Raw genomic sequence first — 138,655 nt, 5'->3', positions numbered from 1 at the left:
TAACACACCACTTGCAAATTCACTCTTATGGCACCTGACACCTAGAGCATCTCCACCCTTGACATTATGGGATAATCAATGGTGCATGGGGGAAAGGGCAGTCAACCAGACAGGGCACAAGGTGCACATGGGTGTGGTGACTATGTTTGGTGTTCTTGCAGCCAGAGGCATACGGCGCACCTGCAGCATGTATGGAAACTGGGATTGGTTTACAAGCAATACATTATCAGTGGGGTGGTTTACAGTATGCCATCAATCATGGCCATTCACATCAACCCACTGTGGCATACACCTCCAATGTGGACGGAAGTCGCTCAGTGTTGCTTCTCCCAAGAATGAACTAATGTCTTGTATAGAAGGTGAGTTACATTCACATTTCTGAAAATATTACAATTTACCTGAATTAAATTGGCTCATGTTGAAAGTAGGGAAATAATGCAATTACACTCTGTAAACAACATTTCTTACAGTAAAACCCATTTAATTGTAATTGCACACAGCTCCTCAAAGGTCCTGGTATCAGCTTTGCACACCGTTGTGCTGTAATACAGGCGACGTTTGAATGTATTGCTGACTAGCTTGCAAGCTAACAACGCGTGATATGCAAACAAGACGCATTTGGAGCGGGAATGCATGTTGCTTCACTGTTAATTAAAGTTCAGTCTCTTCCTTGAAGGTAAGCAAGGCGGAAGGCAAACTGGACCTCCGTAGTGAACCCACAAAGTGACAAACAATCATATTTTTCAGAAAGTTCCAGTCAGATATCTCAAGACATACAGTAAGCAGTGAGTGGTGAGAATAACGAGTAATAATTTGAACATTATTGACCTTTGACCTAACTGCATTAAGTCAGTGTAATCTCTTTCTTTGAGCAATACTAAAATGAACAAGTTATTTTCTTTTAGCATCGAAACATGGAACAAAATATTGCAAATTAATTAAAAGAGATTATTTAATGACGCTTCTGATTTTGGGACGAGTTCTCATTCCTGTGAGCTAGTTGAGTGAGACAAGAGGTGAAAGGTCAAAACACAATGACTCATCCACTAGAGTGAATTCTTGAATCCAGGTAGTAGTGCCTGCAGCACATTGTGCTATAAATAATAAAATTAACCCACACGCAAGTCATCATGTAGATACCTTCCATTTTGCTTTAATGAGCCAGTTCCCTGAAATATTCAAAAGGACCAGCAGTATATTCTTGCATTATTATTGCTACCACTAAAATCATGTATGTGTCTGTTGACAGGGACCAGAACGTGCACTGAGGGATAGTGTTTCTTTACGTAATCTCACTGATTAGCAGTACTATTCCCTTGTTTTTATTATTTATGTTTGTGAAAGAGACAGATTTGTGTAGAGTTGAGAGTAAAGTGCAGACATGAAATAATAAAATACAGAAAACAATATGAGATTGCCTCCAATACTTATTTTGGTCAGGAATGATCGTATACCCTAATTATGGTAAATTCTTCCACTTAGCCTGTTTTCAAGAGTTATGCTTTTACATATATGTCTGGGTTAAAAAAAACTCTGCTTTATTGTTGTCATTGTTTAAACAATATGTAATTTAGTTGAAAGGTATATGTCAGTGAGGAAGTAAATGAAAACAAACCTGATTGTAAAAGTTTTTCTCGGTCTTTTAAGTCATTATGCCAACAAGCAGTTCTCAAGGTCCACTGCTATTTAATATGCGCACCCTCATATTTCAGCAAAAGCACACCGATATAATGCCGAAAGTGTACATTCATATTTTTTTTAGATAGTTTCTTTCCTAACACAGTTGTGAGTGTAGCCAAGTTCTTATGAAGAGAAATACTACCCCACAGTGGTTAGATTTTCTCAGTGCTCCAAACTGTTTTCCATTCAAACTCAATGGTGTGAATGAACGTTGCCTAAGGCGTATAACATTGTACTGAAGCAGAAATCAAACTATTTTCATATATATTTCACATGACAGAAGATTAAGGCACGGAGGAATTCAAATGTAAAACCTCACTTTCATTATGGTACCATGTGTAACAAATGTCATCTCTGTAGTCAGAAAGGCTCGTGACTGAAACAGAAGAAAAATAACAAGTGGGAAAAGAAAGAATTCACTGAACAGCACACATGCAACATAAATTGAAATGTTAAATAGGATAAAAAGTTCATGAAAGAACTGCAATAAATGAATAAAGCAATCGCAGTGTAGATTTACTAAAGCACTGTACTTAAGTACAGTTTTGAGTTTTGCAGTATATTAGCCCGACCTCAACCAAGCTGCAACATTTTGACATAAAATCTACATTTTTTGTATTAATAATAAGTCAAATGACTGTGTGAAGAAAGAGGTGAATGAAAGGAACGGAGCCATAACTCCCATCACTAACATCTAGTTCCCTGTAATTGTTTCGATATGACTAACCGAGTTCTTTCATACAGCTCTGATTTCCCTGTAATGCAGAACACAACCTTGGCTTTCACACATGCCTATCCTCCTCTACTGAGGTTGAGTTGGACTTCTTTGTCCTGTTATCATACAAGACACGTAGCTCCACTGTATGCTGTGAAAAATGTCAGTGATTGTCACTTTTTGTTTCTCTCCGCCAGGCTGTTCCTTTTAGCTCTGCTGCTCAATAAGAAAGGCAAGCCCTGAGGGACAAGTTGATGCTACGGTCAGATTAGTTATTAGCAAGTAAGGGATAGTGTGACCGTAACGCCAGATGACGCTATCTGTCTGTCCTCGGAGGAGTGTCAGTGGTCACAATGATCACCTTCTTCTACTACGCCTTTGGATGTCTGATGTTCGTCATTTCGTGACTATAATAAAGCTTCTTTTGTCTGATGACCATCGCTGACACAAACAAGAACTATCTCAGGCAAAGAGACCACAGAGACAAAGCGGCCTGTGAAGTGAACTAATGAAAATGAAGTCTTCATTGACGTTTCAAGGTAATGAAGCACTTGTCATTTTGTGCAGACAGTATTATATAAATAACCTTGGGACAAAGCTGTGTTTTTGAGCCTTTGAAAGGGGGCTTTGATGATGTACACAGTTGTGGCCATTCAAAGTCTCAATGTGCTGCTGTTGCTCACGAGTGTCATTTACACTCAGGGGGCGACTGTGGAGGAGTGGATAGCAGGGCCGTCCTTCGATCAGAGGATCTGCAGTTCGATCCCCGGCTCTAGCTCTGCTAGTCGCATGTCGATGTGTCCTTGAGCAAGACTTTGTAATTGTAAGTTGCTTTGGATAAAAGCATCTGCTAAATGACTGTAATGTAATGTAATGTACACCAATTTTATAGTGCCCAACCAAGGGCTTCTACATTTACTATAACCCCGCTGTCATGGAACTAAATAGAAACTGGATCGTGTTGTACCGACTCAGATAGATGATCCTTGCGGATATGATGACCTAGAAATGTTAACTATTAAGGTCTACAGCTAACATTCTCATATTAAAGATTACTCATGGATATAATTCCTCAGCAGCAATAGAGGACAAATTGCTCTAAAGAAGCGTCTAAGTCTTAAGGCCTAAAGCTACCACTCATTAAAAGTTGCTCATGGATATAATGCCTTACCAGCAAAAGAGGGCAAATTGTTCCAGGTTTTTAAATCAAAGAATGGTTGTTATAAGTTAAGCACTCTCGCATATTAGTGCATATGTTTCAGTTGTCACTTTAGTTGAAAGGCTCTTAGCGAAAGAACACTGTGCCACAAATTTTCTGCAAGTTAAGATGTTTTATCACCAAATTACCCTTTAAAATCTGGCAGAATGCATGTCTAGTAATTGCATTCTTGCAAGATCAGTCTATGTGGTCCTGTCATTCATGCTTCCTGTCTGTATAAATGCTCATTGTGATACTGTCCCCTCAAGCTATATTCTAGCATCTGAGCATGCGTCAGTACAGTGCTCACTGTTGTTTCTCACCAGTTGGTGACATATGTCTGATATAGAGTATCCGCTCAGATGAACAAGATGTGCCTTCATCAGATTGACTTCTGTCAATGTTCAGAACTGACAGCACATTGACAAGATGGAGTTTGCTGTCCCTTTTGTGACCCTAAATGTATCCTAGTTTTCATCATTTTTCCTTGTATTAAAAATAATGAAATTTCTTTAATAATCAGGACAAACCCTGGTGCTCCAAAGATTTGACAACATCCATGTAACCATATTGGAGGGAACCATGCAATGCAAAGCAATCTATAGATAATGAAGGGTATACAATGCTTAACAAAACAATAATTAGAGTCTTTAATGGAAGTTTAATAATATGGCAGCAACTGATGATTAAATGATTCACAGCTATTAAATTAGATTAATAGTTTGATCTATAAAATGTCAGAAAAGTCAAAAATCCCAAAACATGAATTTACTATCCTAGAGGACAACAAAACCCAGCAATCGTTAACATTTCAGCAGTCTGAAGAAGTGGATTTTCTGCACTTTTTCTTAAAAGAGTACTTAATCGATTAACAAAGTAGTTGCCAATTAGATCAACCACCGAATAGATTAATTAACCAGACCGTCGGTTGTAATTATTAATTTGTGTTTTTAACACTACATGGCACCTTGCTGTTATTTGAGTTGAGATGTGTTTTTGTTTTTACAGTTAAGTATCTGTGCTTTGAAATAAATCAGCTTTGACACATTCCTTGGCAATAAAACATTTACATGTTATCAGTAAATATACATAGTATACAACTAGAAAAAAAAAAACAGCTGATGATAAATCCAATGTGGGCCTTTTTAGCCACAAAGAGCAGCCCAGTGTGAAACTCTGCCCAAACGGACCCAAAACATAATAATTGAAAACCACAGAGGCAAGAGAAACATAGTAACACATATTAGCCAGCGTAGCTCCAGGCTGTCTTGTGAAAGCATGCTGTCAGATTCATTTTCAACCTCTCAATCTGAAAGTCCTGCTGATGGCGAGGTTTGGCTTATCCTGCCTGTTCATTGTGGGGATACATTTGCAATTGATGGCGCACCAGAAAACCATGCTGCTTTCCTTTTGTGCGCCCACAACGTGTACTGGTTAAAGACAATGAAAAGAAACAGTGGTGCAATTTGAACAGTGCAGTGAGTAGGGGGTGGGGAATGAAAATCAGTTAAAGGGTTGAAAGTTTGATACATGTTTGGGCTGAAATTATTGACAAAGCAAATGGCATCTTAGTCAGTTGTTTTTTATTGATGGATGGAATTAATTGAAACAAAAGATGAGTAATAAACTGGTCAGATATACTTTCTGAAGCTGAAATCGTGGAGGATTTCCTGTTTCTTCTGGGGAAGATGTAGAGATTTCATAAATTAGTCTCACATTAAGATTCATATTGTGTAAATTCAAATGCCATATATAAGGTTTTTGGATGATCTCTAATGTTGTTATTTTTGCAATTACATGCTAGGTTACATTGTGTAAATATAGTATGAAGCAAAGATTGTGTGTGTAAAATATTTTGTGGCACTTCTAAATTTGGTGACTAATTGTGACATGATCCTGCTGGATAAACAATGTCTCCTGGATCAGCCTGGGATAAAACGGATTGGCAAGGCGCAAATTAAATCCCAGAGAAAGTGTGAACCAAATAGTACAAGCTAAAAACTGTTATCCTCGATAAGTTTGGTGACTACAACTTAAAGGTACCATGTGGAATTGTCTTGTAGACAAACAAATGTATGTTTACATTTAGTTACTCACCAAAATGCATCATAGGTATCTTTTTTGCCTAACGAATTTGTCACACATTTTCTTTCTTCGAAAACATTTGCAAAGCCGATGCTTTCAAAAATATTTTAAATCCTGCATTGTTTACATCCGTGTTCAGTGTTTACCAGTGGCGGGCCGTGCATTTTATACCTGGGCCTTCAGTGCTGTCCTGCTACAGTTGAACCACCTCCTAATAACCTCATTATGACGCCACAGCTACGGTTACTATTTGTTTCTAGGGGTGTAACAATACACGTATTGGTATTAAACTGTTCGGTACGAGGCTTTACGAACCGAACAATACGTTTGAATAATACTAGTGCGTTTGGAAAATGCCGAAGCTTAAATTGTGGGAAATATAATGTTCTTTCGGTGGAGCCACTGCACTCAACCTGGCAACCCACCAAGCGTAACAGATAACGTGCTGTCTGACACGCCCGTCACGGAAGACAAACATTACTCCGTTGAGGCAAGTTTGTTCTGGGAGGTACACTATGCTAAACTAGCTTAGCAGGAAAAGGTAGGTAGCGAAACGCTAAAAATGTCATGTCAATGTCATAACTTCTTACATATCTTTCAACTTCAACTCTGACTACTACTAAGTTCTGCTAGCTAGCTTTCAGCTTCACAACTGTGACGCACCGACCAATCACGCCGCACGTTAATGCTGAGCTGCATGTTAATGCTGACGTACTTGTAGGCCACCTAGACAGCTCTGCCATGTCAAAGAATACGCCCAACATGTCAAACTAAAAATCTGATTGGTTGAAGACTATGACAATCAAGTCCCCATTTACTTAAACTGCAAAGTCTACCAAGAGGGCATCCGGCCGCTCTACTTACCTAGAGCAATAGGGGTGAAATCTGATTGGATAAATCACTGTTGTTTATTTGTTTGCAGGCACCTTTTTCTCCACCTTTGTTGGTGCATTGCTACATTTTTTGGTGCGTTGTGTTAATTAGTGGAACAACACCAAACAAACAGAACTGTGGATTTCCCAACATGTTACCTTGTGTGTGCAAATTATACCATAAAAAGCAAGAATCCACTTTATATTTTATAGTGGTGTGGACCCGTTATTCCCAATCGTTTCGGCTTGTGACCCCATAATATGAATCAATCAATATCTACTTGCTTTACTGTCTATGAGTTGTGAGCAGTTCAAATGGATAACTTTATTTTTTAAGATTCACGAGAAAAACAAAGATTAGAGAAAAGTCGAAAGAAAAGAAAAAGACTAAAAATAATTTGTAATACAGTTTTGTTCCCATTTCCTACCCTGGTAATGAAATCATGTGCCCTTGGATTCATTTTGGGACCCCTTGTGGGGGTTGCTGAACCCCCAGGTTGGGAACATATCCTGAAAACTTGAAAAAATCTGATCAAATGCATTTGAAAAGATTAGGGGGACATAGCCATATTTCAGTCTGGACCATAGTGGTGGAACAACCAATTGACCATCAGGACGACATTGCCATCCATCGAGTAAAAATAGTTTTGCCTGTGACCTGTAAATGACACAATTAAAGTTCACCCTCGTGGCAAAATCTGTTGCAGTATTGATACATTGCCGTGTTATGACACATCATAGCTGTAAAATTCCTACCACTCAGAACATCATCTGACCTCCTGCAAGTGCATTTAATGCACTTGGTATACCAAATCATCGTGCCACTCTGCAAAGACCTGACATGCATTGCATAAGACAACTCCTTCTTGTTTCTCAAATCAACCTATTTCCTTTTTTGTCCTTGCAGAGTTAACCCACTCCCTAGTGAGAGAAAACAAACGATTTTCTATTAGTTCTCAAGATTCAAACAGTGAGTGTGACTCACCGTTGGCTTATACAACTCAAACCTTCATAGTCCTCCTCTCCTCTCCTCTCTCCTTCTGTCACTCCTCTCATTCTATCTTTCTCTCCCCATTTTCTTCACCAGCGTGCAAAGTCTCAAGGGTAGACTGAATGTCCTCTTCCATTTGGCTGCTATTTTGGTCTCCATGTCAACAAGATATGAGTCACCACACCCTCCAAACACGTGGACACAATCCCTAAAACATGTTACTATTAATATAGCAATCAACCAATTCATGCGCTGTTCGCACATCACTGTGCGTCAGTCATGCTCACTTTGAACAGCTGGCTAATGATGTGAAGATGAATAAAAGTACTCGAACGTTTGAACAAAGCATAGCACTGTAAGCATTTTCTTGTAAAGGAGCTGTTTAAATCGGACTCCTCTGAGCCTATTTATACGCTGCTGTTAAAGCACTTTCAGCAAACAAAATATAGGAACACAGACTATGTGTGTGTGTGTGTGTGTGTGTGTGTGCATGTGAATTCCTGGCAGCAGTAATGTATAGATTACGCATACATTACGTAGAGAGTATTTGCCTGGAAAAGATTGATGTTTAATAAACTGCGTTCCATATTTCTATCTAAAAATGGCGTTGGATTTCTACTGACAAGCAAGAGGCAACACAGTCCAGCCAAACTCAATTTAATTTAATTAGGAGCATTAAAATGTGTTTGAAGTGGCTAATTTGATATAATTCATCTGCTAATAAGCAGCCTGTCACTGCATAATAATATTTCTGTAGACTGAAATCTAGCTCTGAATCTCTGTTCATTTGCAAATTGTTCTAACTACGCACAATGTGTCAGTTCGGCTTGGCTGCTTAATGCAATTTAACCTTTATGATAAACACATTATGTTAATGATGGCTCAGCAGTTATCCCTGTCGCCTTGCAGAAAGAAGGTTCTGTGTTCAAATATGCCAGCAGGCTGGGGCCTTTCTCTGTGGATTTGTTCACGTGTGTGTTTCCTCCAGCAGACTGAAGACATTTAGATTGGGTGAACTGTAAAATTTAGATCATCTGTTGAGGTCTTCTATGTCTTGATGCCTTGTGACATCACACACTGGCCATTTGTTCAGGGTGTGGGCCACTATGGGATAGGCCCCAGAACCTGTCACCCTGAACAGAATAAGCGTTTAGATAATAAATGGATGTATATCTTAATATAAAGTATCTCTCTCTGTTTGGGTATGTGGGTGTGTCCTTCGCATATGTCGAGAATCGTTCATCCAATCTACTTCACACTTGGTGGGTGAATTGTTGGGGTTCCAACGACATGCAGTGTCAAATTTGGCGTAATTTGGACACGCAACACGTTAAATTTTAATAAACTTTGAATAAAAAAGGTAAAAGGGCCGTGTTCAGCAGTGGGGGCGGAGCCTGAGTCTAGCATATCATCTGACTCTACAGTAGGCAGACAGCGGCTCATTAACTGCAATTCACTTTTGGTGCTGGATCCTGCCAACACTACATGGATGCTTGACAATGTTGCAACCAAACTTTTCTTCACCTGCCAGGAGTCAATGAGCACGACCAGATAGCCAACAGGAATAGCGCCACTCTGCCATTGCATCTCGAACTGTGTAAGTAAGTTAAAACGTTCCTGCCGGCAAAATATCTACGCTAATTTAAATCCATGCTCTACTTTATAACCACGGTGCTTATGTCAAAGCAAGTGACTAATATGCCTATTTGGAAATTACCTCTAGTAAGTGTATTTCATTAATGTTCCTGACCGCGAGTAACTGCGACTTGGGTGTGTTTTTCAGGGCCGGATTTAATGATTTGAGGGCCCTAGGCAAACACCGTCTTGCTTTACTTTTCATCCTTTCTCTGACTGGTAATGTTGGTATTGGCAGTGGGAGAAGAAGTACTCAAAACTTTTTCGCCTCGCTGTTCCGCTGGGAGCCAACGCTGACACAACACTGCTGGAGGCCCAGGCCATATTGCTGGGCCCACGGGAGGCAGTGGCGGGCCGTGCATTTTATACCATTTTATTCAGTGCTGTCCTACTACAGTTGAACCACCTCATAATAACCTCATTATGACGCCACAGCTACGGTTTATTATTTGTTTCTAGGGGTGTAACAAAACAAGCATTCGTATCAAACCGTTCGGTACGAGGCTTACGAACCGAACAATACGTTTGAATAATACTAGTGCATTTGGAAAATGCAGAAGCTTAAAGTCAAAATCAACGGAATTAACATAATGACAAGAACAAACTCACAAGAACCAGTCACATATATTTATATGACAACAAAGCATGACAAATCAATCCAGCAACACTGCAGCGCTAAAACACGTATTCCGCCGCACACTCAAGAGCACGAGCCATTCAAATATTATTCACATCAGAGGGAACAATATTAACCATATCATAAAAACGACACCATAGACAAATTAACACAGAGTAGTAACACTACTGCAGATGTAAAAACTAGTGCTAGGCAACGATTAAAATGTTTAATCGCGATTAATCGCATGATTTTTGTAAGCGATCAATCCTTTTCTTGGCTGAGTCAGGGCTGCTTGCTGTGGGGTTGGTCGACCCTTTCTTACGATGTCCAGTTTTTCTGGAAATGTCCTTCTCCAGAAAGGCGTTGCCAGTAACTTCCAAATCCATTTTCTCCACCTCCTTCAGCCATTGAGTGTTAAAGAAACAAAGCTAAACCAAGCAAAACGCCGAGCTGCACGTTAATGCTGATGTACTGGTAGGCCACCTAGACAGCTCTGACACGTCAAAGAATACGCCCAACATGTCAAACTAAAAATCTGATAGTTGACTATGACAATAATATCGTCCCCATTTACTTAAACTGCAAAGGCTCTCTAGAGGGCATCGGGCCTCTCTTCTTACCTAGAGACACAGAGGTGAAATCTGATTGGATAAAAGCTCTCCTTAAAACAAGCTGCACTGGAAGCAGAGCAACTGAGGAAGACAGAATTAGAATACATGTAGTGTATTTATGCAATATTATAAAAGAACTATAACTTTGTGATTCTGTTTAGGCCAGCAGAGAAGGGTTTACTGGCCCTGACGGCCCACCACTGGAGGGAGGGAAGGGAGGCAGGGGAAAACCAGAACCATTACTTATCGGGGCAGACTGTCAGACCCTGCTGCAGTAAAATGAGAGGTTTTCCAAAGGGATTCTTGTGCTCAGAAACACTACCAGTGTCATCCACAGGGACCACCAAAGTCAACACAAAATGACAGTTCCTTGTAGTAGCTTTAACGTCTGTTGAAGGTGGAGCTTTCAATTCTATGATGCTGGATAGTTTGAAAAACAATAATGCATCATACTTTGTTTGCGAGTAAATTCTGAATCTGCATCCTAACCAGTAACATTTCTCTGTCAGGCTAATGTAGCACTACAATATTTTCCTCTGAAGTAGAAGTAAACAGTAAGTAGCTATAGGGTTGAGTTGCATGTTTTTTATGTGCTTTTGGGGTCATTTGTAAGTTATTTTGAGGTATAATGAGTTAGAATTGTAACATAATTCAGTATTTTTCATATCTTTACATCATAATAAATCTATAGCTATTTGGGTTCCTTTTAGTTTGGTGTTCCAGGCAGTTGCCTACCTAACCATGAAGTCTGCCCTTAGTGTTTTTTTTTACGTGAACCAGAGTGTATTTCACCTGCGTTTCTGACCGTGAGTAGCAGAGACTTGGGTGTATAATGCAACTTTGTCATGGCATGTGTATTGCTGAGGACCCAAGGAAGCGAAGTGTTGAGTATGAAGTTGTTAGTATGAGCGGTTCTCAAGAAAGGGCAAGCAGTAACACCACAGGCCCGTTCTGAATAGGCATGTTTTCAACAGGCACTTCACTAGTTATTTTAGTAAGTGAAGTTCAGTAAAGTTTCAGGTACTGTACAAGGGTTTAGTTATGTGCAACAAGTAAAGTATTGAATGCTGCACTTTTGCCATCAATCATCAGTTCGGTTCAGGGCAAGTTTTTTTGCACCAAGGTAGACTTTTTGTGTTGGCACCAATCATACACCTCCCCCTGTCTATCTCTACCTGGTAAAGTTACAATGAATAACTGCAGTAAGTTCAGAAGGTAACAAGACTGAAGACAAGTCAGAGCAGAGAAGTTGCTGTCTCGCATGGTAATGTAAATATTCTTTCACAATCTGCTGCATGTTATTCATCCAGATGAAACCAGATGCAAAAATATAAAAATTCTTTGTGTTGGAGCAATTTATTGACACATTGTAAGATAACAGTTAATATAGTTGTATGTGGCTATTGGTGACCTACTTATTTTTTTATACTTTTATCATGCAGTATTAATTTATCTGCCACATGGAAGATTGATTTACCTTTCTTAGTTAAGTATCATGTCTTTTCTACCACATTCTCAAGTTCCAGTGGTATGTAAATATATAATTTTACTGTAAGCCATTATGGTAATACAATGTACAGTAATATACAGTTTAAATGTAAAAGTTGTAAACAAGACCTCCTGTCCATTGAGAGAAACCATACTCGTCTATAGGAGCCAAATATTACAGCCCTAAGTATAGCTGATAGTATTTCCTGCCTAGCACTCTTGTGCAAAACTAATTAATAATTTCTCAGCCGATGTCCTCCATGAGAGACATCAGAGGGTTGAATCACGTCACTGGATCTCTCTTGCGCACATATTTCTGCCAGCACAGTTAAGCAAGGCTTTCCCAAAGACCTCTAGGCGTTTGTGTGTTTGATGAGATGCTGTTAATAAAGGAATCATGAGGCAAAGAAATGCAATGCGGCTGAGAGAGAATAATTGTGAATGAGCCTTGTAAAATATGGACTAATGAGACAACACAGTGTACAACACAGTGGCATTTATTAAACACAGTAGCTTAATCAACTGCACATTTACGATTAAGAGAGAGCTTTACATTCCAGACTTATTTTGTAACTGCAACCACAAGAAAGACTGCTCCTCTCTTTTCTTTCTCCACAAGATTGCTGGAAGTTGCCTCTCACAATTGATGATCTGCGTCATGCAACACAAACGCATACACCCACAGCACATACACACACATTTTCACAGTGCCTCACAGTACTGCTTACAAGGTTACATGAAGCATAGTTTTCACATTTGTTTGTCATTTCTCTGCACCAGCTTTGGATCTTATATAGGCAACACAATCTGTAACGCATGAACAAGCAAACAAAACAATGCACAGTATGCACAAACATCATTTTTGTATTAATGGGACTCACCCTTCAAAATGGCAGCAGAGCCATTTAACTCCCAGGATCCTTAAATTTTCACTCTTAGTGTGAAAATTCGCGGGGCATCGTGGCGCGAGCCTCCACAGATGGCACACGAGCTACGAGCCTGCGCAAAGGCGTTTTTGCTCGATCCGCTGTTGCATTATTCTCCAAAACGGCAGAGGGCGTACAAACAAAATGTACTGTGAAGAAGCAAAGAGACAACAAACGTTACCGGCATGACACCATGAACAACCGTGAGGAGGAATTTGTATTAACTTTAAACTAATCTCTCATTCTCCTCCGCGAATCGCCACCTTATCGTGGTGGAGGAGTTTGAGTGGCTCAGTGATCCTGGGAGCTATGTTGTCCGGGGCATTAGCCCCTGGTAGGGTCTCCCAAGGCAAACAGGTTTCAGGGGAGAGCCCAGACTAAGAGCGGTTCAAAACGACCCTAATGATGAGCAGCCCACGGACTACAGTCACCTCGCCCGGACCAGGGAAACCGGGGCACCCTCCCGGAGCCAGACCCAGGAGGGGAGCTCGTAGGCGAGCGTCTGGTGGCCGGGCCTTTGCCCATGGGGCCCGGTCGGGCTCAGCCCGAATAAACATCATGGAGCAGCCACCCTGTGGACCCACCACCCGCAGGGACACGCATTGGGGTCGGGTGCTATGCAGACCGGGCGGTAGGTCGGGTGAAGAGAGGAGCAGAGCTGTCAACTGATCACCACCTGGTGGTGAGTTGGATCAGATGGCAGGGGAACCGGTTGGAAAGACCCGGTAAACCCAAACGTGTAGTGAGGGTAAACTGGGAACGTCTGGCGGAGGACCCTGTCCGGGAGGTCTTTAACTCCCACCTCCGGAAGAACTTCTCACACATCCCGAGGGAGGTTGGGGACACGGAATTCGAGTGGACCATGTTCAAAGCCTCTATTGTGGACGCGGCCGCTAGGAGCTGTGGCCGGAAGGTCATCGGTGCCTGTCGTGGCGGCAACCCGAGAACCCGGTGGTGGACACCGGAGGTGAGGGAAGCCGTCAAGCTGAAGAAGGAGACCTTCAAGGCCTGGTTGGCCCAGGGGTCTCCTGAAGCAGCTGACAGGTATCGGCAGGCCAGAAGGGCTGCAGCTGCGGTGGTCGCGAATGCTAAAACTCGGGCATGGGAGGAGTTCGGGGAGGCCATGGAGAAGGACTTTCGGTTGGCCTCAAGGAGGTTCTGGCAAACCATCCGACGGCTCAGGAAGGGAAAGCAGGGCTTACCCCAGGCTGTTCTCAGCAGGGGGGGGGAACTGCTAACCCGGACGGAGGACATCGTCGGGCGGTGGAAAGAGCACTTTGAGGAACTCCTAAACCCGACCAACATGTCCTCTGCAGAGGAGGCAGCGCCTGAGGACCTAGGGGGAGGCTCACCCATATCCCTGGCAGAGGTCGCTGAGGTAGTTAAAAAGCTCCTTGGTGGCAAGGCGCCGGGGGTGGATGAGATCCGCCCTGAGATGCTGAAGGCGCTGGACATAGTTGGGCTGTCCTGGCTGACACGCCTCTTCAATGTCGCATGGGGGTCGGGATCAGTGCCCATGGAATGGCAGACCGGGGTGGTGGTTCCCATCTTCAAAAAGGGGGACCGGAGAGTGTGCTCGAATTACCGGGGTATCACACTACTCAGCCTCCCGGGGAAGGCTTATGCCAGGGTGCTGGAAAGGAGGCTCCGACCGCTTGTCGAACCTCAGATTCAAGAGGAGCAGTGCGGATTCCGTCCCGGCCGTGGAACAGTGGACCAGCTCTTTACCCTCGCAAGACTACTGGAGGGGCTCTGGGAGTTTGCCCAACCAGTCTACATGTGCTTTGTGGACTTGGAGAAGGCTTTCGACCGGGTCCCTCGGGGGATCTTGTGGGGGGTGCTGCGGGAGTATGGGGTGCCGGACCCGTTACAATGGGCGATCCGGTCTCTGTACGACTGCAGTAGGAGCTGTGTCCGCATTCTCGGCAATAAGTCAGACACGTTCCCGGTGGGTGTTGGCCTCCGCCAGGGCTGCCCTTTGTCACCGGTCCTGTTCGTGATTTTCATGGACAGGATATCTAGGCGCAGCCTGGGGGCGGAGAACGTCAGTTTCGGGGGTCTCGGGATCGCCTCTCTCCTATTTGCAGATGATGTGGTCCTGTTAGCCTCCTCGGATCGTGACCTCCAGCATTCACTGGGACGGTTTGCAGCCAAGTGTGAAGCGGCGGGGATGAGAGTTAGCACCTCCAAATCTGAGGCCATGGTGCTCTGCCGGAAACCGGTGGATTGCTCCCTCCAGGTGGGGACGGAGTGCCTACCTCAAGCGAAGGAGTTCAAGTATCTCGGGGTCTTGTTCATGAGTGAGGGTAAGATGGAGCGGGAGATCTTCTTGGTGAAGAGGGAGCTGAGCCGGAAGGCAAAGCTCTCAATTTACCACTCGGTCTACGTTCCTACCCTCACCTATGGTCACGAACTCTGGGTCGTGACCGAAAGGACAAGGTCGCGGCTACAAGCGGCCGAAATGAGTTTCCTCCGTAGGGTGGCCGGGCTCAGCCTTAGAGATAGGGTAAGGAGCTCGGTCATCAGGAGGGAGCTTGGAGTCGAGCCGCTACTCCTTCGCGTCGAAAGGAGTCAGCTGAGGTGGTTCGGGCATCTAATTAGGATGCCTCCTGGACGCCTCCCACTGGAGGTTTTCCAGGCACGTCCAACTGGGAAGAGACCCCGGGGAAGACCCAGAACACGCTGGAGAGATTACATCTCCCAGCTGGCCTGGGAACGCCTCGGGATCCCCCAGAATGAGCTGGAACATGTTGCCGGTGAGAGGGAGGTCTGGGTCGGCCTGCTTGCCCTGCTGCCACCGCGACCCGACCCCGGATAAGCGGTGGAAAATGGATGGATGGATGGATAATCTCTCATTTTCATGGACTACGTTATTTCCTTTGTACAAGCTCTGTAAAGCGAGTACCTAGTTACAAAATTTGAGAGGTTTGCGACTTTCATGCACAGGCCGTGATTGGCTTCACTGCATAAACTTATCTCAGCAAAGGAATCCTTTTTCCTCTGTGGACTTGAAAACGTAACTTGGCCTAGCTTATCACAGCATTAGCACTGTGATGGCACATGGCTAAGCATGAACAATAACTCTCTTCTAACCCAGCGCATTATTTGACATATGTTACTATTAAGTATGTGAATTGGTTTTAAACGCAGACATAAACATTCGAAGATAATCTCAAAACTCCCGCATCACGCACTCTTTGTTCTGTCTGAACACAGGTCCCAACGGCCATCTTTGATTCAGCCATCAACATTCAAGTATAGTATTGTGATCCATTGTCAATATAGAAACATGGATTATTTTCTCTTCAAATTGTTAATCAATCAAGCATATGAACTGCTAGTGAGTGATATTACATGCATGCTCTTGTTATGTGGATTAATGAGAGAATAAAGCATTTGTTCTTTGTGGTAAAATTGAAACATAGTGAAGCTTAAAGAAGATTGCTTCACCAAAGAATGATCCCCATATGAGCCACTGAGGTAGAAACGATTGGGATTATGTGTGCCGCTGTGGCAGAAACAAACCTGGCTTCTTGTTCCTGTATCCTTTGCAGCTGCTAATATTTTTTATATACTATTTAAGACTTTATCCAATGAGCATATTGAAACACAAAACCTTGAATTCCCACATGGCTCACATTACAAGGAACCAAATAGTGAAGAGTGGAAAGATAAAAATTCACAGCACCCAGACATCAGATGTAACAAGTTCCTGTGTCCCTGGAACAGGCATCGTCAATAGGCAGCTGGTGAGTTAGATCTGGCCTGTTAATATCTTTTTCTTACCAAAGCTTTACAGGGTTTGTTTAGGTCCTGAGAAAATGGAAAGTCACTGAAAACAGAAGCTCCAGTAAAATCTTTGTCCAAACTAAATCATAAAAGTCCCTAAAAGGAAATGGGAAATATGATAAACTGCCAATGGCTTTATTTTATTCTGGTAAACCATGCAAAGTCTGTATATTAATTCACCTCCATGTATTCATTACATGGGCACAGGACAATGATCATGAGGCATTGTCACATTTAATTTGTACTTTCTCTGAGCGTCATGAGGTAATTCAAGAGCTTGCTCTCTGATATATGACTTTTTATCAAATGGATTCAATTGAACCAGAAAAAAATGTATTTAAAGAAATAGTTTGACATTTTTGACACTTATAAGCTTTCTTGGAGGGAATTGGATGAAAAATTGATCACTGTCATTTGTGAAAACTGAATGTAAGTGAAGTAAAAGTGTTGTAGTCTAGAACAGACTGTTGAATCACCATGAGTGCTTTAGTGAGCAAGCTGCTAGAAAACTCTTATAAAGCACAATCTTGATCATTGCATGGACCCACAACTCTCTCTGCCCTCTAATGACGAGACGCGTAGAGGATGTGTCACAAAGTGTTGCCAGAAAGGTAGTATTTTATGTTATTTTGAGTTTAATTACTCAAAAATGTGGTGGTTTTTTTTCTCTGCTTTGCCTAGCAGGCAAATAACACACTCCCCGAACACACCTGAGACAAATCACACAATCATGGGAGGGGCGCCAGATTGGACCAAGATTGATAAGTATGCAGCAGGACCTGGTGTGGTACGAGGGCAGGAATAGGGGACAAACCACGGGCCTGGCGTGGACGATGCAGCTGGAAACTTACCACCTGATAGTTTGCCGTTTCTCATCTGAGTTCCCAGCTGCGTCGTCCACGCCAGCCCGGTGGTTCGGATGCGTGGTTGGCGCATTAGACTATGCAAGGCGCCAGTCACGTTCTAACGGCTGATGCAGTGATGTCTGGGTTCACAGGTAAATGATTCCCTCTTAATCTACCCAGATGATATCATTGTGTACTCAGAACCTTTGACCAACAACTTGCTCACCTAGAATGAGTGTTTCAGAAACTTGAAGATCATGATCATGACTGAAACTGCAACCAAAGAAGTGCAAGCTGTTTCAAACTGAAGTGCATTACTTGGGACACCGAGTGAGCCAACAGGGAGTGTCTCCTGACCCTGAAGTCAAAGCTGTGATAGATTGGCCATACCCACTACTGTACGCCATGTTCCTTCCCTGGTTTTGTGGGCTACTATAGATGCTTTATTCATGCATTTGCAAAAGTTGGTACCCCTTGGCATGTGTTGACACAAGGAGCTAAACAGTTGGGTTCAAAGACTGTAGAGTGGGACTCCGGGTGCCAAGGAGCCTTCGAAGCCTTGAAGTGCAAGTTGGTGAGTGCTCCTATTTTGGCTTGAACAGATTTTAATCTGCCTTTCAGTGTGTCCACTGATGCTGGTTTTGAGGGTTTGAGGGCAGTCTTTTCCCAGTTGCAGGAGGAAAAAGAACGTGTAATAGCTTATGCTAGCCGATCCCTAAGCCCTAATGAGCGAAATGACAAGAACTACAGTTTGTTTAAATAGGATCTGCTGGCCCTTAAATGGGCTTTAAACAGAAAACTATGAAGTCTATCTGTGGGGCTCTGAGGTTACTGGGTTTACCGATAATAACCCACTGGTGCATATGAACGTGGCAAATCTTGGGGCAGCTGAGCAAAGGTGTGTGCCACACAATTGGCAAACTTTAACAATGTCCTTAAATATTGCCCAGGAAAAGAAAATGGGGCATCTGGGACGTAGGACCTGGTGTGGTGCGAGGGCAGGAATAGCGGACAAGCAGTTGGACGCCCCGCATAACAAACCACGTGGACGACGTGACCAGGATCTCAGAGGAGAAACGGCAAACTATCAGGTGGTTAAGACCACGGAAAAAGAACATCTGAGAGGATTGGCAGGCCAGCAAAGTGATGGTTTCCCCAACCAGGAAGAGCGTGCTGGTAATTGGACAATGGGACAATGATGCATGACCAGATGCAGAGGTGTGGCTTTCTACTTCTTTCACACGATGAGGCTAGCTTGTGTGTGGTTCTCTAGTAAATAGTAAATTGAACAAAATATAAGCGCATTCTGTTCTTCCACCACTATACATAGTGCAGGTTATCGTGCTGTTGTTGCACAGCCAGTCCTCCTCAAAACTAAAGAACATTACAGTTCTGCAGCTGAGTGCAAGTTTTCCTGTTTTGCGTCTGATTGCAATTAACCTTGTGGCAAAGTATACATTTTGTCTTTGCGCTAAAAACACAGTAAGCAGAACAATGGCAGAGAGACAAAGAAAAATCTGATTTTCAGACTGCGACCTACAAGTCCGAATGGACGAGGTACAGAAAAAAATAAAACTCAAAACTTGATTCAAAGAATTCAACTTGACAGAGAGAAACCATATTTGGGATATAATAAGCCATGATCATTGGAATGTCTGGGCTTGACACCCCTTATAAATCTGCTTTTCTGAAAACTAACAATTTCACTGTACCTGCTTGTGGTTGTTAATAATAATAATAATAATAATAATAATAATAATACATCACAAACAGATACAGATATGGGCTTTGTCTGTTGCATCAGCTGAAAACTACATTCTACCTGACCAGCTGACATGCTACGACTTCCTTGCCTGATCAATAGCCTGCCTCATGACTGCTGGGGTCTATTGTTCCACTTCCGTCCCTCGTGATATATTTATGTCTTTGGATATGCCTGACAGTATTGGACCATTATCTGTGAGCCAATTTGTGGTATCAGGTCGGAATACTTCTATCACTCTTGGCTATCTTGATCCTACTGCAGAATAAGATGCGTACAGGCCCACACAGCCTAAATACTTTTGATACATTTATCTGTTGAGTTTTGCTGTTCACTCTCTCAATGCTGCTTTCAAATGTCTGCTTCTAAAACATACACAAAGACAAAATAATTGCATGAATTATGACGAAGATCGAAATATTTCCCTACTTTCTTTGATCAAACAAAACATTTTGAATTAAAATAACAAAAACTAAAAACAATGAATGTCTGACATATGCCTGAACACACAGAGATAATGCAGCAAAAATAATCAGTAATAATCAGACAACTCTATCATGAAATCCTCCAAATGAAGGAACATTTTTATTTCAGGGAAAGAAAATATGGCTCATTATCTGTATATTCTGTATCTGGATGGTCAGTGCTGCTATCATTTACTTGCAGTAGCCTTCATTTGCTGTCTTAATCATTATGTTGTTCCAGTGCCTATATGGAGTTGCAGTACAGTATATTTAGCTTCTGTTACAACTCAAAAATGTTCTGTTATGGAGATTTGGAGGGGGTCTATGATACTATATGATGCAGAAGATCAGGGGATTTAAGTGGGTTGCAGGAATGCTTTTTATGCAATGCAAGTATGGGTAAAACTATTTCTGTAACAATATTTTTCAGTAACTTAGTTTAAACGTTTTCTGAAAGGTGTCTATTTGCATTGAAATTTCTGCATCTTTCAACCCATCTCTTGAAGTGGTCATGGCATCCAAATTGGAAAAAAAAATTCTGATGCGATTACATGTCCATCTGGCCTGGGAATGCCTCATGAGTCCCCGGAAATAACTGGAAGACTTGACTGTAGTGACGTACGTCTGGGCTACCTCGTTTAACATGCAGCCACAATAAACTCCAGAAAATGAATGGATAGAAAATCACTGGTAATATACTTCTTGAAGCAGGCAGTGGAAGGGCCCCCGCCTTTTGATGTATTTTAATTGTTTTTTCATTTAATTATAGGGGACACATTCATCATCATCTTAATGAGCTTGATTAGCTGAAGCAAATTTGCATCTGTATATATCCAACACAAAAACAGGTTAAAAGGATAGGCTCACATTACAGAGATAAAAAAAAGCTTGTTTAATGTACACATGGAAGTCATTTTTACATGCAAGTCAGACGTGTTCACAAAAAATGTAAACCTATCCTTTAACTGGAGTATATTGTTCACTACAAATTTCAGCATATGGATCTATTTATACATGATAATTTTTCTCCTTGTACTGATGGCACGGCTACAACCGTGACTAGACTTCCCTGCAGATTTTCAAATAACCATTATCTGACTGCTGATAAATCCTTAAATTGACCATCCGAATGTTATACTGGAAAATATGTCAAACTAAATAGCCCTGTGCTGAAATATATCGTCATTTAGATGGACTAAATTATGCCCAACAACAAAAATCTACTCAGTCTGTTTTCTGATAGTGTATCTTGCATCAATAGATGTCAAGCCCAAACAGGCTTATAACGCACCAGAGGCCAAGCAATGTGGTCGTTTTTAACAGGCACTGCACTAGTATATGTAAGTTAGTTATCTCAGCTACTGTGTGATACCATGGAATGTTTGGCTGTTTGAGGACAACATTGTGGTTATGAACTTAGAAATCTTGATCCATTTGAGAAATCAAGAGCTGCCTTCTGGTCCTCTGAAGGACACATGTTTGTGAGGTCAACATATCAAGCTTTTGTAAAGGGATGTTAGTACACTGCTCAAAAAAATAACCAATTTTAACAAGTAATTTTCTATGACAGCTTGTCACAACCTTTTTTTCCAACATAACCAACAAAAATTCTGCCCACTCTGTCTTGTTTCAAGATATTGACACTTACTTCTAATATATTCATGGGACAAGGAAATCTATACTGGCAAATTTGTGAAATTGTCTCACGTGTTAAGCCAAAGATTCAGATGACCTGAACCTGTGACCAAGGTATTTTTACAGCTATAGTTGGAAATCAAAGTTGCAGAATAATCAACGTCACTCACATGGTCAGATATTTTCCACCTCTCACTCTCACACACACTGAACCTTTTCTTTCACCCTTATTTCTTGGTACCATCATTTAACACCTAAGTTCATGCCTCATCCTCTTTTTCTTTGAAAGTCAGCTCACAAGCAGTCCATGTCATTATGACATTTCATACCCAGATCTTGGATACATAAATAATTAGAATTCACACATTTTCACACTATTTTCACACCTTTATATGTTCGTGACATTTCATCAATGCAAAATCTTGTGAACAGATACCAGCCAGATTCCATATGGTTCATATCAATTTACAAACATCTGCTTCATTCAGGTGCCTGGGAACACTGTGCCACCTGATGGATGGAAACGAGGGAGAGGCACCTTTTCATTCTTGCTGATAATAACTGCAAGAAATCTGGCCACCTTACCACCATGAGTTTTTACCCTGAAAGGTGTGGGCAGAGTAGGAAACAGGCTCTCACCTGCACTGTGAAGAACAGGAAAAGAGAGATTTTGCCCTCATAGACTCTGCACTTATTTGAACCTTTTTCAGAAAGTCAGAAAGACTTGATTCAGACAAGAAAGTTAGTGTTATTCAAGTAAACTTAAATAATTTTCTTATTGATTTTGATACTTTTTTATATTATAAAGGATAGACCAATGTTTTATTCAGAGACAATGCAACACATACATCAGTGAAAAGACTGGACAACAGCAAATTTGCTTTAAAGCTGCTGAATACAAGCTCAATTCAAAGCACATTGCTTGCCTCCACATGGCTCTCAACATGGAAACAGCTGAGGCTGAAGCTAATGGTGCTAACAGCGCCAATAGTGCAAACTACGGCGATAGTGCTGACAGATTTAACAGTGTTTACATGGGGGGGGAAAATGGAGGTTTGGTGCTACGCCAGCGCCAACGGTCAGTCATCAGATGTAACTGACGTATGAGCGCAGAGTGGTGGCCATGAGCTAGCCAGTGGGGCATCTTCCCATGCACTAAAAGGCAGTGGCGGGCCGTGCATTTTATACCATAATTCTTGCTTTGTATAAGAAAACAAAACCCCAAACAGAGAATCAAATGTCCGACCCTAACCCCACGATGACGGGATGCTTCGTCATTAACGGACAATGCATATAGTCAGAATCAATGTAATTAACACAATGACAAGAACAAACTCACAAGAACCAGTCACATATATTTTTATGACAACAAAGCATGACAAATCAATCCAGCAACATTGCAGAATATCCGTGCGGGTGAGTTCAAGGCAGAGTCCTCCTGCGAACGTGTTCGTTGAGAAATATAATCAACACCAAGCAAAATGCTAAAAATGTCATAACTTCTCTTACATATGTTTCAACCTGAACTCTTACTAAACACTAAGATCTGCCAGCTAGCTTTCTGTTTGACAAAAGTCACGCTGGCCCACTGACCAATCACGACGCACCTTAATGCTGAGCTGCACGTTAATGCAGATGTACTTAGCAGGCTACCTGGGTACCACTGGCACGTCAAAGAATACGCCCAACATGTCAAACTACAGATCTGATTGGTTGAAGACTATGACAATCAACAATATCGTCCCCATTCACTTAAACTGCAAAGGCTCTCTAGCGGGCACCGGGCCTCTCTCCTTACATAGAGAAATAGGGGCTGAATCTGATTGGATAAAAGCTCTACTTAAAACAAGCTGTGCTGGAAGCAGATCAACAGAGGTAGACAGGAGCTGTGCAATGAGAAAATAAGCTAATGGGAGAAATAATTATAATACATGTAGTGTATTTGTGAAAAAGTATTAAATTATAAAATAGCTATAACTTTGTGATTCTGTTTAGGCCAGCAGAGAAGGCTTAGCTGGCCCTGACGGCCCACCACTGCTAAAAGGCTAGGCCGGCCTGGCTATGTCAACAAAGCAGAAGCTCGGCAGTTACTTGTCACACACAAAAATGACAAAATAAATCTACCTGCACTTCTAAAGCTCATCAATTAATACGTGTCACATTTGTTTAAGATATGTCCACATATCTGTTGTTGGCTTTCAGACTCTGGTGAGCATTGTGACCCTCGTTGAGTCTTGGAGGACGGGCCAACTTTGAATATTGTGTATTATAAAACACAATATGTGACAAATCCTACTTATTGTTCGTTTAACAATGGCTTGCATACGTAGAAATGAGGAAATGTACGTACGCCACTAAATATTCTATTGATGCATAGAAATGAGCCTGCCGATCAATGGTTCTATATGGTGAATCACTACCGAGAGGAAGACCAAGAAAATACATTTTTCAAACACAAATCAGGGTGCTTGTGGGGGAGATGGCCCCTGAACACCCATTCACTAATTCTTCCATTCATATAGTCCTAACAGTGCTAGTGCATATATCATGCAGCATTATGAGTGTCACCGCAGTCTTTATATGATTACAGCAATCAGACTAATTGGCTTGTATTATGATTAAGACTCATAATAAGGATATGGAGTGTTTTTGGTTTTATTTCCAGACTTTCCAGACCAATTTATACAATCCACATGTACGGGTGATGAAGATGTGCTGGGTGAGGTGACTGGAGAAGGCAAAGTGTGTGACAGTCACCGCGGTATCTCCAATGAGCTCTGATACTGGCATCATATAGCGGTTTTCACTTTGTCTGTATGCAGTACACTGTATCTGTCCCTATCAAGTAAACCACAAATTAATCAACAAAGTTATGTTCACTCGAGCAATTTACACACAACTAAAATCCTACTTGGTGGTACATGCATATAGTATTAGTTAGAAGATATGTGTTTTATCTGTGTCCCATTACTTTTATATCATATTAAGCTGTAATCCCTTATAAAGGACAAAAGATTGTTCCCAGGAATCTATTTAGTTATTTCAAGGCACCATGTTGTTGTTGTCAATGTGCAGATCAACAAATGAGATCCAACATTCTTTTCTAAAATTCAAGATTCCCATTATATGTGACTAAGATACAGAAATAGACTTTCAACAGCTGAAATATATCGTCTAACATATTTTAGTTTCTTTGGTTGAATAGCAGGAACAGGAATAGCTTAAGTGTTATGAATGAAAATACCACACTGTCTAAACTGTGGTGTGTCATACCCAAACAATGTCACCAAATGCCTCTGGCAGTGAAAATACAGTCAACTATTAAATGGGTCCATAATTAACATTTACCGTCATGTTTGAAAATAAAGACCTCAGGCCAAGGTCTAAACACAGGCATGGAAAGCTCTCCTGTCACGATGGTATTTTGTGGACTATGGAAGGAATGCTACAAGTCTGGCTCATCAATCAGGCTGTCTTACAAGGGTATGCATCCTGGAGCAAACATTTTTTAACAACATTCATGTTCGTGTTATCCTAACCAAGTAGAGCTGCTTTGATAACATGGGGGCAGGTCCAACACAGATTCCTGATTGAGGAAAGGCATCCTTGCACTGGAAAGAGATCTATGTATGGAACAAATCCGCTCATTTCAAAGGTTAGCAGTCATGTATGACTAGAGAGAACAATAATCCTGTTTCCAAATTCAGTGTGTTATTGTGGTATCCCTCATTCCCCGTCTCCCTTTCTGCTTGTGCTTTCTCTCTCTGTCCCTGCCTTCCTCCTCCCCTCTGTGTTACCTCAGTGTTATTCTCACCTCCAGCTTCCAAAACTGCAGCCTGGCTGACTCATCACTGGCCTTGCCATTAGGCTCCTGCCAACACTCACTGATTAAATCATAAAGGAAGAGAAAAATGAGGGTTATTGAACACACTGGGCTCTATGCATGTGCCAGTGATAAATAACAAGAATACAATAAACAAGGTTATAAAGTCTGCCCAGGCAGCAGTCAACGGTATATTTAAAGCATATTTGAAAAGTTAAATGCTCTTATGTCTGGCTAGTATATAACATGAGCTATGGATGTATACAGAGTGGACAGCAGAGTACAAATTCAGAGAATGTGGACATGAGTTTCAGCAGTGTTATTTTAACAGTGACCATGGAGATGATCAGTCCTACACTTAAAGCTGCAATATTCAATTTGTGGCCACTAGAGGGCAGAATAAGTCCAAAACAAGCTGAGAGACACAAGGCTCTTAAATATACATCATCCTATTGGAGTTGGTTTCTGGCAACAAGTCTTCCAAATTAACAGCAAAATATGTTTTCTGATGTTGACAGCCATATCGGGTGGGCCGTCATTTGTCTGCATTCTTTAACCCGTTACAAATCACTGTTGAAAAATTGTTTTATTGTGTGACTATGGTCCATAAATAAGCTACAATCAATATATTCATAACAATATATCAAATGGCAACATGTAATGCTCATAGTGATGAACCTACAAAGAATTATCACCCAACAGCAGCAGATCCCCTTGGGTTTATGGAGCTTTAGCTTATTGTTTAGCTTTTTGGCCCGTAACTTTATTATTTCGGCTCACTCTCAAGGTTTTGTTTTTAGTGGCAGCAGGCAGCTGTTTTCAGAAAAAAGCTCTAACAACCTACAGTACACACCCTACTCAGCACCATCAGCAGAGACACAATTAACGACTAGCTGGTGAACATGGTGGAGCTTATAGCAGCTACCTCATGGGTGGTGGAGACCAAAAACAGAGATAAAAGAGAGTGAATTACATTGACTTACATTCAATAAATGGCCAGAAACACATCTCGAAATGAATGCTAATATTGATTCATATAACTGCAGGATGTGTGAATAAGCAACCGTTCGCTAACTAGTCCGTCCAAATCAGCTTAAAAGAGTCACGATGTCATATCACAAACAGAATCAGTTTTTTTTTGCCAAATAGGTTTTCATATTAAAATCATTTGCGTCGGTGTCCTGATGCATAACAACAAATATTGTGAAAGAAAAGTCAAGAAAAGATTACAAATCGTTTAACAATGAAAATGAAATGAAAAAGTGCAATATCTCCATTTTACAAATACAGGGTATTTAAAGTAGCTCTTTGAATCTGGCAACGCCTCCCTCGTTTACATTGTTGCATGTTGGTTATGATCTCACTAACATAAACAACCCCATGAATCCCGTCACCCATAGGATCTACTTAGCCTATTTATCTTTGTTGCAGGGTAAATTTACCTTCTCAGTAAATTTCACCTTTTCTTTACCTCTTCCTGACATCAGAATCTCTCGCCATATAAATAGGTATTCAGAAACGGTTCACAATCAATTTGTTGCCCCTCTTTGCCTTTTGCATCGGCTTCTCCATTTCATTACAAGGTGTGTGCAGTAAAGTAATCCTGTAGTCCGACGATGGAGAGTGAGTGCTGCTCCCTGTAACAAGGCAGGGGAGATGAGTCATCAGCAAGAAGTGAGGCTTGGAAATAAGGAATGTGGAGACTGTGGCCTCTGGCTGAGATGAAAACCTTTGGTTCTGAGAAACAGACACACTCCTGCACAACTAAGCTGACCTAAAAAGATCGCTGCATCCCTTGTTGTATCAGTGAACCTCTACTCCGTTACCATAAATCGATATGGTTATAATTCCTCGTGGTTCAAACACAGTGATTCACTTTACTTAAAAAACAGTGCAGACTCTTCAACCTTTTTTCAACACATTTTCTGAAATGAACAATTTAAAGCTGAAATTCAGAATGCACGTGACTTCCTGCAGAGCCTCCATATTTGATGCCTTATGCAAGTCGTCGGTGTAGTTATGCGAGTCCTCGCTAGTGAAGTTAACATCAACCATGCTCCTTACCTAAACCTAGTGGTTTTTATTGCCTAATATTTCTTTGAAGAGAGGAAGTTTTTGATGCTATGCATGCAACAAGCGTACATTGACATATTGACCAAAGTTAGTTGATCTAGAGGTATATTGGCAAATACATGACTGCAACCATAATGTGGAAAATCCTGAAGGCATGAATCTAAACAGCTCCTCCCTCCACAGATAATAAAAAAACACAGTGAAATATTATTTTAATCTGGAAACCATGTTCCCTGTCATATCTTTTGTAACATTTCTATTTCTATCTTTCAAAAATAATATTCTCTTCAACTTCTTTACTCAGGAACAAATTCTTCATTTATGTATTATTTTTATTTTTTTGGGCTTGAATTTAGTCACATTTAGAAAGATGTTATACCTCATCTGGCCAGGAAGAGCTGAAAAACGTTACTGCTAACCCTGCTGCCCCCACGACTCGGCCCCGGAGAAGAGGAAAAGATAATGAATGAATGTCCATTTGTGGTGTTTCACCCACACATAGAACAGTCTGCCCACTTAAGAGTTTGAGATATGAGTGCAAGCTACTGTTATCCTACTGTGTGTGACTCAGGGTACTTCTAAAAAACTTCTAGAAAATAGTCGTAATAGCAGTAACAGAAAAAAAATATATATACATATTAACATTCAAATGCACTGAAAATGCCTTGAAAGGATAAACAAACGTTCTCTTGTAACCTATTCAGAATTGGAATAAGCAAGACATCTTTCATAATCCATACACATTTTCTATCAGTTTATTCAACAAGAGATTCAGTTGTTGATCAAAACCAGTATGGAAAGGACCTCGTCTTTTTCTGCAAGGAAGTGAGTAGTTTAGGAATTTAGAAATTGAGATTTTGAAGTTTTAATTTTGGGTCAAGGCACTCACTGACTAATGTACATCAACTCAAACTATTTATGATACATTACCGAGCAGAGACGCCAGTTCTCATACCATGAACTCAATAAAGTGACGTCAGTGTCTAAACAGCCCTGTGTTCTGTCATGCAGGAGACGTCGGCCAACACCTCTAGTCCGGTGAATCTAAATAAAAGTGAACTGGTTGTTTTTGTACATCATGCTGGAAGAATGCATAGTATGTGGAGTATTTTGTTCAATGGACACGGCCCAAGTCGTGTGTACGTCATTTATAAGAAGAGGGTGAAATGATAAATGATGAGGAGCCGGGGGTTTGCCCTCCAACCTCCCAACATGATGCTTCGCGATTAAGGTAATGTAATAACGGTTTACTATGAGGATAGAGGGCTGGTGAGTCATAGGTCAGCAGTGGGTGTAAGGTGAGAACATCGGAAAGCCTGAGGCGTTTAGGGAGATAATGAGGCCTCGTGCGTCGCCCAAGTGCCCAACATTAAGAGTTATTACTTCCTCCCCTGCTGTAGCTACAAGCACCTTGTTTCATTCACAGCCTGGGTACAACCGCTCTATACAGAAAGGCACGTGTAAATTCAACACACAAATGTACAAACAACCAGCTGAACCTGCCTTTGACTTACGTCTCAGATTTATACCTCAAATAAGAGTTAGCCAGTTCAAAGCAAAGCATGCTCATGTATTGAGCAAATATACCTTTTGACACATTTTTCATTAGGTAAAAGCAGCATTTTCTTGATGAAAATTGGACAGGATAGTAAAAAAAAAACATCCCATATCTCCATGCACGACTTTCTCTCATCTATTAATGGAACATAGACCGCCACTCAGTTCAGGCAGACACCAGCAGATGTACAGCTCATTAACCCCACCTATATTTATTCGTTTTATTTCATTCAGACAACCATGTGCATGGTTAGTTATCGTTACATAGCCTCTTAAAAAGTAGCATCAAAAATAGCTTTTCCAGAATCTCTTTGTACAGTGCTTTTGCACAACTTTAACATTTTGTCAATGTTTTTTACCGTGTGAATGGCAGATCCTGAGTGTCGGAAGACAGCTCAATAGGCCTTTCTCACAGCAGACTTTTTGACATGTAGTAGGAAAAGCACAAGGGTTACGAATAACAGGATGGCTCTGTTCTATTCAAGTGTTCCGAGAGAGCGAGCAAGCACACACCATACCAGGGACCTGAATTCCAAGCAGGTAAATGAAATTAAAACGCGATTCATTTCTGTATTTACTGTGTTTTTACAAGTGCGACAAGCACAAATGTCCTCTCTGCATAATTTTGTTTGAAATTAATAACATTTACGGGAAGATGTAAGCGTAACAATTACAAGGATAGCTTAGTTGTGGCATTATGGAATGTAATCAAATTTGGAATAATATCACAAATTTATAAATTCTACCTGTAACTGTTTGTGCATCATTGCTGTCAGCTTGATTTGTTCAACATGGACACCCGGACACACAGTTTGGCTTTTCAAAACATTGCTAATGTAATGTAAAATCCACATATTTTGTCAGTTTAAAGTTTAGTTGAGATTGGATTGCAGAAAAAAAGCAGCATTTACAAAAGACTTGTGGTGATGATTCTGAGGGGGGAAATGTTCCAGAAGTACACCAGGATGTTTTGAAGTTGTAGGACGAGCATACAGTAAGAAGGAGGTGTGTGCATATCTGACATTCATTCAAGCTTGCTTGTGGCAAAAGCTAGGACTTACTGAAACCGTACTGCTTTATTGAAGTCAGTTAAATACTCCACTGACAATGATGATATGCGATATTTATGCAAGACTCATTCAGAATTATGTTTCTCACACCTAAAATATGTAAACTGCCATTTGCCAGCCGGCTTTGTTTCCTGCTCCCACAGCAGTTCCTGACAAGTTTCAATATTTACATTTTTCTGTGGCATCGGAATGCGGCAGACTTAACAAAACAGGGATGAATATGGAGCAGAGCTCTTGTTTTGTTCTTCAAAATGAAACGGTTCCTCATCCTCAAAATATCTGAAGTGCTGTCACTTGGACTCCCTCCATGGAATTTGAAGCATTTGCAGGCTTTGTCTTGTAACTGTCAAAACGCTAAGTGTTGAGGGTCAGTGTCGCTTTACAGCTTTGGAAAACCTATTCTTCCATCACTATGTCCTTTTGCTCCATTATTGTACGGCTGCTATTTAGGATCATTTTCCTTATCGTTTAATCCGCTAATTATTTTCTGGATTAATTGATTAATCGTTAGGTCTATAAAATCACAAGAAATCACACAAAACCCAAAATACGCGGCCAACTGAAGCGGATTCTGAAAAGAAACACTGTTGGTAAATTACTCAAAGTATTAATTGATTACACAATATTTGCAGATTAATCAATTGATTAAATACTTCAGCTCAATATTACTAAAATAAACGATTGGCACTGGTTACATTTTAAATATAAATAAATCATAATCTTATGATAAATCGAATCCATACTACGCACTATAGAAGAGATGGCATCTCTGATAGAGGGTGTTATTGGAATTTGAAATGTTTGTTTGTAATGTGAGGACAGTCCTAATTTTCCTCTTATATCATTCTGATGAAAGTTAAACAGTTTCACAAAAAATAATATGGGCTTGATTCACGTAAGTTCCCCAGGCTTACAATCAGTGACACCTGCTGTCCAGTGTTTCCAGGGTAACAATCTGGTAGCTGGATGCTAACCAGTCGGTCTCAGCTGCGGACAGATTCGGTATCAGTCGGTGGATGATGTCAGAACACCGATAGCTTTAACGGTCAGTCTGCAGTTTATCTACGGTCTCTTCTTCCTGTGTTGATTTAAAAATGGCAGCTTACTGACCAGTGTTTCCATGGTAACAATCAGTGACACCTAATGGCCAGTGTATCCATGGTACAAGTGACACTTCCTGACCTGTGACACCAAATCATAGACAAAAGGTTGTTCATAATTAGTATATTCTTACAAATATTTCAGAGCACGTAACAAGAGAGTTGAGGGTTCTTAGAGACCAGAGTATTAGTAGTATACAGCAGTGAGGGCTTTGTCAGTGTCATTCTTTTGTTTGCCCAAAGAAGCAATCCTGAGTCTGACTCACGAGTTAGCAGATGTGCCGAGTCCTGCCACATTCAGAAGCCATACTTGGTACCTGCACAGGTGTTGCTGGCCTTTAATCTAAAAGAAAAGGCAGTAAGTCACTCTATTGTCTTTAAGTCTTTTATCAATACTAGTCTAGGTTCATGATCACACTGAATGTTGCTCACAAGATTGAACGTGCGACAAAAAGCGGGCAGCAGATCAAGTATAAGGACCGACGACTGAGAATCACCTCCTCGTGAGCGGATCAAATACAATCCTCAGAGGAACTGGACAACAGAGATGAGATGAATACACCATTTGAGGCATTGAAGAAGTGTTGTTAGACAAAAGAATGTTGAATAAACTTCCTGTGGCCTTTACAAACATATCTACACCACTGTGACTGTCGTATGCTCCAAAGTAAACATGGAGAATACCGTGAATACTCATAAAAGCTGGTATTTCAACAATGACTTTCAAATAGGACGTGGCCTGTAGGAACAGATAAAGGCCAGTCTCTAATAAATTCCACAGCACTGACTTCATCCGTACGACAACAGAGTCATGTTATACTGGGGGTTCTCTTTTTTTAACAGAAAATAATATCATACTCTTAATTCCAGTTGTTTCTTCTCGGCCATACTCTTGATCATTGTTACATCACAGTCGGCAAAGTTTGCATTAACTGGGGAATTTCATTTTCCACTCTTATGTTCTATTATAATCAGTACACTTACTCTCGCACAAACACTGACATACACATGTTTTATTCATTTTAATATACACTTAAAATAAAACAACTCTGTTCTGTCTTTAATTCAATAAAAAAAATGATGTATATTGAAGTGATGGCTGAGCTCCTAATATTTTTTGTGAGGTTGAACCTCCTTTTATTTATTTTCATTGTATTTTTTATTTTTCAATTCGTGCATCTTTCAGTGAAGAAGAAATCAAAAGATGAATGTTAAAAGGAAGTTAAAGTTAAAATCCTCTTCTGAAAAATAAATATATTTCATAATCTTTTGCCTGCACCGTTCAAACGTTAAATTGCCCGATTTGCGTCAGTAAAATAATGAATAGATTATCAATTCACCACTGACAACATTTGTAATCATCCCATTGGCTCATTTCAGCCTCCGTAATCAAATACATTTCATGTCAAAATATAATAATTTTTAAAGTTTTTTTGTGGATTTCTGTCTGTTCCTATGCGATATAAATGAAAACATTGATCCTCAACATTGATCAAATCAGCCTGGTCACTTTTCCCAGACCACTTCCAGTTTAATTCAACATTTTATAGTTTGTACTATATGTATATAAGCACCCTAATATTTCTTTAATTAGTCAGTTCCTATTATGGTTCCACAGTCATTCAGCCAATCGATGAAGATATTTGTTTTCGACTGAGTGGTAATAAAAAGTCAGTCTGTTAATGTGCCCTCCTACCATTCTAGACTATGACTCATATCTAAGCCTCACTGCAGAGCGTTATATGTGATGTGAATACTTATCAAGGCAACAATCTTCAACTCGTTTCTACACTTCAGCCTTGTAGTAACGTATCCATCCTTTATGTATAAACCAGTGGGACATAATTCTTTCTTTTAATATAAAGAACAACATCATAACACCATGACTATGGAAAATATGCAGATAAGCTGTTTGAAAGAGAATAAAAAAGTAAATATTTGATTTGTTTTTTTGGAATTTCTCACATTTATTAGAGACAGAAAAACAATGCTTGCATTATAGGATCATTAAGATACAAGGTCACATTTACCCTACGTGTTACTTGTTTACTAAGAAACATTTTTACACCTATTTTTTTAAGCCTGAAAGTTATTGAGTGCATTTTGACAAGGGAGGGGGGAAACGCGAGCTGACCAACTGAAATAACTGTTTGACGTCATGACTTTATTTTTAGAATGTAATATATGGGTGTGGAAGTGCCTTTTCATGTTAGAATCAAAATACAAACATAACATACACACACTGACGCACCTATGTGCACATGGACAGACAATCAGTGAGTGTAGTCAGATGAGAGCTTTTCTCTTAATACCAGATAATGCATATTCTCACCTGCCAACAAGCTAAATTTGTTTGCACATGTACCAGTATGCAGCAACTGAAACGAGTTACTCCGTTTTTGCATAAGCCATCTAGAAACACTAAGATTTTACATCTGAACGAATTTTGAGTTGCATCAGACATGAAAGGATTTCAGATAGGTTTTTGTCTCTCACTGTTAATATCCTCACAGTAGGTGAGAGTATTAACTGGGATGATCCGGTTGACTCCTGGTTTGTCACTCACATCCAGGTCTCTGAGCTCACATGGAGCTGTGCAATCCAATATGTCTAAAGAAGTAAAAGAAAATAATGTGGTATAGTCACACAGGGTTGGACCCAAATGCACATAAACAGGATGAAAAGGCAGCAGGAAGAGTTCAGTGATTTATTGTTGAAATAAACTTACAAAGTTCAAATGAAACTGAAGGTTTATCCACCGACAGGTAACAGGGAACGAGAAAGAGAGCGAAAGAGAGAAGGGCTGGAACGCTGGATACTAAGTGAAAAGACAAACTTCCAAGGAAGTAGGCAGGTATATGTTGTGAGTTTAATGAGGGACAGGTGGAACTAATCAGGGCGGAGCAAACAATCAACACTGGCGAGAAAACACAAAAGGGTCTGATCTGAAATGAGAGGAGAAGTGAGTAGCGGAATAAAACAGGAAGTTTCTGCTGAGTGAAGCCAATACCGAAGTGTCTTAAAACTTGCCTTCTCTCTACTGACCAGCAGGGGGCGACTCTTCCGGTTGCAAAAAGAAGTCTGATTGTATCGAAGTCTATGTGAAAATGACCCTACTTCTCACTTAACTTATTACCTCAGTAAACATTGTAAACATTAGTTTATGGTCTCATTCGCTAGCTTTAAGTCTTCTTCAACCCAGCATGATGTTCATTTAGTACATTATAGTCCAGTTTAGAGTAAAAATAGAACATAAAGCTGAGTATGCTTCATGGTGGGACGTATACGGCGTCCCTACGTCATTTCTCCGCATTCCAAATATGGTCACTTCCGTTCATTGACTGGAAAAAACCCAACATGGCGACGGCCGTAATCCAAGATGCCAACGACGAAATCGCCGAACTCCAGGCTTCATAACGGCAGTTCACAAACCAATGGGTGACGTCACGATGACTACATCCACGATGACTACATTATATACGTCTATAGGACAGAGCGAGACATGACAATATGTGATACACAAAAAACATGTATTTATTAAAAGGTGCGTGTTAAAAGAAAAATCTTTAGCAATTTTCAAAACAATGGTTACTCATTTTATGACAGAGAATACAAATATGTAGAATTATGGCAAGACACAGTCAACAGACAAAAGACACTATACTCAAACCACTGCACTTCTTGGTGCCATCCGAAATGTGTCTGCAGCACAAAGTAGTGCAAACTGGCAAGAAAGCAACAAATGTTTACTCAGATTTGTAGTTTTATTTACTCGTCTTGTGATCAGATTTAAATCATAATTATTTTTCACAATTATTATTATTATTCACATTTATTTTGTAGTACTTTATTTGCACAAAACCTTTACATTTGATAAGTTTAGCCTCTTTTGTTAAATGAACAAAAATAGTTTGTAGAAAAACATTTATATTCCTCAAAGTATATTCAAACAGTGAAATGGTACTGCAACAGACAGAAGCTATTGGTAAACTGGAGGTTGTATCAACATTAAAATAAAAATATTCATCATTACTCAATTCTATACGTATTTATTGTTTTGTAACTGACCGTATACAGCTGCGCTGAAATCTACAGAACTTCAGCAAAGGCATCACGTACAAGTGATGATAAATCAGTGATGCTCTTCATACAAGCTTAATGGTGCAGTTTCGGAGTTAACATTACATTTGTTACTATACGCTCTTGGGACCCTGTGGGTTTCATGTTTTTTATTGCTCGATTAGGCTGTGAAAGTATATTATTGATAAATTACAGTCTTGCCTCCTATAGGGACCAACTGAGTTTTTTGCTGATTTTGAATCACTTCTTGCAGATGTTTTGTTATTTTATTTTGTCAGAAAATGTCTGTTTTGGAAATAACATATGGAAATGTTTTGTGATTTTTATTATGTGGTAGAATGCCGCATTTCGATTGAAAAGTGTGGTATTTATCATGTGTTAATTCAAGAATTTTATTTGATAATTAATTCCATAACTTACTGGGTTGCATTTTTACACCTGTTAATTGTATTTATGTTTTTACTTTTCCGTACTTTTCTGTATGAAAAATCTTGGTCTTCTTCTTTCGACTGTCACCTTTCGGGGTCACCACAGCTGATCATCTGCTTCCATCTCGTTGACTGATCCACGATGGAAATCGGATTTTATGAGCCGCATATTTGATTTGGCATAGCTTTTACGCCGGATGCTCTTCCTGACGCTACCCCCTCATTCACAGCGACCAGCGGTGAGGGTGGAAGGAAACCGCACAAGTAGCTAATAAAAAACAAGGTGTGTAAATGTAAGGAACTACACTCTAAACCTGTTATCCTAATGTGTCAGATACTCAATCATCATTTCATATTTTATACTTCTCATTTCATTTTCAGTTTGTAGCTGCAGGTTGTGACGATCAATTAGGCTTCTACTAAAAACTATAGTGTTTCTGCCATCCCAACAAAATATGATTACAGATTTCAGTTTGATCATTTAGTTTTCATAAAGTTATTTAAACATTTCTGTACTTACAAATGTTAAAAGCTAGACCGACACAGATTCAATACAGGGTTTCAAAGAACTTGGATTGGATACAGGGTTAGGGTTCGATAAGTCTCCTGGAAAATCCCGCTTGCATGCAGCTAACTTTTTTTATGTTTTTATTTATTTACTTATTGAGAATATACAATAATCCTATGTGTGGCTGTGTTGTTGAATTGTATATCTGGACATTACGTACCATTTCAGTCGCCAGTTTAACTACTTTGCTAAATGTGCAATGTATTTTAAACTGCTAATAGCCATAGCAACAATGTTAATGCTTCATGCTACATTGCTAGGTGGCTCATTGGTTAAACTAATCAAGACATTAACCTAGCCATGGGATAAGTGGGAAATATATAAATATTTAAAAACAGCTTGTCTTTTCTATTCTTTCACAAGGGGCCTGATTTAGAAAGTTAATAATACTTTATAATATATATTTATACTGATATACAGTACAATATACTGGGACAGCTGGGCATAAAATTATGTTTAATTTTAAATAAATAAAATTATATGACAGCATAAAAAAAACATGTAGCCTTTTACTGAAAATACGTTACTACATTAAAACTTCATTAAAACTACTACAAAACACAAAATTCTTCCATTGACCTTTGAGGAATCTTAAAACAAAGCTTCAATTAAAACAAGAAATGGTAAACATGAATGAATGAATCTGCATCCGTGTTTGCTTTTTGCATCTATGAGAAATTTCAACAGAAAATACCGGACAGCTTTTCAGTCAGTACGGGGAGAAAACACTTCATCCCACTCTCAGTATCAGAGTCTCTCTCTGCGTACTGAGTTTCCCTCCCCCACTGTAGGCAACACCATGAGTCAGAGAATGGCACATTGACATGAGTGGCATGGCCAGCCTCGCATAGAGTCAAAGATACAGCCTGGACTTTATTTCACTGTCCAGATTTTGTGAATAGGTTCTTCCTGAGGAGCCAAAGTCATAGATTGAACAAACTTTCAGAACACGCCGTAACTCAAAAACAGATTTATTGTTTGCGAACACAACATGGACGCTGCCTCAGTCTACAATCAGAGCTTTGAGGCACAACATTGAAAGATTTGAAATGAGTGATTTAGTTTTGATTCTTCCAGTCTGTCCAAACCAGCAGCCAGCTTACACATTATTCAATCAGATTTCCGTCTCTCTTTGAGTCTGTCGTGAATTAGGAAGTCATAACATTACATAGATTCATACATGATTAACGTTGAAATTGTAATGTAAATACATGCTTTCAAAAGTGGAATCACAGTGTATTTGTCAGATAAACTCAGCGGTACAATCTCCTCATAGCAGCTAAAGCAGGATTGTTTTTATGGTTATGTTTAGACACTCGAAGCACTTGGTTAAGGTGAAAAACATTGTTGTCAAAGGTGACTTGAAGCATAAGTTTACTTTACTAACATAACTGCAACCACAATCTTTCCCTAACCTTAACCTGAAGTGGTTTAGCTGCCTAGAAGCAGCCACACACAGGATGTGAACCGTTATCCCTGGTGTCAAAGTCCTGGGCATTGTACACCTCCCGTCCACCCGACCATCACTAGATAACTTCACTTTGTGTTACAAAACCTATTCTTCTATTGAAAGCACTTGCCACTACTCATAATCCAGGCAGTTATTACGTTTCCTTCAAAGCATATTTGGCAAAACAAATGAATAGTGTTTTAACATAATTCCTCGGAGACAGTTTCAAAGAGGCATAAACAAGATGGATGCAACAAGCTGAATGTGCTGCAAAATGCAAAGTAGTGAAAAGTTAAACAACAGTCATAAAAGAGGACACGCATTTCTCACAACACCATCCCATTTAAACACCTGCTAGTCAACATTGTGGTGGAGTACTTTTTACTCAGCTCTCTGTTTCTATCAGAAAGTGCTGAAGATTTTGTGAAAGAAATACTTCAATGGCATGTTTTTGTACTTTCTATCGTTGTCTTGAACTCTGCAGGCATCTGTTTGAATCCTGTTTTGTCTTGCTTTGACTCAGCTTGGAGGTGACAGTGATCATGTCCTCTTTTGAATAAAGCTTACTACCAGATTCTAACCATAATAAAAAAACATGCATCCAAAAGTGTCTTGGGAGGCGCAAAGGGCAAAGGCCGGGATGCAGCAACTGGCAAAGACAGAGTGCAGGTCAGAGGCAGGTCAGAGACGGTCAGTAAGGGAAAACAAAGGACACGCTTGACATGTTAATGAAGTCAACATTCATATTGGTTTGATAGTTCAGCTTTTATACTTAAAATATCTCTGATTCAGTTTATTTTATTCCCAGGATTGCTTGGCTGAACAATTTAGCAAGTAGTAAATGACTGGAGAACCAGATCATGTTTGCAGTATTTGAAGCATTTCTGATTTATTAAAGTTGTTTAAAAGAAATACTTTGACATTTTGGGAAATACACATATTTTACTTCTTGCCAAGAGTTATATGAGAAGATCGATGCCACCGATATGAAGCTACTGCCAGTATCCCCTAGTTTAGCATAGCATGAAGACAGAAAATGAAGAAACTGCGAGTCAAAAGTTTAGAAAATCTGCTTACCAGCAACGCTTGTTACCACGATATATGTCATTTCTTAAAGGGACAGCTTTAAGAGGACAGAGAACAAGTGAGACTTGCCACAGCTCTCCCTATAAGAAGTTGCTCATCTGAGAGAGAGACGTCATATTCAGCAAGTCACTCTACAGTGAAACAAGGAAACCCTTATCATAAAGCATTTGGTAAAATACCACAAATTAAAAGGAATGCCACAATGAGAAACATTTTCCTCAAGAAGAGATGATATTTACACCTTTTACCCTAATATATGCATTGTTATGTGTGGTAGTGTAGTATATAAAGCTGAGCAGTTAAGTTGAAGTCTGCAGTAAAACAGGGTTCACCAGGGTTGAACCACGTACGCTCAAATCTGAACATGAATTATTACTAAAATTTGAATATTCTTAGATAGCGTGCACAACAATACGTGAAATACAAATGAGGAAGTTGCCATGTCAAAGCATGAAAAATGGGATAAATGCAATGGCTGGATGCATCTTACAACCAATCAGAAAGCAAGGGCAGACTAGTAGGAGAAAAGAAAGTGATTCACGATTTCTGTGCCTGCTTTTGCCATATATTGGGGAGTGCATCCTAAATAACATGGCTATAAATAGAAAATGTATAAATGGCATCGCAGACAAACACACACACACACACACACAACACAGACATGTTGTGCATTTTAATTGTTTCACCGTTTGAAGTACGTCAAAGTGAATATGTGATTTGTCAATTGATTCCTTTTCTCCGAGGCTATGAATAAAATGCTTTAATTATTGATGCTCTGACGTCAGATGTCCGCTTGAATGTTGTATGTGGTGCAGACCTCTTTCTCCGGGCAAGCTACTTCCCCCATCTCGCTCTCAACCCACCACCACCCCCAGCAGACACCCTCATGCTCCCCCTAGCTGAGCATGCTCTACCTGGCATGAATGGAATGTGAACACTTTGCAGGCAGCTTGCAGACGGGCGTCAAGTCAACCAATTGAAAGGAAGTTATACGAAAAGGAAGTCTGCTTCTCCATATCTCCTCCATCTACTGCATTCCTCCCCATTAGAGACTTGTCTGTGCCATGCCATCGTAGCACTGCTACCCTGCAGAGCAACTGGTATCTATAGTAAATTGCAGGTCAGAAGAGCTGGCTGTGTGTAGAAACGTTTAATTCTAGGTGTATTAGTCAGTTCTGTAAACATGTTGGTTAAGTTAAGTCAGATTCTGACGGTTGTTCATTTTTACCAAGATTTAAATCTCCATTTCAGAGTGTGTTGTTGTTGTAGTATTGATATTATTTTCAGTTCTGCTCTGTACTCATAGATGTAGAGAAAGCAGTAAAGGGAGAGAAACATTTAATAAAACAAACGTCATGTCTGCCCTAGTAGGGACACTACTATTGACACTAATTTACAAAAGTGTTTTATTTGTGTACATAATGGTTATTTTGAACATTTACATAAAACAAATACATAAAAGGGATTAGGGCTGTAACTAACAATTATTTTATTATCAATCAATCAGCTGATTATTTTCTCAATTAATTGTTTAGTCATTTGGTCTATTATTAAATGACCATGACAAGCTCCCAGACCCCAATATGGTGTTTTAGATGTCTTCTTTTGTCTGATCAACAGTTCTTTGACTTGAACTTTAATTTTGCAGAATATATAACAAGTACTGTGCAGTGTTGGCAGCATTTCCACACATTTAAAAAAGCCACAGTATGTTTGACTTTTAAAAAAAAGAGAAAAGCTTATTGAAAGTGAATATCAAAATAGTTGCAAATTTATTTGTTGGCAATCAAATAATTGTTTTAGCTCCTGAGACTTGTGTACATTGTCGTTTGATAGTCAATACAAAAAACTAACCATTTAAAGATGTCATGTATATTCGGACACAAAGACATCATTAAGACTAATTCACTGCTATTTAAAACAAAGTATTTTACTTGCTCTAATTTTGATGTCAACTGTGTCGATCTGTTAGCCTTAGATACGTTAATGACTGTGATGATAAATGTCAGTAATCCTTGTTTGGAGGATCTATTTATCATCATTTCCAATCAGTGCTGGCTGTTAGGAGAGGCAGGTTAAGTGCTGAAGGTTTACGGGGTACTTTGTTTCTAAGCGGTCCCTCAAAAATATTTAAAGTGTTGTTCTGCAAGTGATGGATGAATCATCACAGCTCAGATGTGCCAGCCCCGATCCATCACTAACAGTATATCCTGCATTAATGAGCTCATTATCAGCATAAACCTACACTGCTGAGATACAGAGGCATTTGCTCTCTTAACCTGTACATGATTAGGTCTGGAAGATATGAGAGGATGTTGCGCTGTTGCGCTGTTCTTTGTCTACCAGTGTACAGCAAAGGTGTGACTCACTCCGCTTGCACCAGCAAACTGTGCTGTTGTTTGTACCATATCAATACAAAACTATCATTTTCACATAGCTTTTTTTCACCTCATGACAAACTTGGGACTTATCTTGTTGGTTTTGCTTTTATTTTAGAGCGCTTCTTCGATCACATTATAAAATGACAGAAAGCTTTCACCATCATTAGATATAGAATATTTCATGCTTGATGAGTACCCACCCCAAAGTGTGCAGAGAGACAAAGACAGACAGGCATAGCTAGGACTGGCGTATGGCCATGGATGTGAAGAGATCCTCTTGAGGAGGCGGAGGGATGGAGGGAGGCAGAGGCACATTGAAGCAGATGCAGAGAAATGTGAGAGGGTGTCAGTGAGACTGGTGATGACGCGCTCATGGCTGCGGAGAGCTGGCGAGGCCGCGGCCCTGGCTCTGACTCACCTCATCCCCACGGGGCCTCCTGGTTGACGTCACTCAGCGTGCGCTGTGGCATTTCTCTGCTTCAACTTCTTTGTGAGCAGCAGCCACACTTGAGCCTTTCTCACATCTGAGAGACTCTGAAAAATGTGCATCCATCCATCAATCTATCCATCTATATATCAAATATCAATGTATCTATCTATCTATCTATCTATCTGTCTGTCTGTCTGTCTGTCTGTCTAACTATCCATTTATCCAAAAATCTATCCATATATATATCCATCTATGTATCTATCTATCTATCTATCTATCTGTCTGTCTGTCTGTCTGTCTAACTATCCATTTATCCAAAAATCTATCCATATATATATCCATCTATCTATCTATCTATCTGTATGTCTATCTATCTATCTCTCCGTCTGTCTAACTATCCATCTATCTATCTATCTATCTATCTGACTACACGACCAGAGCTTTGTCTGATGAGCTTTGTCTGGCTACCAGTGTCGAGCAAAAGTGTGACTCATTGCGCTTGAACCAAAAACAGAGTACACTCTGTACATTGTGAATTCTAAGCTATAATTCTCACTATGTTACGGTATCTGACAAAATGATTTTGTCTAACATCTTATGACAAACCTGACTGTATTTTTCCTCCAAAGTTAGGTGTGGCGTGTTGTAATTCAAAATATAATGTAATGATGCAGATAACCCTATGTCCATTATCCATAATGGTTTAAATAATGGAGCAGTTGTTGCTCAGAACCTTCACCTTCTGCAATCACTGCAGCAGCGTCACAGATGGTTTTTTGTATGCTTTTATTCCATGTAAATTGGCAGAGCAAGTGAAAAACACAAGGATATATACAGTACATGATGGATGTCTGCAGGAAGTAGCACAGCTTGCTCTCACCTATTGGATATACATGAAGTCCTGTTGGAAGGTAAATCACTATGGTGCAAGTTATTAAAGTGGTCTTTACTTTATTTCTGAAGGCCATAGTGAGACATCCTGCAGTCACAGATAAGAAAAAAACGTTTGCAAAGGCAAAAGGTGGAGGGCTACCATTTTAATTCTAAATTGTTTTCAGAGTAAATATGCTTTAGGACAGTAGTACTATGACATGTTTGTTTTTTACTATTTATTCTTCGTTTGTTGTTTTGTGGAACATTCCCATGTCTGGGCTTCAGGGAAATAAAGGGGGAAATCATTTATTGCTGTTGCTTCAACAAGTGCAAAATTATATCTTTCTGGTTCTTTATGTTTTGCATGTTCTTTATGTTTCCCCGGCCGAAGCTTTGAATATTCGCTGTCGATTACTACCGCAGCTCCGGAGCCCAAAAAGTGGTACAGCCCTTATGTTTTCCCCTCCAACTATTTCAAACAGCTGGCTTGGCAACCATCTTTATAAACGCTTTAAATGTGCCCAAACAAAATTGGGATTTCAGAAAAGCCAGTAGAAACATCCAATTTTCTTTAATCACGTAAAAAAATATATTGCAGTTGTCCAAAAATGACTATGTCTTAAAAATGTTCAAGCAGGTCTAATAATGGTCATGTATTTCAGAGAAACATTACAAAAATTTGCAATGGAAGATAACAGTATTTGTATCGGTTTCGGAAGGAACAGACAGATGATGTTGTCCTGCTGAAAAACGTGTGTCATCCTCAAGGACTTGGACAAACAATGTGTTTTGATTATTAAAGAAACAAACAAAAGACTTTCACCCAGGAGGCTGGGCTTTCAACTAACTCCAATTCAAACCCTCCAGCGGCATTAGAGGACGGATGAACCCGAGACGTAAGCGCACAAGAATCTTTTTGACCCATCCACCACCCCTCCCGCCTGCCCAAAGCAAGCACAGGACTTTCGTCCAGGAGAGCGGTGTTCTGTCCATAGACTGTATATGAGAAGTGGACGTAGTTGATGTGTCATAACCAATCGGTTTGGACTGCGTAAGAGTGACGTAGAGACGGCTTTGATAGCGGTATCGACTTGTCAATCACAAGGTAGCCACGCCCTAAAGCATACCCTGCTTTATTGTCTAACCTACTCTAAATGGGATCATCATTTACTGAAGAAACATCATGCTGTATTGAAGAAGACTTGAAACCATAAACTCATGTTCACAATGTTTACCGATGTAATAAATCAAGTGAGAAGTAGAGTCATTTTCTCATAGACTTCTACACAATTGGACTTGTTTCTGTAGCCAGAGGAGTCACCCCCTGCTGGCCATTAGAAAGAATGCAAGTTTAAGGCACTTTCGCATTGGCTTTACTCTTCAGAACCGGAGGTTGCTGCCTGGTTCTGTCCCGTCTTTAGTGTCATTAGTCACGTCACTCACATGAGTCGCAAGGCACGTAACTCTTTTGTCACTCACTAGTCATGTGAGTCACTCATTAGTCAGTCAAGTTAACGTAAACCACGCTCTTTTCCTTAACCTAACTAAGTGGTTTTCTTGCCTAAAACTAACTTCCTGTGAAGACAGAAGTTTATTTTGAAAGGTCACTATGCATGTAGCGAGCGTATGCTGACACGCCATCACTGACACGTGCAAAACTGACACTAAAGGGGTACCTAGTGCGTTGATCTCCGATGCCAAGTGGCACTAACTAAGATGGGAGTGAGGCTGTGTTGAGTAATTTTAACCCAAACCAAAGTCTTCTTTCGAAACTTAACTAAGATGTTTTGCAGCCTAAACCTAAGCAAGTGTTTTTGTATGAATTCCCAATGTTAACCAGGTGTTTACTGCTTCCATAGTGTAGCTTCTCTGACAAAAAGTCAGTATGCAACCAGTTGGGAATGAGAATGGGCTGGAAATATGGAGTGGGGCTAAAAGCAATGTAACATTGTTCGATGAGTTCAAAAAGACAGAATAGATCACAGTCCTGTGTTAACATTGTGACATCAAAATCCACAAGTTAACAGGGCTCATACTGATACGATAGCTATAAAGAAGACTCAGAAGGTATCCATTAAAGACTGGAGTGAAGGTGTCCTGTGTTATTGAGTAATTTACACTTGCACAAACTCTATCATTTTAACCCCAGGGTGACTGTTCAACGTGTGACCTCCGTTTCACTGTCATTTGAGAGAGCGGTGCTTCTGTAAGAGCCAAATGGACGACTGCTGGGAATATTGCAGGCTTGTACCCAGACAGGCAATTTTCCCTACGGTGAGATAATGGCAGTAAGTGGGGGGTTGGTAAGATTTAGTCATATACTGTACACCTTCTTGGAGGGTGGTGATTTTATTCTGCTGCCACCATCCAATATATCGCCTCATTGGTGTTGATTACAGCGGTTCCTGGTTTCAAGGTTTTGCCATCTCACCTCCTACAACCCAATTTGAAGGCAGTTGGGTTTTTGTTTTCTTCCAGTGTTATTTTACCACCGTATCGGAAAAACGCCAGTTATTTTCCTTTCTCAGAACTGCTATGAAAGGAAACACATTTCGGTGGTACAGCTTGAACTAAATTTCAGAGATAACAAGGTAAACTACAAATCCTCAACTTCCATTTTCAGTAGAGCCGGTTCAGAGAGAATATCATGATGATATTATGGATTCATGTCTTCATCCCATTCTTTACCTTTTGGGGATCATCATCAAGATGGTTGATCATATTCCTACACATTGATGAAGATTAGTCCAATATGATGGATGCTATTTCATTTCTTGGTATATGTTTAAATAAAAGCATTTGAACATCGCCACAATCCTTCTATTTTCTCCTCCTGAATAACATAAACATGTTTTTGTTAAATGACCTATCCTGCATTCAGTGATGAAGACATAACACGTGAGCTGCATCTGTATATATTATCTACATAACAAAATCAGATATTTGCTTTTGCATCTGGTATTAATAAGCATTCACATTATCGCCATTCCCCTTGCATTGTGATCGAATCACAATATGGAAACAAACATGGCGCATAAATGTCAAGTTGAGTGATGTGGGTGACTCTCAAAGGACCGCTATGACCTGCAAGGTGAGGGTCATCTGACAGTTGGCAAAAGTTACTTAAAATAAGAGAAGATAATATCCTCGAGAAACACACAAGTGTGATCAATTAAAAGACAGTAATACATGATATACAAAGAAGACACTATAAAGAAGAAACATGTAAAATATTGCTATTCTATAAATACATTGGCATTATAAATATGAGAAAATAAATCCTACAACCATAAAAAACAGTCATTTATAAATCATGACTCATCCAGAGAAAAGGTCACTTAAAAAATAAGTTGAAAATTTGCAAAAAAGTTGTATCAATAAAAACGAAATGCAACAAAGTGAAAGGGAGACGGCCTTAGTGAATAAATGATGGTGAATTTGAACCGTGCATCTTAAACGGAAACTTCTGCTCCACTGGAGAAACGAAAGAATGTCTGCAGATGAAAATATCAGATCTGTGCGGAGCGATCGATGATCCTTCCTCAAAATAATGCATGAAGGAAAAAGAAATGCTATATTTACATCTAGTTTTCCACATGGCTTTGTATTGTTTTAGGTTTGACTGGCGCTCATTACATCATCTTTATGAAATCCCAACTCCTAATATTCAAGCAACAGCAGTGGATGGAAACGCGCATTAATTTGCATTTTCTTTTTCTGATTTGCCGGAAATGTTGTTAAATTTTGCGCTGTATTTACATTCTATCACTACTGCACATTTGGAGACCCCTGTCGGTCACATGACCCTCATCTTGCAATCTATGACATGCAAAAAGAGGGTCTCCCAAGGCAACGCTGCTGCAACTTATTGATCCAAAACGTTTGGACTGGTTAGACAGGGCAGCTTGAGATAACAGAGGGATGTATGTAAGATCATAGCCAAACTGTACATGTTGTATTCACACTTCGCTGAGATCCACACACAATGCAAGCCAGACCACATCTGAATATAAATACCACTACATCCAGCTGTGGTCTAGACGATGTGATTGAAATGTTTTCTGTTTCGTGCATTTACACCTTGCATTATCGTCCTTACTTAGATAAGATATCCAGGTACTGATCACATGTTAAGCTTCCTGAACTAACTACGTGGTATTTGCCTTTTAGACTTTACCATCTCAGATATCAGGATTCTTTTTTTACAGGACCCCCCCCCCCCCCCCCCCCCCCCCACTTGGCTGTGACAGGGTGTGCTATACAGTCCGACAGGTGCAAAAATATCATTGGCTGTTATAGAAGGAAAGGTGTTGTGTCTCCTTCAGCTCGAGACTCTCGAGTTAGTGAGCTGACATCAGGTCACCCTGTAAAACACCTGACACGGTGCTCTGATGATGGGTCAGACGTAACGAAGACGCTGCGATCAGCTTAAGCTTCAGGAATACACTAAACAGCTCTGATTTATTTTTGGCAGCTTACTGGTGAGGAAAGGACTTGTAATGAATGTTTTCAACGTCACACACTTTAATCCCTTGAACTAAATTCCAAATAGAATGTCAGCAAAATGCAGTAGTAGCCCCTGGCTGTGCACTATTGCGCTACTATCCAACATGGCTGTCTTCTTTCACAGTTGGATCTTCTTCCTAAGAGACCTGCAGGCCCTGCGTCAATCACAAAAATTATTCAAATGGCTTTGACCTCAGTGTTTTTCAGTGACAAGTCTTTTTATAGCAGGCGGAGCAGCAGAGATGGGCGGGGAGTGAGAGTAGGAGGGAGGGGAGAAAAGATGTGGATAGAATGAGCTTTCTGTGGACACCTCAGTCTGTCCTCTAAACTCATACATTCTTCAGTCTGTCAGAGGGGGAGCCACAGGCTGACGCATGTCTCTCTCCTCGCACAGACAGTTAATGGTCACAGTGCCACAAAAAGCTACACTCAGAGGTAGATGAATATCCAGAGGTAGTGCATAGGCATTCATTTTTGGGGGGGAAGACAACATTGGGTTATTGCTTCATGCTTCAGCCTACAGCTATTTTTTCTTCTTTTTTTAAGTTGTCATGTTGTTGTCTTGTCTTTGTCTAGTTAGTTTTTAGTTCTACATGCTGCTGCTGTTCAGAATCCCAATATAATCCCCCAGTACAAAAATACACAAGCTAGCTGGTCTATCAATAATTATAAGTTACAGACTTAGTTTTTTTACCTCTTTTTCTTTCAATTAAAGGCTCAGTACACGCCTACAACTGAAGTACTACATATGATCAATTTTCAAAGGATCATACTTCACTCCAGAGTATTTACAATGTACTATAGGTATACATTTCACATCATCTTAAACCCCACATCTACAGAATATTCTGAAACCACAGAGCATTACATTCAATAATCCAAATGAGATTATACCATAAAGAAATCACACAAATTTAAGTTTTATGAGTCTCTGATTCTCTACATCTCATTTTAATGTGCAACAGTTTTGCATTAATATAATTAGGTTTGCAAATTATGATAAATTTTATGATCAGTTAATATGCAGAATATATTCTTTAGCTAAACATTGATTGTTTAATCCATGAAAAAAATGCCCACAACTCAGAGTCCAAGGCGATGTCTTCAAAGGTCTTTTGAAGACATTGGCCTTGGCCTTGCTTTACAATAGCATATCCACATACAGCCCGAGAAATACATAAATGTTCAATAAAGACCAATTGTTGTAGTGTTTGTTAGACAGACTCTTTATGGCTGTAAAAACAGACCTAAAGGAGGTCTATTTTGTATGTGGTTGAGACAAATGACAGTATTTCACTCTTTTGGTGTTGTGCTTTTGTTTCTTATTGATCTCTTGATAATCATCTGTTTACCCAACATATAGAGCTGTAACTAACTTATTTTCAATAATAATGAATCTGACAGTTATTTTCTTGATTAATAATTTGTACATACAAATTGTCATCAAGATATTGCAAGACATGGCTGCAACAGTCTCCTAAAGCCCAAATTGATGTCTTCAAATAGCTTATCAAGTCTGATCAACAGTCAAAGACAAGAAAATATCTATTTACTATTATACGACAAAGAAAAACCAAACATTTTATCAGTTGAGAAGCTGGAATGTCAGGCACAGAATAAACAAAAAGTCGAATAAAGCACAGACACAAAACACAATATCCCAGTGAGATTCAATGTCAACACCTTATTTTCATTGGTATTTGTTCTTACCTTGTATTTAACGACTTTTGACTCAGTGGGTCTCTTGTTGGCATTTCTTGTTTCCAACAATCCTTTTCAAACCTGGCTTGGATTCCTGTTTTGGCGACACTTCTGCTGCCCATAACTCCTTCACATGAGTGAGTAAATGCTTGGATTTCAATGCTCAAACACCAACATTTCACAAGAATAAAAAACAAATGCATTTCTACTGTATTATTAATGTCCAATACCCTGTATTCAAAGGTGTGTCATGACAGTTGAAGGTCTTTTGAAATTGTCAATCAATATTAATAGATCATTGATGACGATGCGATAATGTGTAAGTAGCATTTTACTGTTGTTAAGGTGACGCGCATGTTAACTGCTTAATATGTTGATGGGTAGTTCAATCTACATTAGTACAGTTTAAGCCAATTACATGTTTTGTATGTAAAATCTTATTTTTTACTTTTAAAACTAATGACTTAAGCCGTCAATTGTGGTGGAGTAAAAAGTACAATATTTCCCTCTGGGATGTAGTAAAGTATGAAGCTGCATGAAATATAAATACTCAAGTGAAGTACATGTAGCTCACATTTGTACATAATTACAGTACTTGACTGAATATGCTTAGTTACATTCCACCACAAGATTTTATTTATACATTTCCAGTCATGAAAGTGACAAACCTTGTTTACTATATAACATATCCATCTGTTCCTGTGCCTCCTATGTTAGAGATTGGATGGTATGTTAAGACAATGATTAGCATATATGATGCAAATGAAAAGTGATACAAAATAAATGAAATAAAAACGGCAAAAAGATACTCTTGGACACTCTTGGATTTTTCATTTTTCAATTGTTTAATGCCATTAGAGGCAATTATTGAGTGTGTGAATGATTGCGTCGTGAATCAAACACCCTGCGCTGACGTATACTGGGCGCAATCTAGCAAGATGGACTCATTCATTGTACCTCTGTGCTCCTAAAGCCTCATGTCCACTGCAAATCTCTAAAATTAAAAAAAGGTTTTCTAAGGCACTATTGTTGCGTATTCTTTGCACAAGATTGTGTTTTTTTTTTTTTTTTGCCAATCTCTGTTTCAAGTGAAGACATTCATCCTGTCTGTTTGTTCGCAGCAGTTTTGATGATGCTCACTGTGTCTGACTGCCATTTCAGAGATGTGATTCAAAAGCAGTAGCTATTAGCTACCTGCTACTCTATTTCTGGATTGATCAAGTCTACAATAACAGCAATGTCTTACAATATATTTACTGTTAACCGAGGTTACTGTTTCCATGGGGATTGAGCAATCGCAGTCGTAGATAACAATAATTTATAATCACTTATTTTCCTGTCTTATCATCTGCCCCTGCATCGAGAAACAAACATCAGTTGTTTTAGAATTTTGGAAAAATGCAGTGTATTTTAGTATGTTTATATGTCACCGTCCACCCTGACACTGGTTACACTGGATATACAATCGCCCTGTAACTGAGTCTGTCTCTTGCCTAAATAAAAAACCGAAAAATAAAACTTACCTGTCGAAACAGTGGATCAGAAAAATTGGAGCTTTAACAGATATGAAGACATGATCCCTGATCGTACACTTATTCCTGAGACAATCCTGAGAAAACACGGAATGTCTGAAATGTAGTGTAGTAGAAGTATAAAGTTCCAGAAAATGAAAAGTTTGGAGATTGAAAAATTGGGAGCATTTTGATTGCCTCTCAACGGCTCTCAACATCGCAAAAGCAGCTTGCAACTAGCAATGCTAGCAGCGCTAACAGTGCAAACAATGAGAAAACAAAGCAGTGTTAGCCTGAGAGTGAACCGGAACGTGGCTGCTAAGCTTCCGTGACAAGCGGCGGCCATGAGCTAGTTAGTGGGGCCTCTGCTCAGGAAAACATTACTCCCCTACATTTTAAATAGCAAATAGTTGTTTACTGCTATAATAATGTTCAGAATATCAAGTTTAGCACCTTTACATTTTTATCTCCACCGATTTAGCATTTCATTATTCTTGATGTAGTTTAATAAAAAGGATAAAAATCGATGCAGCAGAACCAGAGATATCATCGGTTTTTTAATCGTCTTTAGCTGTGTGTCATGGGTGTGTCATGCTAGGAGCGGCTAATGTAACCTCGAACCACTAGACTCAAGCAGAGGTGAGGAGCGAGCTACAGAGGCCTCACTTCTTTTCAACTCCACATCCTCAGATTCTTCAGTCTCAAACTGACGCCGACTCGTTAAAATCAACGATATATTTGAGATGTTGCTGTTATGAGGCAACAGCTTAACACGTGAATTCTGAAATATTTCAATGACATCTGAAATCCAAACATCCTTGCTGTAGGTATTGTATGTGTGGCGAGTTTGTAGATGCTAAGTTAGTGTTCAGAAGAACCCACGCACACACACACTCATACATTAACTTTACAGCATTACGTCCTGCATGGCGAGTAAAATAGTACAAAAAGCAGTACATAAGACCACGTACAAATATTGAGGATAAACCTTTCAGAATTTAAAAAGTGGTAATCTCTCCCATGTTTTTTTTATTGTTTTGTTCGGATACTTAACAGTGAGATCCAGAGAAGAGTTTAGTGAAATTAAAGAAGCAAAGTATCTAAAAGATTAAATGTCTTGACGTAGTCCACGTCCACTGATGTCAGAAGGGAGGGACATCCAAACTCACGACATCATGACATCATTTCATATCAGATGAAAACGTAATTTTAGACAGTTAAATGTTACTTGCGCCATTTAGTTTCCAAGGTAACGAGAAGGGTATATTTAGAGTGCACTAAACTGAGACAGAAGAAAAAAGGTGTTAATAATCTTGATGGAGCAATTACAGTTAGTCAAAGTCCAATAGTGACGATCAAAACACCTCAGCTGCTTACAGTCGAAGGTAAGAGAACGCTGAAGAACAACCACCCGGCTCATTCAGCACCACTTCTGACACTTCATGCGTCATTCAGTATTTAGTGGCATTACTGATCCATATGGTACAGTAGAGGTTTCACTTGAGCGACTCATCAAGGGAGGTTCATGGGAAATACAGACGTCAATGAGAAAAGGTGGTGTTTTTTATATATGTTGAAATATTGAGCTGCAATAACCACCTTATATGCTGGCACACATTGGCAATGCAAGAAAATCTCATTTATTAAAATACCACACATAAATTAAAGTCTTAATTCATCACTCACATGCAGTGTCATCATTACAGTGCTGTACCAAACAAGAGGTGTTTGTATTGTACAATTTGGGGGAGAAAAAAAACAAAAAACAGAAGGCCAACAACACAAAGTTCACATAGGGCATATTGTGCGGAAATTCATTCTCTCTCTTACCCAGAGGTCACCCATCACTGTGCAGTGCCCGAACCAACCACTGACGCAGTGTCAAGGACGAAAACCCTCACTGGCTTCCCACAAGTCCGATTGTGTTCGTTGGGTCAAGTTAGTGAGGTTCTCTGAGTACCCATGTGCAGAATAAAATCCTACTTTTACAGCCAAGAAGAAAAAAAAGAAATATAGCATCTGAAGAAGAAATTATAAAGTGGAGAGCTAATGTGTCACTGCATCTACACCCTTCACCTAACATGCTTTGAGTATCAATTCAAAACAGTTACTCTAGATGTAAAAAAGCTCAAAAGATTTGATGAAAAAAGAGAAAATTTCTGTTCTCTCATAATTGTCGTCACATAATTAACGTCGGAGTGCTGCCCTCAGTTTAGCGGAGCGTCCTCGAGGATTCTCTTTTACGTCGTCCTTTTCTGGGGTGATCACTTTTCTTCGCAGTGGAAGCCAATCAACACTTCCACCATCTCTTTTTTCATCCACCAGTTTTCCCTTCCCAGCGCCTTGCTTCCTCGGGCTGAAGTGATACTGATCTAGATTAGACAAGTCATCTCCCTGGAGGAAGCGTTTTACCAGTCTGTCTTCTAGCGAATGAAAGGTGATCACGCAGAGACGTCCTCCAGGCGTCAGTAGCGACCGGGCAGCACGCAGCCCTGCATGTAGTTCGTTCAGCTCATCGTTCACAAAGATACGCAGAGCTTGGAAGGTCTTAGTGGCCACGTGTGCAGGTCTTTGGAGTCGGTCTTTACGTGCATAGAGAACAGCTGCAGGAAATGATCCTAGAGACAAAGAGATGGGCAGAGTGAGTGGGTTACTCGACTAATTGGTCATTTTGGTCTTAGTCAACAAAGAGTACTTTAGTCAAGTTAGTAATTTTTGAATGCTTTTTCATGCTGAATGACATATTTCCAAGAAAGGTATTAACACAAGCTTTAAAGTGATGCTTTTGTGTGATTCCTTGTTCGTAACTCAGTTTTACACATCTATCAATTACATCAAGTAATCAGTTAGACACAATCATATGAGTGTTAGTCGACTAAGAATTTCTTTGGTCGAGGACAGTCCTACAATGGGTTTGTATTCCGCTAAGTGATCTCCAGTCTGACTACACCCTAGAAAATCCATCCACCATAACAACTAGAATGACATGTGGAGGGGTTGTTAGCGTTCATAACCAGTTTCAGACTATCAATTCATGTTTGGGGGTATTTTGTATCATGATTATGAGCAATACTTTTCATAACTCTGACCATAACCTCGGTCTTTCCCTAAACTTTACCACGCAAAGCTTTCTATAACATCAGAAGGACAATGTCATACAATACGTAATCCAAATGCAATAAAGAATGCACAGGGACAAAAAGAAAACACTGAAAAAGCTCAAGAGGTTCAACTCTGAAGGTCCATCTACAAAACAAGACACGCTACTGTGAGTTCAGCAATATATAAGTTTTGGACGGATAAGAGAGATCATCTGACGGAGGAGTGAAGGAGGCCTTATGTGTCAAACTTAAACAGCCTTCCATGAACACAGCGGGGGACTGCCACACCACTCATCAGCTACCGCATCACCAATCCATACCTCCACTCTTGTAACTCTGACTCATGTGACCTAACCACTTATATATGACCGTAACATCCAACAGGTGTTATCAGTGTGTGAACAACACAAAAGAGGTACAGAACTCGAGATCTCTCCACCGGTCAGCGGATTAAAAGACGCTCTTGATTATGAAAACATACAACTGTCTTGGTACTAGTTTGACTGATAATCATCAGACATACGTAGCCGAGGAGTCATTAAATCAAGAAAATATGACGCAAAAAGAGATTAATTGACGTAGCAGGATCTAGCACAAAACATAGCTTCTTGGAAAATACATGCAAGCCAATGTAAGAAGTGGGGAGAGAGACTGCCTGAGCGGCAGGTCCTTCAGAGGCTCAATGCGGAGCAGATGGAGGGTGGAGGTGGTGTTGATATGGTGGATGTGTCCCTACAGTACCGAGATAAATGCAGCCAAAAACCTCTCAAGTTCAAGTTAATTCTTACTGAGCATAAGACATTAGATGACAATGCCATGATTTATGTTTAAAAATACCAAAATATTGTGTTTTCTGTAGTTACTGCCGTCTGACCGGTGCACTCCGTATTGCTTTCGGTAAAATAAAAAGTGATTTATGTTTCTCTCCTTCACCAAAACCTCTCTCTACTACTGAACAATTTGCACCTGCCTTTTAGAGGCGGGAATGTTTCCATACTAATCTTTTCATATCTCATCCAGTTATTTGAGCGATCCTCAAAATGCATGTGCAGTTAAGAGAAAGGCATTACTAACTGCAGACATGCCGAGAGGAAAACTGCACTGAAAGACTTGTGCACCTGTTTGATGAATAACATACAGGGTGCAGAATGCATGAGGATTTAGGCATAAAAAGGTCAATTAAAGGTACAACATATGAGATTGGGAGCATTTCGATTGCCTCTCAACGGCTCTCAACATGGCGAAGACGAGCCGGCGGCTCATTGTTAACATTGCTATTAGCGCTTATAGTGCAAACCAAGGAGGGTGGGTCCTACACTTCCGCGACAACGCTGTCAGTTGGGACGGCGTTGGGAAAACATTAGCTTTATGTCAATACATGCGACAAGTTGATTCCACCTTGACCAACTCATAACCCCCACACAGAAGACAAATGAACAATTAGACACTTATATAGACCTGAAGAGAAACTGCAATAAACAGAGAAGTGAGTGATGTGGCATTTCTCTCCTCCTGCACTAAACAGCCCAAGGTGTGACTCACACTGCAATCAATACAAGGACCAGCCCTGGTCTGGCCTCACCAAGCCATGTGCTCTCTGTCCTACAGACAGATCCATGGAAAAAAGAAGAGATTAAGTTGTGTACATAAAGAGATCAGGTAGTTACGCAGGAAACAGCACTGTGAATGCACTCTACCTTTGTGTCATGTCTCATCTTAAATTCCTATATTTGATGTTTGTAGTGCGCACGAGCAAAGGCAAGAGCACAACTACATTCCACAATAAGATATAAGACAAGTTGAAATGTTTTAATTTGAGCCAAAAATCGCTTGATTAAAATGAAGTGGCATCGCCAAAAATCAGAAAATGCATCAAATCTAAGAGCTTTGTTGCACCAGAAAGTTGCACAGTGTAATTAATTTACATGTCCTCACGAAGTGGGTGGTGCTGAAAACGTGGGGATGTTATGACCACTTGCATTGCTAGCTCAAAATGCTGTAGCTGTAGCTGGTGAGCAAACTGGTAACATGCCATCTAACTGGGAATATGCTGGCACTAGCCAGCCACTACTAGCCCACTAAGCTAGTTAACTTCTAGTTAACAAGCAAGCAGCTTGGTAGTTAATCATGAAATAATGTAACTTTATTCAAAATAAGTATTTGTACCATTGACTCCTGCCTCATGAATGACTGCAAAACATGCCTCGACGTGCACTTAACACATTTCCGAACATTTAAAAAAAATAAGACAAGAAAAATGTCCAAAACTACAAATCAGCTGAGAGCCGATATTCATTTATTGAAGATATATTGGTATGTTGTGCAACTTAGTCCATGTGACAACATTTATATTCATCAAACATTTAAGACTGGAATCTTGGGCCCGAAAGGGAGGCGACCGGGAGGCATCCTGATGCCGGAGCCAATCACTTTATCGGGCATCCCTTTCGAGGTTCTCTGGGCGTGTCCAACAGGTAAAACACCCCGGGGTAGACCCAGAACACACTGGAGAGACTATATATCTTGTCTGGCCTTTGAACATTTTGGTGACAGGAAGAGCTGCAAAATGTTGCTGGGGAGAGGAACGTCTGGAATACCCTGCTGCCCCCAAGACCTGGTCCTGGATAAGCCGAAGAGAATGGATGGATGGATGGATGGATGGATGGATGGATGTGAAGTGTTTCGATAGCAAAAGGCAGGATGCTTTTGCTGCCATCTTGCGGAACTCTGCAACAGGTTGTGTTTTTCTAAATGCATTTTAAATTGGCAGTGAAAGCTGATGTGCTAATGTTGAATTAATTCAAGTAGATCACTGCACCCGGTTTAATGTTGTTGCTCTGGGTCAAAATTAACGTTACACAGCTTGTTGGCATCTCTAAATCAATGCATCCATGTCCGACCCACTGGCTATTCACACAAACACACACACACACACACACACACACACACACACACACACACACACAGGGTGAATAAATACAGGGTGATTATGCCATTTATTGGGTTGTTGTGTTGAATACATTTGGTGCTGTAACGTAGCTAAATGTAGCTCACTTGACTCCTGCCGTCAGCATTCAGCAAAGTAAACAAATGTTCCTTTCACTCACATGTTGGGTAGAATTCAGCAAAGCTGCTCTGCTTTCCATTCCAGGCTCTTTAGGCACCTTCACAACAACAACAGTTAATGGCTGTCGGACTTTTTCTGTTACCTTCAACGCTGTATGACATGTGGTTGTGTCTCCATGGCTGCCTCTGCCATGTTGATGTGTTTTTATGCTACATTTTTAGGTCACACATGACTTTGGTGGACAAAAGCCGGTAGCGGATTATTCGCGATACCTTTTTTTTTTTTTTTTAGAGATAAGTCTTTTGAAGAGAAATAAACTGAAACGGGTCAGATATGACTTGTCCGCTGTTCTTGGTACGGCAAAGTTTTAGCCCACATTTTCTTACACTCTCGCAAAAATGATGTGTTGAAGGATTTTTCATTAAGTGGAGAATAATTTTTCTGAAAAAAAATAACTCAAACAAACAGCTTTGGCCCCAGGTGTGCATACAACTCCAAAGCCCTGTTCATTCACACAGCCACGCTTCTGTAAACGACCAAATGCTGTATGACGAGGTTACCCAGTCAATGCTGACGCAAACAATTAATGCCGACAACAAAAATGAACGTAAAAATGTCACACATTCTTTGCTGCACTTTTTGTTGTTTTCATCTAGAAAATTCAGCATTAACTGCTGTGGAATGTGTAAGATAAGATAAAGTGCAAAAAATACATTTTAAAAAGCCACCAGATCCTCCTACCCTCGTCATTTCTCCTGTGACTTTAAATTTTTCCTGTCAGCATCAACGTCACAATTGTTCACAGAGCCCCCCTGGAACTCTTAAATCAAAACCTCTTGGATTGTTTCAAATAAACATTGGTGGTGACTCGCTTTGCTCTTCAAGAAAGATCAAACAGCTGCTCTTACTCACACCTGTTCTCCCAGGGTGACACTGCTCTGCATACTGCTCTGTGCAATAACTACTGAAAAGACATCTCACTCGCTCAGCCGCTGAGACACACAGTGTCATCAGTGAAGACAAACAATGTAATCCCGGCTTTATGCATGAGTGTGTCATGTGTGTGAGCATATGTGGGTGTTTGCATTTGTGGCAGGTGTGTGTGCATATCTGTGAGCAGAGAAACAGGGAAAAAGAACATAAAAAGCAATGTGGAAGAAGAGAGAGAGAGAGAGAGGTGTTTGCTTTCAAGGCATTAGCCACATTCGGTTGCAGCCACCTCCAGCTCTGTCTTTGTCTCAGCTCCCTCAAAGGAAGACGTGGAAGAAAGGCGCCCAAAACAGAGGCAGGAGAGAGGATACTGACTACGGTCACAGTTCACGTAATTTTCTGAGACAAATACGTCCCACGGGGAGACAGCCTTAATAACTCCACTCGTGTTTTATTTTCCCTCGTAGCCTCCAGAATGCTGCGGGGAATTAATCAGGATAGTGTCTAGCTACCTGCCACCACGCTGGCCAGCTGCTGTGTCTGGGTGATGGGGTTGACACGGCGTGCCTTCACAATGGCTGAAGCTATTTTCCTGGCGTGTCTTTCTTCCCCATATGCAGTGAGGATGGACGCAAGCGCCTGTTGATCTAAGGTATCCACAACGTCAGCAGCACAGGGCATGTCGGGGTACCTACGCACAAAGAGAAGCCCAATTAAGCTGCTTGACGTCACGTCCTTGCTGACAGTGGTGGAATTGTGACAACTCTGAGATAGAGCTGAAAACCTTTATGGCTGACAGTTATGAATAGAATGATTGTGAGGGAATGAAAAGAAAAATGCAGCTTGTGCAATAGCTTATAATGGGTTATCTTAGCTGGTAGCTTTGCACATTGTGTTGCCCTTGTGAAGGTATTCATATGTATTTATGAAAACATTCAAGAAGCTTTAAATTGCAATACATATATACATACATATCTATTAATCCATCTATTTATCTATCAATCAATCAATCAATCTGTTTTCACACACACAATTAGAAGGACATGCATGTCTCCAACAGGGTTTTAGATTACACACTGTCCCACTTGCGTAGTGTTACACATCAGCCTTTGATAATATTGACTTATAACGCTGCCATAAGTCACATCATTTTGTTTTCTTTTCATGGGTGCAAAAAAAATTGTATTATTCAAATTCAATTGTGAAAGCACTTTTTCATTTTTGTACAGACTTTTTGCCAATATTGTAAGTTCAAAGGAAAGCTCGACTGATAATGGATTTTAAATTGCAAACACTTACAGCAATGAATTAGTTTTTAGTATTTGAGTTTTTATGATATATCAGCAGATACTCATTTACTGACATACACACTTAACAATTTTTGACGAGGGTCCATGAAATAGGAATTGTTACCAAAATAAGTACTGAACATGATTTGTGAAATGATGACACTGTGTTCAATGTATATATCTTTAGCATTTCTTTTTACTCGTGGGGAAATGTACTTAACAGGAAATGTGTGGAACATGCTTATATTGGCCGGCCGATTTATCGGTCCGTCTCTACTTTTAAGTTTATTTTAACGTTTAATGTTCACACACTACGACACAAACCCAATCATGCTTACAATTAACAAAAAACTAATTCTGCCTTTGCTACTAAGAAAGGACAGCTTTTCACTTCTTCAAATTGAACAAAGCAGTCGTTATTGGTAGCCCATTTTTGCTTTGCCTTTTTTATTAGCTGCACTTCAACATTACTGCTCCAATGAGCACTGAAGCAATTTCAAGGCACCAATAACTGTAATTATCCAGCACCTCCCAGCACTATTTATTAGGAAATGTAGTCAAGTGTTTTTTTAAATATACAGTTTTGTTAATGCAGCAGTGTTGATCAAATTTAGATCCATCAGCCAGACACACCTACTGCATGTTGCAGAACTCTTACCTCTCTCCATCCATTCTCATGTCCAACGGCCCGTCCTTACTGAGGGAGAAGCCTCTCTGCGCCTCATCCATCTGCATGGAGGAGCAGCCAGCATCCAACAGGACAGCATCAATGCTGCCTGGCTTAATGTTCATGTTGGCCAGCAGGGCTTCAAGCTCGCTGAATCGGCCAAGCAATGGTTTCACACGACCACTGGAGAAAGGATTAGGGAACGTAATAGAGTTATTAGACGTTTGTATAGCAATGCATATGGCTGCTGTTTAAATGGATTAGCAAAAAGGAAAATGCTACTTTATTTCAGTGACATCCAGCGTTTTCAAAAATATCGTAGTATTTCATTGTTATTCAGCTCATTGGCAAGGTGAAAGGCAAGGTACCAAACTAGTAATAAAAAGACAATAAGAGAAAAATACATTATTGTATTGCGTGTGTGTGAGTGAAAGATGATTGCCTTTCTGTTGATGTTTTTAGGTAATCAGTTTCAGTTGGATAATAGACATTTTAATATAATGAACTGGTGCTTCATAAACACACAGCAGAGAAAAAAACACCAACATTCAGCATCAAGTCAAGGTAATATTAAGCATTTTAAGCAGACGTGTTCATGGGAAGACCACATGAGATATTTGATTCAATGAAAACCCACAATAGCTCGAGTAACTTTGCAGTCAACCTTTTAAAACTGAATCAGGTGTTTCCTTGGAAGCCCACTAACAGACTTTGCTCGCCTATTCAGATCCTTCCTCGTCACCGACAGAGCAAGACACTGTGTACACAGTCACTTCCACATGCACGAGTGGTGAGATCCTCCAGCCACATTCATGCATTTTTCATATGACCTTTTAACATTGTGTGAACAAAGATGATGGCGGAGGAGAGCAACAGGAGCTATCATCTCTATACATTAGGAGCAAAGGGTCTTCTTCAACCTTCTGCACCCGCTGATTTTAGTGAAGTTATTACTCTTGAAGTAAAAGTGACCAAAAATATCTGATTGTCATTTCCAAATCAGTCGTTTTGTACATCACAGAGCCAACAGCAAAAACTAAGCAGCTCAAGTTGACTACAGCCTCCTTAACTGGCACTCAGTACAACGTGAAATCAGTGTGAGGTTAACACGAATCGGCTTTAAAGGCTAAAGTAATATGTTTTAGACCTCAATTATGGGACCTAAACACAGGGAATTCCAGCTCTAGCTATGTCTTAGGAAATACTACCGCTGCTATTGGTGTCCTGTGTCATTCATTCACTCATTTAATGGCATGCAATTAAGTTTGCCTAATGTTAAATAAGCCTTTTCCCCCCATGTCTAGCTATTCATAATGACAAATTTGTAAACTTCGCACAACTAAGTCATGGTTCTGTTTCCGTTCTACGGACTGTATTCATGATGGACAGGTTTAAATGAACGGTAGAGAGGGGTAACAATAGCAAAGTGAATGGAAAGTACGATAATATGCTCTCAATTTGCAGTGAGTGATGCAGGAATATAATCTAATTCCCATCTCTTATATATCAATAGTGCAATTCAGAATGCAATTTTTGTCTTCAGTTTGCAAAGTGCCATACCTTCTGCATTATTCACTATACACAAGCAACAAATGAATCTACAGTATGACCAACACAACATCTGATAGTCAACATATAAACTGCTCTTCGTGTAGGTCAGGCCTACGTGTTATGAGGAAATTACATCTTTATTTAGATATTGAACTGTCAAAGAAATGGCTTTCAGAACCATCAATCAGAATATAATAACGTTTAACTTCAAGCCTTGTCAACATGTATTACAATTATCATGACACAATTCAAATAAAAAACAACAAAGGCATTGCAGAACAATAGGCCTGGTGTGAACATTCATTTATGAAAACTAAATATGAACCGCACTGGCCTTATCAGTATTGTAACAGATCACACAAACTAAAGAGCACACCGACTATGGCTCTACCACTCTAATTGAAATATTTAGATAACTCAAAGCCTCGTTGTTAATCATTCCTGCATCTGCTTCCAGACCGTGGTCGAGAAGCACAGGGGAGACTTTGCTACGCTACTCATACAACAATGTAACATGTAAACATGTGGGTTGCACTTAAACCCGCCCTTGGCCTTGGCCAACTTCACACAGTAGTGTGTTCAAAGCTTTGTGTGGCGAGGCATTTTTAAAGTTGTTTTTTAATCATCTACAACTACTCTCATATGTCACATGGAGCGTAGGGCAGCGTCTGTGCAAGTGAAGCCCGGGGGGCAAAAGTGTTTTCACCCCTCCGGTTGGTTAGATGGTGAAAATTGATCCTTTCATAGCAGCTTTTGCCATTTAAAAATTACATTCTATGAAATCGTGATCGATTAATCGTTCAGCCCTAGTGTGTAGCACTTCCCCAAGATCAATTTGAGAGGTTCTCTTACGCTCAAAATAACAGTTCACCCCCTGTCAGGGTAACAGTCGCTATTAGATAGAGCGGCTTCATAGCTGTTAGCCTTTGTTAGTGTGACTCCATCTATTTCTTGAAAAGACACACTTAAGTTGCTACCACTGGTGTTCTCTGAAGTCCATCTAGGGAGGATGTCCCCTGTCTGTGCAATCAATGCAATTTTGAATGTGCTTTGTCATCAATTATTTTGCTAATATTTGTCAAACGCTGAAGATGACTCACCGCTCTCTACTCTGCAGGAGCTCCCATCATTTCCAAAGGTATGTCTCAAACAAAGTTATATATCTCCAATACAGAAACGACGGGAGTGTTTGTCCATCACAAACACAAGATTCAATCCAAGAGTATGAATCTAAAATGCAGTAAAGAGAGAAGCGATATCTCAATTGAACCTCAATGACACTACCGGTAATATTGCCGTGTATATATATTGCGACGTCTTCGGGCAGTAGAAGCCACACGTCTTGCGAAATGTTCTAGTTGACTTTACCTATTGCTGGAAGAACTGTATTGATACCAGTAAGCAGCATCGGTATAAATACAGGTATCGATAAAATACAGGTATCGATAAAATACAGGTATCGACAACCTTCCCTTTTGAAAAACATTTTATTATTTTTGATATTTGCCCCTTTTATGTAGACAACAATGACTCCGCCTTTCTCATGATTAACGAGGGGCATGCAAGGAAAGAACACAAATTGGCAGGTCCTCTATTTCAAAACCCACTGAAGACAAAATGGCAAGGGAGCATCTCACCCACGCTGCAAGGGCCTTCCTTTGCTTTTCTGTTGTTATTCACCATCCTGCACCGTGATTGATTTGTTGAAAAATCTATAGTAAAGGCTTTGTTGTTCTCTCCCATCAACTGCGCGAGCCTTTTCCTTTACTTCCTCCTCACTAACACTCTACCTATTTTTTTGGTGACAGATTACAAACTTTTTATTTCATTAGTTTTCAAAAAACTTTTTGGGTTCTTTTCTTTTCAAGCATTTTTACTGGAGGTCAAGCTGTATGGTGCAGATGATTATCTTGTTACCTCGAGGCTAGTTGCTAACATACAGCAACAACAGTTTTTTTGTTTTCGGAAAACAGCTCCGTCCCACTGCTTGAAATGATGAGACAGAACCGAGTTGTAAATGAAAACAAAAGAAATGCAACTTTAAAGAAACTGTAAAGGGACTTTACGGTGGGGGCAAAAAAAGGTTAACGTGAAAATCATGTGATTCTTACCCTCTACATTTCTGAATTGGTTTACAAATGTCTAAAATCTATGTTTGTGTGTTAATTACTGTAAGTTGACGGATTCTGAATCAAATCATGTCATTTCTTCGATGAGAAAAATATGAACAGTGATGATTTACTTAAATCTGAATGATTACAAATATTGAAGAGCAGTACGTTTAGTCAGTTCAAGTCAATTTCCAAATATCAATAAATTGTTGGTTTCACAGATGCTGGAATCAAGCGGGTCATTTGACCACATTTAACGTGGATCCCAATTGTAATTATACTGTCCACTGATAGAGGGTGCTCCCTTGAAATACAACGCCTGTAGTCAAGCAACTGCTTGCAGAAGGTCTTGTCTTGGTCGAGCCACGCCTCTTCCTCAACAACACGCAACGAAGAGACATGAACGGCCAAAAGAGAAAACTGGACCAACACCATATCTTCCACGCAAAATAGGAAACAGAAAAGGCAAACCTATGTGTTAAATGTGCCTGGAAACAAAATTAGCCACGAAGGATTTCAACTTGAGTTGTCACTACAACATTACGCACAAACTCAAATATGTAGACCAGAGCTGCCAGGGAAAGCTGCTTGAGAGGGGGACCTATCAATTGCGTACCCTTCTTACAATAACTTTATAAGACAAAAAAAAAAAAAAAAAAACACAACTTGGTCTATAACAGGTACAACACCATGGCACAATTTGTGACACAAAAACAATTTGTAAAACTAATAATTGTACATTTACAAATTTACACTGCCAAAAGGCTGCGAGCAAGCAGCATAACTGCGTCTCCAGAACTTGTGTCCAAGAGAAGAGCTGTGTCTGGAAGTTTTTTTGGTTTGAAAAAATACGACATAGCCACCATTGTTGCCGTCGCCTCAGCACAAAACGTGATGGAATACAGAGAGTGTGACTATGGTCATCGGATTCGAGGCCATAAAACAGCAAAGCCAAAGTGTCAAACATCGCTTGAAGAGGCATTTGCCCAAGGCACTGCACATGGTCCCGCTACAGACAGTCGAGAAAGACGGGTTCAGAGCAACGAATAAAACACTGGATTCAAGGTATGTTTTGCCGGGGCAAAAATACTTCAGCCAAACTGCTATCCCAACATAATACCAGCTACATCGACGTACAGTCGCCCACTGACCTGTTGTCAGTTTATAGTGTTCATACAACTATCTGAAAAGATTTTGGTTTTAAGAGAACGTTAGCTTCAAGATCTTTTTTTTTATTTATGCAGTTTGCACAATAAGAACGTTTACATTCTGCACTGTTTCATGCATTCTGGTATCTTCATGTATTGTATAATTCTTGGGGGCCAAGAAAACCCTATAGTAATTTAAGCCTTCAGTTTATACATGACATTAAAATGTTTTTCATATTCCTGACCGCAGAATAAGCCACCATAAACCTACATAAAGGCCCAGTCATGCAACAAATAGAAAACATATTACTGTGATATACCACGAAACCGCTAGAATCGTACCTTTGCGAACTAAAGTCAGACCTCTTTCAAGCAAAGCGCAATGAGAGGGGAATTCCATTTTGGAGACGACTACCCCGCGTCCCGCTTTCCACTCCAGGGATTTAGCAATCTCAATGGCCAGCATGTTTGGCAGCACTTACACCTGCGAGAGCAGCTTCCTCAACAATGAAGCACATAAAAGCAAAAGAGGGAAACCGGCTGACAGCCTTCCAGCTCATGCAGATTGGATGCACAAATATTGACATTCAGTCTATTGCACAGCAGCAGGAGAGGCCAGAAGTATCTCATTGAGACAGAACTTTATACTGATCCACCTGTGGGTGAGGGTCAACGGCTTTTGAGATAAATGCATGCTTCTTTGAAACATGTCATGGAATTGGAGGGGAGAATAGAAATGCCCTACAAGCATGAATATTAGTTGTTGCACTTAGTGTTGGCGTTAACTTTTGTACCATCAAGAAAATAGAAATATTAGTATAGTAAACTTTGATTACTAATATATATTTTGATCTTTTCATTCAATTAGTATAGCTATAATCTGCTAATTGAGTGATACAGTATCCTACAGGTGGAAGTGCATGTTCTCAATCTGGCCCTCTGGTAGGTTTTCTACGTTTCTGTGGCCCCCTCTCTATCATCAAAGCCCATCCCTGACCTACAGTGGATCTGCATGAATGGCCAGGGGGAGAGAAGAGTGACTGTTGTGTTGGGGAATAGAAATATTGAGAGCTGGTCTATGTAGAGTACCTTCTCTGTGTAACTGCAGACACATTTTTGCGGTGCTTTTGTGCGCAGCGCCGACCAGCATACTGGCAAAAGATGGTTGAGGGGAGCAACTTAGGCAAGAGCTTCAGACTGAGTGGGACCGCACAGCTTTATCTGAAGGCAGCTATGGGAGGAGTTTATGCGTTATGTGTCCAAGTGTTAAACTACTCTACGTTATGAAGCAGTGTTCTCAACCCTGCCCAGTTTATATGCATGAATGGGAAAAGGTGAAAATAAGTGAGCTGATCCAACTCAGCATTCTAATACAAAAGAGATCCGTCTTTCTATTACATTTCTGTAAATCCTTTTAAATACAATTATGAATACTTTAAAAAAACAATTTGAAGGCCATATATATATATATATATATATATATACACACAGACTATATAACATAAATTATCGTAATAGCTAGCTTTTATACAATACTGAAAGCTATATCATACTAATCAAAGGCTTGTAATCATGGCATATCACATAATCGTGGCAATTACAATTCTGTAGTCTGTGTGTCCACCCACACATGCAGGTGATGAACATTACCTTCCACTAGACACTGCGACTTCTTCACCAACACGTTTTTGTAAGCCACTGAAGGATATAAAAATATGCAAAACAGTTATATAACATTTCTAAATTATTAACTTCTTTATGTGGCTTAGACACAGTGTTGGAGATATAAATGCCTTACGTAAGGTCTTATATTATTAAAGAGGACAAGTTTCAGTGGTGTATGTGCTGAGGTCCAAGTGTGGGCTCATAATTGCTTAAGTGATCCGAGCTATTTTTAGTTGTAGCACCCCACAACATTGACATCATGCACGTTTTTGTTATTCTGGCATCCCACAGGATCAACCTATCACTGAATATGATCTTCCCGAAACTCACACAGAGACAGTCCAAAGCTTCCGAGATTGAATCATGGGATATGTAAAATGCCAGTGACAAAGATTAAGAGCCAGAGCTGATGATACTAGTGTTAGTCGATGGTGGATCCAATGACCAAAAATAAAATGTCGGTAAATAACCATTTACTCTGTCGCGTCCTTTTTTAGTGAAGAAACCATCGGTAAAACTAAGCGTTACAAGTTTAAATAAAGTCAAACTGACATTTGAATTCTCCGCATACTTATTTTTTTTACTTTTCAATGTTTTGGTTTACAACCAACTACTGGAAAAAACGAAACATTTCAACTTGCAGGGGCACATCTTTGCATCAGGCTGCATTGCCCCATGCCAATTTGAGTCTAATTTTGTCTTTACGTAGATTCCACTTACAATTGCACCTGGCCATCCACTTAACAGACACTATAAGGTTTAAAAGCTACAAAATTACAGGGAGGCATACGCCAGAAAGAAATCAATAATCCATTCCAATCCGAAATATTGATCTGATATATTACATTATAATATCTACACTAAAGAGGATTTTCTTTTACCAAACAAGTTTTAAATTGTATCTAAACAAATTGGAAAAGTATAGTAGAATAGGGTATAATGTATCTTTATTCTCAAACTTTAATTTCCAAGGTCAATAAAAAAAAAACATCAAGCTCAAGTAAGACATTGTTTACTTTGCATGAAGCATTTGGCTACACTTTAGAATGTCCTCCCTTCACTAAATATGTCCTTGCATTAACTTGGTCGTGTCCATCTGGAAGGAGAGCACATTCACAGGTGAATTCACAAAGAATAGGTTGTGGCCGCTGATACTGTAAAACCGCGCGTCATTTGCAACCGCTATCTGCCTAATGGTCCAATTCAAAAATGACATCGCACTTAATATATTACAGCGTGAACGCATCCATACAGTTTTGCAGCCGAGTGCAATTTTTTCACTTTTCTGCGTCTGATTGCAATTATCCATGTGGCAAAGTATAAATGTTCCCTCTGTGCAAAGATCACAGTAGGCCGAACAATGGCTGAGAGAAAAATAAACCGCAGTCACACAACGTGACTCCGGTCATGCGATGCATTCAGTGAGCGCCGAGGCAGAGAGCCACTTAAAAGATGGCGAGTAGTACTTGCTGTCTTCTTACATACTTTTTAAGCAGAAAGCACAGCTGTACCTTGTCCATTGTGAGCTGTCAAAGCAACAGGTATCAATAGAAACTGAGCGTTGTGTTTTTAAAAATGAATATTCGAACTTAATTTTTGGCTAATTTGAACAGCCCTAATACACTCACCAGCTCTCTGAAGACTAATAATTTCACAGTTTACTGCATGTGGCTATTATGGCGGATCTTTAAGAATTGTACCGTTTTTGCAATGAGGCTCATTTAAATGAAAAGTGCCAGTTTTGCATCAAATGAATGCATATTACCATACTTAAATATGGGCAAATAGCACAGGAACACTGAGAAGCTATTTGCTTGGCAGTGCATTTAGGGGTGCATTTCATCCTTTGTGGGTGCTTTGAGAATAACAAGGTTGCTTTTAGTTCTATTTTTGCAGGTTTGGCGCCACAAAAGCTGCGCAACCCTTTTGTGAATTCGCCCTTCAGTTTGGACCTCAGGAACCTTCACAGCAGACTCTGTTTGAGTGCATTCTTGTTCAACACGATGCTGCCTCTTCACAAATCAAGCCTGAAATATTCCCTTGTTGTTGACCCGCTCAGTTCCTTTACCTGCAAAAAGCCAAAGACAAGATGCTGATTGATTGTTTTCAGCAGGGGAGCAGTGATGGAAATATCTACAGTCCACAGAAGAAGAAAGGCAGAAAGAGTCAACAAACACAAGACAAACACACACAAATCATGTTTTGTTCAAAATTTAAATTTGTGCTACTTCAGCTGACCTAATGCATGTTATAAAAATTGTGAATTTTGTGATTTATTGGCTGTTCTCTTGTTGGTGGCCTTGCCATCGTCTCCTTGAAATGTCACCAATAAAAGTTAAATGCTTCCGTGCTGTTTGTCCACTTCACCAGCGACGACAGCGTTGCTGCGGCACTTTACGCCCCTGGGCCGATTAGCCGCGGGGTCTGGTGTGATCCCATCGCAAGATGGTCTCTAGTTTCATCGTCTTTATTTCTTGGTTCAAAGGCTTTTTTTTCTGAACAGTTAGAAAATGTTGCATCACAGATCAGGACAGTTTACAGATGTGGAAATCTACACTTCTTGTCTATGTTGTCTATGCTGTGTGATTGATCGTATATAGAGAATGGCCGACTTGAGTTTTGCACTGAATAGTGCAAAGACTACGACATTTTCTTTCTATTGTGAAGAAAAAGAAGCAAATCTTTCTTGGAACATGCCCATCTTTGAATTCTACCTTCATTTTGATGTCAACTACACAAGCTGTAAAGATTTGTGACTGCATCTTGAACACTTGCGATGCTGTCACGGTGAAAAAAATCTGTCCACAGACAGACAGACAGAAAAATAACCAACTGGCAAAGTTCTTCAAACCGCCTCTGTGGTAGTTCTTGATACAGTAGGTGTCTCCAGGACCACACTGTGCCATGATGACTCAACCATACTCACACGGTGAAAACAATACCAGCCCCGCTGTCTAACAATTAAGCCACATGAATTTCTCATTTTGTGTGTTTTTTTCACCTTCTTTTATTCAGGTGGGAGAGCGATGCTCTCTTATCCAGGAAGACCCCGATCACTTTAACACAGATTCCGCAATACTGCCATAAAGAAGATGCGCCATCACGCCGGCTTTAGCTTTTTCACACTGAACCAAACTACGGCTGCATAACGCTGCTCTGTTGTGTGATTTTTAGATAGCATGCCGGCATTATGGGAGCAAAAGAGGCGTGAGGAGTAAAACAACAGCGTCAGCGTCTGGTGTGTGTGTGTGTGTGTGTGTGCCCGCGTGTGTGTAGTCCCGCCGTCGTTTACATTATTTACAAGGCCCTTTTTAAATGGTCGACCAGTCAGAATTTAGAGGGCTGGATTAAGGCCATGTTCACACCGTTGGCCCTGCGTGACAAAACACAGCACTCTAAATCATTTGAACGGAGTCAGTACGCAGCGGGGGTGCAGAGGGGTCTGGCAAAACAACGCTGGGTCATCCGGCATAAAAGTTCAACCAGTCTGAAATGTTGCTGCAATGCAACGTCATCCAGCATGGCACTCACCGGTACCTCAAACTAAATACCCCCAACAACGCAGCCCCCCTGCTGCGCTGTTTTCTGTCTGAATGTCAACTAAAAATGGCAATGTCATCTTCCTACATAGCTAACTACATCCATGAAAAATAGCGATAAAGAATGGCAACAAGTGTGGATGAGATGAGCAGTTCAAGCTAATGGAGTCGCAGAAATAACTTTTAAATTGGCAGATTTCTTCAATCGACAACGTTAACTGCTCCTAGCCTCTGCTACCGCAGTCAGTGATAGCATTACTCAAAGCACATGCAATTTGTTATAGGATAGGAAAATAAAACAATTTTTAAAAAAGAAGACAGAGAACAACATTTTCAGATTCTACTATCCTGATGTGGCATGGCACTTAAATAAAAATCAACAATGTGCATACAAACAGTTAATACCACATCTCATCAGTCTGTTTGTGAGCCCATATGCACACATGTAAATCCAATGTTTGCCTTACCGGGCTTTTCAACAATGCTTGGTGCCTTTTCAGATTCATAACATTTATTGTGGGCACAACTCCTGCGTAGCTTCAAGCGCAGGGAAGTCATAGCAACAACAGGAATGGTAAAAAGCAGAGAATAGCGAGGCTCAACATGCACGACAAAACCCATTAAAGACATCAGGGAACGGAGGGTTACTTTCATAAACTAATGCTTTTAAATAAACGTTAGGAGGTGAAATTATTCTTTTTGTACTATACAACTGGGTTCAGATTCACACCGACAGTCAACAGTTTGCAGTGAGGTTTTACTTTCCTCAAGAAATGGGAGTACAGAGGCGAGAGAAAATCCTCTAACCCTGTTGTGTGGATGCACTGCGTAGGCTGCCAGGGTCTTTTACTCAGGCTTCCAATAATATTGGTTAATTGCTGGATTTCTCTAGCTTCTCTCAACTTGCATCACGAGTAGGCGTGGAAGAGTTTACAGCAGGGGTATATTGCTGCTGACAGAATACAATGTTCTCATTCTCGCTCTCTCTCTTAATTGTCATTCCCTGCTCACAGGCACATTTCTCTGGCAGATTCCCTTGAGAGAGGTTTCCCCAGAATCTACGTAAAAGGATTCCTTCCCACGCCATGGTCTTAGGAACATCTCATTTTCATCCTCCCGCGCCTTGCTCATGCTCACACACACTCCCTCCCTCTCACCCTGGCATTGTGTCCTCGTGTCTCCCTGTTCTCTCACTCTCGTGTTTTCATTTTCTTTTTCTCTCTCTCTCCACTTTTTAACTTCTCTGGGCTTCTCTCTACTTCCCGCCCCCCCCTTTCTTCATATCTTATAGATCCTCCGTGGGAGGCAGCATCTCCTTCACACTGCAGGCGTGGGCTCTTACTCTGACAAATGACATGCCGGGCCCACCAGCTTTGCGTGGGGGGAGAAAAGCTTTAAGTTAAGAAGGAGGAAGGGATGTGATTGGTTGGTGAAACTCATGGGCTGTATCTTGGCGAGCAGTATTTGATCGGGCTCAGAATATGCAAGAAGTGAGAAACACAGGAAGAACTGCAATACTACATCACACCTACTGTACGTTTTAAGAAATAATGACCACAACACTGCTCAAAATGGTCAAGCTGTCAGCAGCAACAATAAAAAATGATGGTAAATGTATTTAGTATAAACATTTGTCAAGACAGCTTATAACATAAACATTTACTTGTGTTTTGGTCTAGTTAATGTTTTACAATAAATCACTTACGAGTGTTCCTTGGCTAACTGCTGGGCCAGAGAAATGGCTGTAGGATCTCGGTCTAAGGCCAGGACTGTGACTTCATGAACCATATTCAGTATTTCTTTGGTATGACCGCCACCTCCAAATGTCATGTCCAGGACCACCTACATGTGAGAAAGAAAACAACACATTCTTCTCACACCAGGACTCCATATACACAATTAATCATGATCTTATCTTCACAATGTTAGTTTACAAGTGTTTAGTTCACAGTGGTGCACTGACGAGTGTTATTTTGTTATTGAATTTGTCTTATCTCAGTATTTAAATGTTAACTTCGGTATTTCTAAACCTGGACCCTATGTTCCCATGATTTTTGTGTCCAACTGACTAATAAGGACAAAAAATGTCTTTTTTTTTAGCGAGAGCTGCAATGGTATACAGGGCAAGCTTGCATCATCACTTACATCAACTAAAATTGCTTTTTTTTTTGCAACAGACATACTCCGATTGGTGTTATAAATGTCTCGCTCAAGGAGAAGTCTCAATCTTAAATCTGGCAAGGTGGCGTTTTGCTGGAAGTCAGCAGTGAAAATGTGAGAGACAGCCAGGCAGAGTTTTTTGTGTTGGTGTACGGAAAGCCTAGCTTAGCTTTATCAAACAGATTTCCAATGTCATGGCTGAATATTTAGATGATTTCGACAATGTGGATGAGGTTTTTAAATGTATAGCCCTATTTATTTTAGCCAGAGTATACGGATAAGGAGCTCCTACAAAATTGAAGAGTGGACGAAGAGATGGAGAGAGGGGCAACCCCAGACTCTGAATAAGAAATGGACGATTGGTTTGTGGGCTGTCGTTTTGAAGCCTTGAGGTTAGCTTTTTTTCCGTCACCATCTTGGTTTTAGGCTGTTAACATCTTTTCGGCTTTTTGCAAACAAGAAGTGACGCGAGAGGTTGGAGCTAAGTACAACTGAACTCTGATTAACTATATAATACTTTCTAAGCAAGCAAAAAGGGTTAGAATTAACTACTATGAACTGAAAACACACTGAGAAAAGGGTTGAGGTTCTAAGATGAAAACACCGAAAACGTTTGGCTCGGTGCGTGCTGTTAAAAGACGTTAACAAAGAGGATTGGAGATGTATCGCCTAGCAGGCAAAATGTCTGACCTGTCGGGGAGCCACAGCCAATGAGAGCGCAAGACATGTATTGAAGGGAAACTTGGGGGAGGCATCTCTTATTAGTCGTCCACAAAACTGAAAACGTGGACACCAATAGTACAGTTTTTAGCACTTTCCAGAAAGATTGAGTTTCACATCCTTCCTATCTGCTACTCTGGTTAAAAAGCAAAAGTACAATGCAATCAATCAATCAGCTACCAAGCTGAATCAGACAGATCCTGAGGGATCTCGTCTCGTCATCATTTTTTATACATGCCACCAAAAACATTGTCATAGTTTCTATTGGAAAACGTATTATAGCCATTTGGTTACTCCAGTAGAGCATTTCTTAATTTATCCTCAAAATGACACCGGCTATTTGCTGAACTAACTTTTGGGTTGGCCCAAGAAAGATGTGTGAGACGACGATCACTAGAGCACTCTGCTGTATAAGTAATACGGTTGAAAATCAGCTAAGGATACCTAGAATTTGCACTTTGTATGAATGACATCCCATCTTTATAGTTTATAGAACTATTTCAGAATATGTCCAATACCTGCCAACCACTCTGCCACAACATCTTAGATTATCAGGCAGCTGTAAACTCAACAAAACTTCTCCTGTCCAGGCATATTTCCTTATATATTTCCTGACTGCCACTGCTACAAAAAAAAAAAACTGCACTGACTGAACAGTCTGAGATTGTTTGAATTGATTGTTTGATTGTTGGATTATGCTTTACTTTGTATTTTTTAAATGCCTGCTCTGGGATTTATTATAATGTCAGCAAATGACAGAGAAAAGATGTAAAATGACAGAAAAGGAAATGCCAGCTATTCCCGACAAAAACATTAAACATGTCGATTGATAGTGACGTTGAAGGCGGGGTGTGTGCGTGCATGTGTGAGGGAAGAAGTGATCAATGGCGGTTCCCTCTCCTTTCCAGCGCACAGCAGCAGATGGGGAGGGGGTGTGGGCTAGTGGGATGAGTCACACGCATAATGAACCTGCCTGTTGTGCTATTCAATACAAAAAAGGAAAAGGAAAACAGAAACACAAACAGCAAAGTAGGCTGGCTTTTATCGAAACAGTCGACACAAGCAACCAGGAGACAAACTGGTCCTCTACTGGAGTGTGCAGCACTTGTCACAACAATGCTTTGTCACATCCTATGGAAGCTGTGGCCCAAATACCAAAGGTAAAGCTCGCTTTTTTTCACTGTTGCAAATGCAGACTGCCAACTGATGCTCAATAATCTTCGAGGTTGGTTGGTTGAAAATATAAATACTTCACATTTGTATCGCTGGTGCACTGAGCACGGACACTATGCATCTGTATAAGGTTTAGTACACGTTTCACCCCTTTTACTCACTCACACACCTAATAAACTAAGCTAGAAATTAAGTGGGTGCAAAACAAAAATGGAGAATTGGATGTTTACAAGGTAATTTATAAAGCAAATTGAAAATCTAGTCCCCCTGCCCTGAGGGAAAACAAGCTTCTTCAAAAGCCCAGAATGCTGTTGTGAAAATCTTCCCTCTTTTTTAAAAAAGCCTGCTGCTTTTGCCACCAGATGGACAAAACTACTTCTTGAAAAGATTTGGTGGGAATGGGTTTGGCATTTGCAAGGATGATTGACATCAAACTTGGTAGTGAGTCATTCACATTGATATTTCATCCGGAGGGGTGTCAGCGAGGCTGTCGCCTAGACCGGGCCTTCCTAGCGAATGCAGCAGTTTGGAATTGAGCCAGAACACAACGTGGGTCACCTCAGTCTCTACATGCAGAGATGATTCTCCAAACACAAGTAATTACTGAAGTCTGTGTTTTGTACTCCGTTTAGCGTGTGTAATATCTGCCTTTCCCAGCAGAGGGAATAGGAGAGTTAGGAGTGGTCCAAGTGGCGCAGACCGACAGTGAAGCTGCAAGGTGCTATAACGCAGGACACTTCAGCAGTCACCCCATAGCATTCTTAACGAGAGCTTTTCTTCCCAAAAAGAAAAATGTAAACACATTACAGTTACTCATTTGCTTTATTAAAACAATAAAACAGGTTAGAGCATCTATTTAGAGGGATTTTACAAACATAGATGATGTGGGGAAAGGACTCTTTTTTTTTTCCTTATTGAGAATTTGAAAACATAATACAGCTCATACAACAGTAAATAATATCCTGGCCATGTGGAAAAAGGGGCCTCATCTCAAGTCGTCTTATGGTTGAATTCATTAGGAAAAGGGGAACAGGAACCTGAGAGAAGGCTGAGTACTCACCTAAATCCTACTTGTGACTCCCCAGCCCAGGTCAGTTACAGTGGGGGATCTAAAATGTCATTGAGGGGAGTTTTTACAGATCTTGTTACACTAACACACAGACCATTAGGGAGACAGATACACAGGTACAGGATCGCTTTTCTTGTCGCGTCCGTTGCCATGGCAAGAGTGGAGGTAACCGGTTTGCATTTCTTTCTCTGTCACACAAAGTTCATGGCGAGACACAAGTGAGCACACATTTTAGCCGGTTTGCAACACGAGAGCATGTTATGAAGAGATGAAGGTGGAGGTTATGATTACGGGAATGATGATGGTTTTATCGACTTCAGAGAGCAGCGAAGTGTCTGGCTGTTGCCTTAATGCACTTGACATCAATGTCACACTTAAAACTGCTGCTTTGCTCAAACAATATCAAGACTATCTGACAATGAAATCATTTTTGAACCCCCTTATGACAACTTCTGTATTTCTCCGATATCAACCGTTCTTAAGAAATGTGTAAAGAGTCTGTAAAAGTGTGTTTTTCGTCTCTCTACTTTATTTAAACGATTGGGATACGTGTGTCTATTAGTCGAGCGTGTAGGAGGTGGAGGTGAGGGTGTGGTGCACAAAGCAGATGGCCAGTGAGAGCAGACAAACTCAAAGGGCATGAAAGTGTCCCGCAATTACTCTGTCAAGAGATTATATTGATGGTGATCAGCGATGTCGGAGAGGCACGCAGCTCTTTGGCTCATCTACCTAAATTCAAAGTGTACTAAACATACTACCTGTGAGTAATAGAGTGAGTGAGTGAGTGAGTGAACAAGTGATACAGGAGCCCAAAAATATTGACAAAACTCTTTGCCAGAGGGCTGCTTCCAAATGCCTCTCTTTATGTTCAGATAATCTCTCTTTTGTCAGAGGAATGCTGCAGAGTTACGACAAATACTTTCATTCCTCGTCTATTCAGTGCTGTTTGCACTCTTTTGGCACAAGTTTAAATAAACGGCTCTTGAGGAGGTATTTGAACTAGTTAGAACAACACAAATCTACACAGAGAAGAAAAACTGCATTCGCTAATTTGCGTTCAAAAACACCAATCTGTTGTTTGGAGGTCAAACAAATAAGTGAGAATCAACGAATCCTATTGAATTTAGAAGCCATAAAGAAAAAGCCAGTAGAGACTTAAAGAATATTTTAGTTGTACTTTTCTTTCATGTGTCCCCTGCTGCGTATGCCAATTAGAAACAGAAATGAATCATAGGAGTTCTGTGAAGAAGGAAGAAGTGACCCAGCTGTTACAGAACTTTATCGGAGCTCAAATAAGAATCATTAAGTCATGGTGTTATTCCACGTTTTTTTTTTTTTCACTAATAAGGAAATAAGGTCAGTTTTTGTGTGGGATTCAGGATTGTAGGTGTCAAAACTGCTTAATAGGAGAAACTCTACATCCTATAAGGCAAAGCTTTGTGCTGGCTCTATGCTTCCCTCCTGTAGGGGGGTGAGGCTGTTTGTGGGAGATTACAAAGAGATCATACAACAAGTTTGTTTATGTGTAATATTTGAACATTTTAGATAATAAGGCCTGTGATTATTTACAGGGTGGCAACGTCTGCTAGTCCCACAGTCCTTTAGTCCAACACTTTGGTCTACAGTTGAATGTCATGAACACTAATGAAACGATAAATAGCATGAAATTTGGTGCTGATATTCGTGGTCCCCAAAGGGTGAGTTCTAATTTGGTGAACTTTATCATTCTAATTGTGGGTGGCATATGATTAACTGTGTGCTGGTGCTGAGCAAAAAAAAAAAGATGTAAAAGGGCTGTAAGAAAAAAGAAAAAGAAAATACAAGAGTAAAATTAAAAAATGTCAAATTCACTGTCTCAATTGTTTTAAAGTAGGGTTTTGGTAACTGTGAATGATTTTTGTATATTAAATTGATTTGATTTTGATCTGTCCCACTTGTTGCATCTGGACTCTACAGACATTGATTTTAAGCCTTTAAGAAACTATCTACTGCCTTTAAATGGGTTGGGGGGGGAGGGGGGATTTGATTAAGTGGTATTGAAGCCTGACTGTGTCCACCTACATATAATGTATTTATTCTACTTTTTTATCTTTTGGTTTTATCTCAGTCGAGCCCCTTTTTTTTCAGATTGCACCATGCAGATTGCCGTTTCTGCTCACGTTTTTTAAACAAGTAGGCTGGGCCACATTGTTTGTTTAGCTGGAAATGCTCCCCGACCTACAGACATGTACGCACAGGTATAACAAGGCTGGCAAAGTTTTAATACTGCTGGGGATCAAACAAAACCTAATGAAGGCATGATTCTACTATGTAAACACTACCGACATGTTCAAACACACTTCTGAGAAGTTCACACGTAACTAGAGTTGCAACTAATAACTCATTCAGAGATTCATGCTCCCAAGATGATACAAGACCCAGATTAATGTCTTCAGTTAGTTATTTTGTCCTGCCAATAAATAAATAAATCATGTTGCACCTATAATCAAATGCCACTCTTAATAAAAGCAATAGCAAAAACTATTAATAAACGATCACAGCTTTCACCAAATACATTTGTGAATGGTCAGCTCTTGATCTAAACAATCATAAAACACTGCTGACACGATTTTGCAAAAGAAGCAGCAGCAAACTGCAAATGCAATTCAGGGATCTTCCCACGAGGACTGGGAGAGTGAGCGGCTGACGAACCATAGACTGACATAGACTGGTAGTAAATGTGTATCAAATACTGCACAGCCTATCCACGGAGACACAGAATAAAATAGGACTGTGCCGCTTTCAATGGCAACCACGGACACTGAAAGTGAGGATCACATTAAAGATTTGATGCACATAACGTCTGAGAGAAATATCTTCAGCTGCTGAAGTGTCTGACTTTCTTCACGATAGCTTTCTTTCTCTGGGAAAACAAAGTCACAAATACTAACTGGGCAGTCTGTTTTTGACATCCCTTTTTTGGATTGGCTGCAACAGGACATAGGCTATTGGTCTACACAAGTGTGTGCTCTCAGTGTAGCACAAGGCAGAAGACATACTGGAAAACTATCTAAACAATTTCAGGAAGCTGGCTAGTCCGTCTGTCACAGTGTCTCCCAACACCATATATAGCCAATTTCAGACACAATCTAGGCTGTTATGAAAGACATAAGCACGGTTAAGTGTCTTTATGTTCCTCCTGGGTTTGCCTTTAAGCTCAGGAAAGATTCATAAAGGTGCATAGAGCTATGGACATAAGGCAGCTTATTTACTGTATTTGTGGAGAAGCGAGAAAATCAATAGTGTTGATCAAATATGTGACATTGGCCAAAGTAAAATATTGTTTAGGTCTACATAAGCAGCACAAAGTAACTTTGAAATGTAAAATGAATCAACAGTCAGTTAAAACTGCTTTATTACAGTTGCTACTTGGTTAGAAGAAAAAGCACTTCAGACAGGAAAATACACTACATGTATGAAAACCATGATACACAATGAAATGTCCTGTTTAGTAAAGGGAAACCTGCTGCCATCCAAGCTAGTCCTTAGTTTGTCAGTATTTTAGGTTGCGAGGAATAAGAAGAAATCCCCATTCAATAATATAATGCCTCCAGAAATAAAAATCCATAAAAGAAAGAGCACAGAAGTGAAGACATTTCAACAAGAAACTTCTACTAGCTCACTTTATGTCACACAGCACTGTAATGCAAATGTATGGGCGACCCCACAGCTTGTCTTTAACAAAACACAAACACAAAATCTCTCTGTTTACTGTACGAGGACTATGATCATGATTCCACCTGAGCACGCATGCACTACATGATTATGTGGCTGATTTGCTGGTCACTGGGATGAGGAAAAATAACAAGGACATGAAACTGCCATGAACTAAATTTAATTTGACAAAATAGCAGCAGGATACTTGAACAAAGACAAGAAATAACACCTTTAAACAGGGAATGGGATGACAAACAATTCTAATGGAATGCAAGCGAAGCTCGCTTTCCCAGAGAGGTGATTTGAAACGGTTATAGTTATGTGTATATTTTTCAAAGATAATATAGTATAAACTTGTTTCTCAAGTGCTTTTGTTTTTCTAATGCGAGCAGGGGCTCTGGTTAATGAGGCTGAACCTATCTGAAGGCTCCTGGATGGCAACCAGACTACAGTGAACTGAAGGCTTAATCAATCCAAAATGATATTATGATCAGCTGTTGTAAAGGTGTAAGACGATCGATTGATCCTCTTGCTTTCAGCTCAGGTGGATCATTTTTTGCATTTTGAACACAAGTGTGGCATGACCGCTGTCCAAGGTGCTGATCCTTGGGCAGCCGTGGATGTGGGAGCTGTCAGAGGATACTCAACATTGTCCCGCAGGTTAGGTAAACTGGTGACGAACAAATGTTTTTTTTGCCTGTAGGTGTGAATGTATCACTTTGAATTGTGGGAATGAGCACCACAACAGAAATACCGCTCACCTTCACTGTACTTGGGTGGCAGCAGATTTTTCAGAGAAACATATCAACAAAACTTGACACGTGGAAATCAAACTATGGCCTGATACCACTAGAGTCGGAGGTATATGTTTTGTCATGTTGCGGGTGAAGTGAATCCTAAATGGCGCTTCTCAAACAGCACAGCAACACAAAAGAATGTATTTGACAAAACTTCTAATACTACTGCTAATTTATTTTTGCCATGAAGTGGGCACTCTATTAGGTATATCAGGACAATCTATTGTAATCCAATACTATTGCAATCTAATGATACTATTCAGCGCCACAACATACTAAGGAGCAAGCCTACAGCAAAGCTTGGGCAGATTTGATGGTTAACCACAACTGTAATGATAGAGCCAGTCAGCTTATTGGTTTTTAATGGATAGAGATCCAACTGGTATTGAAAATTTGTCTATTTAAATACATTAGCCGTTTGCAATCATTCTGCAGAAGCAGCAATGTCGCACACAAATTACCTGCTGGTGTTCCCAACTAAAATGTCAGTGTAATCAGTCAAGAGTTTAGAGCCCTGATTACGCATCACTTTATCACTATTTAGGGTCACAATCGCTGAAGTAGGATGCCAAGCTAGAAGTCCTAATGACTCCTAATTTAATGGATGGTTGGCTGGTTGTTTGTCTTACTGGAATGATTGCATTTAAAGCTATTGTTTTAACTCCCTTGCAAGCCCTAGATTATGTGGCTTGAGTGCCGACGTCACCCTGTTACATGACGGTGGACATGAAGACAGACTGTGCAACGTTATCCAAGCCCCTGGAGATTTTCCTAGATGTTATCAAAAACACCAGTCCCTCCCTAGCACCTTCCTTTACATGATGTGCTGCTCAATTATAGAGTGATCTTGCACCGAACGAATCTGAAATGACACAGTGACGAGAACCAAGTCGATTTAGATCTTGAATGACCCATGCTCCGTATCCCCAAACATGCACTGTAGTAGCAGACAATAATTAGGAAAAAAATGAATGCTATTCAGAAGAATCGATCTTGCTCTTTTACCATAAGACATTTGATTACTTCTTCTTTGGACGTCATCTTTTTGGAGCCTAAACTTTAGTTTAAAGTTGTAAAGCTCCATGTACGGCTGATGATATATTATGAAGCCTCTTGTAATGTTGTAATGTAACCTCCACTCACTCTACTCGGCCCGAGTCAAACACCACAACATCCTCAACCCCCTCACGTCTTCTTCCTTTTCCTTCTTCTCCTTATGTACTCTTTTTTTTCTCCCCACCACTTTCAGATAATTTATGCCAGCTCTGCCGATGTTCTACAGTTACATTTGTTGTATTTTTCAATTCAAATCTCACTGCAAAGAGGAAAACCCTGGTCCCTGTCCTCTACATAAAGCTCATAAAGCCCATGTCAAGCATCCGCCCACTTCAAGGACTCCTGGCTCTTACACCACAGTGGTGATGAGGAGATCCCTGGAGAAACACGGATAGCAGGCACTTGTATCTTCTCTGAAACTATGAGCCAATAACTCAATATTTACTGTACGTGGGCAATCCAAGGCAACGATTAGTCTTTCTGCTGCCTTATAGGCCGCCTGTGTTCTGAAAAAGTAATCTGAAAGTAATTTCATTTTAAAAGAATGAGTAATTCATCTAGCTTCTTGGAGAACTATCTAAGTATTATACTTTTTCTATTAAAACTAAAACATATTTTAATGTGCATTCAGTAGCAACTTTAAAATCTCTTCTGGAGGATCAGAATATGTGTTGATGTGTGTTTCCGTTGAATTTGGGGGCCACTGCATGACCAAAGCATCCTAGATGCAGAGGATTATGATTTGCACTGCAAATCACATTATCAAGTAACGGTGATAATCATATGTGTCCAAATGATATGAATATGGCATTTGGATCTATCTTTCAAGTTGTAAACCTTTGCAAATACAGCGATTTACAGGGGATGGTAAAGCATTGTGAGGATCTGATCTGGTGGCCATGAGTGACAGCTGGGGAAGAACTGATTGGATACTGAAAGAAATGGAAAGGGAGGGACCTCTACTGTGTGCATGAGTCATCACTCTCCACCCCCACCCCCCCAGCCAAACTGTCTGTTTTTGTCTTGCAGGTTGGAGATTTACTGAGCTACATTTTCTCTGCTGGAAAGATTCATTTTCGCATAAAACTGAATGCAGACTTTAACAAGGAAATTATTGAGTAACATCATGATTCAAATTTGCAGGTATACACTACAACAAATATCCAGTGACCGTTATAGCCTGTCTGCTAAATCAAATCTAAGATACCCTTTTTGACATGTTCCTTTATCAATATAACTGGCTTAAACTATAAGGATTTATTAACGAAAATCACAACAACCTACTCCACAAAACAGATTCTTCAGTATACTCTGCACTGTGGCTCCAGGAAACACATCCTGACTTCGTCACAGACTACAGCCCCACTTCTTTGCTCTGTAACCGTCGTTCATGATAATAAAATGAATGTTTCCCAGAGTCTAGCAGGTTAGTTTGGGGTTGAAAATAGGGGCCAGAGGGTTTCCATGTGTGAAATCCTCCTCATTACTTTGACTAGTCTGGTCAAATCACGATTGTCATACCTGAGCTGGTACGTAAATATCCATAAAGACTAGGGGTGGGAATCACCAGAGGTCCCGCGATACGATATTATCACGATACTGCGATATTATCACGATACTGCAATATTCTGAGTATTGCGATACCATAGGCCTATATTGCGATTCATTACTTTTTTCAACTTCAAATTATGTCCCCAAAGGAAAACTGTGTCAACATGTTTTATCTAATAAGATAAAGTTTTCAGTCTGTTCATCTCACTTCAATCATTTTTATTGCAGCAAAATAGGATTGTCAAGCAGACCAACAATGTCATAAATGTTGCACCTGACACACTGAACTGTTTGTATTACTACATAGTCCAACTTAACTGAATGCAAACATGTGGACTCAGCATATGAACTATAACTTATATAAGTAGGATATGAGTTGTATAACTCAGTATAACTCAGTATAACTTGCGATGCGTGGACGTCGAGGGCAGAGAGACAGTTATGCGCTGCACTCTCCCCATGAGCCTGGCTACTGTTGGCAGATTTAACCCCGTTGTGAGGCCAGATGTCTCTATCTTTGTTTTGACCAACTTCCTACCAATCACGCTGACCCGGGACCTTTGCTGACCTCACCAGAAAACAACTAAGCACCATCTAGTGGACTGAAAAAGCAATTTGTTTTTTATAGTTTATATAATAAAAGATCGATACTTGGCGTCTGTGTATCGATACAATATCGCCACGCAAAATATCGTGACACTATGCTGTGTCGATTTTTTCCCCCACCCCTAATAAAGACTGAACTACATTTGACATTTTACTTTCACAAACTGACATTATTATTTCAGTCTCTGAGTTATTTGCCAAAAGGAGGCTTTGGCAAACTTGCTAATACAATATTTAAGTTCTCCTCCAATCAAAAATCATTTTTACTTATTGTTTCTTCTCTTGGACATTTGAGCTTCACTGTGCAGAATGACATTCACAGAGTTTAACACTAGATGGCTGTTTTCATGTCCATATGCTGGAAAGAGAAAGTTTTGGTGTGCTCAGTCCAAGTCTATAAATATGATTATGTGACATCACAACTACTTTGGAAGCCAATCTTGGTGTGATGTGGAAACAGGACACCCTCACTGCACAGATGAGAATGGACTTTTCAGTTAAGTAGGAGACAACTTGGGTTTAGCAGTTAAATGTTTGAACAAAAACAATTTGCATATTCTGGATTTTTCAATGAGGGAGAAGGAGTATGTACTTTTAAGGAATGTGACAATCATATCAAGCACAAGATCCACGTGCTTTTCATGCACGTTAGTGCATGTGAGCATGTCCCACTGGTTAGCTGCTCTCATACAGTGGGTACAGCTGATAACACCGTCCCAACTGACAGCGTCCCACAATCCCCCCTCAGGTTAACACCGTTAGCTCTAGCAGCACTTTAGTTGTAGTTTGTAGCCAGCCCACCGACGACATGTTGGAAGCCGTTGAGAAGCACTCAAAATGCTCCCAGTAACGGATCTTGCACCTTTAAAAAAAACACTGTGGGTAAGAGAGGAGGAAAATCTGAATATTGCCACTCCTTGCTACGACATTTTGCTGCCCTGTACGTCACACTACCTCTAGCTGTGTGACTGAATGTAAACATAAGCCTTTTTAAGCAGTTTGAACAAACAATACTGTCATTTTTCTCAAGAGGCCAGTCTCAACTGAAAATACAAACTTCTTGTTCAATCTGGTCGTCCAACCTCATCTGCTGTTATTCTGACATTCCTACAAATGCATTGTTGTAAAAATACAAAATATAGACTGCTAACTTTCAGTGAATGGGAAATGCCACAAACTGTGACAGAAACGCCAAAAGGCTGTTTCTTTGTTTTAACAGGCAACGAGAATTAAGGTCAAATATGATGCAGTGGATCCATTCAAAATGATTACATGCTTCATTGCTCTTCTTCACTGCTCTGAAGGATTTCTCTTCAGTGTGACACTACTGTCAATACAGTGTGCCACGGAAACAATGCAAACTATATAAAGCCCGAGAGAAAGCAGAAGTGAAACTGAAAAGAGGGGGTGGAATCATCTAACTATATTCACGAAATGTAAAGAAGCATCAGGAAAGATGACTTCCTCTCCTGAAGGTGAATTTCATGGTACTAAAGGAAGACAAAAGAAGAACAGGGCCAAGTCCATTAGGGAGTGCAAAGAGGAGTCGCGCAAAATGAAGGATTCGTGGTGGAAGGCATGGTATTAGGGAAAAGACTTCTAGGCATTTAAGAAGATGCGTCCAGTAGTTTGAAGACTGGGTATACAAAACAATTTGAAATGAAAAGAAGTAGGGAATGGGGTGGGGGCAGTGGACAGTGGCTTGGGGGAGGGGCTGTGCTCTGAGGAAAGCTTTACAGTGCAGCGCTATGCTGATTTTTGATTAAGTTCCCCTGGGCCTTTCCATGACTGGTATTATCATCAGTACACTAATATTTTGTATTTTCTTAAACGATTGCCCCAGTGTCAATGATATTTAAATGAATTCATACAGGGCTCCTACAAATCAGAGATGTGGGCAGCAATTCAAAGATTCAAAGACACATTTCAATCATCCCACAGTACATACGCTCATATTTTCCATCCCTGAGCTGGCACAGATCTGTCGTTTGTAAAGGTGGAAATGACCAAAGGTCAGACTTTGATCTGAACAAATGACCATCAGCCGGCCCCGAGCTTTCAATCTCTGACAGCAGTCTTTGGGGGGTAATGGTAAGTCTCAGGAGCCTATGGCTGCCTAGAGGGTACCTAAGCTTGTGAATGGGGGCTGTCCCTCAGCAGGACGCTGCTGATACAGTCAGGATAAAATTTACCACATCGAACACTGCTGCCAGTGTGCATATATTTCCTTCAGGTACTTATCAGCAGAAGGCGAAAGTGTGAGCCAAAGCACATCTGTAAGTTATCTGTGAATTAAATAATATGACTGTGCTGAGATGAAACAGATCAATGCTGGTTTTAATATTGACATTTCATACCAAATTTATCAAAGATAATCTGCATTGCATTTGTTGAAAATGGCTCAAAACGCCATCTACTGTTTTAAATCAGTCCTAATCTTGCAAGACCAATTCTGAGACAGAGTCGACCGTTTGGGACCCTCCTCCCCTCTACCCACAGTGTTTATCCTTTCTGTGTAATGGAAATTAAATTACAAAATCTGGTAAATCTGTGTTAATGACCGATTATATATACATGCTTTACTACGCTGTGACAAGAGGGTGTACATTACCATTAAGTTGTTTAAATTTTCTCATTTGGCGGCTGGATAGTCCGCTAACATTAGAAAATGAGCGGAACAGCTGGCTGGCGGCACAGAAGTGGAGTTACATTTTAATGTTAGAATTGATACAATGGTTCTCAGAAAGGCTTTCCCTCAAAAGTATTACAAGGGAGAATATTGTGCCCATCTTTGTTTTTCAAGAATCAAGCAGGTTTTTAAGAAATTCATGTTAAGCAGAGTGTCTGCAATATAGGCCAGTTCATATAAAATCGGCAACCCCGTGCAGGGACACTCTGGTTAAACTGTGGAGGTAGACACTGTGTAAGAACTGTGAAAAGGAAGCAAGGAAATTTCTGCTACTGGTTTAGGTCAGTAGTGTCATGTAGTGTCGAGCGGACATGCTCTTCCCTGCCAAATTAGTCGGGAAACGGAGTAGGCAAGGAGTGGAAGCCCTCCAGCTGAGAACAACAGCACTTCATCAGGATGCTGCTGGGAATATAGATAATGTTGAATACACAGATAAGGTCACGGCGACGGACTTTATCAGAAAAGGTGCAACAGCAGTTTAAAAAAGATCATTAGGATGCAGGAACACATGCTGAGAAAGATCAGTAAGAGAAATAACACCGGTTTTAAATCACCTTCACTTTAAATTGGCCCCAAGAATGGGAAAGTCGCCGACTATCATCTGCTCCTCCGTCTCGACGATCGGGTAAAGAGTAGAATTACCCTGTCTGCATGTAACTTGCATGTATTCGACCACTTGCTGATGACATTGCATTGCACTGTGTCAAGTTGAGCCAGGGGCCCATTTCACCACATGTGCAAGCTGCAATTTCCAACATGAGGTAATTTCCTCTGGCTAATTTTGACCTCTTTCAATCCTTAAAAAGAAAATGCCATACTTGCAGCCCCATAAGCAGTTGAGAGCCCAGTAGGACTCGTAAATGTGTCTGCAATTTAAGAGAAACAATCATTTCTGAAACGCGACGCTGCCACCATTTTCGATCTGCGTGTGCTCACAAAACGCTTTTGTGAAATGGGCCGCACCTTTGATGACACTGCACAAAAAGCAAGTGTGTGTGTTGGCTGGTGTGTCACTTTTGTCTACATGACCGCTTCCACGCGCATCACCACACATCTCTCGTGTTTACAATAGGACAAGCCTGGTTGTAGCATTTGTAGATGTAGGGCTGGGCCCCGCGGTAGACTTTAATGATACCGCAAAATGAGATTGCTGTTAAAAACATAACTTCATGCAAGAGGGGAAGCATGTCGAACATGACAAACTATTTACTGCAGCAAGGTATAGAAATTCACATTTCAGGAATCAGTTAATGATTCTTTTTTGCTGTTTTACAAAAAAGAAAAAATGTCTATAAACATTTGTGATAGCTAAACCTTTCTGTGAGTCGAAATCAGGTGAAAATTAAGATGAATTTAGCTATCAGCAAAATGTCACAGTCTAATAATATGATAACAAATGGAACCATTTGTTAAAAACCAGAATCAATCAGAAAAATAAGAATCAAAATCACAAAGCACATACGCATACCTAAACCGTAAAAGTTATAAACAGTAACTAGACTACATGATGAATGTTTTGTTTTATAATGATCCTGAACATATTTAAAAGAAAGACCACTGAGATAATGCAGTTGGACCTCACACAAACACCAATTGAAGATGTGTTGCAGGAATGAGTCATCTGCTGTCCACAGGGCATGTATCTGATTAGCATACCCGCACTCACACACCAGGAACAAATGTAAATATTGCAATAAAACCTGGTGTAATAGCATCAATTCAGTGTCGAGGACGGGTTCCAGTGTATTTTCACTGGGTTTAGCAATATTGGATGCATGTGAGTATAGAGTTATACAATTTCAATAATTGTTATTAAAGCTACATGCAAATATAACTCAATAATTGATGTTGTAGCAGCACTCTTCTCCAGTTTACCCCTGTGCCATGCATCAGTTGTAAAGATATTTCTCTCTCACATCCTCTATTTTTCTCTCTCTCTCTCACACACACACACACACACACACACACACACACACACACACACAGTCAATGTTTTTATGGCAATGAAACATTAATAAAGTGCAACATTTTGGAAAGTATTTACTTTTAGGGCAGCATTTAAGCTTTATTGGGCAATATGTTGTAGTGTAAGCTGTGAGCTATATACAGCTTTGTAAGCAATGTAACAAAACTGGAAAGGTGAGCAAATATAGTTTGGAAGGTGGGAGGCGGATTTACTTGAGCTAAATTATGATAGACAACATCTGCTCAGGTAGGCACAAGAAGGTTCACTTTATTTGTTAAAGTTGTTTAAGTGAAGCTGAAGAATGTGTAAGATGAAAGGGCTAAAACAACTCAACAAGACAGTGTGGTGAATCACCCACAAAAGGGTTGTCTGCTCAGCAAAGCCGAACGATTTGGCGCTCTGCAGACTGAGGCACCCCATTTGGCTAATGAAGTCCCAGACTGTCTTCACACCACACCCCCACCCACCGCTCTACTATGAAATGTTCTACTCATGAAAGTAATGAGGCAGGGACGGAGAAAGAGTCTTCTGGCCACTGATAACCTCAGACTAAACTTGCAACCTTACGAGACAAGGGCCTAATATCTGGCCGTCAATCAGCCCCAGCATCCCTGGCTGGAGTGTTTAATTACAAGGATCAATTATTTACCAGCCTCCTCTTTCACTACTCAGTGCTCCCAAAAAAGGAGTGTAAAGAAAAAAAACATTAAAGACCCAGAAGAGGTTGTGGTGGCATTATTTGTGCACAGAAAATAACAGGTTGCTTGTTCCAGATAATAGAGATAGTGTTTATTCTGTGCATCATATACAACAGATAAGTAAACCTTTTTAAAGAATGACGACAAAATGACTTCAGTATTTGTTGTCAGATGAATGTACATGAAATGTCATTATTAAGCCTACAAATACACAACGGATTACAGTTCAAATTGAAAATAAAAAAATAAAAGATTAGAATAAACTCTTGGGACATTCACAAATGCTTACAATGCCAGTGTTGTCTGAGGAGGCTGACAAACGGTGTAAAATAATTATATAGAAATAAATAAAACTTAATTTATAAAGTGCCTGTCTCAACAGTTTTACATCGTTCTTTACAAAAAGAAAAGATGCAAAGACAAAATGTTGAGGGCAACTGCATTACTGTAACTCCCTGTCGTTCATATTTACTTCTGAAGCAATTTCTAGTCTTCAGCTGCACAGCGCAAACAGCAACTGCAAGGCTTTTAACTAATTTGAAGAGACAAGATCATATTACCCCTTTGCTTGTATTCACAACAGCGCTTCACCTGGCTGATGCTGGGAATATAAGTTAGAGCACAAATGTTGCTCATCTGAAATAGCGTACATTTCAAATGCTGCGTCCCATGTACTGACAATCAGACAGAGAATATATATAACGCATATTGAAATTTCCTCCAATTGCTGCCTGTCAGTTTTACAACAGAGGTTTTATAGATTGTATATTAAGTTTCTTAATAGCCTTTCACAAAAGTACATGGTGCTCCCTGTACTGTAGACTCAGAGTCATTTCTCACCTCAGCTGGCCCAAAATTCCGCTGTAAGACTTCAAACTAATTAAATGAGACAAGATTATATTAACCCCATCAATGCCCCTCTTTACAAGCTGGTACACTCAGTACCCGATAAAAGATTATCCTCTGCTGACATTAGCACACTAGAGGACACATTTGAAGATATGCTGGATTAACTTGCATTAAACATCGATGCATTTTTCCTCCCCGACAACCGCCATAAGCTATAAATTCCACAAAAAACACATTTAATGTAAAAATGGCAAATTACAGATAAAACAGATGGTAACTCATGTCACACAGCTGTACACTACTTATTCTAGTCCGTGTTCTATCTTGCATCTAAAAATGAAAAAAACACTGAGAAGTAGCAGCTGGCAGAGTGTTTTGTGGTCATCCATCCAAAGAACAGAGTGCCTCATCATGTGTCCGAATTACAGCCGGCCAAATAACCCAAATAACAGGGGAAGTGAAAAATGCAGCACTCAACTGCTGTGGTTCAGGGCCTTAACAAGCTACAACACCTGTGATTTGTGGTTTGCCTGTTTTGCTGTATTTTGTGCTAGATTTCCATTGTCATCATGAGTCTAGTCTGGTTTTTGCTGTTTATTTTGCGCAGGTTCCACGTCGGCGACCACCTGCTTTCCACAGGAGCTGGCATTCATGCTTCCGGTACTTTCGTGGTGACCCCAGGCTTCAAGATTCCAGTGCTTTGGTGGTCTTAAAGAAGTTTACACTTTTAGGAGTTTTTTTATTGCTTACTGCTGTTGCCTTTGGATTTGCATAGCACAGAGATAAGATACATAGTTGACTTGAATTAGATCATAGAGACTGTCCATTCAGACTATTTGTATGTGGACATTTCTAAATGACTGGCATAATGCTCGCATTTCAGCAACATAATTATATGAATGGCGAAAAAAAAAATTTTAATTAACAACTACAAAACAACATTTGTTAAACATTAATACTGACATATCTTAAAGCCAATAATTGTAAGGAACTATAGATCTCCTGCCAGATCATCATCCTATGTAACTGTCCAGCGACAGTTATTATTTGCCTAATCCTACTAAAAAATGTGTTGATTGTTGAAAGACTCCGATATTGATCCAGAAAAGGAGGTTTAACACTTATGGTCTTATAAATTCCACAAGAGGGAGTGTGTTGAGACTGAAATGTAGGAGTAGGCAGCTCGTTTCTCCTTCTACAGCAGCAAAGGGTTTTTCCCCTGGACTCTCAGCTGATGGCTCATTAATCTATTCTAGCAGAGGTCCCCTACGCAAGCAGCCTGTGCCAGTGGAGGACTTCTCATCCTTCGTCATTTTCAGCCCATGCTTTTACATAACCATGAGTATTAACAAGTTGAGGGGGAAGTTTCATGAAAGCATTATAACAAAGAAAAAACCTAAAGCTAAAAATATGGAGATGTATTATTGCTGCTTCACAGCTGTGATAATAGCAAAGTTTGACAACGATATTTAAACTCAATTTAAATGGCTTGCTGTAGTTTACAGTGGTTGCAGGTTCTGCCAATTCCACTGAGCATCAACATCAGTGTGCAGCTCCGTGCACCTTAACGCCTATTGTCTTAGCGGACTGTCAAGTTGAGTCCTTCCAGCTCTCACTGACCTCCCCAGATGAAACTGTGGTCACTCCCAAGTCTTGACTGTAAGCATGTCTATCTGATGGACAAGTTGAATAATACATTCTGAAAAAACTGACAATATTAATAGAAAACATATGGTTGATGACAACGTGGGTTTTACTTCCACAGCTGAATGATAACATTGCTCCACTACTCATAAAAGTAATTGTTAAGATCTCACAATGTGGCAACAAAAGCTTAAGAGACGTCCAACAGGGGGCAAAAGATGAGTGATCAGAAGATCATACCGGTTGTAAACAACCAACAGCTTACTTAGATCAGCCACCATTTTATTTTGACGCAAAACCAGAGGTTGAGGGCTTCCTGTCGCAAAACAATCATGGCAAGTAGGTCGAAGTTGAACCAGGAGATCAGTTGGTAAACTGTGATGGATGTTCACAATGGACAGTTTGGATATTCATTTTAAAAATGTGCTTTCATTTTCTCTGACCAAAGTTCAGTTAACCTGGGCTTGTGTATAGAGTGTTACATTTGTCAACAAAGAATTATGACAAAAAATATTTGCTGACAACCAGCGTAGGAAGCTGTGGAAATGTTAGGTGAGTAGGAACGACAGAGAGAAAGAGTTTCTGCCAGAGTTTGGAAATGACAGCTGAATTTATTGAGGAGAGTACGTCTGTCAGATTACTGCAGAGCAGAGTGACACGGACACAGAGTGTGTGAACAAGTAAACAGAGCCTTAACAACTAACCTTGCTATAGACTTGAACGACACCTGTAACCATTGTAGCTGTATACAACAAAGATGGCGACAGCTGTAGCCTCAAATTGCTTAGATAACATAATAATGAAATCCTGGGCCATCCCATGTCCAGTTGTCTTAGTTGTTAGCAAAACACACCGTCCAAAGCGATGCAGTGTTATCAATTGCGGCGCCTAGCGGCCGGGGGGGTTAAGAGAGTGAGAGCGTGAGGAGTCAGCCGGGAGTCAATGGCAGTACAAAACAGGCAATAACAGGTGTTTTGAGAAAGTGTGATTCATCGCAACCACAAGAGGTCCTTGAGAGTGCAGCCGTAACTGGCCACCCAAAATATTACATAGTTTGCTGCAGCAGGACGAGAGATTAGCCTTGGACAGACACAGAGGTGCACCCTCACTCAGTCACAGACGCACAGACTCACACAGTCACACACATAACCTCTTGTGATTCTTCTTGAAAACATGCGAGATATGATATTTCTGTCATATCTCCCACCCCTCCCTTTAAGTCAATTAGAGATGAGCTGTGTACATCTTTGTTAATAAGTGAATGTATGTGTTCAGTGAAGAAACATGAAAACTATCAATCCAGATCCAATAAGCACGATGGCTGTTTGTAAAACAGTGGAAATATAGTGTAGGCTACCCGTGCAAATTAGCAACCTGTATACACATTTACAGTCAGACGGCCTGTGGGTGGGAGGCAGCAGGGCACTGAAAGGCTCCATTTACACACTTTTGGTTAAACTGCAGTATATGCTCTGACACCCATCATGGCTGAAGTACTCCATTCACACATACTCTGCTTCAGCTGACAAGAGCAATTACATGTTGGTGATTATTTTACAATAGTCCTTCAAATTATACATCTCACTGCCCCCAGTGATTTCAGTGGACACTTGTCTGATATCAGGGTTTCAATCTCACAGCAACTGATCTGTTAGTGACACCATCAATTAACCACCACAAATGTGACTGCTTAAATGACAGCTCTGTCAGGGAGTCATGTCAGATTTCAGATTTTTGATTGCGTGACTGAGACTGACAGGGCATGCGGCTGTCTTTACAGAGTGATGATTTAGCTATATAAATGTGTAACATGGCAATGTGTCAGCACTCTAATCAGGTTGTAGTGCTGCTGTGCTTAACAAATTGATATAACTGCAACATTACACGTGTGTCATCATATAAGTGAATAAATTAGCAGACATCGGCAGTTAAGCAACATTTAAGACACGACTTCTGGATGTAACATTTCCACAACGCGTCACACCAAGTGAGGTCTGCAGCATGTACTGTACAAAAACCAAAATCTATCAAACTGTTTTTAATAGCATCTGATTGGCAAGCTGTCTTGGGACAGTTGGCAAATGGGCGGGCAGCGGAGGAGTTTAGAGGTGCTAAAGTTCAGGCAGGAGCGACGCAGCACTCTGTGTCCTGCCAACAGCCTTACAGTGGCGCAGTTCCTGACTAAGTTGTTGACCCATGGCCCCCACCTGTCTTGACCATGCATTATATGGGGGGGGCATCACTTCCTCTCCTATGCTGCCTGCCACACCAGAAGGCTTTTGACTCATGCCCATCTGTCCTGGTAGTACATATATTAAGTAAAAGACAAGCTGTCGGCCCCCTGTCCAATTCACGAATGCCTTTATAACAAAATGTTGTATCGAGTGTGAACAGAATTTTGTATTTGGTACTAAACTAATAGAACAGACATGCAAAACATTTTTATCTTCGTGGAGATTAAAATGTAAAATGTTGTTGATGCTGAGTCATTTTTGAGAATGTAGTTAGTCGTGCTGTTGTATCAAAGTATATGACATTCATTGGTGTTTCAAATGTCCTGACACATATCAGAGGGACATAATATAAGAAATACTTCTCAGTATGAGTTTGCATGCCTATGTCATTACCACAGCAACCAAAGCAGACCAGACAACAATGCCTGAAAATACAAATAGGACCTAATCACTTACTTACATCAGTGAGAAGTCACTCCTTGACATTCGATTATAGACACACATCAGATTTGAGTCTGAACACATTCTAAGAGCTTTTTAATGTATGTACATTAGTGGATGAATATATTCTATTGGCAATAATTATAATAAGAAACAAGCAAAATGACACTGTTGCTTTTGTTTGAATACTTTTACACAGAACTGATTTGATCTGAATGAAGCTTTGACTTTTTTTTAAAACATTTTAACAAACAGACATTAACTTTCTTTTGAAAAACTTGCACAAATAACAAAGATGCAAACGTACCTGACCTGGCTGGACGTCTAAGTAATGAAGCACCTCTTTAAGCATAACAGGTGTGTGAGGAGGCTTTGGGTTTAAAACAGAAGACAGTTCTTCAGATCTGTCAAGGGGACCAGGACCAGAAGATGCACAAGCTGTAGAAGAGTGCAGGCTTAACTTCCATGACCTCCATGCTCTCCACACAGTACGATTTGTTTTCCATAACATTGGGTTGGAGCACACTGAAAAAAGCATGATCCCTTTAATGATCTATGGAGAAAACAAGAGCAACAACGTGTTCAAACCAATTTAGAGGAGCAGGGTCTGTAACACTGCGATAGGTGACCACAGATCTGAAAATAGCCAAATAAGTGTTTGTATTTACTATGCTATTATTTGGAGAAGTGATCAAGTATAATAATTTGGAACACAAATATTAGGCCTACATCATAAGAGCAAACTTGCAGATATATTGTGCTGGAGGCTTTTTAACTGACTTAAACAGCTGGTGTCCAACCAAAACAAGAGGGCATCACAGTTTTATGATTTCAAGACGTTCAAGATCCCTCTGAAGGTTGTGGCTCACCACACCCTCAATACAAGTAATTACATCCGTGGTTAATTAGTTGAACATTTTGCCATTCTACATGAACACTACCTGCAGTGAGCCACTTGGTTAAAAGGGTATTCGGGTGTTTCCTGGCAACAAGATGCATTGAAAATTAGAGATCAGTTAGTGACGCACGATTCTAATGAAATAGAAATATGTGCAGGAGCTGAAGAAATTCAATTAATTTGCACAAAGCATTGATGAACACAAAGCAAATGTCCAATGGCAGCAAAGCACGACACGGTACCTTACAGGATTCAAAATCAACTTTGCATACACATTATTATTATATTACCGTTGTCTGCATCAAGATGTAACAAATAATTGTACATCTTTCAGGTAAGGTAAGCTATCCTTTACTAGAAGAGCAGATAAGGGAATGAATGATGGACTGTTTGAAACATACTTATCACGTGTGAAGTATTTTGTGATTATTTTGTGTGGCATCGTTTCAACTTAATATAACCGATGTATCATGATACATAGGTCTATTAAACAACCCCTCTGGTAGAAAAATACTAGTGATAGGATAATAGCGGAATTGTTATTCAATTTGAGGAGGAGGTATTGTTTTCAAGGCCCTCTTCTCGTCATGTCTACTTAGTTGCTGTAGCCATTAAGCTAGGCGTGGAGCTAAAAGGTGACATTAGCATAACTTTACTAATCTGAGTAACAGTTAATTGGTAGCTGCTAACAATGTCTCATTGTACCAGAGGCGTGGATTCAAGTGTATGTTGCTATGTTGTTGGATCACACACAAAAAACGCCGTTTTTGTGTGAAGCAGGTCAACGTTAGCTAACTAACTTGCTAAAAACACAAGAGCTAACAGAGCGAATGGAGTTAATTTACGCATGCGCAGTCTAACCTTAACAGGGGCGTTAAAGATTTGTTTCGCGTAGATCTTGGAGATGAGATAAGAAGGGTTATGCAACATTCAGTACACCATGTGCTAGTGCTACTCATTATCACGTGTGTGCAGTGGCTGTAACGTTATCATGTCGTCAGTAGCTGGGCTGTTTAAGCCTGACGATAGAGCGATGCATAGGATATTGTTGCTATGCCACCATGTTGGGTTCCTACGCGCGATTACCTACACGTACGAATTCACGGATAAGGTCGCAACAGGACATTCAGTTAGAAATGTTTGATTAAGGTGACTTGTGACGGAGACACGTGTATACGCCTCTGAAGGGTATCAGTAGCTTACCTTGGTAGAACAGAGCGTAGCTCCTCCTCCAGCAGCATGTCCGGTGCGTCACGGTGACGTCACTGTAACTCACATCCAATCAGCTGCGACAGAGAAAGAGGGCTTTATTTTTGAAAATATTGGCGCTCGTCGTGCTAGCTGTGACCAGCTATCTAGCTATGTCCAAGTTACCCTAGCGAATTTATCTTTCCAATACGAGCTACTGGTGTAGAATCAGAAAAAAAACGGGTTACAGGAAATTAAAGATAACCGTTAATGACAAAAGGTAAGAAGTAACGCTAAGTTAATCGCACACGGTGAATTATACATAAAGAAAACAACGCTAATTTACCGTTGGAAGTTGTGCGAGAGCTGTTAGCTATAATAGCTATAATAAAAAAAGCATCTTGGTCTAGCTATTATAGCTAACAGCTATAGCCATTATAGCTAACAGGCGTTAGCCAACCCTTGCCAAGTTTACGTTTTCAGGTTGGCTTTTAATTCTATCGCATTTTAATGTGTCCTTGAATCAAAACAGTTTTGCTAAGATGTAGCTGAGTATCTTAACCAACAGTGAAACCTTTTGTGTCTTGAGAGTAACGTTAGTAATCATATTATTCATCAGGTTAACTGTTGGGTATGAATGTATTGTTATTACCGGTACATTTAACGTTACGTCTTGGATTTTATCCAGGTGATAACTGCCACTTAGCTACGATAACGTTAGTCTATTAGTTTCATTGCAATGTGTAGCAACGGAGCATGAGAATCATTTGTATTAAGTTATCTGTGCGATGGTAGGGACGGTGTGCATAAAGATAATGCCAGTAGCATCAGTTTGCTTTTGCACATGTGAACACTGTTACCAGGTTATTTGGTACGCTTGGCTAAAACCAGTGTATTTATACAACAGAACTTAAAATGTTTTCATCATATGCCAAACCTATTTAAAGCTATATCAAGGAAGATTGGCCAAATATTAGATCCTATTTGATATTAAAAAATGTACGTCTGTATAAAGCAAAACTACAGCCTCCAAATTACCATCAATTTGACTCAAGACATCTCTGAAACATTTTCAACAAAACTAAATGTCCTTCATGAGATTATAGTTTATTGCAGGGCTGCTGTATTCAAATGCATCTCCCAGCCCTCATACAGGACATCCATGGTTTAACTAGCCTATATTAATGTTATCTTACCCTCTACTGACACAAAATGTTGAAACAATGCTCTGCTCAACATGTACAAAAAGAACATTTTACAATAATACTTTGAATTCACTCTGATTTGAAAGCATATCAATTATTATCTGCAATGTCATCGAGGATAAGCTGAGACAAAAATTCTAGGGAAGCTCGTGAAACTTTTTAGATTAATTCAGTCTGGTAAATGTTATTTATATAGCCCATGATCACTAATTTGATTCAATGGCTTTACAATCTGTACAGCATATGACACCTTCTATCCTCGGACCCTCGAAGTGCTGTCTTCTGTCCATTTCCACTGTTTCTATTTGTATGATTGTTTGAGCATATTGGTAAAAATGACACTGATGATTTTGATTTGTAATGTGGAAAATATAGTTAACCTTTTTGTTTCTTATTTTGCAGAAAGACTTCAATCACTGCAGAAGGACCAAAATGGCAAGTGACGTGTGCAGCCACGTAAAGGTGGTTGTTCGAGTGAGGCCAATTAACGAGAGGGAGAAGCGTGAAAACTATCGAAATGTGGTCCAGGTTGTTGACAACCACATGCTAATATTTGACCCCAAGGAAGAGGATACATCATGTTTTGGGTCACAAAGGGGACGAAACAGAAATGTCAGCAAGAAGGCCAACAAAGACCTTAAGTTTGTTTTTGACCATGTCTTCGGTGAGAACTCTACCCAAGATGACATCTTTGACAGCACCACTAAAGGAGTGTTGGACAGTGTGATGAATGGATTTAACTGCACAGGTAACAAATTCATGTGTAAAAGATGTATAGGAACAGATAGCATCTTGGTCTACAGAAAGGAGAGATTATGTGACACTTTACATTATCTTTTTATTGCTAAATACTCCTTTCGAGAGGCTGAGCACTGACTATATACAACCACTGCTCTGCCTGACTATTGTGATTGAAGCTGTGGATGTGGTTATATAAATGGTGTTATGGGTATGGCTATAGTAGCTATATTGTGACTACACTTCACTGTTTCCATCAACATTACCCAAGAAAGCATGTTAAGGCACACCAGGTTTTGAGCCTGCGCTGCTTCTATCAGATATGACTGATGTGTTCCCAATAAACCACAGGAGTTCAAGAATACAGTAGCTCACGTATTACAAAGTAATGCAAAACTTAAAGCAAGGGAACATATAATTCATTGCGAGTTATTGTGAGGGAAGTCAAAAGTACTTCATGAAAGAAAAGTCCCTCCATAACCCATCGGGGGCTCTGTAATAAAATGAGCTAATCTGCCGTGGCAGTAAACTTTTTAGATTTTTGACTGCCTCTCTTCAACCCCTGCATGACCAAATACTGAAGTTCAAATGCAGTTATGAGCCACTCCAGCACCAAGTAAGAGCCGTGTTTTTTCTCAACATGGCTTGCTGACTCATGCTGCTGTATCATTAATTGAAACTGCTGGCTGCTCTTAATTTCCTTTGTCTGCTCCAAGGTTCACTTGCTGGTCACTAGCTCACAACAATGTGCAGTACCAGTGTTTTAAATCAGCACAAATGGGAAACTTTGACGGCTAGTGTACTCGCTGTAAACAGGACCCGAAACAAATATGGCTTTAGAGAGTCATCATTGATCCATTGAAAGATGCCTAGAGCAGCGAAAACGCTTGATCCTGCTGAACAATATTCACTCTGTTGGCAGTTTATCCTAGCTACACCTAGCTACAACTAATGTAGTCTAATACAGCAGTCCTGCAGTAAATCCTCCCGTCATGAATGTTATAATGCTCAGCTTCTGTTGAGGCCTTGATTCAAATGTACCATCATTTTGTAGGTTGTAGTTGGTGGTGCTGTTGAACTTATACAGATGGGTGTTTCTGTTATTAAGCCTAACCTCATTGATGTAAATCAGGGGGATGAATTAATAGAAGCACCTTTCCGTGTCCAGCAATACAATTCAACGGCACCACAAACTGCAGCTTCCAAAATGATCATACGGTCGAAGCAACTCCTCTCTAAAACAGTTTCAACAAAAACTAAGTATTCTAACCCTCATGAAGGTCGCATTTATTGTAAGATGTGTGTATTACAGTGCATTGGTGTACCTAATAAACCGGCAACTGAGTTTATACTGGATGCAGAATGCTAACGAGTTCAAAGCATGTCTTTTAGTTGGTGTTTTGACAGTATTACATACTGTAAGCCCACTTTCAAATGTAGGCTGATTAGAACATCACTTACATTTTTCACATTACGATTTGTGGTTACGCTCCATCCAATGTAAGTTTGATGTTCTAGTTGTTGCGATAAGCATTTATTTCTTATATAAATGTTTTACTTAAATTTGTCTTTCACTTGCAGTGTTCGCCTACGGTGCTACTGGAGCAGGCAAGACGCATACTATGTTAGGCTCTCAAAATGAGCCTGGGGTCATGTACCGCACCATGACAGAGCTGTTCAAACGCATGGATGAGGCCAAGGAGGAGAAAGAGTTTGCTGTTGCTTTCTCATATCTTGAGGTGAATATTTGTTTGTTTTTGCTCTTTTTGTTCTCTGTGTCAGTGCAGAACCTGTTCTTATTTTGTGTCAAAGTGATTCTCCGACTTAGACTCCTTTCCCGTACAAAGCCTCCCTTCACCCACAAAATGACCGTTTGTATATCTATTTCTCACCCCGTGTTACCTTGAATTCATTTAGAATTTCAGAACTTTTCTTTGTTTATCTCGCATGCCTCCACGTTGAACGAAGATGAAGATGAATTGAAGTACCGTACTATTTAAAACACTTCTGCATAAACAATCTCATGTGCAAGTCCAGGCGAGTCAGAAATGTTTAAAATAGTACGGTTTTAGCGTAAATCCATGTGTTTGGAAAGTACTGAGCATTCAACTGGATAAGTTAAACTTGGATTATAATGCACGACGTGTGTGAGAGTTTGTCAACAGCTTTTTTTGATATAGTTTTGCTGTTTAATTCATCAAGATTTTTCTCAGTTTTTTCATCTTCACTCACTTTGGAGGCATGCGAGAAAAACAAATTTATTCTAAAAGAATTCAAGGCAACATGTGGGGAGTAATTAATATACAAATGGTAATGTTGTGGGTAAAGTATTCCTTGAACCAAATCATACATTTCTGTCTTGACTGACCTCTCAGGGTGGTTTTGATGAGATTGCAGCTGTTTGCAGTTATATTTGTTGTTTGTTTACAGGTTTACAATGAACAAATCAGAGACTTGTTGGCTAATGTCGGCCCTCTTGCCGTCAGAGAGGACGGCTCTAAAGGAGTGGTTGTTCAAGGCCTCTCGCTGCATCAGGTCAGTAGCAGCAAATGTATCCTACATACTCCCCCATGGCATCATAGTGTGTATTAACGGTAAATACTGGTGTCATTGCAAAGTCTATTTATTAAAACCCATTTAGGTTTCCCTCAGGTGCTTTTGCAATACATAATGTCATGTTTTTAATTAGAAAATCATATTTCTCAGAGTAGATGACAAGAAATGTAATGTTCTATTTAATGTTGGGCATCCTCGCTGTTCTGTAGCCGTGGGGATTTATTGGGTCACACTACATCTATGTATTTTCTTTGTTTTTCCTATACAGCCCAAATCTGCAGAGCACATTCTTGAGGCTTTGGATTCTGGCAATCGTAACCGGACACAGCACCCCACTGACATGAATGCCACCTCTTCCCGGTCCCATGCTGTATTTCAGGTATTTCAGTCCAGTGTTATTGAAGTCCCAAGGCACAATTAGGCTGTAGCATGATGTCAAAACGTAGAATAAGATAATAGAAATACAATAACGAGCAAAAGAAGAAACATAAATACAAAAGCTGACCTGCAAACTTTTCCGACTCTCCAATTTCAAAGTGGGCAGTTACTGATATCTTCATTTTATAAGATGATAATTATTTGAAGTATCTTGTTTCACTACAAACGTCTAACATTGCACCACCGGTTGCTTCTTGATGGTCTTGAATTCAAATTTTTGTATTATTTTCTTCAGATATATTTAAGACAGCAGGACAAAACCGCCAGCCTCAATCCTAATGTCTGCGTTGCCAAAATGAGCCTGATCGATCTGGCCGGCTCAGAGAGAGCCAGCGCCACCAACACCAAAGGTGCACGTCTGCGGGAAGGTGCTAACATCAATCGCTCACTTCTTGCCCTGGGAAATGTTATCAATGCACTTGCTGACCCAAAGGTGAGTTTATATTACCCTGTGTATACTGTAGATGACATACAGAGTGTTGTAAAAAACAATGTGGAAAATGTGGTCTCTTTTTAAATATATACGTGTTTAACATTTTCGGTTTGCTGGGAACCCGTCTGTCAGATGTCTCAGTGACAGCTGGAGGTTAAGATTAGTGATCTGTTTACAAAGGAGTTAACATTCAAACAGTGTTGTGTGCCTGGTTTTGTAACACTTTTGGATGCACAGAAGACACCTCCTGGTTAGCGAAGACAGCTGTGCACAGCAGCATCCGTCAGACTGTCGAAAGTGAACAAAGTGTTTGGTTAGCTTGGTAACAAAAGACATGCTACTTTGTGAATCACTGCCTAACAAAAGTTAGAATAATGATTTGTTTAGAAACTTTTTAAATAATGTTACACGGTGCTTTACAAATAACGTAAAGTCGAGCGAGATTCTACAGTTTAAACCAATAAAGGGAATCAAATACACACAAAAATTAAACAAATGAATTACTTTCCAGACTTCAAAAGAAAATTGCAAAGAGGAAAAACAGAAGACACCGTCTGTTTGCTGATATATAGTTTAGTTATTGCTGAATTTTAGATTCTGAGTAGTCTGTATTGATAAATTGTATAATTTGGTTGTGGCATTACTAGCTATTCACTCTGTCACCAACTACAGATGTTGATGCCACGTTTACAGACAATCTGACAAAGAATGTCACAGTCACGACACATTAAGAAATATGTTACATATAGATTTGTACACACGGTGCACAACTACAGTGAATGTGCTTCAACTATGTTTTGTATTTAGTACTGTTTTTATGTTTTTATATGGTCAGCAAACCATCTGTGAAATGTTGCATTATCTATATTATTATGGTTATAGGTATATGAACTTAAGCACACAAGCCTCCATATATAAAACGCAGAGCCTGGGAAGTCGCAAGTCAACTGAGTATTTGGGTATTATTTCATTCCAGTTGCATACATTAACCTGCCAAGCAGTCTTCTCATTTTACACACCAGTCTTGAGGGATGAGGCACAAGCAGGCCACATGCATTCAGGAAGTGCTGTGCAAATGTACCGCGTCCATGTTGAAATGTGATCCTTCTTCAACAGGTTACTTAATTCTTGTGTTAGAACTGTGTCCAGTGAGTTTTATACCCTGCTCACCATTCTTGGGTGTTGCCGTCATGGACGTAGTTTGATCTGGTCCACTTACAATGCCCACCACAAATCCCCTCTCCTTCCCCACCATATCCCCATGATTATTGGTGCTGCAGTGTTTACTGTTGGCAGACAAGGAATTCATGTTGTGGCCATTGTTTACAGGAAAGAATGTCCCCACTTGTGTCTGGGCTGACATGCCATTCGTTTGAGTGAAGAAGAATGTCCGCTACTTCTGTTTGGGCTGTTCAGTATGTCATCCTCATGCTATGCTGCACAGAGGTTTTTGTTGTAAGTTGTTTGCCTTAAGGCGATGTCCAAAGCAATGCAGACACATTTGACGCTGCATCCTTTCTCTCCATCTTGGCCATCCGTCCACACAAGGCCAGTGTTTGCCACCAACAAAAAAGGGGCTTTCTAAAAATGTTGTCCGAAGGGGATATCGGCATCCTTGAAGTATTGTTAAAGCCACAGTTTGGTAACTTTAATAAAAACAACTTTCTGTCATTTTTGCTCAGACTGTCACAATATCCTACATGAGACAGATTATCTGTGGTTAACTAGTAGCATTTACAGATTGTGTTCAAATTACCATTTGCTCTTGCAGTTGTTTGATAACAGAAAGACATTGGGACTTGAATTTTGTATTCTGTGGTCTGTTATGATGAAAAACAATGTGAGTGATCTGGAGAGTAGAAGGTGACGGAACAAAGCACCACATTGTATGCATCAGCAGGCATAGCCCCTTGTCACTGGGTTCCTTTTGAAGCCAGCACTTGTTTTTCACGGTTGTTTTACACCCTCCATCCACACTAGTGCCGCTCCCTCCATTCACCTGCAATTTTACATTGAACCTGTGACCGATTCAATATGATTGACCAAACTAATGGAGTTAAACAATTGAGTTCACTTTTAGAATGAGTTTGGATGCCTGCACTCGTGTTCTTATTAAAAAGGTGATTTTGTTTTTGTTTTTTCAAATTGGCACAGCTATCCTGAAACTCCCTGGACCTGACATGAACTATAACTAAGGTCTTTGAATCCAGATGTAGGCTTCGTGTTTTTCCAGGGAGAAGTGCAGGCGCAGCTGCTAACCCCAAAAGAGATTATTTTACACTCCTTTGTTACTTAACTTTAATGTGACTTTCTGCAATCCCAGTACCCACGAGATTGTGACTCACCTAAGCAGCTGTAGTCTATCTAATGCCATTATTAAAGACTGAGCTGTGTTCACAGACCAGCTGCAGAAAGACTCCAGGCCAGTGCTGTGGATGGCTGATCCTTGTTTTAACCCTAAAATGAACGCTCCATAGTGAATGTTGCTACCCGTTTGGTTGATTGGTCCCCACCAAATAGTGTAATATGACTAAGCGTCTCTTGTTGAGCTTGTCCAGATGGAGAATGCATATTGAGGCGCACCCCACATTTGTGTGTCATGGTTGACTGAACTGAATTGAAATCACCAATCCTGTTATTGTTCATTTCAAACTTTCATTTGTTGAATAAGTAAACTCGATAGAACCACAGGAGTGTTGTTGTTTTTGATTTTCTGAGCTGCTTGTTTGTGTACACCTTTGTCATCAAAAATGGTCTTATTTATTTGGGCTAATGTTGTCTTTTTCTTCTTTGTTTTAGAGTAAGAAAACTCATATACCGTACAGGGACAGCAAGCTGACGCGGCTGCTTAAAGACTCCTTGGGGGGCAACTGCAGGACGGTTATGATTGCCAATGTTAGCCCCTCTTCCCAGTCATACGATGACATCCACAATACACTGAAGTATGCCAACAGGGCCAAGGAGATTAAGTCCTCGGTTAGTATTAAAGTTATTATATTGTTTTTAAATTGTCAATTGTTATAAATAATGTGATGCTTGAGCTATAGATGTATGAATTCCTCTTTACTCATTACGTTTTTCTCTCTTCCCTTAACTTTCAGCTGAAAAGTAACGTAGTAAGCCTGGACAGCCACATTGGCCAGTATGCAGTGATATGTGAGAAGCAACGGCAAGAGGTACCATGAGACAACAACACTACCCTGCTTCATTCTTCAGAAGAAGAAAAAAAACAGAAAATATTTTTCTCATTTGAACAGTCGGTGGTTCAATTCTGACTATTTCAATGTTCTGTTCTCTAAAGATTCTACAATTGAAGAAAAAACTGACAGAATATGAGAAGAACACGGTGCACGGGGCTTCTGACACGATCTCATCTCAGAAACAGGCAGAGTTCAAAAGGTAGGCACGTAAATAATTGTCATTGAGATTGTAACCCGAGACATCTCGGAGGTTGTTGCTCTATGTGTAGTAAACTCTGTTGTTGTAGACCTTGTGATTGGAATACACACACTGATTACAGGCAGTGGAAGATGAAATTAGCCACGATGGTCGAGGCCGTACAATCAAATATGCTGTTCCAATTGACTTGTATTTTTTAATGTTTCTTTATTTCTTTATTTTCATTTATGATACAATCAATATTCCAAACATACATTTTATCATCATTGAGCCTTCTATTGTATTACCTCAGCAAGTCCCTATAGCGAGCATATTAGTTTGCAAAGGAGCAGTGGCTCTTCTCCAATCTCTGACTTTTGTCACTCCCAAAAACAACTCCTTCTAGCCGAGTGTAGTGACTTCAGCCTTGGAGGTGCGAGATGCTCTCTGCTCCGAGGCTGCACCTAAAAATATTCATGGTGACCTATAATGTTCTGTATGATAAATTGATAATTATAGGGAGAAACTAAAACACTCTTATCGCTGTAAATTATTTGGTTGTGTTTGGATAGCCTGCTTTCACCCTTTACTTTTATAAACAAAATCCCAAAGTTCAAATGTAGTTTTCAACCAGGAGCAGCACTTTGAAGGTGAGGTGCACCAGCAAAATGTTGCTAAAATAGAAGCAAAGCAACTTTTTCTTACCCAAAGCAACTCTACTCCCTTTGATCGGTAACTCACAGTGTCTGTGTGGACGTCATTAGTTGAAAATGCCAACTGCTGTTTATTTATTTGTTTGTGCTGCCTTGCGCACAAACTCTCAACACAATGTATTAGTGGTGTTTTTGACAGCTACCTACCCAGAGTGCATTGGTGATCCAATGCGACTTCTGCTAAACAGCTTGTTTGTCTTACTTCTATGAAATGCTATGCCACGAAATGGCCACTTGAACCTCCTGGAAAACAGTGCATCCTCATAACAATCTAATGTCCCTCTTTACCAATCTCTTTCAAAGGGAACTAATACTAATACTGTTTCATTTCAGTTTTTATAATGTGTATTAGTGTTATTGTTTTGGGATTAAAACTGCAATATCGTACAAGTACCTGAGTAAGAATTTGAGCTCTGCAACATACCAATATTTGTATACAGGAAGACTTTTTTGACTTTTTTTTTTACACAACCACCCCTAACCTACACTGCATAGAGCAGCCAGATACAAAAAAATTACAAAAAGTGTCGTAATTAATAAAGTTTTAAAGACAAATTCATGGTAAAGAAAGCATTATTCTATTTTTTTAAATTTAAAACTAAGTTGTGTTTTGTAAATTGCTGCTATTTCTATGCTAACATGTTATTTGTCTTTCATTAAAACAGGGTGACCCATTTAAAAACATTATATATGACTGAGGACTGCTGGTTTTCAATCTAGCAATCTAGTCCGGGACTATTTTACTTCTTGGATTAAAAAACGGCTGTGCTCTGAAGCCCAAGAATCAAGATTGAAAAACGCTGGCACAGTTTTAATATTTTGGGGGGGAAGCAACTTAATTTCCTTTTTATAGCTGCCACAAACATACAGTTGGTACCTCTGTGTATAAAAGAACACTAGTGTTTTATATAGCTTATACAGTCAACATTAGTTTAACTATCTTTTGTTTTAAATGTGGAGTTTTAATTTGATAGGGACAGCTGTGCAGAACATTTATTTTAATTCAAATAATATATACACATTGGTATCTTTTACATAAATCCGATTAACCACATCCCATCGATTCATCTTTAAGGCACACAGTGGCATCTGTTGGGGTATTTGGGCGGGGGGGTGGGGGACCATGGAAAAGCTGAATGAGTCTCACTCCCACACATTTCATTCACTGGCATCAGAATTCACAACTCGCACAGAGAGAGGCTCTGAATAGAGGCTGCACGCTTCTCACGCTATTAAAAATTCAGCAGTCTAGCACAAGGCCACGACGTCACCGGAGTTACATTGAAGAGTGCAGTCACATTTCAGCGACAGCTCTCCAGTCCTTATTTACCTGCATGCCTCTCCTGTCTCTCCTACTGCTTTAACTCAACCAGACAGCCACATGCATCCAATCGTCATATCACCGCATCTCTGCTCCAAGAATGCATATATACATCATATAGCTAAGAATATCTTTCTGGCTCAGTACGAACAGAACTGGCACGTAGTTGAAGCTCGAGATTATATGAAAAGATTAACAGCATCATGGAGAATACTTGTATTAGCCATGCAAGCATTTGATGAAATACATTGGTACATTTTGATATTAGCATTATTAGCTGTATTACTGTATTTAAACTGGTTTTGACGTGTTTATAAAACGTTTGAATATCTCATGGGCTTCAGTGTGTTAAATACTCGGAACAAGTGGTTTGTAAGAGCTTTTTGGCACAGCCATTAATATAAATTTGCTCCTTACATGTGGCACACCAGCTTCTAATCACATCCTGCTTCAATCCCTGGGATGATGGCGATGTTTTATTGGATTGCATTATACTAAGAGGTGTTTCTAATATTCTGTCCCATGTATTTGAATCAAAGTGGACCAAAAAAAACACACTTTCAATAAAATACAGTCCAAAGCAACACTACAGCCGTAAAAATTACCAGAGTTCAATGAACGCCAGTCTGACAGTACCAGCTAAAACTGAGACACAGTTTATCAAGGCTATTGTAATCAATTAACTAGATGCTATTTCTGTTTACATATATTGCATGTTCCTTGAATTGCAAAGAAGCTGAGACTAGAATGACCTGTTTTTTGTTTGTTTTTTTAATGAAATGAATGTGCCAAAGTGATTTTAGACTACTTTTAAATCACTTTTGTTACATTTAAATGTTCTAATGCTGCCATTTTTAAGGGGAAGCTTCTTGCAATTGAACATCACTCTTGTCTCTCTCTCTCTCTCCTTTCTCTTTCTCTCTCTCTCTCTCTCTCTCTCTCTCTCTCTCTCTCTCTCTCTCTCTCTAGGGTGTCAGAAGCTCTGCAGCGAATCTTCTCGGGCCGGACCCAAATCAGGAAAGAGCAGCTGGATCTGGAGAGACAACTGAAGGAGAATGAGCTGCGCCAGCGGTACACTGAGGAGGACAACCTGCAGGTCCAATGTTTCTGTGCCAAGGAAAAGACTGAGAAGGTAGCTGATGCTTACGCTGCGATCCACAGGGTCCATCATCCCCGCAGAAAATCAGCTGCTGAGTCATCATTTCACTTCTCTGTTCTCTATAGTTGTCTTAGCCTCTCATTTACACCACTACAAGACAGGGTCACTGCTCCCCAGCTCCTGGCTCCTCTTTGCCATTTGAGCCCCGGTGTTAGTCCCAGCTGTAAATGCCATTGAAAGTATAGAAATTGAATTATTAGTACCAAACTTTGCAGAATTGTTCACTGTCTTCCAATACAAACTAAACTGTGGGAGCGTGTGGCTGAATCATCGGTCTGCATTTCAAAACAATTATTTAAAAAAGGTTACAGTAGTTGTAAGTTACAAGTAATTGATTCACATTAACTTCTCAAATAATATACAACAAATGCTTAATATTTTTAGATTCATTAATATTGCTTGACTGGAGCTTGGTGACATATTGTTGTTAGCAGCTATAATTATTGTTATTTAGACCACATACTTAATAGTGTGTTATACTCATGCTCGCTCAAACAATGGACGATTCGTGGTATCACCTAAATGACTTTTGTTGTTGTCTCTTTTAATAGGCTACTTGTAAGCACGAGCGGAAGATTGCCAGCTTACGCACTCGGCAGCAACACATTCACAAACGTTTGAAAGAGACCGAAACACGTTTCCTGGACAACGACGGCTTGCTTCATCGCGTCGAGAATGAGATTAAGCTGCTGAAGTCGAATGATCAGACCTCAGAGGTACGTAGAACTAATTGACTCTCACATTTACTGGTGATTGACTGGCAAATATGTGTTTTGTTGTGACTAAAGTATATTATTGCCATTTCACACTTGTTTTGTTTAAACAAAGAGAAGTGCTTGAATGTTAAGTGTGATCTATATCTTTGATTGTAACACGTGTGTAACCAAAGTGCTTCTAGCCGCGTTCATATGAATTCCAACCGCACTTGACATTGGTGATGGAGTGCATGAATGTCAGACTTTGAACAATAGATCGGTAGAGGCGAACAGTCAGTAAAACTAGTTACTAAAATGACATAACTTGCGGACAGGATGAAATATTTTGTATGAAGACAAACGAGCATGATTGGACATAGAGAAAAACTTCACAATGTGGGTTACATCCTTCAAAACTCATCGCTTGGTGTTTTTTGTTTGTTTATTTTGGAAGGTAGGCTGTGTCTCTACTGGTGTCGTGACTGTCTTTGTTTTCTTCCCATCTGTTCTCCTAGTAATTAGAACCGTGCTCATTTTATTTCTCCGGCTCACTCGTGGATCACTGAAGAGAATGAATCAATACCCTTTACTCATCCCTCACACAGCAGCCAGTTACCTAAAACCATGCCCATGTTATTTTTTTTCTTCTTTATCCTTTCTTCCAGGAACTGACCCAGAACTATGACGCACCCACCGGTCAAATGTTCTCTCTGCTGTTGTTTCGTAGTTTCTTTACGTCAGAGTTCTTTCCTTTTTTTTTTCCTCCTCTCCCTTATCCTGAGCAGATAGCTTTTCTGATGAAACATGGATGAAAACAGAACTTTGCATCTTCTCTCTATAGTATCTTGACCTCTAACCACCCATCGTTTCTTCTAATTCTGCCCACCAGGGTGCTAATTCAATATGCTGTTATGTTAGAATGCTTATTGCCTCATCATTTATGCTCTCTGAACTAATTTATCCGTGGTGTTCAGGTTTTAGATAAGAGCCTACATTGCCACAGACTGGAGCTGCAGGTTAATGACCTCAAACAACATATTAAGCAGATGGTCGAGCTAGCTGCACTGCAGGATCAGGAGAACAAGCGTATGCAGAGGTAGGTTGACAATACTAACAACCAATTCAGTGTAGCTGAAGATACTGCACCTCATCTCAAGAAATATCTCAATAATATTTTTCCATTGCATTTCAGAATGGTGAACATCTTGTTGCCAGCTTATAGTCGGCACTACTCTGCGTTGCGGGGTGCTGGGCAGGTCACCGCCGCAGACGAGATGGAGAACCATGAACTAGAGCACCTTGTGTTGAGGGAGAGAGGCGTGGTCTGGGCCGACCAGGAAGGGGTGGGGATCGGAGAGGGCTCACAGGAGACGAATGAGGTGGACCGCAGCGAGTTGGCACCTGTCCTGTTTTTCTCACATCTGCTATACCACCAGAGTAGCCCCTGCAGTAAGTCGTCATACTCTTATCATTCATTCTTCTGTTGTTTATTGAGCATACTTTTACGTGGATTCAATTTGGATAGAATTACAAAACTAGTGACGGTTGGAAAATATGGTAGAGCAAATTATGAGTATTTACATTATCAATTAATATGGCAATTATGAGTTTAGATTAATCCATGAGTTGGTTAGTCTAGAAAGTATAAGAAGGTGAAAAATGCCCGTCACACAGTCTCAAAACTCAAAGTCTTACATTTCTAAGGATTTCTTTAAAAAAAGAGAAAAGCAATAAATTATTTTAGTCTTAAAATGTACTGCCATACAGCCTGAATGGGAAGATGCCATTTTTGCTTTATAAATACACAAAGACCTGACCACATGACCGCAAAATGCTGGAAAAACCAAAACATTAGATGTTGCAGTAATTGGTGATTGCTTTTGATAAAGGCAACGACTTGGAAAATCTCCATTGAATGTTATGTTAACAGAAATTGAGATAATGCACCACAGCTCCAACGTAAATGAATTGATAATATATCAAATAGGCCATTCATCCCTCTGACATGCAGAATCTCAGCAGATACTTTTTTTATGTAAATATGTTTACGTGAAGTTATATTTGGGCTTGATCGGGGTTCCCACGCGGACTGGAAAACAGTTGGCCAATTTTACAGTCATGGATAACAAATGGAAAATGACAGAAAAAGTCAAATGTCCGTTAGCTGAGAGCAAACTGCAATGCTATCATCAAAGCTCCACCAAACGGATGCCATTGCCATCTGAAAGGGTTAAGTTATATTCAGGATCGTATAACGTTCAGATGGCCGAGACTATTTTGAATATGCTGCTCCCAGTTAGGTTGTGATGCTGCTTTTCTTTAAAACAATAATTACACAATTGTAGCGAAAACTTGTTTGCACATAGTTAAAATGAAAATTTGGACGATGAACCAAAGCTGGGTAACAACAATCAATTCCTATGATAAAGTCTTATCATTTGAGAGACATTAAACTCTGCACCTGTCACCTCAGTTCCACTGCTGGCTCGATTCAAACTGTATTACATTCAGTACTTCTATGAAACTGTTTTTGTGGAATTCCAACTAAACTTATTGTCAGTCGGACAAAGAATGACAAGTCCTGAATAAAGATATTGGTGTCAGCCTCCTGTGGATCACGGAATACAGCTTGAATGATTAAAACATGTTTGTTTGAGACCCAAAACACTCCAGGTTCACTTGAGCTTTGGGCAATTCATTATAAATGACAGCTGTTTCTTCTGGCTTCACGTCTGGGCCACAATGCACTGTGCATCATGCGTGGGATTTTGTGTGAGATTTGATTTTCTTGAACATTGTGCAATAGCCAGATTGACTCTTTCTAGAAAAGAAATAGACAGTAGACGCAATGAAATGTGTGTAATCATAGTGTTTCACCTTGGTAGTGTTTCATATTGTTGCCAGAAAGCAACACATTTAATAACACTTTCAGTGAATTCCTTTGACTGACTTTGAAACTCCAAGAAATAAAAATAAGCAAGCACTTTTCAGACATTTAGTAACAATGTAACATTTTTAATTAAAGAAAACCACTTGGGGCTTGCAGAAGTTGTAATTGTAATGCTGCGTTGATGTTGCTTCTCCTTGAACCTCTTTATGATTTCTGAATTCTCAGGTGCAGAGGGCCGTACGAAAAGAACATCACTGTGCAATGCTGCTCCATCACCCAAAGGTAAATCTGCTCTCCTCTCTCCCCCGTCATGCTAACATACTGTAGTCATTAATCTAAAACGCCTGCATGCCTGTTAATCCCCCCCTCCCCCTCAATCATTCACGTCTCTCCTTGTCAGCTTTCACTCAATCCATCACACTTGCCCAAACACACTTTAAGAGATGCTGCTGCATTTTATTAAAGCAGAACACACACGCCATAAAGTTGTGTTTTTAATGTGCCATATAAATGCTCAATTGTTTTGGGTTAGCCTAAATTTCCACTTGCCGTGTTGCTTTTTATTTGCTGAACATGTTTTTAGCAGTTTAAGTAAAAGTACTTGTTGGGAGTAGTAAAATAAACAATAAAAGTCAGACATGTAATATAATTCGATTTATAGCTGTGCTGCAGACATTCTGTCTTGGCCAAAACATGAATAATGAAACGATGTGAATACTCACAACCAGTTTTATAGAGGGAAAACTGTACACATGGACCCTTTGGGGAAATGTAACACGAAAACCTTTGTGAAATATTGCAGTTCAAATTGGCTGTAATGATATTTACTGCAGGTGGTCTACATTTCACTGAAACCTATTGTGGGAAATTTAACTTTTGAAGAAAATACTCTTGCCAGATGACCAGAGTTCCGTGAATGGAAATGAAACATGAAAGCACGAGGGAGTTTGTCACCACTGCTATTAAATCTCTTTGCAAGTTATTATAAAAAAAATCTGTTTTGCCTGTCTGTCGGACCCTTCTCTCTATGTCAAGCCAGTTGCTTTAGAGTTGGTTTTTTTTCTCCCCATTTGGTCATTCATTGTAATTTTCTCATATTTTAACTTTTCTTTGCCAAAACATTTATCGCCGTCTTTCCACGCGTGTCAACACCTCCACACACGAATGGTATCACGATGGTAAGCTTTAACATTTTAGCAAAAAAACTTGTATCACTGAACTTTAACTTTATTCAGCATTTGACACACCCAAAATAAAACATTGGGGGGATTTGGTATTTGAGAAACACTAATTAATAGTTTTTTACCTTCCACTAATATAATGATGCTTAAATAATACCTATTATTACCCAAGGGCATAAAAATGATATAATCTGCAACCTTTAAGATACCTAAAGTAACTAATAAAATGTACCTTCTGCAATAATTGACACAGCTGAACAGTAATTTCGCTCAATATACCAGACACGAAAAGATGTCTGTTGACATTGTGTCAATAATGTCTACATCATACATACAGCAGCACCTTTAACAAATAATGACTTGTCCAGACATTCGTCCTATATTAACACAACATACATGCAAGCCATGCCTTGTGTAGGCTTTATCATAATGAATTACCATAAAGTACGATAAGTGTCATTTATTTAGCCTTTAAAAAGTGTCTTTGCATCACTATGTTCCCATAATTCAGATCATATTTCTACCGTTTCAATCATAACTCTGTTCTTCTATTCTCTGGCTCACACTTGCATTTTTGAAAAGCACCATGTCCATCTTAATGTCAGAGCTACCACTCGCACATGCATGTAGTATATACACACACATATATACAATAGCTTCATATGTGTTGTGCAGCATTATCAGCTGTTCTATGTGGTCAATCATTGACAAAATGGTATGCATCTGAAACAACACGGATGTTTTGATGAATAACGCTTTTACATAGCATCCAGACAAACTGCTCTGATCTTATCCTGATGCTGTTTGGCAGTCCCTTACTGCTTCCTCAGCTCTTAATGGTAGTCACTGCAGCATGTTATGAGAAATGGCTCCACCCTGCAGTTTGCGAAGCCAATCAAATTTCCTTGGTTTTAGAGAGGGTTGAGGTTTTGAAAGAGCATTAACTCTTTGAGCACTGCTTAACAATAGCAAATCCCACAGAAGTAATCACTTGGAAGGAACACAATTCAGTGTTGTTTTAAAACGTGTCCACACATGCATTTATTAATAGCTTCATGATTTTTCATTCAGCTACCTCCCACTGCCTCCTTTATGCTGTTCTTTTTATATTTCAATTGAATCCTCAACCTCTCACTTCTCGTATCTATTCTTTCCTCCTTAGATTTTTTTTGCTGTCCCTTTTGCTTCAAACGTCCGTTAGTCTGGCTTTTTCCTCCATTCTACCTCTCTTTCCCTCCTACCCTGAAATGTTTTTCTCTGTCTGTCTAGCATCTAACCCTCCCAATCCCTCTTGAGCTTCATTCATGAAAATGCAGATCCACAGCAGGGCAGGAAAAAACGTCAAGAGACGTAAGCTCCCCTGCTCCACCAACCAGAAAAGGCGCACTATAAAAAACAGGCAGCAGCAACCAGGCGACCCTAATTCAGCGCAGCCTCGACCAAAAATAGCAACTCATGCATGTATTAATCCCCTACAAGCCAAAAATATGTGATTGAAGGAACTCTGCTGCCATTTACTGCTAGGGACAACTCTGCCACAGAAAAGGGCTATTTGTCATCGTCTCCTCACTCGGTGTGCTGTCTGAGGTCTGACTCACATTTGCTAAATATTGCATTTTGATATTTGGGGTAATGTCTAAGTCAGTCATTCACCTTTTCGTTTAGTGCTCTTACTTCCTTTATGTGCTGGCATTTTTCCTTTTTAGCCCCCTCCCTAACCCCCACTCCACGCCAGCAGGAAATGCCATGAGCATAATGTGATGCAGGCACCGAGATTTAACCTCATTCTGCGCCGCAACTTGTGCAAGCTTTTGTTGCTGTTTTTAAATGAAGCAAGACAATGTGGCAAAAAGTTACTGGATACAATTTCTCATATCAATCAGTATTTTAATACACATTGGTGTATATACTTTGGTAATCCTGTTTTAGTGTTTAAGATTAATAATGCTGAATAAACCACAGGGTTCATTATCATAGGAGCTAAACATATATTTTGATTGTAATGATGCATGTCACGGCTCCATTCTGACATTGTAAAGTGTATATGTGCAAGGAGGGCACTATAATGTTTAAATGCCTTGTGCCATGCATAATGTCTCCTGATCACATTCTGATGCAACTTAAAGGAATAATCCATCGCATTTCTCTGTTGGGACATTTTTTTAATTTGCACTGTTTAACCTAAGGCTGGCACTTCAGTGCTTATGACTGATTTAGTATGGGGGACGGCATCGTTTTGGGAGGGGTGTGTTTAGTGTTGCCATGCTTACTTTTTAAAGGGGTTTGATTTGCTTTCACTTTCAAAGCCCTTAGCTGTAACAATGCATTGATGTACTTCAAAGATGGCTTGTTTCAGATGCTGGCATCTGCAAAGACGTCTTGAAGCGATGTCAGTTGCAGAGCTGATCGTTCCCTGAGCAGGCATTTTAGTCACGAAGTCACATGGTAACGTTGCTGATAAGGAACCTTATAATTCTGTTATGAAACAGTTCCTTGTTAAAGCCCCTGTATATTCTCACATCTTAAGTATTTTTCTATAAAATTAAACATTCTTGACTAACAAAGTTAAAGTTTTGATCCGGTTTGATTGAAGTGCCGGACTTATGCAAAGACCCCACAACTTCCATTGGGTTTTGATTCAAATATTGCTGAACCCTGATTGGTGCATGAACGTATGTGACATGACCCCTTCTGCTCTAAACCAGCGGGAAGAGTACAGAAAGAAACATAAATACATTAGTCTCTAATGTAGAATATCCAAAACTGTTCTGGCTTTGGCAGAAGAAGTTGTGGTTCTGTTGGACCACATCACTAATGGTAAAAGGTTGTGTCAAAGTGCTAAGCAGCTTTCTTTACACTCCCTTTATGACTATGTTCATCTTTCATAGGTTGTTAATTGGGTTGCATGGATTTAGGTGCGTTGTCAGTTAGGTTGAATAAATGTTATTGCTGCTTTGTTTAATTCTGTTTTGTGTATAGGTGAAGGAAAACAGACGGATATGAAACTGGAACCCCGTCCCAGAATGCCAATTCGGAGAAATTTGTCTGCGTCACTGCCACAGCAAAGCCCCCGGACCGGTGCCAAGGCCCAAGTGTTTGAGGAGGGCATGTTCCCACTCCAGTGCACACCAGAGCCTTCACTAAAGACTGTTTGGGCCGTGCCACAGAGCTCCTCCAGCGCCATGGATCCCAACATGACATTTGAAGTTCTGGACAATGATGAACAAACTGCAAGTAATGCCACGATTACAATTAGCAGTGGCAGCCCCTGTCCAGCATCAACGTCAACAGACGTCTCTGGTCCTAGCCAACTGCTCCATCCTCCCGAGGCCGATGACGGAAACCGGATTCCTACTAAAAGGTGAGAAAATATCCAACACTTTTCTTTTGACTTGAGGATGTTGAGGATGTTTAACAGTGTATATGGTCATTTAGACACACTTCACATGATTTTAGAAGATATTTTCTGTCTTCTGAAAGTCAATTAGATAACATAACAAATCAATTTTCAGGCTGGCTTGTAATGTGGACGAGAGTCCTCTTGACTCTAAACATGCAGTATGTTGGTTCTGTTGGCAGTCCATATGGTGCGGCCGATAAACACATTAAAGTAGTCGTAAACGAATGCATCAATACACCCACACACCGCCTACTGCACTCCTGTGGTCCCTCCAAAATGTTCTGCTACAATAGTGCTCACTTCTCTAAACGGGAACATTTGGAAGAAAAATGTAGGAAACAACAAAAAAATACTGCTGTAACGGCAGAAACCAAAACCGAACATCACAATCAAATTGTTGACATTTATTTTTATAAGTCAAGTTCAGAAGGAAATGTGCAGCAGCTGCCATGATGTATCTGAACCATTTGTCACATTTTCTTGCCTCCTGTTCACCAAACAATTTATCTGAACATGCTTTTATCAAGAATCGTGTGCATAGTTCCATTTTTTTATGTGTATGTAATGGCAAAAAAACTATTACACAATATTGTTTCCGGGTATGTCACTACAGACACCCAGTTTGTAAAACTGCAAGTATCCCAATACTTTCATCAGTTGGCTATAGGCTCAATTACCATCGTTTTAGATTATTTGGGGATAGATAGTGACTTAAACAGGCATTTATTTATTTGAAAATTCTCCAGATTGCGTCTTTAAATGTGGGAAAATCTTTAAATGATCTGTTTTGAAGCTTTTAACAAGAATATCAAACACAAATGATGAATGTCATTTACTCTCTCTTGTTGAGTTTAAAACGTCAGGGACATCTTTTTCTTGGTGTTTCTAAAGAAATTGGTACGGATGAAAAAAACACTCCATATGTCACCCATGCTTATCTTGTTAAAGTGTCTTAACTTAAAAAACTGAGTGTTCATGCCTTTTTAAACCCGGACAGTTCTTGTACCACACATTATGAATTAATCATTATTCCCCGAAAGCATAAATTATCAAATTTTTAGGCAAGCCTAGTTGCAATAAACCGAAAATTGCATTAAGAACAAAATCTTTATAAAAACATTCTTAAAAATGGGTTCAGAGGGAATTAACAGTTCCATAAAATATTTAAAAACAATCTCAAACATGTCTCTCTAGCTGCCCACTGAAAGTTTCATAGCAACTGAAGGATTCTGTGTAAAAGACGCTCGGTGCGGATGGCAACTAAACCATTCAGAAGTGATAAATCCCCCAAACCTTATTCAAAACAAGACAAAGACTGGAGGGCAAACAGTATACGAATTCTCACCAGCAGCAAGTTTCCAGACTGGAACATTGGGCCCAGAGGCTTAAGTCAGCTAAGAAGGGGCGAACAGAAGAGGAAACATTTTGAGCCACAGCATCAGACGGGGTTTGTGTCGGTGAATAATGCGCCAAGCAGATGAGCCCCCACATTAACACATTGACCGTGTATTAGTTTATGTGTTACTAACGAGCCTAAAAATCAAAACGCATCACCTCAATCAAGGAAATAGCAGTTGCTTGGCAACATTTGTGGAGTTGTTTTTCCACTCGTGCTAAAGATCGGGGGCTAATCCAGACTTCATGAGAGCACTTAGCACTTGGCTACTAAGTTGTCCTGCAACAGACAGGGCAAATCTCAAAGGACAACTATTCCATTTGGTTAGCAAGAAAAAGCTTTCACTTTTTGTAAATATTTGTCGGTACAGTGCTAACTGCGTGAACGATGAAGGCAAATTTAGCAAACTTTGTGCATTAGTTCTACTCTGGCAGCGGTACATAAGGGATTTCTGCAACTGCGAGGTGGGTGAGTGGCAGTTCTCTGGGCTGGGTTCATGCCAGGTTTAGTGGACAGGGACACAAGAGGGAGAGAAAGTTTTACATTTATTCTCTAAATCTGATACTTGGTGTATTTTATGTTGTAGAAAAAAACGTTTAAATCTCTTAAGCTTGTGTTAACCACAGACCTTGTTTCAGGTGTTTAGCCAAAAACTCCGTTATATTTTAGACGGGGGAACCGGAAGTGCAAACATGCAAACTCATTTCCGGGCTTTAGGACTCATTGCTGCAGCTCTCTATACATCCATGGTTCGTCTGCGTTTTGATAGTTTATTTAAAGATTGAATCCAAAGTGGCAGAAATGGAAAAACGCCTCGTCCTCCCCGCCTCTGTGATGCTACTTCGCAGGGACTAGAGCCCCCCCGCCCCAGTTAGCAGTTAGCTCAAATTCAGCCAGTGTAAACTCCAGCTCCGGGGGCGTTGCACAAAGATGCCTAACGTGAACTATAGGCGGATGCAGAGAGCAGTGTTATCGGCTCTCGGAGTTTCAGCAGTTTGGTTGAATTTTGCGTATTCAATGATTGATGGCGTACCTTTAAACCTTACATCAGCATGTATGGACCTGCTAGGGGATTGTGAGATTACATGGGGTTAAAAGATGTCAAATATATCTTCTAAAACAGGAACACCCAACATTCATCTACACATTTTGTAACTGCAGGTGCCATGAGGAAATAAAATGCCACAAATGTATTTGACAGACCACAACATTTGCATATCCCAATCCCTGAACGCAAGTGCATTGCAACAAAGCATCAAATATCAAGAGTTAAGATTTGTATACACATCGCTTTTGCAATACAATACAAGCCAATTTAAAAGTTATAAGCTATTATGATTTTGAATATAAAGGGAAATGTTCCTTATGTGAAGTCCAAACCGTGGAGATGTGATGGTAACGTGACCTTCTGCTCTGTAGACAACCGATCTCGTCTTTACAAGACTGGAGACGAGCCCACCGGACCTACATGGCCATGACGTCTGCTGCGCAAGGGAAGCGTAAAGTTACCTGGTAATGTGCCTCTGCCTTTTCCCTCTTATGTTCATGTAAATCAGCTTATTTTATACCAGCAGCGGATTAAACACTCTGCTTCAACATATGTATAATTGCTTGCAGCCGGACCAAAGCTGGTCAGAACTGTCACCAAAATAACAAAATGCATAGCCAGTTCTGAGTATTATTATTATTATTATGATTATTATTATTATTATGATTATGAAGGAATCCAGTTATTAATGTTGTGATTGATGACTCTATTTCATTCACTGTACCAGCATCCAAGAAGAGTTAACACAGGGTGTCTCTGCACCAAAGCGCATAAAGAAGGACCCCTCGGTGGCCCCCAGGCCGCTCAGAGTGTGTCGTTTTGCTGGTAAGTGACAACACAGACAAACGCAGCTAAAAGAAACTGACCGGATATTTTGCAACATAAGATCATTTTCCGATGAGATTTTCATTCGAACAAACCCGAATGCGATTTGTTTTTTTTCACTGTGGTGAGTTGTAACCAGAACTATTTAGTCTCTTTATGTAGATGTGTTCATTCTTGCTACTAATGCTGGTTTACTTTGGTGTCTGTGCTCCAGGTTCAGAGGAGAACAAGCCTCGGAGAGTTGTGAGGAGCATTTCTGAAGGGAATCTTCTCGACCCTCAGAAATCAAAGTCCTTTTTTTATAAAACGTCCCAACAGTTAAAACGAGTGGCCAAACGGATGTAAAGCAACATGGTGTTTGAATCGCACCGGTTTGCTTTTATGAACACCCTTCTCCAACCGCATTCATCTTTCCAAAACATTTTCTCAAAACCTAAAACAAAGTGTTTCCATTGTGTAGGTTTCTCCAACCGAAATGTAATATAAGTTGCACTATTTAGTTTTTGTCTTCGATCTGGCCTCGCACTGCAGTGACATTTTACTTGACTTGTACATAAACATTGTTTAGGACATCTGTATAGATTATAGTTGAAGGATCCTTTTTTGTAATCATTTCTAAACCTTCCTTTAGATTTGAACATATTGAAACACTCGTGTTCACACTAACAGCAAGAATAAAAACATGTACTGTGGCTGTTTTGTGGTTTACACATGTTATGTATTTTCCACTATTCTCTCAAAAGTGATGGGTTATACATTACCTCAAATGGACGTATGGCTGCAAACAAACTGAAACTGCTCTACACTGAGCTGTTTGTCTTTTGTATCCCTTTTTTAATCCTGTACAGTTAGTAACATAGGGTAATAGATATTTCATAATAAAAGTCCTTGTAACAGAATCTGTGGCTGTTTTTCAATAAGTAAATCCCTTTCCAAAATGTAATATCTGCTTTTTTTGTGCTATTGATGTTGAGCCTGACTGGGGTTTTCAATGAAGTTTGAGTTACAAGATGTTCCGACGATAAATAAGTGACGTAGGCCCGGCTCAGAAAATACAACAGCAAGAAAAATGTAACTAACCTGGGAGTGACTCGCAGCATAACTCTCAAAGATAACTTTCTTATTGTCTTCCTATTGAAAAAGCAACCGTTTCATATGCCTTTAGGAAAAAAGGTAAACCTCAAGTGTAGTGATTGAGATGCTATTTGTTTCCACCAATGCCTCAGGATGAAGAGTGTACTTCACCTTTAAACAGACTCAAACACCGATGTCCAAAACTTCAGTTCAGATCCACAATTTTGAAATATACAAAACGAAAGTCTACAGTCGCTGGAACAACATGGTCAGATGGTGAAATATGTAGCCGAAATGAGTTGGCTAACTAAGTAGCAGTAAAACAGTTGCAGCGGCTATGAACAAAGGAAAACAGCCTATTGTAATGTCCAGCTTCTGCCAATTCAGTTGTAAGAAAAAAAACAATAATGTAATGTATTTCTTTCAGGCTATATAATATTCAGTGTTAAATAACGTCCCGTTTAAATAAGTGTAGCTACTTGAGCTCATCTGAAAAGGCTTTGGGAAAAAACAGGTTGGGAACCACTGCTAAATACGTCTTTTGAATTGTATTTCAAAGATATATTTAGGCTTTCCTGTGTTGCATTTTTAGCCTGATCAAATGTGAAGAATTGCCAGGAACAAGCTTTTATTAGAATCCTGTACTAAAACGAATGTCAAAAAATGCCTGCTGGATCTATGATGAGGGTGGAACCTCATTGCTCAGTCTGGAGAGAACTAGACTTGTCACTTTCAATTCAGTCTTGCAACTTTCAGTGGCACAGCATTCAGTGTGATCTTTATTTTTAGCTCAGGAGCTCAATGCATATATCAGCACTGTACTGCGCAAGCACTGACACCCTCTCATGCTCTCATTCACAAGAATCTCTTCAGTGTGTGTGTGTGCGTGTGTGTGTGTGAGAGACAGGGAGAGAAAGAGGGAGAGAGTGTGTGCGCACACAAGGAGGCAGGTCTTGGCTAAAGTTTATTAACTTTCTCTTAGCCAATGGGGCTCCTTGTGCGTTTTTCCTGCTGACCAATGGGACAGATTGAGAGGTTGGAGGTGGGTGTTGCTTAGCAACTGCAGGTAGAATCTCAGATCATGTCGGACCCATTGTTTTATCTTGCCTCCCTGAGAGACATTACATGCTATGTGTTGTGATTTGTTAGTAAAAAACACCCCTGTGCAAATGCGTCACACAGTTAACTCTATTTTTGTATTGTTAAACAAAGATCACGTGACTTTAACGGCATTTCACCCTCAAGTCGGAGCACTTTTAATTCATTCTCATTATGTTGTTGTATGTAGCTATTATCATCGCCGAGTCACTTACAATTGAAGTTTAATTGTATTGCTGCTTCTGATTACAGAGATAATAACCTTTATTGAACTCCATGCAGAGTCGGAGATGAGTGCATGTAAACACAAAACGTGAGGCTGCTGAATACAAAGAGTACACGTAGAGGAAACATCTGCATTTGAAGCAATATTCAACCTGCAGATACCATCACACAGACACGCACAAAGCACTGATGCAATTCAATTTGACCGTAATATAATTCTGATTCAAGAAATGAGTGTTTTGGTAAATCCAGTTTTTGAAAAGAGCCTTTATGTTTGTGCATGGCCATGGAGAGATTACCACACACAAATATAAGCATTTGATCCCTCCTTACAATGACTCCCACAAGGCAGCACATCACAGCTGCAAACTTTTTGTTCCTCGTCGACTTAGATGACCTGCCATCAACATGTCGCAGTGGAATAACTCGTGGAGAGCTGAACGCCAACACTGTCTGTCCCCTGACCACTAAAAGTGTCTCTTCTCTACTTTTGTTTTACCTCTTAGCCTAAAACGATGTGTCACCTATACGTCGTCAGTTTACTGTGTCTCATGTTGACGCGAACACGCTGAAAAATTAGGATTAATATTTCAAATAGTGCTTAAAATACTCGTCAAGAGCAGCCTTGGTATTTTGGTCATCTACTATGGTCATCTTTTTTGGGGGACACATGTATTTGTGGATAATTCAATTAAACAAGAAACGAAGATTAAAAAAAGAGAAGATTAAAAGGAAAAAAATGGAAAATTCAATGTATTTCAATTTTCAGTCGAAAATACAGCATCACAAGCGAAGAGTTGCTTTTGCTCATCGTCCTGTCCCGTGATGCTTGATGCAAATATTTAAATGTGGGTTATGGAAATTCCTGGTATGCACCCTGAATTTGGTATGTAAAGCAGGGCCAAGAAGATTGTTGTTTACACCATGTACATTTTGTGTCCAGTACATCCGACAGTGGGAAGCAAAGGAATCGACATAAGTATAAATAAAAAAATTAAGTGTATTGTCCATGAAATTGGATCACACATTGTGAGGAGATATTTCAACTTGAAAGAAGGTCAGACAACGTGATTCTGGATACGGTAAGCCTTGATAACTTACACCTTTACAGAAATGTGAACGAGTGCAGAAACAATAACTTGATTAATTGATTCATCAGAAAATCTGCAACAACTTTCCGTTGATCTTTGTGGGCTTTTTGTGAGAGCCCAAGATGATTGTGATGGGTGTTTCGTACTATTTTATGACACTTCATGGACTAAACACGGAATCTATTATTGAATCGGCTGATTAATTTACATTTTTTTAGTGAACGAGTGCCCATGTTTGTCTGTTAAAAATATATATATTACAAAGAAGTTGGTTGTTGATTGGTTGACTTTCAAAAAAAAAAATGAAGCCCTGTCGATCTGAGGCAACAACAAACATCTTACCTCAGAGGACATTATACGTAAACCGGGTGGCACGCTGTGTTCATTAATCTCAGTCAAATGTTACCAAACGGATTATTTTGCAGAAACAGAATTGTATCTGAATACCTGTATATTTAGTTACGTGTGTGTTTGACATCCTCGCTGTTTGTTTGCAGGAATATTATTCATGTTCTACATTTAACTCGGCAAACAAATGTTGCGATGAAAACATTGTGGCCGCGAATACCTGGCTCCCCTTATCAATACACGGCTGACTGATGACAGGACCTTGTGCGGTGGTTATAGTGGGGGGATGGGTGAGATTTACAGTTTCCTTTACCAGGTAATGTCTCCTGTTGTGAGACAATGTGACAGAAAATCAGTACAGCTGTGATGGCTCAGCAGTGTTCTTTGCCCCTCTACATTCTCCTCCAGGAGCTTATCCAAAGCCCACCTCAAATGTACTGTATGTAGCCTGTGGATGACTCATCCTCAGGAGAATGAGCCGTATGGTGCAGGTACCCTTGCAAATAAACATTTCAAGATTTGCAGAGTCTACTGAAGTACTTTGCTGACTTACAGTTTGAACCCACAGACTGCAAATACAAATTCTGACAAACCAATTCAGTTTTATTCTGTCCGCGAGGAAACACGGTGTAAAATATCCCCCTGTGTAAACGTGTCCCTTCTGAGTTACACATGTAAAGACTATGTCACTAAAACACACAGCAATGAGACAGCAGTTAATGCTCCAGAATATTTAGTCATTTTGTTTAGTGAAACAGCAAATTTGTCATCATTGCAGCAATTGCCATGGAGACAGGGTTAAGTCCCAAACCTACTGGTATTTTACAGTGCATGAGTGTGTGCTCATTACCCTTTACCGCAACTTCCAGGAAACACTGCACACTGAGTGGATGGGTGACTCCACCCTTTAGGATGGTTAGGGAATATGCAGACATTTAAATTACATTTGTTTCCCAGCAGCCTTTCGCACCTATTCCCTTCAAATGCCCCGGAAAGATCCCCTCGTTCCTCGTTCAGTTTGTAGCATCCTGCCCTTCTGTCGCCTCTGCTTGTGCTGTTTATATCCTAATGTTTACCACTAATGGGGTTAGGGTTATCCACCCGATGACGACATAGCTGAAGTGATATGTCTAAATATATTTGATTTAAATTAGACTTTATTAATCCCGATAATCCCTGTGCTGCGGGCCCAGTGGGGACAAACCCTGTTTTTGAGGCCAGGGCAACAAATTGTAGGAATACTATCCCTGATACTCAGCGTGGACGTCTTTAGGGGCAAATAGTATGAGTAGAGCATTTTTGGCATTTGGCTCATTATAACAAAGCGAGGTCCACATGCAACCCTTTGACCCCCTTTACACATCCCACTAAAATGTGTCTCATATCCAGATTATATCTTAATATGATATGAACAGATTACATTTACACCTGGTATTAATTAATATGCTTCTCCCGTGTCCACATTGAGATCCGATTGCTCTGTCCAGGTCAGACAACCGGACATCGCTTTACATATTTTCATCCATGTAGTTGTTGCGTGTGGGTTGAAAAAGCATTGCATTGTGTTCAATGCTTCCCTGACCATATCCGGAGCTGGTTTGGCTGTTCGGATCATAATCCGTCTTGAACGCGTTTACACCTGTATCTTTATGTGGACCACATTGCAATGGGATACAATTACAATCCGATCACCAAATATGCATTTTAATGCAAGGTGTGGGTTTAGTCACAGACAGCATATGTCTACGGGTTACAACCATAGAAACTAAAGAGTAAATCAAATGTGTCAGACTAATTCATTTTAACACTTAGAGAGGCCTCAAGTGGTAAAATCTTCAAAAAAGCAAATACGGAAAAAAGAAGTTGTGTAGTTGGGAAAATATCTTTTTTTCTGCTTTCCTATCATGTCAGTTTTATCTTGCCCTTTTGAAAGTTCCAACCCCCAGGTTGTCTTGCCGGAGGACCTACTTTCTGTGGGGCAACAGTGCTAAACACTAAGCAACTATGCTGGCCACTAAGTAAAATAATGTAAATCTCTCACACAAGGCGTTGTAGGCCTGTGTGGCCTGTGTGCGCGCTGGGGTGTGGCAATAGGACGTGCACCTGCACGGGAAAGTGTAAGCACAACACAGCACCGTAGGCCTTTAACATCCTTTTTATTCTTCAATTCAACAACTTTGTATTCACACATTCTGTCCTGTTTCAGATAAAGTTAGAGCCACTACACATCCACGTTACACAGGTGTTTTCATCCGACCTCCTCTCAGGACTGTGTGGTTGCGAACAGGCTGTGCTTGATTCACATCTGCATCACTTTCATGTTAGTTTTGTTGCACCTGTTGGGGTGCTATTCCTATTGGTACGTCCAAATAGTTTGGTCACCTCAGGTAATGAGATAAGGTTACATTAGTATTGTCCCCCAATGGAAATTTCAATATTTCCTTTTACACAATCCACTTTGTTTCTCAACACTGAGGCATGTCTCCTGGATAATTTGAGAAACGCATATGTTATCGCCTTCAGTGTTTATTATGTCATCTGCATTTCTGAGAAATCCTGTTTTCTCTGTCGGTTCACAAAGACTGATGGCTCCAAATGTTACGACACCTGTGAGCCTCAGCTTTTGGTGTGTGGAGAAAAAGCAGGTCATAGACACACAAATCAGATCTTTGGCAAAATCAAAACACTTCATCATTGCAATTGAGAACAAAATGATCCACCATTGACTATTTCATTATTTTTTTAAATAGCTTTTTAATGCAGTTGCTTGTCGTTACTCTTACGGGACCGTTCAAGTTCTAAAGTAACTCCTCACTTTTAGCTACTCTGTTACCTGGATAGCTCCACCAAACTTTAAAGGCTTCGTCAAGGTAAGGGGACCTTCGTTGCCATTGTTACAGTAATATCCACGCGGCTATGTTTAAGGATCTTTCTTGGTCATGCTTTAAAAACACTTGGAGTTGGAAATGTGAAATGAACAGCAGTCTCCCAATTAAAGCCATGTGTCTTGTTGACCTCCCAACATTAACATCACCTGACTTCCTCCTTTGCTCCCGAAATAATCACTACAGCCGCGACAGGGATTTGTTATGTTTACGTAAAGGTTTAATTTTGGGGCTCGATGGTGTCGTTCTTCTTTGGAGGCTAATCTAGAAAACGCTTTTATAAGTTGTGTGTGTGTACCTTTTTTTTTTTACAAATCATTATGAAATAAATTTTAATAATTAGCATATCATTACTCACACTAATACACTAATAGCCTAATTCATTTTATAATTTTTTTTATTTGTTGCACATTTTTGTTTTCGTTGTTCATAAATGAAACGTGTAAAAATGCAGCATCAACGGTGGCCTTAATCCACTTGAATCTTAAGCATACTTCTTTTAAAAGGCGTCACTTTGTTTTGTTTTTAGCTGGGGCTCCAGCTAACCTGCTTGCAAGTAATGCAGTTAGCTCCGCCAATAATCACAAAAAAAATTTATTTTTTTATTATACTATATTGATCCCTTTAAGGGGGAAATTTGTCTCTGCATTTGACCCATCCCTGTATATAGGGAGCAGTGGGCTGCCAATGACAGGCGCCCGGGGAGCCTGGGGTTCAGTGTATTGCTCAGGTACACTTCGACACGTGACACATCCCAGTCGAGGATCGAACCGTTGACCTTCCGGTTCCCAGACAACCCTCTTAACCCAGTGAGCCACGGTCATAAAAGAGCCCCAATAGAGCCCGTGTCCAATCCACACGACAAAAACCTATCGCGACAGGGGCTAACGCTAACTCCACAATACATAAAACGAATTGGACCCCAAATTTGATGCTAGTGCTAGCTGTTGTGGCTAGCCCCGTTCCGTTACCAACATATAAGGTATGGGTGATATCAAGTCATTTATTGTTTTTCATCTGTTGAGGTAGTTATTGCAGTTTTTTCTCACACAATATTGGGTGCTGTGAAATTGAATTGATAAGATGTATTTTGGCAGCAAGCTACCTGGAGGTGTGACATTTCATTGATCAAATATTGATTTCCGTAGGCAGAAATCCACTGAAATTGAGGTCCATCCAAATATGTTCTCCCGTGCACAATTGTTTTGTGGGGATGTGCAAGCATTCAATCATTTTTTTTTACATTTTTGTGGAATTATTTTCCGCGTTCGGAAATTAATTTTAATGTCTCTGTTATGACAACTTGGCCTTAGCTAAGCATGTCAAAAACATGCCAGGAATTAAAAGGTATGTATAAAATATTGTATTTTATGAATTAATTTAATTATTTATTTATTTACATGTATTGTCTTTTACATTTTCGTGCTTTCTCGGTGGGTGTATCTATATATCTGTTTTGTTCTTGTATTGTTGTTTACGGTGGAAAAAAATGAAAACCAATAAATATATTAAACTAAAAGGTATCATCACACTTTTATGTGCTCTCATGTCAGTTGTGTTGAGCATTTACTTGTACGATGGTAGAATTTATAGGTTTCATAAAGAAATGATTAAGTGGCATTACACTGCTGAGAACTTAAAGCAATTGACAACACTTTTGGGTGACATTATTGAGTAAATGACACAACTGAATTCATGATCTTGGCAGCTTTCATAATAGTGCAATGCACACTCTTTTAAATAAAGTGTTACCATGGATATTATAGTAGCTATGTGGGCTGGATTTCTACAGATAGAGCTTAATTACATTTTCTCCTACCCCTTTAATTTTTAAAACCTGCAAAAAATGCCCCTGCTTTGTAGAGATGAAAAAAGTTCCACCCGCCTTCTCGGATTGTGTGAACTTTAAGAAATCAGGCAGAATATGCATCCAACCACACATTTCATATCTCCTCCCACCTTTGGTGCGTTCCTCCCTCAAATTAATGTGGGAGGGAGGGAGGCAGACACGCAGAGGGCTTCTCCGTCAGATGACAGGTAACTGCACTTCCAGGCCAAAGCGGCTGTTTGATAAATAACACGTGTGGCTCCGGGTGCAAAATGCGTCTCAAAGACTCAAAATGCGACCCTCAGTCTTTGTCTCGTTGACACACATACTGTACGCAGCCACACACACACACACACACAAAACCACACACACTCTTTCTTACTGTACACACAAGCGCCAAAACTATAGGTCTCTCTTTCTCACCCTTTCTCTCTCCCTCTCCAATGATTGAAAAACAATATCCAGCTTATAACTGCAAGTTAGTCAGACACCCACACTCATTTGCAGTGAAGGGCAAATGACCCTGGTGATGAGTCATTGCATTCACTCAGAGACTTGCTTTATTCAACACCCTGAAATCTCTTAAGGCAGAGTGAAGCAGTGGTTCTCGTCATTGTGCCTCAGTGTGAGCTCAGGTGTGCCTTGACATTTTTCTCAACAAAAGAAAAAAGTTGAGCAAAAATAGCTCATAAAGTCATTAAAATCCTGTGAAATCATACTATGATTTCACAGCCACACATACCTTACAATTAAAAAGGACTCCTTTGTGCTGTGATCATACTGGGCCTTCTATAGCATTTACAGCCAATCAACAATTAGGTATTCCTTCTTGGTTTAACGTGTCGTTATAGTGAAAAGAATCAAGACTGCTAGGAAGAATAAATGTGCTCTGTAATGTGACTGAAAGTCACTATTTTAATAATAATGTTGACAATAGCAGCTGTATTTTATTCACTGAGATTTTCATTGCATGTACAGTAAAGGTGGAATTGTGAACACTACTGAATTTCTTCTTTCTTTGACCCACAGGTTGGGAACCACTGCCATAGGTCATATCATAACAGGTTTTGGTAGATACTGCATATTATGTTTTTTTTTCAATTGCATAGATTATTGTAAACTTTTTGAGAGCAAAACCCCTCAAATAAACAAGACATTTATAGAAGCGCAATAATGCATACATCAAAATATTTTAATTATTAGGCCAAAATGAACAGCTTCTAGCGTCTCAAATGTGAAGATTTCACAAGCCAGTAATGAGAAAATAATCAGCAAATTAATTGATTATGAAATAACCATTAGTTGCAGCCCTGACTGAAATAGATAAATAATGTGATTTAATATTTTACATGATTTCACACTTGAAACGCAATAAATTGTATGTATGTTCAGTGTTTTTAGTTTGCACTTGGATGGACTTATAGAGTTACGTGTGTGCGTGTGTGTGTGTGTGTGTGTGTGTGTGTGTGTGTGTGTGTGTGTGTGTGTGTGTGTGTGTGTGTGTGTGTGTGTGTGTGTGTGTGTGTGTGTGTGTGTGTGTCTCTCTCTCTCTCTGTGTGTAAGTGTGAGTCGTGTGCTTACTTTTTTTTTGGCATCGAAAAACTTTGAAAGCGATTTATTTCACAGGAATGTAAAAGATGCAGGCCACAGATGTTTAAACCAAAACGGAGAAAGATTTCCGTAGGCAACAGTGAATCGTGTCCAGTCTGTCTGACCAAACACTCTTTGCCTAAAAAACCTGAATGAACCTGAGACTCATTTTCGGGCATTAGGCCTGAGGGCTGCAAGTGTTATCTGGCTGCATCAAGTTTACTTTGTTTAAGAAAAGAAAGAATAGTGGAGTGTATGGGGGAGGGAGTGTAACGGGAGTCTTTAACAGGGAGTAAAAGGGACTGAAAGGTTTTTGATCCAGTGATATTATATATCTGTCCTGGTCAGGGCAGACAAAAGCACACAGCAAACCACCAGAGAGAGAGCAAAGCATGTCATCTGAATAGTATGTCTTCTTTGCAGTGTTGTACATCCAAAGGCTTTGTGTGCCTGAATTTGGCTGGTAGGAGGCACAAAGGAGGCAGTTTGTTCGCCCCTGACAAGTGTGCTTTTATTTGCCGCGGCCCTTTGATGTATAGAGAAACTTTGGCTGGGATATCCCTCGCAGACAAATGCACGAGAAATCCCACTCCTTTGTATTATCCTTAACAATTCCCTCACCATTCACTGCAAAGCTTTTATTCCCTTTAAGACCTGTATTTTAAACTTTGTGCCTACTGTCTGTCTGTCAACCGTAATGGGGAATCTTGTTGGGGAGGTTGAAGGGGAGTTGGGGGCATGCAGTTCAAATATGAAAAAATATCACCTGACCAACCATGTCACATTGTTTATCAAGAAGGTTTGGTGTAAAAATATGAAAACATATGTTATCAACAGTTGTCAACACAATCTCCTCTGGAGCTTTTAAGCATATCACAAAATCTTCTTCGGCTGTTGGACTTTGCTCACAATTGTAATGGAATTGTAGATGTTTAGATTTCCATTTTGCTGAGCAATTTAAAGGAACAGTTTGACTAAGATTGACTCTCTTATCTCCATGGTAAATATGAAGCTACAGCTAGCAGCCAGTTAGCTTAGCTTAGCAGAGCAACAAACGACGTAATGAAACGTAACCCTGCGTTGTGTGCCAGACTATTTCCTGGCCAGGCGCAGTCATTTCCTGGAGTCTTGTTGTCCCAGTGAGATTGCCAGGCAACCAGCGGAGACTCATCATGTCGTTTTTACACTTTGTATTTTGCACGGACAGCGTGTTGTGATATTATTTTCACTAATCCCCCTTAATGTGTGGAAGACTCATTTTTTAGGCTGGCATGAGTCGTATCAAACTACCAGATTGTTGAGGTTGTTATCGATATCATAGATACGTAACAGAAACAAACATTTCTGATATGAAATTTCTGTTTTTTAAAGAAATATGACCAAGCAAGACATTTTACAGGCAAAAAAACTGACGCCTCCTAATTGCCTCAAACAAATCTTTTGCGTTTCTGTACTGCAATTTCTTGTTAATCATTGGCTGTCTTATACACAGTATGCTTATATCATCCCAGCCAATATATCAGTCTACCTCTATTTAAAACTGGTGCTCGAATTAGGAACTTCTGGGGATTTTTTATCTTTCAAATTGTTTCAGGAACTTTTTCCAAGTTCAGAAAAAATGTTGCAGTACAAACGATGTTTGTTGTGTTGTAGTCAAAAGCGTCGGTCTCCTTCTTTTGAAATAGAAATTGGGCTATATCTTGATTATTGTGTTTCAATTTGTCCAAAATAATATACAGTGAGGTTCATCTGTATTTCAAAAGTAAATCACATTATGTAAACCAAAATAACAAATAATTGGGAGTTGAGAAAACAATCTCACCAAAAGGTCCATTCAGTAGCTGTCCTGGTGCTTTCAAACTCTATCTGACGATGAAGATCATGTGATATGACCGAAAGCTCGAGAACAGGCTCCGAATTGGACTTTGTGTTGAGATTGTTGCCTTGACTGCTGTTTCCATGGTCGAGAATGAGATTTGCGGTTTAAGTAGGTGTTACACAACAGTTTTCCAGTTTGTTTGAGTGCAGGTCCAAACACTTTATTAAAACCAGTAATTTAACCGGACCAAGGAAAAAGAAAGTTCACACACTCACACCTGGGAGCTGCCCAGTATACTGCCACAGTCTGACACTGTTGTTACTGAACAGTTGGGACTTCGGTGACTCTGTGCTGCAGCACTTTGACACTTGCTGTTGAGGCAGAGCACAGTGTTACTTCCGTACGCAGCTTTCCTCAGTCAGTCCGGTGATTTCAACCGCCAGCCTCCAAGTCACGAGCCTCCACCTCCTCTGCACGCTGCTGCTACTGTCTTTTATATCAGAAGACCAGTAGAAGAGCCCAAACTCTTGACCCGTCCATTCCATGGTCGCCCACAAGTGCTTAAGCCTTAAGCAGATAAAGATTATATTTATCACAGAGGCATTTTAGTACAGGGGTCAGAAAATAGGGCCTTTACATTTAAAAAAACTGTTTTGTTTTAAAGCCTGAGCACTGCTGATTTTTTCAGGGTTTCTGACATTGTCTGACCGTGTGTTTTTAAGTTGGCTTGCACTGGGTTTCACACCAAGGTATTTACAATGGTTAGTGGTTATACTGGAAACTTATACACTGATAAACTATTCTGACGAACCCTGTGTTTACAATGTCCCCATCAGAAATCTATTACTAGATCACCAGCCGTGTACTGCTTCAGTCGACCTCACTGGACTGTATCACACAAAGTGAATATCTGAACACACGATCTATAGCACACACCCCTCGATACGCATGCAGCATTACGTTGGAAGGACTTCTGTACATCTGCAAGCTGTTAAAATCACCACACTCTTGTGGTCGTCTTTTTAGTCATTCTTTTGTTACATTACAGTGTGTCTGACTTCTCGAAGGTATTGTGGCATGAAAACAGGACTATTAATAACTAGAGTCACCATATAAATCTGAACCATCGCACTCCAAATGCAGACAGACTCAAATATTATTGTTTCTCCTTTCCTCGTAGAGTTCAGCAGAAAAACTGGGAAGGAGAGACAATCATGAAATGTGAACATCTCTGTCGACGTGTGTTACATATATGTGCTGCGTTAAAGGTCAGTGCCTCTTACTTCTACTTTGCAATATTTGGCTGATCATAAAGGGGCTACCATTTGCAGAGTTGCCGTGCATGCAAAATTTCAGGTCACTACCACTGGGAACCAATAATGCCTTTGGCTAAGCAACAAGATGCAAATACATCTATTCAAATCTGCACTACCCCATACACATCCAAGCATACACAAACACACAATCTCATCTCTGTGCACCACGCTGCAGAATTAAAACACATTGCATTCATTTCGATCATGAGTAAATCACAGTCCTGGGGCGATATTTGATCTGAAAAGAAAGTTGAGATCCATTTTTTTGTTCACTTTTTTTGTCGTCCAAAAAAAAACGTATCAAAGATATTCGAGGTAGTTTAAATCCTAATTTTGTGTTTAACCTCCTTGTTGCTTACTGTAGTTTGGCAGCCTCTCAGTCCAGTGGCAGGCCCAGATTACCCGTCTCACCCAGGACAGTCATAAAGCTAACGGCTGACAGGCAGCATCCTCCATCCGAGCAGACGGAGGTTAGTCAGAGTTAGGAGATCAATGCACTTGTTTGTCACACCCAGAGCTCCAGATTTCTCCCCTCAGGCACTAAAGACAAAGTTTACATACTCACCTGGTGTTTAACTGGTAAAAGATGGTCAGGAGTAGACGGATCATACTGTGCACAGCAAAGCCAGATAGAAACCCTCAATATCACACCAATTCAGTCCAATTTCAGCCTGCCAATGGGGCAACCCAAATATCATTCTTCCTGACACTGTCCATCACACTATACATAGAACGGAGAAATTAGCACAAATGCAGCGCTCGCCATCCGTGTGAAATATGGTGGCAGTTGGGCGATTATTTACAGGCTGCATTACTTTCTGAAGACCTGAGCTCTGAGTCACCGATCGGGCCTGATAATTAATTCCTCACTCCACAGAAATATTATGAAGCTGCACGATAGAATGACAGATGTACAGCACATTGTGAACAGGGTGACTGGATTAAGCTATTTTGACTGGTTCATTATGAAGAAATTGCGTTTTTATGTAAATGAATGAAGACTTTATATACATGTCAGTTTATGTTTTACAAGCTATACTTTGTCTGACTGTTATGGGCTGAATACAGGAGACATGAGGTCGGGTAGTTTGATTTACTGCTGTGTAATCAGAGTATTTGTTGTTTTCTCTCTGCTCTTTGTTTGTCCCAGAGCTCAACTTCCTGTAGATACAAGAGGGGGGGGGGGGGGGGGGGGGGGTGGGTGGATTGACTGGGATCTGACAGTAAGAGATAACCTGCCTTCTATTTTTAACCGCAGGTACTAGTAACACATGACGTGGGGCTCTTGTTATCAATATTTATGGAACAAAGATTAAGACAGAGTAATTATAGCCACTGACTGGATCCATCCTCGACTAATAGTTGTCATTACAGCGACAGGGAAGGAAAGTGCTGATAGACTCAAAATTTTAGGCCGGCACTTTACATTTAAGTAATGATTCTAGAGACCGGGCAGGGCTCAAATGTAATTAGCAGATGTAAACAGGGAAGTATGATGACTGCAGTGTTAAAATGGCTTTAACAATACTTATTTTTTTCTTTCTGGTGATTCATTTTGCACAGCTGTCATTTCAGAAGGTGGAGCTGGGATTCATTTTCAGGCTTTTATAGGCAGATTGTTGGATTAAATCACAGGCAGGCTGCTGCTTTGGAAGTAAAGACTGTTTCACAAAACACAAAGTAATAACAACAAGTGGTAATGAGCCAGCCAGTCAAGAGTGACCATTCTATTATTCTTACATCATGCATCTTCTTTGCTCTGTTTGCTCTACCTAATCAATATCAATACCTATACCAAACTCAGTCTTTCTTAACAGACCACAGAGGTCTGTAATGGTGCACATTCATCTCCATATTTATCCCACGGTGCAGCCCGTTGGCTACACATTTTAATAACACTCCCTCTGCCAAAAAATATTCCACTCAAACACTTAAAAGTTCCAAGAGGAAGCTCAAAAGAGGTGAAGTATCTTGGCAGGCCATAGAGCAAAATGCCATGCAGTCATATGCAGCCCAGGGGATGAAGTGATTGATCTGTGACCTCAGACTCAGCCATAAGATACTGTGGTGAAGAGTGCGGGGGAGGGCACGGATAGTGGAAAAGGGACAAGCATGAGTCAGTAACAGAGTCTGTGAAAAGCTGTGGGAGCAGAGGAAGTGTTAACAACATCACAAGTAGGAGCGAGTCAAGTTACCACGTCAGGAATCAGAAAGGACTGGGAGTAGGATGATGGTAGGAGCCCGAGAGGTGATGGGACACATGCATCCTGATTGTTCATCCACAGCATGCTGTCCACGCCGAGCTGATATGTGTTACCTCTCTCTTTACGTCACTCCCTTTTATTAGTAGCCAGTAATGAGTAGCCACCATGTGAAAAGCCTACATTTACAAAGGAGGGAGTTCAAGGATAATAAGCTACGTGTGAATCTCAAGTCCGGCACTTGTTGCCTGTATGGTGCCGTGAAGAAGTATATATTTTTCTTGGCAAATAAAAATCACATTTCTAATTTTATCTGATAATGCCATCTTGTGTCTTTGAGACAGAAATGTATTGCTAAGAAAATAAGTTTAGATTTTTTTCCTTTTTTTTTTGGCCACTGCCTCTACAAGCAAGATGACAGAGTACATGCGTAGTTAGACCAAATTAGAATCAACTGTTTGCCAAGAAAATACTTTTGAATGTGTCAGAAGTTTGGTGGTACAATATTGACAAGTGACACTGACAACACAGAAACTTGCATGATTTTTCTCTCCTCTAAAGTCACGTTGCTGACAATTAAATATTCAAATCAGTGCATTTTGTCTGATGAAAAAGTGTGTAGACTCACTGTGTGCCGGAGTAGCAGGTCTGAATGAGCATCGAGTTACCTTGAACTCTTTGATGAGCAGCTGTTTTTGTTTCGTGAGAGAAGTCCGAGGATGTGTCAGATTGGCGCTATTAGGTCCTTGCAGACGCCTACAGGTTCCAATAACGCGCCACCCATGCGGCGTGATTTCCATAAACTATGACCAAAAAAAGAAGTATTTTATACCACAAGAATGACACTTCTCTTACAAACACTCTAGAGAAAGTTTGTGATGCTGGCAAAGAGTCAGGCAAATATCACCTATTACTCATGTTACTTAGTACATTTGGGGCTTCACTTGCAAGCACAGCGCTTCGTCACTGCATACCAATCAGATGGCTGAGTGTTGGTAGTGCAACTGATGGAATTTTACTGAAAACAGATTTCATCTTTGAACTTCCAGATATCCCTCATCGAAAAGTATCAGTCCTGGTTTTTAACGCTCTGGTCGATATTCTCTCAGATTAATCACGCTTCTGGAGGACGTGGATTAACTTTTTTTTCTGTTTTATCTGTCCGGGGAAAAACGCAGTACTTTAACAGAATTTGACAACGTAAGTATAGCCTATATGAGAGTGTTTGGTCCAGCAAAAAAAAAAAAAAAAAAAAAAGCGGTGGGGTGTTTTGTTTTTGAGCAGCAACAAGTTCCTCAAGAACTTGACAGGCAGACACAGGGGCGCTATAAATGTGCTTTTTGTTTTTGCATAAGCGATGTGTGCATCGTCCGTGTTAGAAACATCTTTAAATGACCAGTTGTTGCGTATGCGCAATTGGCCTATGGTCCCTTCGCCAAAGAGGGAGTTAACGGTCTATAGCATAAACACGTGAATATGGATATGTCTCAGAAGTTTTGTGTGTCTGTCATTGTTGCTCGATGCAGATTTAAAGATTTGAGGCTGTGAGCCAGCGATCAGTCAGGAACTGACATCCCCATAAACTTGGATTGCCGTCGCTTATTTCAATCACGTAAGACCCCTAATGGCGTTGACCGGGCGAGGGTGTTACGTATCTGTACAAGCTTTACTGACAACCCAGGCTTGTTGATATTTGTCTTTACCGTAGAGCCACCAAGGTGTTGCCTGAGAGAGTTTAAGCACGCCGACATTGCAAAGGGTTATTAGATTCATAAGTCAGCGAAGTGGTGGGCGATCTACTGAGCAGAGCAGAAGTTCTCATATGATGACTTCAAACAAGACACATTACCTACCAGCATCTGTTGGAGTGAGTGGATATTAAGACACTTCTATCTCCAGGACAGCGTAGGGGAAAATGGTAAGTAGCAATGGAAACACACAGCATATCAAGGATGATTACCAGTAAATAGTCGTGCTTGCTATTTAGTCTGGCAACGCATTGCTGGAAGGGTTGGACTCAGTGGCTACTTGAGAAACTCAGTATCGAGACCCATGTCTGCTGAGGCTGATGTTGACAAAGCCTGTGTGGAAAGACAGATTGTGTGGCATTTCTTTGGCTCAGGATATGCCGGTAGAGTGAGAGAGGTAAGGCAATATTACATTGTGTCTGCGCGCAATGTGTGGATGTGATGTAGGCTGGATAGTCTTGGAGGGCTGTGCGTGTGTGTGTGTATGTGTGTGAGTGTTGGCAGTGAGGGCTTTATATTTTATGCATGTATGTATGTATGTTCTTTTTCTGCGGTGCTCGTGTTTATTAAGAAAAAAAAGCAACATGTGCCACTTGACACTTGCCATAAGCGTGACATTAAGAACAATAGGGCTCAGTATAAGCGCTGTTGTCATTTGGTGTGAGAGTGGAGCCGTTGTTTTTTTGCGGCGGTTGTACACTGAATTGAACCGGCGTTTGTGATATAGGTGCTGTTATCTGGAAGGAAATGTCCGACCAACATGTGATCAAATATTAACAGGACTGGTTTGGCAAGGGGGGTGGGGGTGGTGGTGGGGGGGGGGGGGGGGGGGTGTTGGAGATACACGTGACAAGACGCGGGGAAGCAGCAGAGTAAAAAAAGAAAAAGCAGTTTAAAGTGGGAGCTCAAACAAAAGTATATAGATATTGTGTCGGCCCCTCATAGTTACCCTGGCTGTGTTATGCTTTCAGCACGTTGGACAGAGGCACCGGAGTCGTGCATGGACTAAACCGCCGAGTGGACGCCAACTCTCTTTCTCTCTTTCCCCAGCCCCCCTTTGCCAAACCTGGGATTGTTTTTTCAACTTTTGGTAAGCTTATTCTGAGGGAGCCTGTGGTCTGTAAACGGAAAATAAACGGGATTCTAAAGAGAGGAGAAAATAAAGAAACATTTAAAAAAAACTACTGGGGGAAAAAAGCGCTTGCCATTAAAAGAGCTTGTGCTTTAAGATGTGTTTTTGTAGAGCATTGTGAAAGTTGAAATGTTAGGTCGTCTGGTCTTTTGCACACCACATTGTCGGTACCTATAAGCCCCCCCACACTGCGTTAAACTTTGGGACATGCAAGTCTTGGTCGCGGAGATCTAACCACGCACATAGTGGTTGTCAGCCCTTGTAAAGGTAAGAGCACAATCCATTGTTTTCATGTCACTCTTTTGTTGCTGTCGTCTTTACGGGCTTCTTATGGCTTTTCTTAAATGAACTTCGGCTTTAAAACTACAGCATGCAGCCTTCGCCTTGGCAGTGTGTTAATTGTGGGCATCAGTGACCGAAATAACTCCGATATGAAATCCGATCCAGGTGACCAATATCTCGTAGACCATCTTCCTTTTTTCAAATTGAAGTTAGGCTATATTTATAGAAGATCTGTGCGTGCGCATTCTCATATGAGCTTTGAGTCATGTGAAGCGTTTAATTGTGACTCGTTTTCGTGCTTGGCATTTTTTGAAACAGAGCTTTTTGAAGCCGTTTTTTTTTGTTGGAGTTTTCGAACGCTGCCTGCTGCAACACAATTTGCGTAATCGTTGCGTTGTGCCTAATCATGCTGCCAATATGGGACTTAAGACGCTGCAGTGATCCTTCCAGCCGGTACGAACTGGAGTAGGTTACTGATGCATGGTGCACATCATACAATTGTCAGGAAAAAGCTCTATCTATCTATCTATCTATCTATCTATCTATCTATCTATCTATCTATCTATCTATCTATCTGTCTATCTGTGCTTATTTTTCATGTTTGGTCTGCTGCATTCATGTTTTGTCTTGATGTCAAACCCTCTGGATTTTGTTATCGACCAAAAATAGCCCTACTCTTTACCCCTCCAACCCCCCCCCCCCCCCCCCCCCCCCTCTCAATCGCCCCCCCCTCCCGTCATCGCCATCAAATCACTTGTGTTTTTACTACGACTGCTCCACGGTTTCATTCATAAGGTGCTTTTCACTTCACCTGCTACCCTACCCCCCTCTTTTGTCCATACACGGCTCTGTGTTGACCTGTCAAGCGCAGGCTACGAATGAATAATGGAAAAATAAAATGAATTCATTCTTAATCGCTTTGACTCGTGTAATTCGGTTTTGCCAGAGCGAGTCTCCTTTACAGTATACAAATTGTTCTATTATTTCCTCTGTGAAATTACAATAAAGATGGGCGTGGTCAAAGTGCATCCACTGACAGATGTTATGGCTGAATGCGATGCAGAGAGATAAGATGGCTTGATATGCAATTGTTCGGGAGGCATCGAGTTTTCTTTCTCTTTCTTTTTTATTCCAAATTTAGGCACGCGTTCAATCTGTCACGCGTGGCTGTTAGATTTAGATGATCATCACACAAAACTGCTCTGGGATTTTATTTCTCTGCTCTCCTGAAGGACTTGTAGCCTCAAAATTCGTCTCGCACCGATGCAGAAACGGTGGATATTGTCTATTTCCTCTCTCGCCTTCTCTCCCCCTCTCTCTCTTTCTCTCGCTCGTCTTCTTTTTTTCCTCTGGTCAACGATTTAAGATTTCTGATCCAAGACGAAGCAATTGCATGACGGCAAAACAACTGCAAGAGAAGAGAAAATCCCCAACGCCCACTGGCAGTCCTGTTTTAATCAAGACTCCTCTTGCAGGCTGCATTTTCAAATAAATACTTCAAAACGAATGTATCCAGTATATTCCTAATTGTATTTGAATTGATGGACTATCCGCTGACGTTTTCGGTCATTTTTACCCACAAATGTAATGCGCGCAGATCGGTCTCTGCATATTATAGCATATTACTCCTCATTTCATATGACAGTGAAACCAAAATAGATCATATTACTTATTATACTGCCCGACATTCATAAAAGTGCTCATTTAATAAAGGCTGCGTCGCAACTATAATAGCCACGTTTCAGGCTCATCAGTACCACAATAACGTTTAATACACAAATAATGATCAATCAATAATTTATCTAACGAAACGATACGCGTTTTAGTCTTCATAAAATCAGTAACAATTGTAATGCTTTAAATAAACATTTGGCCTTTTATTCAGAGAAGCCACAAGAGAGTTATATTATTTTTATTGCAGCATCTTTTTCGGGTGCTTTTTATTTATAAATATGATCTTTCTTTCGCAGAATACCTATTTTCTGGCCATGTAGCAGTATTTTTAATATTTTTTTTTTCTACTGAGACGTGGGATTATGGTGTGGGCGTGGGCGTGTTGGGTGGAGGAGGAGGGATGAGCGGAGGCGGGTTAGGAGGGGTCTGTGGGGTGGCACGACACACTTTGTATGTATGAAGGTTTTTTTATAGCACTTTTCTGCAATGTACGTCAGCGGATCAGTCCATAAA

At 40.1% G+C, this 138,655-nt stretch overlaps 2 protein-coding genes across 2 annotated transcripts; one reads left to right on the top strand and one right to left on the bottom strand.

The window, feature by feature from the left end:
• Window positions 1-51,569: 51,569 nt before the first annotated feature.
• On the bottom strand, window positions 51,570-94,510 carry mettl15 (methyltransferase 15, mitochondrial 12S rRNA N4-cytidine). The gene is made up of 6 exons (XM_076110174.1): window positions 94,471-94,510; window positions 92,677-92,922; window positions 70,726-70,862; window positions 58,998-59,189; window positions 57,563-57,741; window positions 51,570-52,570 (listed from the first exon to the last, which is right to left on the bottom strand). The coding sequence occupies exons 2-6, from the start codon at window positions 92,905-92,907 to the stop codon at window positions 52,140-52,142; spliced, it is 1,170 nt and encodes a 389-aa protein (XP_075966289.1). The 5' UTR covers window positions 92,908-92,922; window positions 94,471-94,510; the 3' UTR covers window positions 51,570-52,139.
• kif18a (kinesin family member 18A) lies at window positions 94,274-118,767 on the top strand. The gene is made up of 18 exons (XM_076110173.1): window positions 94,274-94,735; window positions 96,063-96,408; window positions 97,980-98,137; window positions 98,829-98,933; window positions 99,223-99,333; window positions 99,628-99,825; window positions 102,625-102,801; window positions 102,927-103,001; window positions 103,127-103,224; window positions 106,207-106,369; window positions 106,948-107,112; window positions 108,066-108,187; window positions 108,284-108,540; window positions 110,207-110,263; window positions 114,142-114,523; window positions 117,378-117,470; window positions 117,734-117,831; window positions 118,046-118,767. Exons 2-18 carry the CDS (start codon window positions 96,093-96,095, stop codon window positions 118,174-118,176), a joined length of 2,706 nt encoding a protein of 901 aa, XP_075966288.1. The 5' UTR covers window positions 94,274-94,735; window positions 96,063-96,092; the 3' UTR covers window positions 118,177-118,767.
• The last annotated feature ends 19,888 nt before the right edge of the window (window positions 118,768-138,655 follow it).

Source organism: Anarhichas minor, unplaced genomic scaffold (genome assembly GCF_050575085.1).
Source record: "Anarhichas minor isolate MPS153535 unplaced genomic scaffold, ASM5057508v1 ptg000042l, whole genome shotgun sequence".
NCBI classification, from domain to species: domain Eukaryota; kingdom Metazoa; phylum Chordata; class Actinopteri; order Perciformes; family Anarhichadidae; genus Anarhichas; species Anarhichas minor.
This window is presented reverse-complemented; position numbering and strand designations above follow the sequence as displayed.

What these genes read in the sequence shown, in the direction of transcription:
- mettl15 (XM_076110174.1), bottom strand. Translation starts at nt 92,907, where the DNA reads ATGCTTTTTTCAGTGTGCTCCAACCCAATGTTATGGAAAACAAATCGT. An exon ending in TAGACGTCCAGCCAGGTCAG is followed by an intron (nt 70,863 to 92,676) that starts GTACGTTTGCAT and finishes TCTCACATGTAG; the next exon opens with GTGGTCCTGGACATGACATT. An exon ending in ATGAGAATGGATGGAGAGAG is followed by an intron (nt 57,742 to 58,997) that starts GTAAGAGTTCTG and finishes CTTTGTGCGTAG; the next exon opens with GTACCCCGACATGCCCTGTG.
- kif18a (XM_076110173.1), top strand. Translation starts at nt 96,093, where the DNA reads ATGGCAAGTGACGTGTGCAGCCACGTAAAGGTGGTTGTTCGAGTGAGG. An exon ending in AAGGCCTCTCGCTGCATCAG is followed by an intron (nt 98,934 to 99,222) that starts GTCAGTAGCAGC and finishes TTTCCTATACAG; the next exon opens with CCCAAATCTGCAGAGCACAT. An exon ending in CGAATGATCAGACCTCAGAG is followed by an intron (nt 107,113 to 108,065) that starts GTACGTAGAACT and finishes CGTGGTGTTCAG; the next exon opens with GTTTTAGATAAGAGCCTACA.